The following is a 144,179-nucleotide window of genomic DNA, read 5'->3' on the forward strand; positions in this document are numbered from 1 at the left end:
AGTTGCTTAATGAATAGCGCGAGATTGCAGTGTAGCCAATCCGAATAACGTACAAAATGTATTATAATGAAGCATACATCTTATATGATTATTTACTTATCACTCTACACAGTGGGTTCACCGGTATAAGTACGGGAAATCTTGATTGTTCCTATGAAGTTAGGACATTTGTCCTTGATATAAGCCACATATTAACCCATGAAGGAGTTGATAGAAGGGTTGTATGAAGTTAGAGAATGTTGCTCTTAAGGTAAACAATGCATAAGTATAAAAAAGAAGATGTGGTATGATTGCCAATGAGACAACTGTCCACAAGAGACCAAAATGACACAGACATTAACAACTATAGGTCACCGTACGGCCTTTCAATAATGAGCAAAGCTCATACCGCATAATCAGCTATAAAAGGCCCCGATATGACAATGTAAAACAATTCAAACGAGAAAACTAACGGTCTTATTTATATAAAAAATATTATGTTCAAAATTTACATATCAAAAGATAGGCGAAAGATACCGATGAAAAATGCATACTCATAAGTAAACTGTCCAACGCCATGGTTAAAAAGGAAAAGGACGAACAGACATACAACAGTACAAATAAAGCATGATACGCCCGTCACTTTTTCAAAGAACAAGTTCCATAATTCCTCAATGTTCTATCAGAAATTTATGAAAAAAGTAAGGGAGGTTATTTTGATAGATACCTGTATAAATTAAACAAGTCACAGATGTTTCATGATAACTGCTAAAAGCACTTTTCCGAAACCTGGAAAATCCTCCTTTTAATGATAGAACCTTATAAAAATCGAAATAGATCTCACATCGATAGATATATGTACACAATTCACCAAGGTTTCGAGAAAACTACTCAAAGCATTTTTGAAATATTTCCCGAAAACTGAAGAATTCCCTACTTTTTAATTAATGACACCCAAAATCTCGTAAACGCAAAATCTAAAATTTATTAGAATCGAAAAGGGACATATATCAAAACATAAAAACAATTCATCAAAGTGTCATGCGTATAACTAAAACGTTTTTGAGTTATATTGTCCGACTTGTTGACGACTAACGGACATACGGCCGGCCGGATATGGTCCGAGACCACACTTGTCGTCCCTTGATTTTAGTCCCTAGTGTGGACAGTGTGTTACTTGCCATTTTTTTGTATACCCTTTTCGAATATATTTCTCCATGTTTTATGCCTCAAATAATAAGTCAAGGGGTGAAATGAAACTGTCAAAAAATTTGGTTAATGAATTTTAAAGTAAAGTAGTGATTTGGTCCAGTTGTAAAGGTTAAAAATCAGCACTTCGGAAGCTATCAAAAGATTTCAAGACCCCCTTAACATAACATAAAATTATCCATATTTTGAGTTAGAGCCGATTAAGTTTTCTATAATTTTGTTATAATTTGTCCCAAAAGTACAACACATTGTAAAAATTTTATTGAGAAAGCGCAGGTGGGATTTTTTTAATTTGCATTTATTGTCTAAAAGAAATGCACTACGAAATAATTGTGGTCTCGGACCATATCTTTATACCATAATATGTCCCGTCCCGTAAACGGGCTTAAAAAACAAAACATAGAATTCTTAATACTTAACAAAATACCCACCAATACTATGGATGTTCTCAGGTTCTCTGGAAGGGTAAGCAGATTCTGCTCCACATGAATCGTTAGTCGTGATTTTAGTTCAAACCTGGTAATAAGTCTTAATCCGTGGGTTACATTCGGGGAAAAGGGGATAGAACTATAGTTACGACAAATGAAACATTTCCTTCTTAAAATAGGCTTGTAATATATTATGTGTGATATATCAAATAATAAATATAATCTAAATACTTCGTTCTATTTTTCCTTGGGCGTAACTTGATTGAAAATTGGGTAATTTTGTCAACTTCACTAATTTGGATGAATGAATACCGACATTTCATTACCAAAGATCGTCAAGAAACGTCGAATTTCACTGTTATCCGCTTTTCGTCTTGAAATATTTAACATGATATCCAACATAATACCCTCTCAGCACTTTTCCCTGTAAAATTTTCAAATGCAAATGGAAGCTGTTTACTATAACTTTTCATGAGATCGTTTTTGAATTCCTCATTCATTACTAACTCTGAAAGTACTATTAGTGGTGGCGTAAACGTACAATTAGCACATACATGTAGTTAGAACTTTTATTAGATTTAAATGACTAAAATGAAAACAACAAAGTGAGAAAATTAGAAAATGGCTTATTAAACGAAATAAATGAATAAAATGTTACTCTAATTTAACACCAGAAATAAATGGTCAATCATCGCTGTTTATAATTATAAAAATACCTATAATCGAATATATAACGGTAAATACTAACTTTGTTCAAAGAGCGTAATACTATTTAACACGAAAACCAACCTTGTCGTGAAAAACATATTACATTTAATCATGTGTATGTGATAACATTAAAAAGTCAACGTTCAATGTGAGATTTGAATTAAGCTGTGTCTTGCTTGATTGATACATGTAGTTCATATGTAAAACAAAATATTTTCTTAAATCTTTTTTGTGTGTCAACTTATATTTGTTTCACCAAACAAAAGTTCTCCAGGAAACTTTTCAATGAAATATGTCATCATCCTCATGGAACAAATATTCATATATTTTAATCCGCAATGGTATATAGCTATAAAACCAGGTTCAATCTACCATTTTCTACAGATGAAAATATACCAAGTCAACTGAAGGATATGATAATTGTTATACATTCGTTTGATGTGTTTGAAATTTTGATTTTGCTATTTGATAAGGGGCTTTCGGTTTTGAATTTTCCTCGGAGTTCGGTTTTTTTTAATGATTTTATTACCTTTTTCCAATCACATTTCTTTTTGGAACTTATATTGTGAAGTAACTTCTTTTTCATAACAATATGTGTCTTTCCTCTTGTCTTTGTAATACCAAACAGCATGCATGTTTATCTAAATAATTTAACTGTCAATGTGAACGTTTTAAAATCATAATTCTTACAAAGTTCATTTCATCTGACTTTGTCGTGTATCAATAAAAGTAATATATATACATGTATATACAACACTGACAGTAAATCTAATTTGAAAGACAGAAAGAAGCAGTGCATTAATCAATTGAAGGGGTAAGAATAACGCAGACAAATAAAATCTAGGCGCGCAGTCGCCGATATTTCAGTGAAGGAGTTTGTTGAATAGAGAATAATTGGCAAAAGAGACAGAGTAAAGAGCCACAAATTAAGAATATGGATAAATTATAGACCAGAGCAAAAAAGAAGTAGAGATCAATGTTTTTTTTTTGTTTAAAAGGAAATGTTTGTCAAAAAAGATAAATAGAGAAAAATAGTATAACAAAATAAGGAATCAAGAAATTTAAGACCCCATTTCCAGACTATCATAAATTTCATTGAATACCAAGGTACGGCGACAAACCCGGAACCAATTGTTTGTCTACGTCAGATCTCTTGGGTTATACAATATACAATACAATACAAATATATGTTTATTATAGTGACATTGTGTATAACAAAATATGTACAATATTGAAATATTTCAATCAAATTACACCCGGCCCAATGGACCTATAAGTCACTTCAAATAGATACTATAGTATTAATTCAGATTGCCATCAGGAATTTTTATATACATGTTTTAAAATTATTCATTGTTTCTACGTCTGTTCACACATGTGACAATCTTACGCTATTGTTAGACGTGATAGTTTTAGAATTTCGCGATGTCGACATGAGATAAGAATCTGTCAAACTTTTGAATGGGACTATCCTTACTGTTGTTACATTTGAAATAAGTTGATATCTAGATACATAGTCGATGTTTCTTGGTCTTATTGGTTGTCTTAAATGGTACGATGGAAGTAATATCACTTCCATGGTACGACCAAGTACCAAAAACGTGTGACAGTTTTACTCTATAGTCGACACTAGTTTACTTTATATGACTTCCCTTTTCACTCTGAAAAAGAATATAGACGTTACGCACAGTGTTCGGTTTAGTAATCATTGGTAACGTTACTCGACGTAGTTTTCAATTATTTTAAACCGACTTCTTTACAAAACGTCAAAGCTTTGCACCATTTTTAATACAGCTTTAACTACTCATTTAAAAAAATAGACTGTTTACATGACTGATTGTATACTTTGACAATTAAATAAACTTTATTTTCTCATAATCTTAACTTAACGAAAGTATACATTTCAAATATTTGTCACTGCCCAAGCATTTCAATTGTTACAAAATGCTTATCCTCTATGATGCTCAGGATTCCGTCATCACAAGTATTCAAGTCTGGGCACATACATCGCGTTGAAACAGCCGATTCGGAAGCTGTTAAAGGGTTGGAGAGTATAAATGTTATAGTCCTGCCTTCAGCTGTAGTTTTTGAACAACAGTTAGAGAATAATTTAGGGTCTTTTTATCCGTACTATCAACATCCCAAATATGTGTCTTTCAAGAAGATTATAAAGAAACAAATAATCCTCGTTCGGGTCAATGACAGCAACATCTACTATATATCTTCTCTTTGCTTGATCTATAATTTCAATTTCATCTTCAGATTTTTGAATGAAAACGGCAGTTTGGAATATTTCATTTTATTTACAATTAAAAAGTGATCTACAGTCCTTGGATTCGTTTAAGTATTTTTCAAATGGGTCTACTTGTCGGATGCGTGGAAATGACTGTTAGTATATACAACAAACATTCATACTAGCAGACACATACATGTTACTACATGTAGGTTCCAAAGTCGAAAGGTTCGGTTCGGTATTATAGAAAATTTATTATTCATCAAAAGTAGGTTTTGACAAATTTTAGATTCTTCTACCATACGAGTTAAACCAGCACACTAACAGGGGAGTTTGATTGTATATACTTCTTTGCACGAGTTCCAAGACCATTTTTTTTGTCAATATAGATTTGATTTGATTTTTGGTGTTTTAACGCCACCTGTGCGGGCCCGTTTTTATTGGTGGAGGAAGACGGACTCCCAGGAGAAAACCACCGACCTTCGATAGGAAAACTGACAATCCTAGTCAATTAGGATTGGAGTCGAGTGCATCCACACTGACGGGTTTCGAACTCACAACCTCAGTGGCAGGCGCTGATCCAGGGGAGGGGGGTCTGGGGTTGGAACCCCCTTTTTTGGACGATCAATGCATTTGAATGGGGTCATCTAGTTGGAACCCCCCCCTTTTGTCATGGGTTAGGAACAGCCCTTTTTGAAATGGCTGGATCCGCCCCTGAGTGTTGACTGGCTAGTGATTACAGTAGTAACTATATAGATCACTCGGCCAGCGAAGCACCTTTGTTGTAACTACCTAGACCACTCGGTCACCTTTGTTAATATAGAAACAATATCCATATACTATATTCCTTTTTATCACATAGTGATTTTCATCCGTTTGTGTTGTTCATCATTCATGTTTTATAATTTCTTCGTTAAATCATTTAAATATTCGCGCCCATTTTGTAAACTAAAATTATTTAATAAGGTTTTAGTTATCGTTCCTGATGAACTTAATGGTATTTTTATAACGAGATAGTCTTTAAATTTAAATTTCTATTTCAGATCAATGATTTTAAATAAATATTTCGACATTACATTTGATATTATAGGATAAATCACCAATTGATTTTATTCTAAGTACAATTCATTTCGTTTTTCATGTACACCCCCCTTTTGATAATTTCAACAAGGAAGTTGCTATTTATAACTTATCTAAATTCCGCGAAAACGAAACAAGTTCACACGGAAATAGTATGACCTGAGACGCCTCTTGTAAGTAGACAATTAATTCACTATTTCCGAAGTAATTAATGATTTTATGCCTGATATGACAATTGTTTCCATATTTTAAAAAAAACAAAATGCAAAATTTTTCTGATTTCGTGGTAATTTCACAGCTTGTTTGTTCATCACTGTACTTTAAAAGATGAAGTTTAGTTTCGTTTTGCTTATTAAACGTGTTGAAATGGTTTCGTTTATAAATGTTGAACAAGAGGGCATATATACGAAATAATTATTAAATATGAAAGTTATTTTACAGAGATAGGTTAAAAATATTAAGTGTTTTGTTGAATGAGAGGTTAAATGTAATGGAAAACGAAAGTTGATATATAAATAGTCACATTTTAGTTTACTAAGTCAGTCAAGTACATTCTATCTTTTTTTATGATTTTTCGTATAGTAAGCGCGAGTTCAGCGGTAACCAGCTTCATTTTAAAGGTTTTTATCTTCATGTCATTCATAAATTATTTGTTTTCGTAATTGTTATCTCCCTTTGCACACAACATGCTGACAATTAAGAAATTGAATTCTGCATAAACCTGATATATGTAGTTAGAATTTATTTCCATAATCAGTTATCAAGTTCGAACTTTCTTTAACGTACAAATATATGCTGCAATTATATAATATAAGAATACATGTAGCCTCGAAAGGACTGTAAATGGTCTAGCTCTTCTAGGTGAACCCTCAAATACATTGTTTTTTTGTAATCTCCATATTATGTATCCCTTATTAAGTTTGTAGAAATGTTAGCCTCTGATATGTACACCTCAATTTCGCGCCTGTCCGAAGTCAAGAACCTCTAGCTTAAGTTAGTCTTCTTTTGGGGGGGGGGGGGGGGGGGGGCAATACCTTTTTGTGTTAACCTGTTATGGCCCTTTTCAAGGTGTTGTTTTAAAACTGTTATCTGAAAAAAACTGTTAAGCTGTTCACTGTTTTCAACCCTGTTTGTTAACTGTTATCAGCATTTTTGTATTTTTTGTTAACTGTTTTTGCCAAAATCGAGGTGTTGTTAACCTGTTTACGGACCCCTATTGCCCCCCTCTCTTCTGTGTGTGTGTGTGTGCGTGTGTTTTTTATTATGGTTCATTTGTATGCTTCGGAGTTGAGTATGACATTCACTTCGCTGAAGTAGTGCAACATTATGTGTATATGCCAGTTAAAGCCCGCATCAGGGCGCCTGATTTTCTCGCTGTGTTAAAGAAGCAATGGGGGCTTTGAAGTTTTTTTTTGGATTGTTTTCTCATCGACAAATTCACCATCACAGCCTAAGTACGACCTATGAAAACACAACACGATTAACCGTTACTAATGGATAAAGAGTTTACATGTTTACGTGTAAATAAATTCCTTTTCAAAAACTTCAATGAAATAGATGTAGTTTAAATGTACAATGTACATGTATCCATATGACATGATAAAGCTTAATACAAATAAGGTTTTCAATAAATCTAAAAAGTACATATAATAACAACCACACAAGCGAATCGAACATAATACGCAAAGAAAATAAGTGTTTCATTTGCATTAGGTGTTTGTAAAACCAGGACCTAGGACGAAATACAATGTGTGCTTCATTTCTGTATTATCGTGATTAGCAAACCATGATTATTAATATTAGAACAAAACTTCCTTCAAATGCCCATGTCAAAAGGTTCATATAATAAAATTCCGGACAACGCGATACCAAAGTAATCTTTCCTCAACATGAGGGTCTGGATGGTGGTTTACAGAATAGAGATTAAGCACAGACATGTGTATTGAATAGAGAAAACAAATAAAAAAAGTACAAAACAGAATATAATGTGTTGAAAAATATTACTAATGGAGAATATTTGGCAAAGAATATAAAAAATAGATCTGATTAAAAAGGCTTAAAAATTCAAGAATTTAGAAATGGAGATATCCTATCCAAACTGTTCTACAATTGGTTCTGTTTATGTTTACTCCGTTAGATCGTGTATTTGTTTATTTGCTTCTTATTTGAAACTGAAACCGGATGTATTCAGTGGCGGATCCAGAAATTTTCATAAAAAGGGGGGGGGGGGGAGGGCACCGATGACCGCCTAAGACGGACCCGATCCAGTCATGCCTCAGTGATTACCTAAATAATCAACCAAGTTGTTTTCTTGCAAAAGGTGAAGGACCTCTGGTAAACTGTTCTATCATATTTTCACTGTACGTGTCTAGTGGGTTTCTGGGGAGAAAGAGGGAAAGGTGGATGTTTTCAGTTTAATTTACGTCGCTGTTTAGGATATAATATTATATTAAATTTTAAAAAGAGCAGAAAGGGGTTCCAATTCCTACATGTACAAACTCCATATTGGAGCCACACATGCATCCGTAAAAAGAAACCATACCTGTGCTATGCTTCTATTCAGTAAATGTACAAATCAAAACACAAATATATCACAGAAAACAATGGAAATGATTGAAATTAAATAAAAAATAACAAATCTCATCGATGTTAGAAAAAAGGGGGAGGGCTTAAGAACTACCCTGTCCCTAAGTTACTGCCAAAAACCAGCGAAATTTGTTAAAACATTGACATGTCAGGGTCCATAACTTTGAAAGGGGTAATACAATTCTTAAAACAGGGTAGACAGATCTAACCCTCTGATAATTTATACACTTTTCAGTAGGAGTTTTGTCCTATCAGCTACAAACTACAGATTTACCTCTGTGTTCTACTCCATCTTGGCTCGCTTGACCTAAAGTATCATGTATGGTTTTGCCATTACTTTGCGTCCATGGTCAGTCCATCTACCGTCCTTCGTCCGTTATTTATTCTTTAATATTCTTCTACTCTGAAACTGCGGGTTTGTCTACATCGTTTAGATTAACTAAAGTTTGTGGTTTTCCATAAGGTTGGTTAATCAACATGGATGCCGTGTCTAAAATAAACAAAGAGGGCAAGCTAGAATTTGATTAAATCTAAAACTATCTCAATAAGAGAAAAACTGTCCAGCATAAAGTTCTAGTAAAGTTCTACCAACCCTGAATATATTAAAAAAAACTGTCTGCCTGATTTGTATTTATTGCTCCTGAAATGTTGAAGTTCACACGTAATTCGAATTCGATTCGCATTAATAAATTCGAATTAGTTTAGATTCGCATTCGGAAAGTTTTACGTCCTAACGTCAATTCTAATTCGAATTGCAATGCGCGTCAAATTCGCTTTACTGTCCAAATGACGTTAACTTTTAATTCGTATAAACAAAAACGTATTTCTAATTCGAATTGGGTAATTCGAATTAGCCAATTCGAATCAATTCGAATTAAAAAAAAGAAGAGTGTGTGAACGCGAGTAGCGAATTCAATCGATTCGAATTATATTTGAATTAAATGTCCGTGTACACAATTCCTTGCTATTTCTTCGAATTCAGAAAATATACGAGCAACACTGAAAGTGTAAATTTTTCAAAAATGATCTGCATGAGAGAACGTATATACATCCTAAATATTAAAAAGAAATCGTATTTGTTTTTAGATTTTGCTCTAAAACATATTTTTTCTCTCCAATTTTTAGCAGCTTTTAACTGTAAACCTGGACACTATAGAGGCTAGATATGCTAAAATGATAAGCATAGCAAAATATATATAATTTCTGAAGAGTTGAACCCTTTTTGGATTATTGCCCTGAAATGTTGATTTTTACGGTTTTATTGTTTGCAGTCTTTGTCTGAAAACAATAGGAGCTACATGTAAGTTTTTATGTGAATACAAAAATTGCAAACTGGCGACTTTTACCTCAGGTGGACACTACAGGCACACATGTGCCTCTTGTTACCTATCATGGTTGCTATGTTTTGAATCTATTCTGAACAAAATAAGGATCGTTTGTCGACAACATGATTATCATACATTAAAGTGTCTATAATTCGGCTATATGGTTCTCATGAAGAAATAGTTTGGAAAATGAAACGAAAAATGACGGACACCGGACGACGAACAGCCACGACGAACGTCGGACAACCGAGACGGAAGGCAGCTATGGGATGGCATAATCTGACATGGCTCCTTATAAACATGTTGAGCTTAAAACTGAACATTCATATTCAAAAACAAAACAGACTTTTGACAAATTGAAAGAGATCTTGTATCTCCCAAGTAAGAAATTTTGATTCGAAATTAAAACTTGCATCTTAATATATGTCTGAATTGCATTACGTAAAAATATATTGAAATTACCGACATTGTTTCTATTTCTATAGTTTTTGAAGCTATAGAAGCATCTCCTTGTTGGTAAATATTTAGTTGCTGCCAATACAATGCAATACAAAGAAAGTGACACAAGCGTTGTATATATATATATATTTTACGTCATTAGTTAGATCATAATTTGACTTCATCACATATTTAAAAGATCTAGAGTATTGTAGACGAAAATAATTGGTTATACCGAATAGATATTGGAAAGAGTTTACATGGTCCTTCCTTAATGTGTGCATTGACCCGGAACACAGACTGTCTTTGTAAAAGTTATATATCTCTGTTTTCGAACAATTAATATATAATGAATTTTACCCCCAAAATAAGATATTCAAAACACGAATAATGTTGATTCATTTTTATTTTCGAATACCATTTTTCGTGTATTTTGTGGGAACAGGCAAACCACGAAATTAAATGTTCAACAAGTAACAGATTTTCTACAGGTTTTCATGAGGACCTCGGGGAAAACAACGAAATCAAATATCCATTACATTTAAGTATTTCTCACTCCTCGAAATTTGACACCCATGAAAATAAATGAACCATCAGTATACTTTAATACTTAATTGGTTCATCCCTATGTAGATGCAACGATAATGATTATTATATGTATTATATTACAGAGCTTGCATTGTATATTTGATGAGAAATTAACATGTAGAAATAGGAAGATGGGGTTTAATTGCCAATGATTAAACTCTCAACCCGATACCAAATGACATAAACGTTACCAACTATAGGTTACCATACGGCCTTCAACGGTGAGCAAAACTAATACCGCATTGTCAGCTTTAAAATGTTGACAAAATAATGCAAACAAGAAAAAAACTAACGTCATGATTTATGGGAAAAAAATCAAAAACGAAATACAAATATGACATATACAGCAACAAAAGAAAGCACAGAATTACAGGCTCCTGACTTGGGACAGGCACATACATAATGTGACGGGGTTAAGCATGTTAGTGGGCGCTCAACACTCCCCTAACATGTGACAGTGGTATAACAGTACAAAATATGAACAATCTATAAAATTAAAAAGGGCTTATCTCATCAATTCGATACACAGTAGAAAAATACGTAACAAAACTAAACAAACAACGGTCGGACGTGACAGGGTAGTTATACATCTCTACAACTTAAAAGTCACAAAGTACAGAACTGAGAGCCTCTGTAATTCAGTCGTTGTCGTTTAATTTCTTGTTTGAATTGTTTTTTATTTGTGCTTCTGTGCCTTTTATAGCTAACTATGTGGTGGGGCTTTTCTCTTTGTTGAAGGCCGTACGGTGACACATAGCTGTTAATTTCTGTTTCATTGAATTTGTGAAGAGTTGTCTCATTAGCAATTATACCACATCTTCTTTTTTATATTTACTATGTAGAAAGATAACTTAGTAAGTAGAATGTAAACTGACTAGATAGAAAGTAAACCTACAAAGTAGAAAGTTAACTTTGTCAGTAGAAAGTTAACTTTGTCAGTAGAAAGTTAACTTTGTAAGAAGAAAGTTAACTTTGTAAGAAGAAAGTTAACTTTGTCAGTAGAAAGTTAACTTTGTCAGTAGAAAGTTAACTTTGTAAGAAGAAAGTTAACTTTGTAAGAAAAAAGTTAACTTTGTAAGAAGAAAGTTAACTTTGTCAGTAGAAAGTTAACTTTGTCAGTAGAAAGTTAACTTTGTAAGAAGAAAGTTAACTTTGTCAGTAGAAAGTTAACTTTGTCAGTAGAAAGTTAACTTTGTAAGAAGAAAGTTAACTTTGTCAGTAGAAAATTAACTTTGTCAGTAGAAAGTTAACTTTGTCAGTAGAAAGTTAACTTTGTCAGTAGAAAGTTAACTTTGTCAGTAGAAAGTTAACTTTGTCAGAAGAAAGTTAACTTTGTCAGTAGAAAATTAACTTTGTCAGTAGAAAGTTAACTTTGTCAGTAGAAAGTTAACTTTGTCAGTAGAAAATTAACTTTGTCAGTAGAAAATTAACTTTGTAAGAAGAAAGTTAACTTTGTCAGTAGAAAGTTAACTTTGTCAGTAGAAAATTAACTTTGTCAGTAGAAAGTTAACTTGATTACTAAGTAAAAGGTAAACTTAGGAAGTAGAAAGTGACCAGAAGGGATAATACATTCACTAGAAAGACAAATAAATTTAACTATAATGACTGTACACTAACAAATGTACTATTATAGTTAGAATTTTCCTTTACTAAGTAAGCTAGTACATCAACTACATGTAGCTGTATAGATATTTCTTTTGATGTAGGTTACAAATGTATTAGGAACAGCAGTGGAAACTACGAATTTCAAACAGTAAGAGTAAATAATGACTACATATGATATCATCTTTTTTGTACAAAAGAACTCACTAATAAGAGTTCTCTGGAAAATTGAATTTACGAAGTATACATTGTACATTAGAGAGTATTGACATAAAAGGACTAATTTTAAAGCAGTATCGAAAACAAAAGGAGGGATTCCGGGGTTTAAAATCCCCATTTAACGACCAGGCTTTTTTTTATTGATAACATATGGTTGGAATTATAATTTCCAACGGTTCGATAGTATAGTGGGAAATTATTGTAATAACGGTACTAGTGCATACTATTAATACGGGTACTTCTTATGTACACGTATATACATACATGTATCACGTGATACTGATATTTAGCGGGAATATTTTCCCTTGTTGGTCACCTCTAGCCAAGCATCAGACTGGACAACAGTGAAATAAATTTCATTTTCAATTGAATTGTTATTCTAATTTGTATTTAGTAGGGATTTATATAGTAACTTGATTTATTATTTACTTCTTATAGTATATTTATTCAGTTATACACAGTCCAAGTGTACCTCTCGAGACGGTCTTCCGAGCATTTGGGTTTGGACACAGGTTTCCAAAATTTTCCACTTTATTTAAAATGTAGTCTTTTGACTGCAGTTTAAATGGAGTTCGAACCGAGGTAACTCGTTTTGATTGGTTTTTCCTGACCGGCGGGATCGTTTATGACAGAGCCCATATTTTTGAACACAATGTACTCATTTTTCTAAAGAATTCCTTATGAAAGTTTATTTAGAGTGCATTGATACTTATGCTTCATGTATATTGTGTATATCTATTATATTTATATTAATAAAATATGGGGTCCACCAGTATTGCTGGGCTATCGGCTATATATAGTATTTTAGTATTTATTGATATGCCTAGAAATAGTATTTAGTAAAGTTGATACCCCCCCCCCCCTTTATCCTGAGTTGAAACAATGCCTTAAAGAATGGCTGAATCCACCCCTGTTAAGAGTTGTGTGTTGATGGCATATCTTTGATAGTTTGTCTTTAATATATAACTATTTATTCACATGTTTTAAAATCTTCTGACGATTTAAAGCTGGACATATTTTATCAACAATTCTGTATTGTTGAAATCAATACATTTTCCTTACAATGGTCGGTTGGTTGTCACATGATAGTCACATGATTGTACCCTTTAGGTTCTGTCTCGTGGACATTTAATCAACAATCTTCTTTCATGCACAGTAATAAAGCGATTGGGTTATCCCTCTTTTATCAAATATCGCGTTTAGGTCAGATCGACTATGTCATGATGTTTGTTTTATTATTCCCTAACAATAAATGGATGTGAAAGACTCAACTCTTTTTATTGTATAGAAAACACACACGTACATTGTTTTTTGTGTACTTCTTTTCATCGGGGATACTTTTGTGCCTGGGTATAAAAGAAAGGATAAATGTAGATCATATACTGTTCACAAGGTAGATTAGCGAAAGCTAATTGAGTCACCCTCTTTAAATAAAGTCATTACTTACTTACTTACTTACTAACATCATATACAACTTATGTTACCCTTATATTTGTTTTATTTATTGAACTTTGTAACGACAGCTTCGACCATAATGATTTTTTTTGAGATTTTGAATTAATGTCTTATCGCGATAAAGCTCATATTCATAATAATGTCTTTTGTTTATGCTAAGCACAGATAAAAAAAATATAGCTGGAGTACGAACAAAAGTTTATAAGCGATGTGTTTCGGTCTTGAAATATGTTACAATTTGCTATTTTTTTTTTACTAAACTTTGTTTTAACCCTTATTTTCTTGTATTCATTATTTGTTTATTCCGTCAACAAAAAAAAAGGGGAGGGGTTAAAGAGAAGCCTTTCAAAATTACATCGTATTGCAATTTAATCCCATAATAATTAAACACTTTAAAAACATAATGCAAGTATGTTCCGACAAGAAAGAATACACGACAATATTGAATAGTTAAAATCTGTAAAGTTTATATATGAATAGGCCTAAATAATTACAACGCTATCTATAATTAAATACAAGGTTATCAATAATCTGCTGACGTCAATCGGTCAAATCTTTAAACTGACCCCTTTTATCAAGATGCCCTACATTTTTATCTGTTACAGTAAAACGATTTTGTATTAAGTGTGGCTTAAAATGACACTATCTATTATGTTTGACAAATAAGATATTCTATACGCTGTTTAAAAGTATCTATGCATTTGAAAAGAATTTCAAAAATACAAAACATTTAATGCACAAAAGACTTTGATCTAGATTAGGGTTTCTTTAGAATTGACATATTTTCGACTGACTGTGCAATGCTTTGTTTACTGAATTCCCATTGTGAATATAATATAATTATAGCTTTTAAAATCCGATTGAATTTTAAATTTTACAAAATATTGACCTCCAAAGTTAAGTACGATTTCCACTTTACAAATAACGCCACTTATCAATATAAGTATTTCTTCCCATACTTGAGATTGATTTCAAGTGAATCAACAAATCTTCCTTATAAATCATGCATTAAAATAACATCGGTTTTTCTGTACGTAAAATGAAAACCGAAAAGCTAGATATCAGGGAAAAATACTTTTGTTTTCAACTTTAGAGTTTCTAAACGGTACAATTTAAAATGACAAATTACATGTACCTTCGTTAATATAAATGCTAACAAGTTTTTCTAAACAAATACAGAAAGTCTATGCATTCTGAAAACGACAACGGTAAAAATTTCAAACCTCCATTAATAAATAATAATATATGTTTAGGACTTTCATCACCAAAATCTTTGTCAACATCGTCATTGTTTTTGGGGTTTGGGTTTTGCTCTTTGTTGATGGCCATTGTACGGCATTTAACAAATATGAAAAGATGAATATAAACAGTTCAAAACAAACAAGAAAACCAAATATGATATACAGCGATTACTAGTTTGAAATGCCTCCGTGACTTGTACTTAATATGTTAAACAATTAGGAAACAATGACAGTGTGGACAAAGATTTGGTAATGAAAATATTTTGACCATGTTGGATGGTTGTCTTATTGGCGAAGATACCACATCACTTTCTGTTCATAAGCATGGATATAGGAAGATGTGGTATAAGTGCCAATGAGACAACTCCCCATCCAAGTAACAATTTATAAAAGAAAGTATATATTATAAGTCAAGGTACGGCCTTCAACACGGAGCCTTGGCTCACAACGAACAGCAAGCTATAAATGGCCCATAAAGTACTAGTGTAAAACCATTCAATCTGGAAAACCAACGGTCTAATCTTTAAAAAAAATACCGAGAAACGAGCAACACCTATGAACCACTTAAACAGACTGCAACCGCTGAACATAAGATTCCTGCCTTAGGACAGGTGCAAATAATTGCAGCGGGATTAAACGTTTTAATGGTACCAAACCAAACCTTCCCCCTTTTCTGAAACAAAAGTATAACATCACAACATAAAAAGACACACTATAAAATATCAATAGGAAGGCTTAACTCAATAAAAAATGTAGTAACACAAATTAACACACACTGAACGAATAAATCTGATCTGTGATGCAATGCTTATACATAGTTAATAAAAATAAGGGATGAATAATTAAGTTAAAACGTAAATCAATAGGTTTAAACTAAGGTAAAAGTATAAAACCGCCGTGAAAAATGAAAATAATTGTGTGGTTAAGTATACTTCTTTAATTTCTACATATATTGATAGTTAGACAGTGTCCGGATTATCTTACATATATTACGCCACCCTTTGTATCTAAATCTGCAGTTCTAATAACTGGATCAAATAATTATCAAAAACTCCTCAGGTTGACGAACAATTTAAACATGTCTATACAATTGTAAATTATAAAAATAGTACCGAAGTCCACAAAACGGGACAAAGTCAAACGCTATCAATCAACGGAACACATTTAAGTTCTAAGTAGACTATCCATACCTTTAAAAAGTCTTCCATTACGTTAAAAAACAGAATCCCTGGGATTAGTTGTAATAGATTTTAGCCTCTGATGCATGATTTTTTTTTAATATTTATTGTTTTGGCTTTTAATACTTTTCAGTAACTTAGGGTACTCTCAAATCGCATTTTAGTGTTAATTTGACCTGTTGAAACAATGTGTAATGCATTTCTATCACTCACTGTTTACTTAGTTTTCGTTACATCTCGTCTCCCTGTTTTTTTTTAGTATGACAGTATATTTTCACTTCTGTATTCGATCTTACTGTTAACATCAAAATAATTTATTTTGCAAGAAACGTTTCTGTAACCCTTACAACAAAACTATTATATTTAAATTTACTTGTGTACTTTACTTTATTTAACGCAATTTTGTTCGAGGTTATAGTTGTCTCTTTTACATTGTTTTACACCTGTTTTTATGCATATTGTGTCATCATATTCGTTCAGTGTATGTCTCTTCTGACATCGGACTCGGACTTCTCTTGAACTGAATTTTAATGGGCGTATTGTTATGCGTTTACTTTTCTACATTGGCTACAGGTATATGGGGAGGGTTGAGATCTCCTAATCATGTTAAACCACGCCGCAATTTTGCGCCTGTCCCAAGTCAGGAGCCTCTGGCCTTTGTTAGTCTTGTATGATTTTTAATTTTAGTTTCTTGTGTATAATTCGGAGTTTAGTATGACGTCCATTATCACTGTACTAGTATACATATTTTTTAAGGGGCCAGCTGAAGGACGCCTACGGGTGCGGGAGTTTCTCGCTACATTGAAGACTTATTGGGGGCCTTCGGCTGTTGTCTGCTCTTTGGTCGGGTTGTTGTCGCTTTGACACATCCCCATTTCCTTTCACAATTTTATTGTTTTTTGACCTCTTATAGCTTACTGTTCGATGTGAGACAATGTTCCGTGTTGAAGGCCTTACTTTGGCCTATAATTGTTTACTTTTAACACATTTTGACATGCATAGAGAGTTGTTTTATTGGCACTCATACCACTTCTTCGTATATATGTTGGCAACAAAGGTTTTGACAGATTAATATACATTTGATTTGACTTTAGTTTTGGATGATAAAAGAAAAAAGCGTTTGCCTATGTTTTATATATCAGAATAATTGTTTTTCATGAGAGATTTCTCAATGTTTTTTGGAAACTATTGACAAAACAATATCCTAATTGTCATTAGAATTTTTAAATCGTCCTGTTTCCTGTTACGGAGATTTTATGATAAATAATCTGTTCTTGTCGTTTAATTTGTCAGTTTCCGTATACAATCATGAGAATTTTGTTGAAAAAAGAGTTTCATTTAAAATAAATAAATTCCGGTTTCCTATATTCGGAGAATTTATAATAGACATCAAGATATTTATTTTGTCATGTTTTAACAGTTTCCTTGTACATTCCTGTTTTTTTGTGTTTAAAAAACATATTCTATTGCATCACAAAAACACTCAAAGGTAGTCTCTGCAAATTTGTTAGCTGAATTTTAAACAATTGTATCCTAGAACATATTATGACACTTCTAAGGTGCCCAATAACATATTTTGATAGTACTGCACTAGAACGACCTGCCATTTTCTGTTCTACCTTTGAACAAGTTTTGCCGTCTAGATGCAGTACTATCAAAATATGTTATTGGGCACCTTTAGAAGTGTCATAATATGTTCTAGGATACATATTTGTTTTTCTTTCATGTTTTAGTACATTAATTAGACTGTTAGTTTTCTAGTTTGAATTGTTTTACATTTGTTATTTTGTGGCGTTTTATAGCTTTATGGGCTTTGTCATTGTTGGATGCCGTACATTGACCTAATGTTGTTAGTTTCTGTGTTATGTGGTCTCTTGTCATGCTTGTGGAGAGTTGTCTCATTGACAATCATACCACACCTCTATTTTATATTGGACAGTTCTGCACAAGAAAAGATCATGATAATCCCAACTAAGAACAGTTTAAACTTCTACCTTATAGGCGATTTTCAACAATACTACGCTTGATAAAACATTGACAGTTTTACCTTAGAACAGTTTGAGACAGTATATGCACTTGAAATGATTCTGTTAGTTTTATCTTTTAACATTTCGACAGTAAAAATATTTCTTTCAGTTTTGATAATAATATAATAAAAATTAGCCTGAGGGTACGACGTACTAGAACAGCTTTATAAACTACAATTCTACATTAGAAAAGGGTGGGGCAGTTCGAGATTAGAAATGATCTTGCCTGTTCTACATTAGAACAGTTGTGGACAGTACTTCACTGAAAATGATCCAAACAGTTTTGATTTAGAACAGTTTTAATTATTTATACACTAGTTACGATAAGGACAGTTTAACATTAGAACATTTCATAACACTACTATCTTGACCTTGGACATGCTTTGGACAATTTCAAATTGAAAAGAATTCTGACAGTTCTAGATATGTACATTATAACAGTTTTGATTAGATCTACACTAGAAATGATATTACCAGTTCTTCCTTATTACAGTTTTGAACAGTTCTACACACACAATGATTTTCATAGTTCTACTTCAAAACGGTTAGGACAGTTCTGTACTAGAATTGTTTCTGAACAGTTCCACATCTTAAACGTTTTTGACAGATCAATTTCAGAACAGATTTGGACAGTTTGACAATTTTTAAAACAGTTCGGACAGGACTACATTAAAAATGGTTCTGACAGTTTTACCTTATAATCGTTTTAATAGGTTCTACGCTAGAAATATTTCTGACAGATTGTCCTTGAACAGTTGTGGACAGATTCTGACAGTTCTACTGCAATTCAGTTTTGGACGTTTCTTTACTAGGAATGATAATGAAAGTTCTTGCATATACCAGTGTTTGACAGTTCTTAAGAATAGTGTTAACAGTTCTACGCTAGAAATTATCCTGACAGTTCCACAATAGAAAAAAATACAAATTGTTCTACTTGAGCATTAGCCCAGATAGTTCTATCATAGAGCGTCTCAAACACTACTACATCAGAAGAGATCCTGGCAGTTTCATCTTAAAACAGTTTGAGACAATTCTACATACGAACTGACCATGACACTTCTACACAAAATTACATTGACAGTTCTACCATAGGACAGTTTGGGACAATTCTATACAATAAAAGATTCTCACACTTCTGCATTAGAACAATTTCGGTCATCTCTACGCGTGAAATGGTTTTGACCAGTTTACATTAGAAAAAGTTTTAGCAACTTTTCACTGGAAATGATTCTGACAGTTCTACCCTGTTTGGTTAAGTAATGGAAAAAGAAACATTATATACATGATACTACTAGTAATAAAAAATCCTCTTTCAAATCAGATCATTGTAAGAAACATCAAAAAGTTTGACACAATGTTCAGCGATTTTTCATTTGAACAGTTTTGGATAGAACTACACTAAAATTGATCCAAAACAGTTCTACCTTAAAGAGGCACTAGCTGTCAAATTCATGTTTACCGATTGACTCAAATTCTCATATTTGATTTAAAACCATGTAAAACATTCATATAAATTATAAAAAATCTAAAATAAACAATTAACAGGGCGTGGGATTGATAATTTGTAGCTTCGTTTCGTGTGTATTTTAGATTTGACACTAACTTATTAACTATCTATTTAAATAATTGACTTCAGAATACCTCCGATTGTCATATATGCGATATAAACAAAAATAAAGATATAAATAAAAAGCAAACACGTCAAATTGAATTTTTCGAAATCTGTTTAATTTCATATTATAAATTACAAATATATGCTAATCATCGTTTTTACCTTGATAAGAACCTTTTTTTTTGGTGGATCGAATCAATAGATCAAATCATTTACCTTAGTTTCACTATCAATGTTGATATTATTTTTCTTTAAATAACCACACACGCACAAGGCATGCGTTTTACAAATCTAGCTAAGGGGGGTAAATTGAAGTTCATATGAATACGGGTTAAATGAAGTCGGAATATTCACTTGTAGTGTCTCTTTAACACAGTCAACATTGGACAGGTCTACACTAACAATATGTCAGACAGTTCTGCTTTACAATAGTTTCGACAATACTTTAATAATTTACCTTCTTATTTGGTGAAAATAAGCCAATAAACGTCGCTGATGAATAATTTTCTCGCCAGTAAATAATCCAAGCTCACTGAGTTTTTACTCATGTGACCTTCAATTCAACATCTTAGCTAGATATCGGATAAACATGAATAAGCCGTGTTCTGTTATGAAAAGGGAAAAAATGTATACATTGACAGTAACACAAGGGTACACAATTTAATTGAATGATTCGATCCACCAAAAAATCATTCTTCTTCAAGTAATAAAAATGATTGACATATATTTGTAGTCTGTAATGTCAAATCAAGCAGACCTAGAAAAATCAAAATGCACAAGTTCTATGGTCGGTTGAAAACAAAACTTTACGACAAAAGAGATGATGTCAGCTTTCAAATTGTGATCTTTCCATTTCTAAGTAGCAACATTCCAGCAGCACCTACATACGGGGTATATATTTCCCAATTGATAAGATATTCCCGTGCTTGCATTTCCTATCATGATTTTCTTGATAGAGGGTTGCTGCTCACAAGGAAGCTATTAAACCAAGAGTTCCAAATGGTGAATTGAAATCATCCCTTCGTAAATTTTACGGACGCCATCACGAGTTGGTTGACCGTTATGGAATAACCGTTTCACAAATGATATCGGATATGTTCCTTACGCCGTAACTACAATCCCCTTCCCTTTCATGAATGTGACCTACCGAATTAGACTATTTACCGGATTTGTTATCACATAAGCAACACGACGGGTGCCACATGTGGAGCAGGATCTGCTCACCCTTCCGGAGCACCTGAGATCACCCCTAGTTTTTGGTGGGTTTGTGTTGTTTATTCTTTAGTTTTCTATGTTGTGGCATGTGTACTGTTGTTTTTTCTGTTTGTCTTTTTTATTTCTAGCCATGGCATTGTCAGTTTATTTTCTATTTATGAGTTTGACTGCCCCTTTGGTAGCTTTCGTCCCTATTTTCTATCTATATTTATGTTAATATCAGGTTATATGACCGTTGGCAGTCTTCGGCAGTCACCACGATGGTAGATAATTAGATGGCGTGTGGTTAAAATATGCACGAAATACGGATACATACTATCACGCTTATGCATTGTATATTATTTATTTTGAACTTCTTATAATCAATATAGTTGAAGTATTTGAGTCAAATCAGTGAGGATAAATTTGACAGCTATTGCCCCTTTAAATTTTGTTTTGCATTAGTAAGGATTCAAAGTAACAGGAAGTTATTAGATACGTTCGTCACTCGCTATTTTCTCCACATACTTCTTGTCAAGCATAAATTGTAAGAAAAGAAGTTGACGGATTTACACGGTCAATAAGATTAAAGGTGAAAATAAGAAAAAGATCACCTCAATTTTACAGATTTCTTATTTGAATGTTATAATTGTGAATATGGTTCCGGTCGATTCTTTTTCTTTTAGTAAACGTACACTAACGTTTCGTGTATTTTTTATTAACATGTTATTCAATTTTACTCAAATCGTGATATTTAATTTTGAAAAGGTGAATGAATGTATCTTCAACATGTTCAAACATCTTTATCTGTCGATCTATAATTTGAACTGACCGTTTAATTTTCACTATGATAAAACACTCCTTTCTATGCATGCACTGATAATGAAATTTACATTTATATTTAGTTTAGATTAAAACCCCGACATAGTTTGATAAATATGTAATAAACATTTAAACCAAATATTGAGCGGATAATAATTTACATTTATTGGTTATTTACAACACGAAAATAATTATCAGGTTGATGCTAGAGTTTCTTCAGCAAACTTTTAATTATTATGAGTGGAGGAATCGAAGTTCTTAAAAAGAGGGATAAAGAAACGATGTATAATAAAAATGTTATCGATAACAAAAACAAAGAATGGCACTTAAGTGTAGCATGTTTAACTGTTGAGCATCTCCCTCTCCAACAAAATCTAATATAGAAATCTAAAAAGCCCAATACTTTGTGACAAAGTTGTAACAGACCATCAGATACATATATGCTTTAATTCTAGCACATTGGCAACAATGAAATAAAAATGGCAGCCTTTGTTTGAGGTCAATAAAAGTATATATAGACATACATCAAGATCTATCGACCTCTAACGTCGTTCTCAGTCGATATCATGTACTTCTTAACGGTTGACATATCTTCGTATCGTCGTCAACAAAAGTCAATTGAAAGTTATATTTGTATAATATACACCGCATTTAAGTACCATCTAAAAAACCGGAAATCGAATAAGATGTTTCGACAGAGTGAGCTTTACCGAATTGTTATGGGAGAGAAGGGTTCAAAACGGGCAAATTAGTATCTGGAAATATGTTCACAATCATACCTGAGCAAATGAATGTAAACAAGATAATCAACCAACTAGTTATGATGATAAATCATTTTCAACTACTAGTATATCCGGCACACCTGGTTTCATTTCGAGTTGTGTTTGAATTCATGTTGAACACTACATGCACTTTCAAACCTATAGCTGATGTTTCTGTGTTTCCGGGATTTTGTTTCTGATTTTCACTATCCTTTGTGTCAATTTGATGAAAAGAGCCTTTTTCCAACTGATTTGTTAAGTTTGTTGTGCCGACACACCACGGTTCCAGGTGTGGATAGGATTTATAATTTACAAAGATATTTGAAGCCAAAATATTCTTTATGTGGTCCCGATCAATCAGCTTGGATGTTTTCTTTAGAACATAACTTCCATCGTTGGTTTTCTTCCTCGAATCCTTTCATATTTTACTAGTTAAATGAATTTTAGTCTTTAATGGGGATTTTTTTATTGTCACCATCTAATTTTTCTTCATTCTTTGTGGTAATTTTTGCAGGCTTCTCTACTGCAGCAAATTCAGTATAGTTCAAACAATTCGCTTGTTGTCAAGGCAGACCCGTAAAGCAGGTTTCAGACGATTTAGTATGATGTTAATATGTACAGGTACATAACAACAACTGGATCGTCTCAACACAGAATTAACAGATCTTAATTGAGTGCAAGAAAATTGTCTTAAGGTAGATCATAAGTATATATTTTTTGAGACAGAATTTTCTTATAATTTGCCAAAATGAAGATTTTACTATCCTTTTTTCAAAAAGTTAATAAAAAGTACGGGTCACCGTGCTATTTTTCAAGCTGTGAATCGTTGAAAATTGCAAAAAATTTGGTTACTTTGTTCATGAATAAATACATTTGTGTGCATAAAAAAAGTTCCATAAGATAGAATTTTGAAATAAATTGTGAGAAGATAGGTGTCATAATATGTTTAAAGAAAACAAAAAGAAAACAGGGTGTCACCGAACTTGTTTTCTTGCTACAAGTAAAAAAAAAAATCCCTATTAGCCAAGTATAATTTTTGTACTAAAAGAGTTATCTCCCTTTAAATGGCTCATTTGATAAAAATGATTTTAGAACCAAACAAAATGATATTTGTTAAAATATTATACAATTAATTAACAAGTTTTATTTATGTAGAAAAACAGTCTAACCATTGAATTGCAAATCTCTCTCCAAATTTTCAGATTTAGGCAAATAACTAGACCGATTTTGTAATGTGATTGTACAATCCAAGATGGCGTTTACAATGAATCTACCTTTAATAACAATACTGAAGTTACCCAAATGGCTAGGACTACATATTGACTGACAGACTTACACTGATCTGATAATTTATAGTTTTTAGAGCTTTTCAGATCAAATTGATAGTTTCAGATTAAGTCTGATTGTATCGGTTCTCTATTATGCTTCTTTATGGTGTTTACTTTACTCATTTTTTTTTTATCTCAGTCATTTTGTCGCTGATGAATAGTTGTTCCATAGGCAACGTTATTCCGTCTCCTTATTTATAATACCCTCCTAGCTGATCTTGTCATGTTCAAAGTCTCTACCACATTTGACATTAACAATTGTACATAACTACTAGTAAACCGTTTTATATGTTTATATAAGGAACCTTATATATGTCATTGTACTTGCCTGGTAGCCTGATATAACATATTTTCATTTATTATAAAATGTTATATGCTATATGTGAAATCTCATGTAGAGCAAATCAAATTCACAATAAATGGTGATCAATAAGTACCTATAGGAATTCTGACTCATTAACAAATACATCACTATATACATATCAGCACTAGTTGATATAAAAGACTTAATCAACGACATTCCATCTTACTTTGAGTTGTAAAAACAAGGCTATACACTTAATTGACATTATCTTAAGATAATCATAATGTTAATGCTTATGGAAAATGTTTTTTTCATATGAAATAAGAAAACTGTATCAGAGACAATTTATAAAAGTACATACAAATCCGATATCTCAAACAATAATCATTATCAAGTAATTATCAAATGTACCAAGATTATGATTTAATACGCTAGACACGTGTTTCGTCTACATAAGACTCATCAGTGACGCTCAGATCAAAATAGTTATAAAGCCAAACAAGTACAAAGCTGAAGAGCATTGAGGATCCAAAATTCCTAAACAGTATGCCAAATACGTCTAAAGTAATATGTTCCTGGGATAAGAATATCCTTAGTTTTTGGAAAATTCATAGTTTGTTAATAAAACATTTATAAAAAGACCATATAATTGATATTCATGCCAGCACGGAAGTGCTGACTACTTGCTGTTAATACCCTCGAGGACGAAACGTCCACCAGCAGTGGCATCGAACCAACGGTGTAAATAGTTATCAAAGGTACCAGCATTATAATTTAATACACCAGACGCGCGTTTCGTCTACATAAGATTCATCAGTGACGCTCAGATCAAAATAGTTATAAAGCCAAAGTACAAAGTTGAAGAGAATTGAGGATCCAAAATTCCAAAAAATTAGGCAAAATACGGCTAATGTGATCTATTCCTGGGAGAAAAAAAAATCATTAGCTTTGGGAAAAATTCAAAGTTTGGTTAACAGGAAATTTATAAAAATTACCATATAATTGATATTCATGCCAAAACCGAAGTGCTGACTACTGGACTGTTGATACTTTCGAGGACGAAACTCATAATTTTCTGCACATGCTGCATTGTATATCATTATAATTTTTTTGCAACAGATATGAAATTGGCAGAAACATGTAAATCAAATACATGAACTTCTAAGTGCCAACAGCGCAAAACTGTTATAACTATATTTAAGTTCACATCATTTAGAAATTAATAGAAAAGAGAGGGGGAGATACCAAAGGAGCATTCAAACTCATAGATCGAAAATAAACTGGCAACGCTATGGCTAACACAGAAAAAGACAAACAGACAAATAATAGTCCACAAGACACAATATAAAGGATAAAAGACTTAGCATCACGAATCCCACCACAGATTAGGTAAAATCCCAGGTGCTCGAAGGGTGAGCAGATCCTGCTCCACATGTGGTACCTTGCGTGTTGTGAAAAGGAAGCATATTGTAGTTACGACATAAGAAACATATCCGATATCAACTGCGAAACGTGATGGCGTCTGTAAGATGTACGACGGGAGGATTTCAACTTCACCAATTGGAACTGAACTCTTGGTTCAATAGCTTTCTTGTGAGCAGCAAACCTCTATCAAGTAATTCATGTTAGGAAATACAAGCCCTGAAATATCGTATCAATCGGGAGATATAAACTCTACGCTGTTGAAATGTTGCTACTAAGAAATGGAAGTTCACAATTTGGATGCTTAAATCTTTTCATTTTTTTAGAAATCAAGATAAGGATGTTCGCTGTAACTTATAATGAAAAATTCATTGAGGAACACATTGACACAATCTGAGTTGTCAAAAACCAATGTAAGACCAAAAATTGATCAAACCAGATAATTTTTCTTTTAGACTTTTATATTTATTTTGAATGTTTATCACAACAATAACCTTGCAGCTTCCATTGTCTGTTTAACAAATACATCTTCATGAATTTTTTTCACAACTGAATCCCCAAATCACCATTCGACTGTTTGAACTTAAGATTGAGTCTTGCTACATGAGATATATGATCCTCAACCGCATATTATCTCTCATTACTGATAAAATATTTCCTCACACTAATATCGCTCTGTAATTGAATACTATTAAGCGATTAATGTCACTAGTCAACCAATTTTGATCCGAAACGGTAATTTTGATCTATCCAGCTTTAAAGACTAACTTTTGTACAGTCTATGAATAGACTGTGTAACATACGTAGTTCAATGTAGTTGTTGTTAAACTGAATATATAAACATCATACCAAATTGTTTGAAAACCTACTGAACAGTTTAGAATTGACTGAAAGCCAAATCATTGAGCAGTAGTGAATTTACCTCAGTGGAAAAGAATGACAATTTACTAATAGTGTTTCAGGAGATTTGATATTATATTTGAGATCTGTTTCAGATGTCTAAAAGACTCCGATGAAGTAATTTTTTGCATGGTCCTTTTCGTTGTTATCTCACCGTATTAATTCGACCTTCACACTTAGGTTTTACGACAGGATAAGGACGATATTGTGTATATGAAGTCCTTACAAGATCATTTACACCTAACATATTTCAGTCCTTCAGATCGTATTATTTTTGTTCCTTTACTGTTATGAATCATGACTAAGCTCCCTAAAGTCCTGAGCTAAAACATCGAATTTTAGTTTCTCACAAAATTAAAATCCAAATCTGTTTGGTTATAAGAGTTTGAAAGTTTTGATTAGTCGTGACTCAAACAGTTAGTATCACAGTCCTTTAAGACCTTGATATAAGAGTTCATTTTGATATTTTTCAGTTCTTAGGGTTTAAAAAAGGTTTCTATAAAGTTTATAATTTGTACACCTTTTAAATGATTTCCATTGGTTTGTACATAAACCAGGTTCTTTTTATTATGTTTGATTTGTTCTACGTTTGTTATTTCGGGAACTTCGATAATTTTCTGTATGGTATGGGGTTTGGTCATTGCTGAAAGTCGTACAGGTGCTCATAGTTGCTCACTTCCAAATTATTCGTTTTTGTTTGCTAGTTTTCTCATTTGCAATTATGCCTCATCTTATAATAATAATTAAACAAGATTTATATTGTACATTTGTTGTAGTAAAACAATCGACTTCACACTAGTAATAGATCGATAATTATAAAAAGAAAATGTGTTATGATTTCCAGTGAAACAACTGTCCACAAGATACCACAAAACACAGAAATTAACAATTATAGGTCACCACACGACCGTCAACAAAAAGAGCAGAGTCCATACCGCATAGTAAGCTGTAAAAGACTCCTAAATAACAATGTAAAACAATTCAAACGAGAAAACTAACGGCCTACTTTATATACAAAAAATGAAATTTTAACAAACATGTTTGTTCTATTTGTGTTATTATAATTTCCTTGTTTTAAGTTCTCATTTAATGAGTAATTTCATTGTTTTATCATTTTGTACATGTTGAATTGATACTGTGTTATAACACCATTGTTTCTGAATTGGAGAAGGTTAAGCGCAAATAAACATGTCTTTAACAATTAGCAAAACCTATTCCACATAGTAAGCTAATAAATGGCCTCATAAAATGTCTGATTAACTTGGTTTTTGCTTGCTATTACATTACGGCATTGTTTTGTTTATGTTGAAGCCCAATTAGTGTTAACACAATTGCCTTGGCTTTTGTATTGAGCTTTTTATTGATAATTGTCTCTTTTGCATTCGTAACACATCTCGTTATATTTATAATTCCTTTTAATTAATTGGAATGTAGATAATTTTATTTAAAAAACATTTTAATTGCTAATCAAATATTTAAATGTTTTCTAATATCTTTATGAAGAATACCTTTTTGTTGTAATTTAAAAAGTAAAATTATAAATAATTACTTAATACAATATTATATATGAATATATATGAACATCATGAATAAATCCCAACAATAACTTAATGCCATAACAGGTTAAACTTTTGTTAAAGACTGTGTCACGGTTCATTCTACAGAACTTTCTATACATTGTTATTCAAACGTTAAAAAATAAAAATATAAACGTTTATGATTTAAAAAAAACTCATGCTCAACCATTTCTGACACATGTTTTTATATACTTAGATTACTAACATATAAAATTAAGAGAAACGTGAATAAATAATTTTCTACCTATAGAGGTTAAATAGTTATTCTTCTTCTTCTTATTATTATTCTAATTCCGTTCATAGTCACTATAAATAGAACGCAAAGGAATATACATATTAATTATAATAATTTTTCTATTTCATTTATAGTTCCTCCTTACGAGAGCGTGAAGGGAAAAATAAATAATATTGATGCACAATTTTTCCGGTTTATTAACATTATGATGGTACGTAGAATAAAATGACTCAGTCTTGTCTATTCAAAAGGTTAATACATTTCTGTTGCAAGTTCATAATTGTAGCTGAATATACAGTTGTCTCACTATTGGTGCACAATGCTGCCGTCAGTCGAGCTTTTTGTAAAGTTTTTATTTTTTTTACATAAGAAGGTAATGAATGCATTTTCTTCCTTCGGTAAACATACACAATTTAACACTATCCTTTGTCTCTGATACATTGCTATATGTAAATTGATCCTCATATATTTCTTCCGGTTATGTGTTTATATGAATCGCAGTTTCATATCCGAAGGAGAAAATTGTATATAAATATGAAACAGACTTTAACTAGTTAAGTCACTTGACAATGAATCATAACATTGTACTTGTAAAATACGATAATAGAACGGAAATTTGATCTGGGCGGTTGCCAACCTCTTTCAAATGTCGTTTCGCGTCGCTATCAACATAAAATTACAGATAAATAGACAAACATTCTTTGTGAAATTTAAATCTAGTTTAAAAAAAGCCACCCTTGATCTTAAATTATAAAACGAACGTTATATGAGTATCCGTTTATGTATCATAAATCAGGTTGTTAAACTTAACAAACAATATTTGCATACAAGTGCGTGTGGAGTATAAATTGAAATTGAAATTGAGAGGTAACGAATTGTTGAAATATTCTCCCTTAAATATAATTTACACATGACGCTAAATATCTAGAAATGTAAGAAACAGGTTTTATTTTATTTCTTCTAATTTTTAGAGATGAATAAATAGAAATAAGTCATTATCAAGTAACTTTAATTTGTTATTACATTTCTTTTGGAGTAGAACTGTAAAAATGACTTGTATGACTAGTAATAATCAAGTCTATTTGAGATTTGAGTCCTGAAAAAAGACACGAAACTCACTAGTAGAAAAAAACCCGAGGTCAAAAGGATAAAAATAACAGATTTATAAAAAGCTTCTTACAAAACAAAAAATTGGAGAAAACGAACCCTATTTAAAACCGGCGATGAGCTCAAGTGCTCCGTAAGATTGTATATGAGTAATCTAAGCAGATGAGTGGACGAGCCACGCATATACCCTTCATAACAATTAAGAAAAATGATTTGTGCAACCTTAGAACGAAAACATTAATGGTACATTTTTTCCGCACCATATGTGCATTTCGAATATAAATATGACTTCAGTGATGCTCGACACCAACATATTTAAAAATGTTGATTTAATATAAACAAATGAATAGCCTACAAACAAAAAATACCAAACAATTACAGACAATGCCGGACATGGAATCATAGCATTGCACGATGGAGACATATTCGGAGTTTTAAATAATATTTGCAAATTTCAATTACACTATATCCATATTTCGTGCTAGTACCAAAGTATTCCATTTGTAGCTACTGGGCTGATGATACCCTCGGGGACTTTAGGACAGTCCACTAGGAGAGTAATTAAGAAATGAATATAACGATGCCATTTTTTGTGCACAACATTGCACATTTCGATAGTGAATGTTACTTCAGTGATAGTCGATGCCACCTTATTTGAAAATCAAAAGCTTATTTAAAACAAGAGCTTATCAACAAAAAAGAACCTAAATTGTATCAAAGCTGAGCAAGGATTATGAGCATTGCATGACAGAAATATATTTCTAATGAATAATTTCCATAAGTTATTAACATCAAACTTTTATAACGCAATTTCCGTATTTTACAATACCACAATATTGACTACTGGGCTCTAGATACCACTCGGGGTCTAACAGCCAATTAGTGGAGGTAACGAACCAGTGGTGGTAACATTATCTATTCTAACGGAACTTCTATCAAGTTGAATGACTCATTGTCAGTTTGTAGATTTCTTATATTTTTCTACAAAATAAAGGTTACGAATATGGACTAGTATTTGTCCCCTCGTGTACATGTACACAGAGAATCAGGTAAAAGACAGACAATATTGTTGTATTTGGTTGTCAGTGCAACACGTATATAGTAATATAAAATGAGCATGCTTCATATCATATAACTCGTTTTAAGTTCTAGTACCTTGAATATTGTAAACGGTTTTTTGTTATCTAGTGTAACTGTTCCTCAGGTATCTTTCGTCCCACTTTTACGACATAACTAAATGTAAAACGTATATTCAAATGAGAAAACCGACGGTCTGTTCTGTGTACAAAATTAGATATATATATATTTTTTAATCTGATACACAGTGATAAACGACTACCTCTGTACTTCATGCTCATCACTTGGGTCTGAATATTGAAGCCTCATTTTTTATGTTTTTAATTTCAAGAAGGTGTTATAATACACAGTCCGTTAGAGTCAATAAAACCTGAATATTGAAGATTGTCAAAAATGTAAAAAAGGATGAGTTGTACATTTTTTCGAGCAACAGTTTGTAAACAAAATAAACACTTATCAAATTTAGCCTTTTAATCCCTTTTCTGGTTTTACATTCATCATACTTTGACAACACTGCTTGTGTTATGATATAATTTTGAATTCCATATAAATAAAATAATAAATACTTATAATAATTTGATTTGATTTTGTATAAAATGTCAAACAATGTTTTTTTTTAATATCTGGCGTGGTCAGCTCATAATACAAATCCGCGTATGATAATATTAAAACTAAAAATAATTAAAAACCAATTGTTCAGAGAACAATTGAAGGTCTTTCCATCAAAACAATGTATTTTGATATGAAAAGTTGTGAAACTAAGTTTAAAATGTCATTTCAATCGTCAAATGATAGCTCCTAGTAAGCTGATTCCAAAAATATATTGTTTCCATACATTTTTTTTAAATAAGGGAGATAATTTGTTACTTCCGGTTTGAAAAATGTTACTTCCGATTATATTTGAATATTTACTTGACACTGATTCCAAAAATATCTGGTTCTATATACTTTTATATTAATAAAGTACAAAAAAATAGCTATTTCCGGTTTACAAAAGGTCACTTCCGGTTGTTTTTTACAAGGTTAAATGGTTTGATACCTTTTTCTAAAAGTTGTATATCTTTATCATGTATACATATAGAATAAAAGCAAAGGTCAAAATCTAGAACGTCAAATTAAGCTATGACCTTGAGATCAATTTCAAGGTCATAAACCAAGGACCTCAAATCAAAAGACCATAGGTCTTTATTATATTTAGTTAATGAGTTATATCACCAAACGCGTATTTTTAAATACAAGAGGGGAGAAAACTCCCTTTTACATTCAACGTACGCTTGCAATCAAAATTTACATCTTACGACATGTCGCAACTAACAATTTAGTAAAAATAATTTGTTGATATCTTATACAGTCTTTGGATATAAGTGAAAATAAGCCAAATTCAAATATTAGAATATGACCTTGACCTTTGACCTTGACCTAATTTTCATTTTTTGGGACCAAGGACCTCAAATCAAAAGATCCTAGGTCTCTATCACTTATGATTTATAAGATAGAAATTCATATCACTTATATCAGATGCATAAGGGGAAATAACTCTCATATGGAGCGGTCATATCGCTTCGGTCAAAATAGGACAAATCATGCGAAGGATATAACGAGCAATTTTGTAAAATAAATTTGTCATAATCTTTTACGGTTGCGAAGGAGATGCGCTAACAAGGAAAACAGTGTTTGGGGAGATAACTCCTACAAAGAAAAGTATTCGTTTACGCAGGGTAAATTTCAAAAGCGCATAAACTGTTCGATATCATATACCAAATATCTAAGCGACATATTGCGAAACAAATGTTTATCGCAAGAACAAAATTAGGCGGAAGAAAAAAAAAAATAATCAGAAGAAAAACAATAGGTCTTTCCACAGAAAAGTGGAAAGACCTAATAAACTGATGAATTAAGGTGACCGTGTTACCCGTGTCTAAACAGTCCATAGGTAATGTGATATTTGATTATAGAAAGTCTGAAGTCTTTGCATTGTTCTTGAATGTTTCTAACCAGGTAAGAGAAAGACACAATTTTAATGAATGCATAAAAAAACTGAAGTGAAGAGTATAGTTAAGCTAATTTTGTTTCAATCGATTAGTACTGACAGTGGAACACAAACATACAGTAGTCGATTTCAAAACAATTTCAACAATGAATCGCTATAGATTATTTTTCAATTATATGCTTAGTTGGAACCTTTTTTTGAGATCTTTACTTAATGAACTGAAACAGTGTTTACGTTTACATCTTGATCATCGTACTTTCACTTCCTTCAGTTCGTTGTTATCTCCAGCAATTCTTAACGGGTATAATGTTAGTTTACAAGTGAGAGTTAAAGCTAGCTATAAAACAAAGTTAATCCACAATATTCTCAATTAGAACATGCATGTGCCAAGTCAGGAATATAACATTTTACCTTGCCATTTTATTAGGGACTTTTCGTTCTGAATTTTACTTAAAGTTCAGTATTTTGGTTAGTTTGCTGTTACATGTTATGATATACTAGTACGTCTAGTTGTATCCGAAACTTCATACTTTAATTAAAGTAAATACATTTCAAGGGAAATAGCACTATTGTTTTCAAGTTCAACAACAACAATTTATTATCAATATAAGGCCGTGTTCACATTGACTCGGTGTTGTGTAAGTGTAACTCACACGTAAACTAAACAAAATTACGTTCCCATTGATAAAACTCAATGTTTACATGTAGTGTAAAACATGTTTTGTCTACATGCAGTCGATACTCGATGTAGACCGTCTGTAGATTAAGTGTACACAAAACTAGGCATTTAAAACATTAGTTTTACCGTGTATATTTAAGGAAGAAACAATTTTTGAATAAAATAGATATTCATAACAATTATTAATAAAGTTCTTTACAGAAATATTTGTCTAAGCTTGATATATTTATTTGTTTTTTTTTAAACTTAACGTAGCTTTGTTAAGCCCTTATCAAGACTCAAAGCAGCATCATTGCCGAACACATACTTCATTTGTAAATTAAGGTCTTTCCGAATCGACTTGACTTGCACAGAAATGTTTGCCACTGGTCTTTACTCAAACAACGATTCACTCATAAATGCATTACTTAAAAAGTGTGAGGTAAATGTATTGTTTGTCTAGTACATGTATCTCGGATTCGTTAAATTACCCTTAAAACTAAAATAAAAAACATTACCACCTCCCTTTGCCAAATACTCCTTGGAGAAGAAATACCATTTGAAACAAACAGAAAAGATAGGAATATAGTTATCCCTAATATATCATTCCTTCTTCTCCTTCAATCTCTGTACCGATGTAATGCATTGACTTTATGAGAATAAAAATATATATTCTTCGCCTGTAAGCACGCTGCTGCAGCCTAAGTTTTCTAATGCTTAATCGAGACATCTTTATTATTTTTAAACTACTGCAAATCATCAAAATGGCTTTCATAAAGAAGCAACCACTTAACTTAAAAAAAATGGATGGGGGGGGGGGGGGGGGGGATATTTTGTTAATTTATCTGAGCCAGAAATTTTTCCGCGCAAACGTTTTATTCCGTAGTTTTTTTTCGATGCTGGTAATCAATTTTTTATTCAACATTTAACACTATTATATTGTATGGGGAAACTCTTGATTTAGAATATTTTTGTATCATCTGTATGACCTTTTTTTTTTAAATCCAATTGGGGTTCGGAATATTTCCATCGATCCCCTCCCCCGCCGATTTCTGCTAGAAAACTTTGCATTCGGTTCTACGTAATGAACATTTAAATGACAAAGAGTTTACAAGTGTGAACTAATCTTATGTACAGGTAATTAAACAAGGTGTATAGATGTGAACAAATTTAATGTGAAACCAATGTCCAGTACATTAAACTAATTGTAAACAAGTTTACTGTACATGGCGTTTGATGTGAACACGGCCTAATATTGATGACTAATGTTTTTCTTTCTTTACACTTGGCGAACACTTTCTAAAATTGATTAATCCCCCAAAAAATACATTTGTTAATGTGCACAAATTATGTAGTAGCTTCATACTTGGTCATTCTTCTATGTAAATGATACGGATATCTGTACGATACAGTAACAGTTCCCTTTTTATAAAATGTCTGGGAAATTACTGATATAGAAACTATTAACTAATAAATAAATTTGGTGTATTTACTGTCTTCTGATCGGTTAAAAGTATTACTGTTATTTTCAATGTTGTTAATTTTAATGGCGATATGCCCACTCTGACGTTGTGTATTCATACACCAGCATGTGTGTACGATGTTATTGATATTATAAATAATATAAAAAGTTCTTTGAGCCTAAATTTTGATAGAAATTGATTTATAACAAATGGCAATAATTTATTTTGAATTTATTAACCATAAAATTAATTTGATGGTTCAATAAATTCAAAATAAATAATAGCCATTCATTAACTAATTGTTTGATCATGTAAACAATGTTTGGAAGCATGTATATAAAATTCATAATTTGTACAGAGCATTTTAACATCAATTCTTTTACTCTCTAAGATAAATCTCAGCAAACAATAAAATCAAATGAAACCGTTCGCTTAGTACTTATACTTGACAAGGTGTTCGACAAAGTTGTCCTATGTGATTTCGTTTGAATTTAAACAGTCATTAAGGGATAGTGTGCATGTTAAATCAAGAAATAGAAACGCTTGAAGTTAAAAAAAAGTGTTGTATGTATGATTTGGATTACGACAAAGATATTAAACATATTATATAGAGCTATGATAATTAATAAAAAGTACACCAAAATTTCGTTAACAAGAAGAGGAAAACAAATGGTTCAATGTAGTTTGCTTATATTTTCATCTGACAGCCGATATACTATTATAGTATATAGATCTACCGATATATTACCATATTTATACATCGATTCTTGTCGGTCAATGAAAATTACGACGTCATGAATAATTAATGAATTATTGAAAAACAAACCCTATAATGACATGTTTGCGATATCAACCGTCTTTAATTAGATAAAGATAAAACGTTTAGTCGTCAATAAATCGTTTCTAAACTCATTTTTCTTTAACCTTTAGTAAATATTGGCAGATATTTCCGAATAATAAAAAAAGCAAACTGTTCGTTACCACCCCGTTTTCAGATGTAGTTTTATAAGAAAACTTTGAAATGTAAATAAACAATGTTTCCTTTTCTACTAGAATAGAATTTGCACTCCCTTAAATGTTTTTTGCTAAAGAATCAATTATATGCTGTACCTGTAAAGATGTTGTTAAAGGTCGATTTACAGTTTGTATTTGTCTGATTAAAGTATGTCTGTTATTTGGCTTGTTGCGCGTTATTCAAATTCATACTTGTATGCACGTAGCTTTTGTTCTGATTTAAATGTATGGGTTTCCTACTTCGTTGATATATTTGAATGTCATAAAATTGCGATCTCAACATCTTTAACTTTACGAGTTTTATTGGGCGAATGTTCTCTTGTCTAATTCTTAAGATAGTCTTTTAATTATGCTTACCAATTTGGCCATAAATATATATAGTTTTTGCTATAGTGAACATATATTGTCGATGATTTAGAGACAGTTTAACTTACGCCAAACGTTAATGCTACCTTTAACGCCGTTTTCATTCAAGTCATCATATCTTTTGTTAACGTTGTTCTATTGTTATGTAATATGTTACCTCTAATCATCGAGTTGTAAATACACAATCAAACGAAACAGACATTGTTTACTACTTATCCAGACATTGAGTTTACTTATCCGTCACATATCCTTTTTTATCGCTATTTTTTGCATTTTTCCTTTGATCATTTTTTGTGATAATTTTCATATCATGCCACTCGCTTGAGATGGAAAATTATCGCTAGAAACTAAGCATGCACGTGGCGTTGATAACGAAATTGACATGAAATTGAAAACCTCGTCATAGGTAAAATAGCGATAAAAAGATTATCATTGTTCATCTCAACTCGATTGCCTTTCTCGCTTTCGCCATCCCGGTTCAAGCGAGAAACTCAATCTCGTTGAGATGGTCACCGATAATCTATAAGTATATTGTAAAATGGACGAAGATGTTTCTCTTGGCTTTTAGTGGAATGATAAAAAAACGATTTCTCACCATATTTCTTAATTAAGATATTCGGATAAGGAAGTAGTTACATCACTTTCATGGTTAATGTGATCATCTAATAAAAGCAATTTATGATATCGTCCAAAAAAATCTGATCTGTGATCGTTGAGGAAAAATTGTCAGTCTTTATCATATTATATTGTGCTGTATTGATATTTTGGAAGGTACATAAAAACAATTTGTTAGAGGAAATCACCAGTGTAACATTCGTTGAAGCTTTTTGTTTGCCAATGGTTGTTCCTTCAATCGTTATCCAAATTGACAATCAGATACAAAAATGTGACATTTCAACTAAATAGTTGTAGATCCTCGTTGATTCATTCTCATAGACTCTACGACATGGATATTGGTAAAGCAGTATAACCGACTCCAGTACTGGACGATAATTGTGTATTGACCAGTCAACTGAAGACGAACGAATCATTTTAGGAGACTCACTGTGTCCGTTGTGAAATTTCATTTAAAATCTAAATCATTTTTTTAAATCTTTGACCCTTTTGACTTTCGATATACATTTGTTATATCAAGTGCATTGCAAAATATTTGTGCATTTGAAGAATACTCTACTATCATATTAGAGTCCCCGAATTACATGTATGACTTTTTATAAAAATTTCAAAAACTAAATTAGTCGAAAATGAACAGAACATAAGTCGAAATTCGATTATTGCTGCACGAAAACGTAAAAACGTTTCAGTTAGTTACTATTTTCCCGCTCTACTTTTGCCATGTTATATCAAGGACACTTTGATTATTTACATGTATTTGTTACAGGGTTAAATGTTACAGGTGTTTTGATTCAAATAAATATAATGTAATATAAAACCATCTTTCTGACCTTGGGAATTTAGGTACGCATTAGTGTATGCACACTGGGTAAAGATCAGCTGGCAGTAACTTATAGCATGTCGTACTGTAAAGAAACTTGAAAATTGTTGAAGATCATTTACTGACCTCAAAAACCGGTTTGTTTATTGTTGTTGACTTATTTTTTTTAGCTCTGCCCACGACTTCTTTTCATTCGTTTTCAAGGTTAGGTAATTTGCATTAAAAATACATTGATCAGAAAATTTATTGCCGTTAAGTTTATTGGTTTAAAATAACAAAAAAACAAATAATTATAAAAAGCTATGTTTATGGTTGGGTTCAAACTGTATATATGCTTTTTGGTTAAATGATACTTAAAGATCAATTTTTTATTTATTGCTTGTGTAAGTTAGAACTAATGGATTTTTATATCCTTTATAGGATAAAAATAGATCAATTGAAAATGGTGAAAACCTGTCTCATGTGAATTAGACTGTTAAACTACGTGTTGCATTTGAAATATTGCAAATAAAATTTTAATAAGATATACGTTGCAACTTTAAGTCAATGTATATAAGTTTCGAATAGTTGAACAATTCATTTTTTACATTCCTTTTATTTATACCAGCCATAACAACTTCTTTTAAATGCATCATAGGGTATTATATATTTAGCCCGTCTGTCTGTAAGTAAGTTGTCCGTCTGTCAGACAGTGCGTCTGTTCTGTTCTTGTCATCACACCTCATCTGAAACCACACAACATAATTTCACAAGACTGCGTAGATAATAAGGACATATTATGTAGCTATGCAAATCCAACGTTTGCCTGGTCCAGGATGTGAATGGAGGAGTGAAGTACCCGAGGCCAAAAAAACGTAATATATAAAGAAATATACGTGTACGGATATATGTAAACAAATATACGTGTACGGATATATGTAAACAAATATACTTGTACGTATATCAAACAAAAAGAATCTCAATATTGCGCGAACGAGGACACACATAGCACAAATGACTATTAATGTGTCTAGTGAAAGAAGAAATGCAGCTAGATGTATGAAAGTTGACTTGTAATGCCAACTAAGAGTTCTCATCAAAGGGGTATGAATGTGTCTAGTGAATGAATAAATGCAGCAAGATGTATGAAATGTGACTGTTAAGGCCAACTAAGCGTTTTCATCATAGGGACAAAAAATCTGCGGAACATGTATGAGACGAGTAAAACAGCACAAGTATAGAATTGTCAGTGAATGAAGGTAAACAAATAACGATCGATTACTTCTGACATAGATGCGACTAATTGAACTCAGGACGAACATGGCAAGTAGCACCTCGTTGAAGTTAACAGCAACAAAAAATAAAAGAAACATTCAAATTGTTTGTCAGTATAACCCCAGCAAATAATGTATGCTTGTTATTGATGATCGTAATGCATCGATTGGCGCGGACAATTCAGATAAGAAAGACAAAATGGTAAAAAAAGGGGACCAACTGTTGAAATGATCTTCATCTTCTATTTTAAAATGAAAAATTAATCTTCAACTGAGAAAGTTTTTCAACATCAACACGACAGGAAGACATATAACATCCATCATCTTGGATTAGACAAACAATTGATATCCACTCACGATAGATACCAAACATTTCAAACTAGTCATACAAGCAACGACACCAGTTTTTAATGAACATTGGAATAAAGTGATAACAATAACGAAACAGCATTTGAAGTACTGGGAATAAGAGACAAAATGAGAACGAAACGGATATCAGATACAACCAGGCCTGTATTATCAAAGAGGGTTTCCACAATATGCAAGTGAGAAAAGCCAAACCAGTTAAATTGAATGAAAATTTACAGAAAGAATATACAAAGCTAAATAAAGATATGAAAAAATGCGAGAAGGAAAAAACTGCAGTATATTAAGAACTTGCCATGGAAACAGAATATGTATGCCAACTACGTATACAAGTCTTTATACTATTTATAAGGTCGTCAAACAACTACATGTATCCGTGAAGAGTATTAACAGTGACACACAACTTTTAAGTACGAATGGATAAATAAACACTTTTGGTAAGTATCATTCAACTGAGAACAACCAGACAAATCAACACAATTTGACACACTGTAGAGAGTAATGAATAGACATAAAATAAGGCAAAATAGAAATTACATAAATAAAGAATTGAGCACTAGAAATCAAATAGAGTAGTTTTTGACCTTTTCCAAACGATGACTTATACAACATCTTCTTATATCTATATAGAGAACATCATTGCTGAAGAACTCCTGAAGTCTGTTGTTAAATTAACAACATAAATACTACACTCAGTATTCCGCAGAGTTGGGGAGGAATATGTTATTCAGTGAGACTCACAAGAAGAACTACGTGGTTAGGAAAAGGGCGATCTAAAGAACTGCAACATTTGGAGAGTCATATCTCTTATATCTTAACATGTGTTAAAGCAAGGAGAATAAAATATACTTTAGATGATGTCTTGAGGAAGGAACAATCAGGGTTTTGAACAATTAAAGGGTATATTGATCACATCTTTACACTCATACACATCATTTAACCGTGTATTGAGTAGGAACATAGCAATGTCTTTAATTTTCTAGACATCGAAAAAGCTTTTGAGAGCTTGGAAAAGGACAGCATGCATTTGGGAAATAATAAAATTATACGACATTCCTGAAATTTCAACATCGGATTATTAAATAACTATAAATGTTGTGTCCTCTATAATGGGACCCAATCGAAATGGTTCAAAGTACAATCTGGAGTAAGACAACGATATGTTACTTTTCCTTTTCTTTTTTTTTTCTCATTCGTTGACTGGTAAACCAGGGAAATATTTGAAAACATAAAATTTAAATGGTCTGTGAACAGAATCTTAGAAGATTTTGATTTTGATGTCGACATATGCTAACTATCATTAAGCTGACAAAACTGAAAACATGTTTTCTCTGTAGGACAAAAATTTAACTCAAGAAAAAACAAAGATAAATGGTCTTAAAGAACACGAGGCTCATAATCAAGCACTCTTAACGTGCTTCTCGTTTGCACACGACTTTTTAAGACTCTTTAATGTCGCTCGATTCTGAACAGTTGCAAAACTAAATAAAGTAAAATAGAGTTCAAGAACATTGATAAACGAAATTTCAAAAAGATCTCTTCAAAAACCGATAAAGCAGTCTGCTTGAAGGAACAAAACGGAATCGTTTGAAAAAATAACGTTCTTATATTCAGAGGCAAAGTATTTGGCTTTTAATGCGCCATCTTTGTGAAGTATTTGAACTGTTTTGTTCTTCTGATTTGTGTGCTAACAGTAAGTCTTGTCAAGAGAAGGACCTGTTGCTATCATATCTACATTTGAAAATGCCTGTATCAAGTCAGGAATATAACAGTTGTTGTCCATTCGTTTAATGTGTTTTATCAATTGATTTGCCATTAGATTAGGCATTTTCCGTTTTGAATTTTTCTCGGACATGTCGGAGTTCAGTAATTTTGATAATTTTTTTTTTACCTTTTACTAGATACTTTATTTTTTTTTAACTTGCAGAGACTTTGATCATTCGAATGAACACAATACTCTAATTTTCAAAAATGTTCATGATTTTAATAAAGGTTAGACATATTTTTCTTGTATTTACATTAAGAGTTATTGAAACTGGGATATATTATTACTATGTTCATAAAAAGTGTAATAATTACTCAAATTTTGCTTCTGATTTTTTCTCGTTTTGAATGCATGGTCATAATATTTATATTGAATTATGGAGAATGTCTCATAAGTATAATTTACTTGTGCCTCACCCATTTTAGCCTATATTTAGTAAAAACGTAAGATCTAAGACGAACGGTCGATCTTCTGACATAAAAGCTTGATATATTCGTACCTTTTGTATTATGAATGATGACATCACATGATTTGTTCTTAAAAACTCACAATCACTTAAAGTTCCCTTTTATTGATAGCTTTACTTAGAATGCTTGCTTCCTTTTTTAACCACTTAAATCTTATGTGTGTTGTATGTATTTCCGTGCTATCCCTATGTAGGTTTTTCTACGTATACTTATCAATTTCAATTGAACACAAACGATAAACACCAGACTATACCTTTTAAATACTGTACCTTTCTTCATACAAATTGTACGTTTCATGGATCTTTTACAGCTGCATTGTCCTCAATGATTATGTTAATGTCTTTGTTTTCGTCGACTATACCTATGATTATCTTTTGTAATTGTAATTTAAATATTAGAATAATACAATATCACGACCAAAACAACATTTTCATTTCCCAAATTATTTTTTTTATTAAAACACAATGCAGAATTATTAGAAAAAGAAACACTGACTTTTTTTTTCTCTCACCCCAATTGAAATAGAAATTAGTTATCTTTTAATCCAAGGGTGGTTTTGCGACAGGATGATAGTTATCAAATGTACCGGGCTTATAATTTGATATGCCTGACGCGCGTTTTGTCTACATAAGAATCATCAGTGACGCTCAGATCAAAACAGTTAGAAAGCCAGACAATTAATCTGTTGTGCAAAATACGGCTGAGGTAATCTATGCCTGGGATAATTTAAAACTCAAATATCGAAAATGTAAGTGTGTTTGATAACAGGGCAGACGTTATATTTCTTGAAAGATAACTTTTTAATTGATGTGAATATTTTAATTCTACACTGTTTGTTTAATCTACGTCAACGTCATATTTCTTGAAAGACAATATTTTGATTGATATTGATATTTTAATTCAAGACTGTTTCTTTGATCTTCGTTAATGTGTGTATCGTGTAATACACTCTTAGAAAACACTTGAACATTTTTATTTTATCAATAACTACACGAAATTGAGATACAAAAGTCGGTATATATTTGCTGTATTTGCTATTTTACACATGGTGATTCGATACATAATATATATATATACTGTACACTTATGCAAGTCGAAAGTCATAAACAAATCGTCCTAACTTAAATCTTGCTTTAATGCTGTATTTCCGATTTCATTGTATTAATATGTAGATTGCATTTCCAGTTTATATTCATATGTTAAGTTGTTACATATCTCAGTATGCTTTTATAAACCTTTACATTGTACCTCAGACACGAAAGTCTTTTCGATATCTAGACATTTGGCTTATTCTAATATATGAACACCATGATATATTTTAACACCATATTTTTTATTAGTGATAATTTCTCTACCTCGGTCTCATATGCTCACATATCTCGCTAAAGATACGTTAATGCTAGTGGTTTTATTTAGTACAGCAATTATTCTGAACCGATTGTAGTTTCGGACCAGCTTTCATTTTTGTGACTATTTAAAACGCTTCTATTCAATCGAAATTGCAAATGTTAATATCACTGATACAGTTTATGTAGGTAATTTTCACAATTTTACTTATATATAGAAATTTGAGGGTCAATTGAGATCAAACCCTTACGACAATAGAAATGATACCATAGCTTTTCAACTTCCATCACGATGTAACATCATTCCGGCTACTGTAGGAGCAATATAGTTCCCTATGTTAAGGTGGTACCTAACACTACAGGGAGATAACTCTGTAAAATCAGCAAAACGTTTTAATTACGTTGTGTTGTTAAGGGAATATTAAGCTTTTCAATGATCAAAATAGGTGTTTGTCAAACTGCTATATAACCAGTGTAATTTTTCTGATTAAACGATTGGTTCAAATTTTTTGAAATTTTTATATTTTTGTCAAAGGGTCGAAGTAAATACTTTGTCAAAATTTTAAGAAAATTAAACGAGCCAAATTAATTTTAGTTAAGGTGTTGGGTACCACCTTAATACGATATTCAAGACCTTGTGATTCCTATCATGACTGTCTTGATAAAATGTTACAGCTTACAAGGAAGCCATTAAACCATCGATTTCAAGCGTAAAATTAAATTAATGCTTCGAAAACTGATCAGAAGCTATCCCGATTTGTTTGCCCGCTATCAAATATCTGTTTCCAAATGACGACGGATATTTTTCAATTGTCGTTTCCTCAATCCAATACTCTTTTACTTAAATGTGACATAACGGAGGATAAACTTACATTAGTGACACAATTGGTGTCACATGTTGAACACGATCTTACAACTCCGGAGGTGTTTTATTTTACCCTGGCGTTTACAGATAGTTATATTGTTATCAGTTTGAAAATTATTTTGGAATCGTCTGACCTTCAACGCTTTCATATAATATAGCACCATGTTGCATTTTAGGTAACTTATTATATTTATCATAAAAACGAGTGAAGTTTGTTATATTAAAAGTAGGAGATGCTAATCCTGCCTATCCACCTTGCTCTAAAGGTTTTGCTACCGAGCGGCACCTTCTATATTTTACTTCGACGTATGCTGATTTTGTAACTTGATGTTTGAATTTCTAATATTTTCTATTGATGGTTTTTTTCTATCGAGTTATTTCTACCCGACATATTTTGGTCGGTTTCTTATTTTATAATATGACAGCATTTGGGATTGTTTCATACTTAATTGAAGCAATAATATATATTCAAAAATCATAGATTTTTGCTAATTCCACGCTGTTGATTTTCAAATTTATATTGGAAAACCTGAAATGCTCAATACCGGTGGCTTATGTTTTTGTTTGTTGTTTTTTGTTGAAGGAAAGGATGAGTTGTCGTTTTTTTTTTTTCTATTCGTAAATAACAGAACACAGCATATACAATTGGTTTATTTGCGTATCATTTACAAAATCTACATAAAATATTAAGCATTTCGTTAGACGAAATAAATATGTTGACCTCAAAAATTCAAATAAAAATAATGCCCTTTTCTGAGAAAACACAAGTTTACTACATGTCATGATAAACTGAATTTTGATATTTGGCACAATAATGAACAGGAATGTTTTCATGGAATGAAACAAGATGTCAATGATTATTTATTATGTAAATGGGACTTGAAAACACATTGGTACCATTTTCTGGTATTTACTATGCTTTAAATAAATAAAATATTAATAAAAAACACAAACAACTTTTTAACGATTACAGAGATATTTATAAAATTGAGGGATACAAACTGTTTGATTTCAAAATAAATGGAATTCAAAATTATGTAATGAAACCACGTGTTTCAACAAATAAATAATGGAAACGATTGGATTAAAATATTTTCACAGCACTTGTTTCGTTAAAAAAACACAGTTAAAATAAAGATACTTTATGCATATATTTTATTTTTGCATACGTTAATCGACCATTTAACCCAATGTTCCTCTACCCGGGTTTATAAAACTCTTTCATATATATTGTATAGAAATAACAAGTTAACAGATTAATTTACATTTTAAAATCGTACGAACAGTCATCGTATGACCCATTTGCAAAAACACACTAAATAAAAAATTAATTAAACAATGTAGATATTGAAAATCATCATAATTAAAACGTAACCATTTATCAGCTTTATTTGATTACAAAAATGCTAGTATCAGTAATTTTACCAGACTATCAATCTTGAACTGCAATGTAAACAAAAGTCTACAAAAAATTTGAATTTAGTGAGAAAAAAAAGTAAAACAAACACCCCACACTTTTCAACGTTTAGTGATATACATGAATGCACCAACATGTCTTCTGTGTCATACGTTTTGTCATGGTAAATGTCGGTTACAGTTAAACCATCTCACATAAATTTTAACTTTCTTAAACTCGAATGGCATGCTACAGGATCTAGGTAGCTTAAAAAGAAACAAATATCCTTGAAGCGATCACGGAAAGAGTAAATCTCGCGTTTAGTTGGTCATATTTTTGTATCCTCTAAACCATAATGAAGTGTCAATTTCATGCTTTTGGAACCATGCGACATGAACTGTTGTAAGCACTGATGTTGTTAGATCGTATGAAATATCAAAATATATATGTACATTTTCACACTATACACAAATTACTAAGATGGGGACAAAACAAGAAGCTGACATAAACAATAATCATCATAATTATCTTCCAACTATAGAGCAATACGAAATTGACAAGACATTTGACATATACCATAGACATACACTCGATAAAACATGGAACCCTGCTTATTTCAATTGGTGACAGTATTAATGTTGAAAAACTATATATGAATTATTGACAAATAATGACTTTCAGGTTTCTTAGGTTTCCAGTAAATATTGCAGACATTGTTTAATATACTGCCTGCTGATTAGATTGTATCTTCTTTTAGTACTTCAATCTAAATATTTGTAGACCGTTCAGTAAGAACTACTTATTAATGGACTGCGATTGATATAGAAATGTTATCTTTCGAATAATATTTTAATAAATGGTAACAATCTTTTAACACTAGGTGTGCTTTTCGACATTTAGTATTTTTTTTAAAATGTCCAAGGTTCAAAAATTTCAAAATCAAAACCAAAATACCAACTGGAGTTTTAGGCCTTAAGAAAAACTAATCAACACCGTCTCTAATTTTTAACAATAAATATCTTTTATTTGAAAACTTCCCAAATATTAATTCAGCTTTGTTTTTATTAATTAGAAAAAAAAACAGCCTGCCATCTGCAAATCATTTAGTCGGTTATAATTATTCCCCTAAATCAGAGTTTTGAAATCTAAGTTAAAAAAACATAGCGATACTGATTTCCAAATTGTCAATAATGTAAGACATGAATAGAAGACCATTTTCCTTTCAAAATTACACTCTAATATTACACGCATAAACACAATTTGAACAAACTCTTCGTTTGAACTATAATACAATATAAAACATACTTTACCAGCTTTCAAAATAAACGAGCTCAAACACATAAAGGCGTTGAGAATAAAACATTTTGAAACTAATGTGAAGATCAAAGCGAGAAGAAGCTTAATGAATAAAACATTTTTAGACATAAAACTAAAACGATCTTTACAGAACTTGAAATCCCTCAATACTAATGTTTCATAAAGGGAGTTACGATTTTAAGTTAGCTCGACTGATATATTAAGTAATGTCAAATGCATCTCTCTCTTCTATGAAATTGTTTAGTATTAACTCTTCTGAACGGTTTGTTTTTATCATTAAGTATATGTAAGTAATAAAAGATTTTTATTTAAAAAAAAATCATGTATGAATTCAACGCATAACATTCCTTTCTGTTACTTGTTTGAATTATATTCGTTTTTCTGGTATATTTTATATTCCAATTAGCACAGCGTAAGTTGCTTCTATAAAGCAAATCAGGTATACAAATATATACATGGCAGTGATTCGTAAAGATTAAGTATAGTATCTTACAATTGTTATCCAGAGGTTTGTTAAAGTTCTTTTAATTGATGTTAAATGATAAACATGATCACAAAATGAAGGAATAAGATTATATACAAATTATTTTTAACAACCATTTCTGCATTAGGGATGTAGTTAGGTGATCTTAAGTAAAATTAAGTAAATCAAGAATTTAAAATTGATATTTTTAGTTGGAAGGGTATTTTTAAGAATCAAAATAAGGTAAAAATATTGATAAGGCATGGAGCTCCTTTTCGAGAAATTCGATTTATTAAATAATGCAGGAAAACTCGGACTTTTACCTTATATTTACATTGGTATAATTTTGGTTTAAAATCAAAAGTAAAAAATCAGGAGTCTACTTAGGTTTTGTCGTCTAACCTTTAATGGGCTATTAGGCTTATATAAATAGATAAATAGGTGTTTTGGGGCAAGATATTTTACCTTGTATCGTAAGGAAAACACCAAGGAGTTTGATAATCTGACACAAATTCCAACTTCTCACCTAAGAACATCCCTAACATTAGCATTGTATAGGAATGTAATCATACGTTCTTGGAAAATATATGCATAATAATAATTGCATGTATTAAACGTATTTTGTAGAAAAAATATATGTACAATTAAAACATGTAAAAAAGATATATGAATTGAACACACATTATAAAAAATGGCACACATTTCGATGAAGGATATTTACATGAATACTTATAACGTTAAATGTTATTTCGTTGTTGTGTATTTACATTCATGTTGGTGTGTAGTCCAGTGTTTTAGCTGCAAGAAATTGAATTCATTTATTACGTATACACAAAGAAAGAAAACAAAAACATGTGTAGCTCGTTGCAGTGCACGAGAAGTTCGGATTGGAACAATTGATATCAGTAATTACAGCGTGAATTTCAAATTTTTTCATGAAAAACGGAAACTAATACAACGTTGAACTACTTAAAAATACAGTTACTAGTATTATCATCAAGGGTAAAAATAAAAGCAAATTTATGTAATTACTGTTTTTTCCAAAGCGCAATGTTATATTTTCTTTATATAGTCATGGCTAGATATTTATATAATATCAGGTAACATTCTTTTTTCATTGCAGATTGATGGCAAACCAAGAAGATACATTTGTTACAGGACAGTTGCATGTACAAACTGATGAACGAAATTACAGTTTGGTATACCTGTCATCCATTTCGGAACAGAAAAAAAAAATGCCAGAATTATGCAGAAAAAATATCTCTATTCTTATTAATTATACTTTTACATCTTATTCCAAAAAGGAATGCCTTTATTTTGGTTGATGTGTAATACAATTGCACTGTGAACTAAACCAACGTTTACATTTCCTTTTTTTATAATAGCAGATGTCAAATATTGATTGATTGTTAGTTGCTTAACGCCCATATGGTCCTAGCAGTAAACCCGTATGATATAGACCTTATCATTACGAAAAAGGTTATGCAGTAAGAATAATTTAAGGATTTATAAGATATTCATATCTATATGATATTAAAACGTATTTATTTTTCAAAAACCGTAAATATGTGATACTTTCATGTTATGATTATTGTTCTATGTTTTGTTAAATTGTTGCTGCATTGATGTGTAAAATTCAGTGACATTCTCATTTAGCCATGCATACATCAATTTTACCAAACCTTGTATTATAAACAAGGACTAACATGACCGGATAGAACTTATATATAACGGTATTGTCAGATATTGTAATGGTGTTGCCGGCATATCTAAGGTTAATCTAGTCATATTAGTCAAAATGTTCAATATACAAGGTTTCGAGATGGAGCAGTTTATTAAAAAAAGTATCCATGAATAGAATCTTTCATGACATATTGAATTTATACAAACCTGGCATTGTTGGGAGCAATACCAAATGCTCTGACATGTTGAACAGAGGTACAAACTAAACTTTCCACACATTATGCAGTTACCAAAAATATGTTGGGCCTTGGAACCTGCTTCTTGTTGTGGCATACCGCTGCCGTGGACTACTTGTTGTGAATTGGATATCATCCCTTGGGCCTTGGTATTCAACATGTCTGGACCGCAATTTTCCTGCTGTTGCTGTTGCTGCTGTTGCTGTTGTTGCTGTTGTATCTGCTGTTGCTGCTGCTGAATTATATGTTGTACTTTTGCCTGTTGAAAGATAAATCAAATAAATGATGTAACACAGTAATGTGTGTAACACAATATGGGAGTTCTATATAGTTCTAACTGCATGTAGCATTGATGAAAGGGATAGAAGTTAACAAGAAGATATAGTTGTATGGAATATTCACATGGTTAGACTTTTACTACTGTTTTGTCAAAAGATTATAAGACTAAATGTATTTATTTGATTGAAAAGCATGTTGTATATTTTAATGTTATGGTATATTGTTGAACGTAAAATTCTTTCATCTATCTGGTTGGTAACTGGAAAACAGGTAAAATATCGACAGTATTTATATGAAATTTTAGTGCATACAAACAATGAGCAAATTTGTTTCGACCATTTCTGTAGATCAATTATTCAGACTACATACAATAGGATAACACATAATGACGTACAAACACATGCGCATTATGAGGCTAGTCATAAAAGAATGTACAAAAAGAAACGTACTGCATTTATGGTTATCCTACTATACACCTCAATACACATACACCCTTTAAACATTTTATTATATACAAAAATGACCGCTTCCTTACCAAAGACGATGATTATATCCGACAGTATGTAAAACATGGTACCGAATAAAAAGATATAAAATCAAGGCATCACATGCGTAGAACTCAAAACACCCGTTTAAAAACCAAAAGAAGAAAAATATAGCGCATTTAAAAAATAAAAGAGTGACAACTGTTATGAATTTGAAATATTTAAGCGGAAGCTATCAATAAATCGTAAAGGTGCTTTGGTACCTTTGTAGATGGATTCGGTTTCGGTAGGATATGCGCAAGTCGTCTTTTTGGGTATCCATTTTCTTGCATTGCGCCCTGAAATTTTAAATTAATTTTGTTCTTATTTCACTCAGTATCATTTACATCCATGTGTTTTGTTTTCGCAAGACATAAACACTATCAATTACTACTACGTTTATTCGACCGAAATACGTTATCAATTCTATTTTTTTTTTAAACTAAATGTCATATTGAGAAATACATGGTAGATATGGTGAAATATCATGGGTACAGTTATTGTGATATGGAATGAAGTCCATCATAAATGAAATGTGATAGAATTATTACAAGTCAGATTATTCGAACGAAAATGGAACATAATTAGGATAGATGGATTTGATATACATTTGATTTTTTTTAATATCCTGGCCCTACCAATTATCTGACGAATTTACGAGTTTTTTTAATTTTTACGAGACAGTTTTCCTATAAATAATCTAAAAACCCCAGATATTTTAATAATTTTGATAACAACACAGTGGTCATTTTCGGCATTCAGTTTAAACGAAAACATATTTGAAAACAGTCTAGTCATCATTTAGAGCATATCTAGGTATCTAAATTCAAATTAGTAGTTAAGTATGGGAAAACAAGCTTGAAGATAGCAAGGCCAACTCAATGCTTAAACACAAATTTTTTTACAAAGGATATGGTATTAAACGACAACATTGCTCCCTCCAATTTTAATTGCAAAAGACCGATACATCTATCACAAACATATCTCCAGATCTTTAAGTTATTTGCTTTCCCGCGTAGTACAATAAAATAGAAAAAGTTATTGCAAAAATGTAAAACTCATTTTTAAGAATACACCATTAAAGAAATGTAAATTAAAAACGTGCATGTACAGTTCCGTTACGATGTTCTCTTTCAAAGTGACAAGCTTTTTACAGAACTGGTATAAGTTGATAGTTGATAGTTATTTTTTAGATATAAAAATTGAATTTTCGAAAGGAGATTATTATCATTTATATATTTGATATTGCTTTTTAAGATAAATATTATTATATTATTAACAGAAACGTATAAGGTAAGTAGAAAAACATTTAATGGCAATAAATTGATACAACAAGAAGATTCCGAATATCTAACAAAAAGCCGAAAATAAGACCGGCAAACTTCCTTAATGACGTCGCTCTGACATCATATAGGACATACCTTACTGCATTGACTATTACTATATGTTTATAGACGAATGCACACAATATCATTTTGCAAATATTGAGGATTAAGAATTTTAAGTAAAAAGCAGTGCGTCTTCTATACCTTCGCCTTAACCAATCAAACGACACTAATTAAATTTCTTCTTACAAACTTAAGTTAATAAGGTTTTGATTACGAGCCCATGCCATTTCAGATCAAAGAGAGAAAATGCAATCGTACACCAATATTTTATCAAATGCTTTACATTATTGAACAATAGGAATTGTGTAATTCTTATGTATATTTTAAAGGAAGTTGTTAGTTTATTTTAAAGGAAGTTGCTAGCTTATTAAATATGTTAAAACAATTACTAGATCTTCGACGGAAAAAGAAATACATATTTTTTTCCCGATATTTTGCTTTTCAAATTATGGACAACTATACGAATCTAATACATTAGATAAATTTGAAAATAATTAGTTTATACATTATACCAAATAGTAAGATGTTTCCATTATTGTTTTAATTTAAGTTCATTAGTAGTATGAAACTATGGCAAGATATGACAAATAATAAGTATACAAAACAAGAACGTAAGATTTAATTGTATGCACACTTTTCATATTATAATCTATCTTATCCTGTACATTGCAGTTTGAGTTTCCCATTGTTTATCTTGGCCCACATCAAGTAATCAACATTGTTATGAACTTATTATTAAACAATGCGTCAATTTTCTGTATCAAAATGGTACCGGACCAGCACATAGAGCATACATATCTCACACTTGTTGATTCAAAGATTGTAGACCTAATTTTCCCATTTGAATTTTCAAAATATTAAGGTGATACTGAACGAATGATATTGTCGTAGACTCTGCGATTCCTTGTTTGACTCGAGATAAAATATATATCTAACAGTTGACCATCGATTACTCATTCCCCTTTTCTCTTAAATGATCATGACATTGCTGATTACTGCTGATCACCGTAAGTTTTTCCAGTAATGCAAATTAGTAAAACATCTTATCATTTGGTTAGCCCGAAGCGCCTATCTTAAATGACGTTCCTCATAAAATCTCAAAACTCAAATTTTTTAGCCAAGAATGTGTATTTATAAATAGACATTCATAGTTATTAATTTTTTCAACATTATTATTATCAAAAATTGCAATAAGACAATATCCAAAATCATTTCACGTCACCATTGCCTTAGATATTTTAATCCTTTGTTCATTTACGAAATAATTAAATCTATTAGCATGATGCACCGTGTGATATAGTGAGTAAAAATATTTTCAGATCTCGCTCTGTCACAGTTAATTTCGTTTATTTCGTGTTGATTTTTGTGTTGTTATATCAGTGACCTTGATTTGCCCCGTGGTATTTAAATATTATAAGTACATAAATAACTGTAAAATTTTAATAAGTCACTGATCATCATTGAAAATCTCTTAATAAGTACAACAATGTACTTGCATGTGATATAAAACTTCAAACGACGAACCAAAACTGTACTACACAATAATTGCATTAATACAAAAAAAATGTCAAAAGTAACCACGAATATAACTACAGAAACATTTTGTAAATCAAAATAGATTATTTCGTCTTTTTGTAATTCAATGTGTTGTTCTTTAATGAAAACATTGCAGCCATAAATAAAAACTCTGAATATTAAATAAAAAAAAATGGCATATGATACACATATTACTTTTTTTTGGAAAATAAATAAAATCGATCTATTCGCTAAATATGCAATCGTAACAATATAATAAAATAAACAATATATGTGATAGAATATTTCAAAGCAATGTAAGCCATGAGTGCAAGTAAAAATATAGAATAAATAACTAAATGATTGTTATAAGTGAAAACAAACGCAGCATAGTTAAAATATCCAGAAGATATAAAAAAATGTCAAGCGGACATGTCAATGTGGTTCTAATGTATACAAGCGCCGGATATAAAAGAACAGTGCAATTAAACAACATTACTGTAAATTTTCGAATTTATCGGAATCCAAAGACTAACAGGTACCTTAAAAAAATCTGGGAAAACAAGGAAAAAACAAAACTTGTGTTTGATAAATGAAAGATGATTAGCAATTTCTCGGTTAAACACACTTTAAATGAAATAAGTCTTCCCTAAAATTTAAGCCAGTGATCTGCAGTTTTCGTATGACTTTCTTCTCTCAGGGTCTTCACATATAAAAAGACGTCTTTATTGTTCCATGTTTTATTGGTTTATGACCAAGTAATGTAAGGGCCAAAACGTCTGTCTATAAATTCCCAACCTTGAATAAACCCAAGTTTCTTTTCAAGGTATGCGTTTATTGATTAACATTTCATTTGTATCTACCATTTACCATTTCGCACCTCAATGCCTTCAAATTGTATTCACCAGTAAATCATTTTTGACTTATTCACTACGTGAGCTTCAATTATGTTTTAATACTACGCATGATATCAGGTGTTTCTTTTTTAAAAACGTTTAAGTGATTTTAATATTAGCACAACACAATGAATACTTAATAGCTTAAAACGAAAACTTAACAGTCCTGAATTAGCCGCAAGCGAGAGTTATTTTACCGTAATAAACGACCCGTAATTAAAACATTTGTAATATCTTGCAGTCGATCAATCGAAATCAAACTGAAAACCTCAAATACTACGTCATGTTTATAGGTCACTGTCCTTTGTTTATATCTTTATGTGGCTGTTTTCTGTTTATATATTTATGTCATTGCCTTTTCGTATATCTTATTTCGTTTTAAAAAATATTGAAAATTAATTGAACATTTTCTCATGATTGGGATCAATTAGGACATTGACACAGAAAATTTTACAAAAACGTCTTGCATTCGATGTCTTATAAACAAACCAATAATTTTGTTCATGCAGGTTAGATTTTAGTTCATGTGAACAATTTCAGAGCCATATGTCTGGTATTTTGTTTTTAATGAAAATGCAGTTTAAACTTTAAAATAAAGGAGAGAACCTCATCGACCTCGGTTAATCATGCTTTATAGAAGCGACAATTGGCCTTTCTCACGTGAAATAGCTATATGGTTTTATATGAAATAGCACTGTTTGAAATACAGGCCACACCAACGAAAACACCAAAAATGAATAAAATCAAAAATCAAAATATAGAAACCATAACAAAAAAGAACGGAAAAATATACGTAACAGTCCTTATAACACCTACAAACCAAAGATTATTTTAGAAGGAAATGTCAATAGCAAATATAATTCATTACGAGGAGAAAGCAGAAGACATGTATAGTCGCTGACACAGAATGAACTGGTTCTGTATGTAATTTAGTTTTAACAGGATAGTCATGTTATTGCAGCACTATTATGACATAGTATGTTCCTATTATCGTATGTAAGTCAAACTTTTCCGATTAAACTTAGCGACTTGATATATGGTTAGTTGTATTTCAGCACAAATAAACACAATATGACTGAATTTCAATATAAGACATTATTCAAGCGATCAGATTCATATGAAGATAGGTAGCTTTGTATTGACAAAGGCAATGACGGCTTACCTTTATCAATTATGCATTTAGAAAAAAACTAATGTATATTAACACCCTAGAATCTTTATCACGATAAACGCTTTTATCTTAGTTTTGCATTCATGGGAAAATATCGTGTCCATATTTTCGAAGTTTTACTCTGAATCTGTTAAGATGAACATTTGCAACCTTGATAACTCAAATTAAGAGTTCAATGTTTCCTGCTTTTTGTATATAAAAATACTGTTTTGTACTTAATTTTAATAAACATTTTAATTCCTTTACAAGTTGTCCATAACTTTTATAATCAAAACACATACTTGTCAAAAGTCACAATGTATACATGGAAAAATATAAAAAAATCATTATACCAAGATATCAAGCTATTATTATAAGATAACTGCTTATTGATTATTTTGTTTCACTTCTAACAGAACAAAATAGTATTATAGACTTAATTAAACTGTTTAACTAGTATGTTTACACAGCAAAATTTCATATGATGATACCGGATGTTTTTAAATAATAGGGATTGGAAAACAAACTGAAGAAGAAAAGTTGGAAAAGATACAACAACAAAAACACCACATACATTAAAAAAATGAAGAATACAGTCTCATGCAAAAATGAAAATACATACACGTTTGTTGAAATGATCCACACCAAAAAGGCTACGTTTAAAACAATTTGGAAATTTAAACTAAAATATCGAAGCTAATACAAACTAAAGACAAAAGGAATATGGTATATGTACAAAGGCATTTTGTAAAGGAATGGATGGAAAATCACAAAAAGCATTAAAATTGAAATAAAATTAATTTGCAGGGATTTCAAATGTTTGAAAAGAAATATTTATGGGAAAACAAATTTCATCGGAGATTTTAATTATTATCTATACTCTAAAGTTGACATGCTTAGTTATATGTTGAACTATGCTTGCATGTACGAGTGCGTTTAAGTTGTTATTAGATTCTTCTGAATTATCTGTGCCAACTACCTGTTGAAATCTTGCAGCAGACCCTGGCGGTTGATGTATCATTTGTTGATGTGCAGAAACAGGAACTAGTATTTGATGGTTTTGTATAGTTTGTGCTGCCTGGAACTGTGCTGGCGGCGAATGAAATGATTTTGGACCTAAACAAACAATAATATAAATGTCATATCGTTATTAATTATTTGATTTAAACAGTCAGCCACATTTTATACATTTTTTTTTATATTTTTATATTTATGGTTAAATTGAATGGCGAAATAGCCATTACGTTAACTACTAGTATATATGTGTACATGCTTTGTTATATATCACATAACTGCACTAGTAAACTAATTACAAATTTGAAACGGAAAATTTTATCTGAACACTTCTTACCTCAGATTCTTACAAGACTGAATAATAGTTAATTTTTATTCTACCAGTCAACTTTCAGACTTATCCAATGAATATTCAATAATGTTCAGACAGCTCGCTTGCAGTCAATTGTAATTCGTTAAGTCTATATTCAGACTTTTCGGTGGTTTATATTTACCTGTACATGTTTGCATTAGATTGAATCGCATAAAACGCTTCTGAACAGTACTGAATTGACTGTAAACGAATTGTTTTAACAGTTCTGGATTGTACCACAGTGGATAAGTCAGAAAATTGCATGAAAGTCTGAACATGAAAGAATAATTTATTGCTTAGATCACAACTTAAACCCTTAATAGTGCTATGTGTGATCGTTTTTCAGTCTACAAATATGTTATCAAGACAAACACAATTATTTGTCATCATTTGTCATATTTCTTTATTGGATGTGTCTTCAAAAAATGGTTGTTACTACCGTAAACAAAACATATCGTTGGTAGTTTGGACTGTTCTCTGTACTATGCAGGTTTTTTTTTAATGAGCAATTGCATGATGAAGATTATTCTAGGTAAAAACCGAATTAAAATTTGTATTATGATTCAGTGTATTAACAAACCTTCGTGATACACTCTTTGGGACATCGCATTAGGAGGAATCATACCAGGCTGCATATGGATATTCTGAGCTCTTGGTGCATTATTTGATACTGCGACCGGAGAATGCTGATAATGCATCTGTGGTGTTTGATATGCATTTGGAATAGTTCTTCTTGGATCATTGCCTCTGATTACTTGATTTGATGGCACTGTAGCTGCACCGATCAGTCGAACACTATGTGGTAGGTGAGCAGGATTTATAGAAGGTCTCGTGGATGATACAGGATTATTAGGTGGTGCATTGACTTCCCCAGGATGTGGAGATCTCTGTAATACAGTTAACAATTGTCCGCTTGGATATTGCGGAGGATTTCCTGATTTTGAAAGAGTGTGCATGCTTGGCCGAGCTGCAGGAACTATTCCTGGGCCATTTTCTAACATGAGTTTGTGTGTGTGCATTTCAAAGTTAGTAGTATCTGCAAAAGAAGGTTTCGGTATGCTATTTGGTTTTTGCGTATTATTCGGCATTGTTGGTTTTGCTATTTTAAACTGCTGATAATCCTGTTCTAATCGTTCCTGTTTTTGACGACGTCTTATAGCTTCACCCAATTCTTGTTGTATGGCATTTTCAGTATTTTTACTACATTTGGCCATCGGTTTGGTCTGCTTAGTAGCTGGTATGCTGCTATTTATATGTTGTGGTCTAGTTTTAGGAGTGGCAACTATGTGCTGCTGCACTTGTGTAGGAGATATAGCTGATTGAAAACTTGTCTGTATGGGGGTATTCGTAGTTAAATTACAAGGTTTGCCAAATTGCTGTTGCAAATTTATCGGCGAACCCAGATGACTATCTCTAGCAGGAGCTGATAAAGCTCTTGAAGTACTGATATCAGATATGCTAATGACTTCACTACCTTGACTTTTTGACCTCTCATTCTTTACAGTTATCAATTTACCAGGTACCTCAAAGGGTTTTTGAGCATGAGCAGCTGTTAACGGACCAGGCATAGAAGCTCCTTTAAATCGAGTTGGAGGTGACAATGGACGTTGTCGGGAAGAAAAAGGGCCGGTTGCTCTAATGTTATTAGGAACTGATATCGAATTAATCTCAAGCGTCCTTAGTATTTCTTTCGTGTCTTCTCTTTTACATGAATGCGCAGGAGGGGGAACTTTATTCTTTTGACCAGATGAAGTAAATACTTTTGACGCAGCAGCTTTGCAATTGTTTTGTATTACTTGTAATTGTCCTTCATTACTAGACACATTACAACGGTTCGTTAGATTCATTCCAGTAGCAGGTGCTGGGCGTTTATTTGGCCCTAGAGGAGATGATAAGAGCAAATTACGCAACATTTCTTCTTTTTCCTTCAGTAACAACATCATTTGTCCTGCTTCGCGATTTCTCATTTCAAGTTCATGTTTCAACTGTTTGATATCATTATATGTTGCTTCTACTTCCGGTCCTAATAAGCGTGATTTACTAAACAAAGGTCTATTCGTTTTAGAAACAGAGGACACTGGGACAAGTGGAGGAATATTCTTATGATAATCTTTTGTTTTTGGAGATGTTATTTCATTTGTTCGCTGCTTTTTGGTAACAGGTTCTTGTGAAGCAATATTGTCTGGAATGCGTTCTTGTATTTGATTGCTCTCCGTGGAGGGTGGATACTTTGACGCGACAGTATCCATTGACTGACATGTTGATATACAAGAAGACTCTGTATTTGGGTCTGTCGGTATTTGAGCAGATAATAGTAAATGACTCGAAGATTCATTTGATAAATTCTTGGCATTTTCTGTCAATCCTTCATTGCAACCTTTAGCTATTGAAGTTGTGTTATTTGTGTTTTTAGTAACGCCTAATACATCTGTTGATATTACGGCAGTAGTGGTTGGAATGGTTGCTTCTAGTTGTTGCATAGATTCTCTAATATTTGAATTATTTGCATTAATGGACTCTTTTGAAATATCTGTTCCAACGATTTCATTAGTCGAAATACTCGATTGGTCTACTTCTTTTAAACTATCACGATTATCGTTTGTATTCAAAACTATTTCGTTCTGTTGATTCATAAGGTTGGATAGAGTTTCTTCTGATTGCATAATTAAATTGATAGAACCAGATACAGCATCGTCATTCATGTTGATTGGTTTTTCATAATTTTTGTCAGCATCATTACTCAGTTCTGTAGTAATGATATGGGTGTTCTGATCCATGACATTGTCTAAGCATATTTCAGATTCAATGTAGCAATTTGGGACTGATGATGTTGTGATGCTATCTACTTCAACTGATTCTACATCTGCTCCAAAATTTTCTGTAAAAAATCATAGCATTTTTAAGATAGTATTGTTTGAATGGTATAAAGTACCTTGTAAAACATGAAAAGTAAAATGGTGTATTGTGTATGTGGTAAAAATGGTTGTATGCTTTAGAAAAATGCGTAAGGTGTATGTTGAATGTTGAAAGGTTAAAACAACAAACAATGAATGTTTAACGTCTAGAAATACAACGCATACACTGAACGAAAACAGACTTACTCTCAAGTATTCGAACTAGACGAAATTAAAATTTATCAATGGAATAACATTGATTTTGATTCATTGACAAAGATTTGCAAGTTTGGATTTTAAGAAAATACATAAAGATAAATATCTCATCCTAAAGTTCTAGAGTAAATTGTCTGTCTTTTGGTTTCAATTTTTGTTATAGATTTTTGGACGGATTTATGTCTTTCTTTCTCTAATTATTTTTTCTGTACTTTTAATTTTAATCTTTATAAATGAGAGGTTATTCTATATATACCAAAATCTTCATTCATAACCACTGGTGTAACTTCAGAATCGTCAACTGTATTCTCAATAACCGACATCTGAACATCGGCATTCGACTCAATATTTGGAATACTCTCTGTTGTTGAGTTGGTATCTGATTTCTCATTGTTGTTTACAAGTGATATCCTTAAATAAAAATACAGCTTATTTAAAATTAAGAATAGATACCTTCTATTGACCAACTAACAACTAAATGACAAAATTCCAAGTGCACTCATTTCACCGTCTAGAATATACTAAATCCAACATTTACATCTCCCGTTAATGGGACATAAACATAATTTCAACACATCTTAAATTTCGATTTTGATGTGTCAATTTGATTAAGTCATACATGCTTAAATTTTAAACATGGTTGCTAATTTTTACATGTTTTAAGTTTGTAGTTCATTGAATCATGTATGGTCATTAGTCTATCGCCTTCTTCTAATGCAATGGTATTGTCTGTTCTTTGTTGAGATTTCAATCTCGATTTACCTTTTCAAGTACCGATTTATAAATATAAATATTAAGTTCTAATTTATTAACTTATACATCTTCATGACCATTAGAACGGGTTATTAAATTTATCAATCTATCTACACCAATTTTGAGTACGTACTTTATTAATTTATCAATTTGCATCAAGTTTGTGTATGGGTTTTATTGTTACATGGATTTTATTAACTTACAATTCTACACAAAAACATTTACAAAAAGAAATTAAAATTTATTTGAATGTCGTACCGTTACATAAATCTTACTACATTATGAAAATATTAATGCCGTTTGTTTGAGAAAAAAACAGAAAAAATTCCCGGATATTTTGTGATAAATTGCCCAAGATGTTATCATACACATATGACATAAAATTTATACCAAAATTAATGCTGATATCACAACCAAGTGAATATAATTTGACTAAATTATTGCTATCACATGATTCTTAAAGTTAAATATAGTTGACTCTAGACTAATTATTACTAAAAAAAAATATCCCTTGATGGTAAACACATTACAACGTGTCTGCGGTTATGAAACTTTAAAAAATAGGTCAAGGACAAGACATATTGAAGAGAGACATAATGCGCGTGTTTACAAGATATCAATTATTAAGCGCTCCTACCTTCTTAAAAATATCAGTTTAACTAATAGAAAACGCTTTCATCGTTGCAGATGCCGAATTGTAATGATTGTTTCTAGCATTTTGCAATATTAAAAGGTCAATCAAATATATAAATAACAAATGTAGCAAAGTTTCGAAATGAACACAATAATATGAATAAAAAGATTAAGAGTCATCCTACCTAGAACTATCAATGTGGTCATTGTTTTCTATATTTGAAAGCACAGGCACTTCGTTTCCTTCAACTACTGTATTAAGAAGATACTGCTGGGTAGTTTCAGGAGGAATGGGATTTTCAGTCTGCCGGATAGTTTCTTGAGGATTTCTATAAACATCCTGATGAGTATTATCAGAAGGATTTACATCATTAGTGTTACATACTTCCAATGTCTTTTCAATATTACTAATGTCTATTGCATTGCTATCTTTTTTGTCGTCATTAGTAGTATTTTGGTCCTTGTATTTCTTTTCCAACCAATTAAATTGAGGGAACTCTTGTTTTATTCTGTCCATATCACTTTTAGAATCCACCATTAGGTTTCCCTTTTCTTGCCGTCGTCGCTTTGGAGGCAAAATTTTTGGTAGGTCATCTTCGTCTGAAATAAATGGGGAATTCGAAAATGTTTTACCCTTTTGAACAACATATTATTATAGAAAATTGGCAATCAAAACACCTTTGGTACATTAACAAATTAGGGATTAATAACACATTATTAAAATATCCACTTATAAATGAATTATAGTCTTAAATGGTAATTTTGGTCTTTACATAAAAATTTCACAATCAGTTATTCAGTTTCATTCAGTGATTCAGTCAATTTTTAAACTGCCATATCCGTTAATTAAGAACTGATCAGACAGTTTCCATTCAGTCAATTCTACTTAATAACTCTTCAGACAATTTAGTCACTGCTGAAACATGTATATGCTGGTAAATACAGAACAGTTAGAACATAGACTGAACAGGTAGTAATTGACTGCATGCAAATATTGCCACAGTGCTTAAAACTTAAAATTGACCGAAGACCTATGATGACCTAATGATTTCATCGTCAGTCTGTTAAGGTCAAAATTTGTATAGTAATCGCTGTCAATAAATTTTGGAACTTAAATATTATCAAATTCGGACCAGGATTGAAAATCGTTAATGTAGGACTAAAATTTGATAAATAATTTACCCTCGAAGTTTTATAAACGTGGTTTTGAAAAACTAATCGATATTTGCAATTTAAGATTTAATAGAACGAATATGATATTGAAACAGCAAAAACTCATATAATGATAAATAGCTGAAAATAAAGCAAAATGAAAAAAAATAACTCGTTTGACTAGAGTTAACTGACATTAGATGTATATGCATTGATACAGTTTGCTAAATTCATTTTTCAATATTTATTCCTAGTGAAAATGGGTGTTCACAGAATAGTACTAAATAATCATTAAATTCAGCACACAAATCTATCTTCTTTAAAACAAGAATCAACTTAGCCTTACTAGTATTGACTTCAAAAATATCTTTACTATGGTGAATATTTATGTTTAGGTTGATCAATTATCAAATCCAGGTTGACAATAAAAGTTCACAATCATAAGAAGATCCACAATTATACATGTATAACTACTTGAAGATCCTACACATACATCTCACGCAAAAATATAGATAGCTGTTTAACGTATTTCGGCAAATTACTCAACAAGCAGAACAAGAAGATATTTGTGCAACACAAATATTTATCCTGTTCTGCAGAGAACAACATCCTTGTCCTAAATTTTAATGGGTTGGATCTTATCGTAACAATTAACAAAAAAACCTGTCAACCTTCCCAAACACATTATACTGACGGCGGCCCGACTAGTTCTGGCTGTTAATTTTTGATGTTACGGGCTTAGCAGAGAAGCAGCAAACACTTTTTTCAAAGATAATGGTGTGAAAGGGTTGGTGTTCAAAACCAAATTATCAGCACTTGATAAGAACACGCTACCACGAGACCACTGAAACGTTATTTAGAGGTTAAACAGGACAGAAATAACTTTGATTGCAACACAAACAAAATGTTGTTGCAATGAGTGTTTTCATTAAGATTGAAAATACTTCTAATGCTATAAAAGGATCTATAAGTTAGTGTTTTACCCAAACATAAAAATCCATTTAAAACTCTATACAAGTAAAACATCAGTCCCCCTCCACTTTCTGAAAGTAGTACCTGTATGCGTTATGAATTATTATTATCATATATTTTTTGTACATCTAGACAATGCAATTTCACATTGTAACTCCTTCTACGGCTCAAACGTTGCCACTGGCAGTTCAAGTATGAAGCTGGACATATTGCGATCACAATACATTCATGTCATTTTAAATTAAAATATGTATAAACAATTATTTGGAATACTGTGAATATTTGGGTTTTATTAGCAGGAAGCTCATGATAAACCAAATTTGCCATTAGAATTGTACAAATTTATTTTCACATGATGATTATGCAAAGTGTTCCCACGATTACTATAAAATAAACTTCAACATCAATGAAAAAGGGATTGCCTTTGTATAAACATAATTGTTTACTGAGCGTAAAACATGTCATATACATGGCAATACACGAATGACCTACGATAGATTTAAATGACACTATTTGAACTTATCTTATTCTAATAATAACAAACGCATTACGTATAGAATTGTGATTGGTTTAAATAATAAACGTCACAATACATGAATTTAAATGATAATAACGTTGATTAAATCGCCTACCTCCTGATATCACGTGATTTATATCGTATACATAAATCCCTCGATCATGTCAACTTATGAAAATGCGCATGCTTTGTTGTTTTAATGTATGCTTATGTCACACTGCCTAGGAGATCGGGAGTGTATTATTATTATTATATTTACCTGCAGAAAGATAAACATGTGTCTGTTATCGTGTGTTATCTCGCAAAGATAGACCTTGTCCTACACACATAAGTTCAAGTCTCATTTTATCAGTAATTGAACTCGAAAATGATCACATTTAATATTCGCTTTACATGTAAATATCGTCATGTAAATTTCATCATGTTAATTCGTCAATTAGTTATCCGGAAGGCTATTTACAAGTTCTGTTTTCCAACATACACATATGTGTATTTAGCTTGTAGATCAATATTTTATGAATGTGTCATTCTTTTAACAAGTTTGTAAAAGCTGCTACTGAATGTTTATCAACTAACAATAAAACAATGTAGAAAATAAAGCATTGTTTTATTCTATTGGCGACATATTTAAAACTTAATACACAAATATTTCCTTGTCATTGATTTTAAAGCAGAATAAAAATATCTTTTAACAATGAAACACTTATTAGTGTACAGTTGAAGGAACGAATCAGTTAAATAATAGGATTTGAACAAAAATTGATAAAACATCTATTATAGGAACTTTGCTTAAACGTGTTGGAATATCAATTAAACAGGCTGATTTCTATTTCGTATTTCCTTCCAATTTAACGTATAAATGTGTTTGATTGAAGTAAATAGTATCCATTGTAAAACCGAATAGCTGGACACACAGCTCTTAATGATCGTTAAAAACTCAAATACACCAAACGAATCAATAACAATTGGCATATGCTTGACTTAGTAAAGGTATTTATTTGTAGAAAATGGTGGAGTAAACCTGGTTTTATAGCTATATTCCGTATTTTCTTCCATTTTAACGTATAAATGTGTTTGAATGAAGTAAATAGTAGCCATTGTAAACACACCAAACGAATCAATAACAATTGACATATTCCTGACTTTGAAAAGGTATTCATTTATATAAAATGGTTGATTAAACCTGGTTTTATTGCTAGCTAAACCTCTCACTTGTGCATTTATTCCCATTGTGTTAACACGAGCGTGTTTGATTGAGACACTGAACATCTTACGTTATTTGCCATGACGTTGCCAATTTGCCCCACTCGCACTATCATTTTCTATGTTCAGTGGACCGTGAAATTGGGGTCAGAACTCTAATTTGACATTAGAATTAGAAAGATCATATAATAAGGAACATATATACTAAGTTTCAAGTTGATTGGACTTCAACTTCATCAAAAACTACCTCGACCAAAAACTTTAACCTGAAGCGGGACGAACGAACGAACGGACGGACGGACGAACGAACGAACGGAGCCACAGACCAGAAAACATAATGCCCCTCTACTATTGTAGGTGGGGCATAAAAATACTACATACAGTGGAATTAAACTTTTATAAACTTTAGAACCACATTTTTATAATAAAAAAGGAAACATTTTTTTTTTACCTTGACTTATAGGTTGACTAGTTCAACAAACGGATTGATACATGTTTTTGCAACACAGCATATTAAATAGGAACGTACATTTTTATAGTGAACTCTACTAAAATTAGACAAGTCTTATCAAGGTATCCCATTGTATTAAAAGGTTCAATCCTTATCTTGTTGTAAGGTTGAATTATTTTACCGATTCTGAACGTCCCAACGTAATTTGAAAACATTGACCACAGAATGATTTGGTTAATGGTTTTACGTTATACGTTTTTTTTAATATAGCACACAGGTTTCTTTGTACTATGGATACCTTGCATTTTAATGGTTTTACAAAAGTCTGCATGCAGGCCTATAGTAAACTAGTAATTCGTTTTACAAAAGAAGTAGTGGTTCACGGGTAACTTAATAATACATCTACAGTATATGTGTTAATATCTATTTGACTCTCTGGGGTGTGTAAACAGTATATCTGGTAAATGCAACAGTAGTATGCCAGTGGTCAAAAGTCGTTAATCGATTGAGAGAAAAAAAAATCCGGGTTGCAAAGTTAAACAAATTAAAATGCATCAAATATAAGAGGAATAGAAAGAATTGTCTCCAAGAGAATCATCTGTGGCTCTCGAGGCAAACTCTATAGAATGTTAATTAAAGTACGAAGTTGGAAAGTATCTACAATAGAGAAATCCAACAAGTAGAGATTATCTAGCTAAGACTATACTTTTTAGCCAGTGGAGTACCATTACCGAGTGCGAGATTTTCTATCTGCGTTGAAGACTGCATTGGTGGCTTCGGCTGTTATTAGATTTTTGGTCGGGTTGTCTCTTTGACATATTCCCCATATACCAATATAAAATAAAACTAGTTATAGTTCCTCTACTATGCTAGTAACGGAAACGGTTGCAATGTAGAGGAAATTATTGGAACAATATGCGGCAACTCTTTGACGTCACTAGAGTTAATATTAACAAGTGAAAAATAGATTTTTTTGTACAAGTCTAGACGATGTAAATGTGCAAATCAATTTACCCGGATATAGAAATCTAACTCATAACAAATTATTTATGTTATAGTTGGGCATTAGATAATGTAAAATACGTCATCATGACAAATTAAAAAAAGTATGCGTAAATAGTCCTTCCAATTGGCGAACTTTAAAATACATGAATCCCTACACGAATTTCATACATATTTGTCTTCTGTTGTCTGAATGTAAATTCTATCCTCACTTTTAACAATACTTAAATCAAAATGTAAAATTTGATAACTTATGTTCGACACAATTAACATTGTGTATGTAAGTCTGAAAGTTTTATGGTTGAAAAAAGTTCAAATTTCAAACTTCACACGTCATCTTAGTTCTAAATGATAGATTTGTTATTGAATGAAGTATAATAATTGAGCAACATATGTTGTTTCAGTGCTAACAAATGTTAAAACGTGTATTTCTTAAAATAGGAGAGTGAAAGTATGTCAATAGGTATGATTCTGTTATATGGAAAAATTTGACACAAGGCATATAAAGTCACTGGAATGTCGGTGAAGTCGTTTAATTTTCTAAAAATACATCGAAACAACACGACAAATGAATAGATGAAAGTTATCAAAGGTAACAAGATTATAACTTGGTACGCCAAACGCGCGTTTCGGCTACATATCACTCATCAGCGACACTCAGATTAAAATAATTATAAAGCCAAACAAGTACAAAGTTGAAGAGCATTAAGGACCCAAAATTCAAAAAAAGTTGTGCCAAATACGGCTTAGGTTATCTATTCCTGGGATAAGAAAATCCTTGGTTTTTCGAAAATTTTAAAGTTTTGTTAACATGGAATTTAAGAAAATGACCATGAGCCGCCTTGTGATCAATATTTTTTGAAACATAAAATTCTTATTTGAGTTATAATTGTTGAATTAATTACTTCCTGTTAGGCATTGATTTTATCATTAATTTTCTGTATGTTGTCCCACTATGCATCTTGTAAATACTTTAAGATCAATAAACCATGAATATTGTGCACATTTCATAATGAAGAATAAGCAGTAAAGATTTACGATCAATGTACATGTTGAAATAAAAAACCGATCAAAAATATACAGAATAGTTTTCTAAAACAAAAAGTTGGTAGTGGGTTCAAATAGTACGTTTATTTATTTTAAGTGGTTTGAAAGAACAGTTGGTTGCTAACATCCGGCTGTTAAGAGCAAAGTACAAACCACCATAAAAACACATTCCATAACAAAATGTTTATAAAGATAAGAAGATTTTGGTATCATTGCCAATGAGACAACGGTTCACTAAAAACCAAACGACATAGAAATGAATAACTATATGTCGCCGTACGGTCTTAAACAATGAGCAAAAACCATATTGCATAGGAAGCTATAATAGGTCCCGAAATGATAAATGGGAAAGAAAATTCAAGATCATACCGCTACGTCGAGAGTGAAACAGTATTTATCCTCTTAAGACGGTCGAAATTTCAAATTCATAAAGAGAGACTTGAGATGTGATGAGTTAAGATGGGATTGTTAGTTGTAGATGGAAAGATAACATTAAAAGAACAGTTTGTTTTGGTTAGCTTCATACTGTCTGAACAGTAGCACATTTCACCTAAATAAATATTTCAAAAGTAGTTGTTTGAGTTTCAGATTTTCTCGATACTGGTAAGATCACTGCTGATGTTGAAGACAAAATGGTGGGTTGAACCTGGTTTTAAGACCAATATCAGTTTAAAGTTATTAAATTGGAATTCAAAGTTATAAAGATAAAACTGACGTTTGTTCCACTTGTTATTGAAACAAATCTGGAATCACAAAAAACATTTTAATTTGATATATTTTTTGTTTATTAATTCTACATACCTTTTGTTTTGTTTATTAATTCTACATACCTTTTGTCCTTTTCCGTCTCGGTTTTGGGAAGATTTTATTTATGTTTTTCAAAACCATGTCATCCTGAGTATCGTGTTTTCTCTTTCTCTCAGTCTTTTTCGTTTTTGGTGACGTTGATTTATTTTTCTTATTTGTCTTCTCAGAATGTTTTTTTGCTATGCCACGTGATATGGTCAAATCTGTTAAAATTACAGCATCACAGCTGGTCATTACTTCTTCCCATTTGTTTGCTGCAGGTTTAATACCACCATTGTTTTTCTCTTTATTTTGAATGTGGTATTTTGAATGTTCATGTTTTTTCTCTTTTTGCTTCAAGGCAATACGAATTTTATTTATTGGCTTAAAATGTTTGTCCTTTTTCTTCTCTGAGTTGTGTATTTTAGAAACTCGATTAACATCATCAACCGTCTCACACGGTTCAGCAATAAAGAGATGATTTTCATCTATGTCTGATGATGTCTTATTAGATAAATCATCTGAATTATCGAGGTTTTCTCCACGAAATGGTGGGTATAGGCTCTCAATACATTCCATTGTCTCTGGTGTTTTTACTATTTCATTACGGTTTTCAGCTGACTGTTCTATTTTACTTTTCAGTCTTAAAAGTTGTTGGGTCTGTTTGATTTTTAGGGAATTACACTCCGAACCTTTTCTACATACAATCCTAGCACATTTATCTTCTTCCTCATCGTAAATCATTGTTGCATCGCTATCGTAACCATCGTGCTGATACAGCGGCTTCCTCATTATAATTATTTCCTCATGTTCTTTCTTTATTATTGGTTGTTTCTTTTCGTTCTTTGATAGTTTAGGTGAGGACCTTTGCGGTAGTTCATCCAACTGAAAATCTGATGGTGTTGATATCTCTTGATTTTGATTTGAAGTACTACCAGGCTGATTTTCTACACCAACCTGTACCCTGCATTCAGTTCTTACACTAGACACATCATTAGTTCTAACGCTGCTTACTTCAGAATCTTTTTCTAACGGCGTTATTGCCTCGGTTATAGTATCTTGACCTCGGGATACGTTTTCTTCAACTACGTAAATATTGAGTGTTGTACATTGCAGATCTTTATCGACCTCTTTCTTGTTTAATTCGATTTCCGATATTTGCTCATTATTTTGAAGTTTTGATTCAATAGGTTTTGGAAGTTCCTCATCCGCTTTAGAGTTAGTACACATATAAGGAACGTCTTCAATGTTTGATTGAGTTTCAACCGATTCTACTGCTAATAACACTGGTGGGGAACTGGAATGTACAGTTTGAGACGCCGTGTTTGTTATTATCTCGGAAAGTATAGGTTGTTCGCAGTTTTCATTTATTTCACTTTGTTTGTCCTCCTGTAAATTTGCTAACTTATCCGACTGATTAATGATATTGTCTTTCGAATAATTCCCACATGTTTCACTTAAGGACGTGTCGTCTGATGATACACGTGTCGCATTGTTGTTGTTTTGTTTTTCACTTAAACATGAATCATTTTCTTTACCTGCATTTTTATTTTGATTATCATCGTAAATCATGTCTACATCTTTAGTTTTATCAGTGACAGATACTTCATCCGAGCTCAATACAGGTTGCATGAATTCACCTGACTGCTCACATGATGATATTTCATCACCCGCTGATACAGACGATGATTTATGATTGATTAAATTCTTAAATGTCAATTTTAAGTTTGTGACATCTAGTTCTGTGACAATATTATTTGAAAGAACAATCTGATTTTCTCTGATTTGTGCATTTTCAGATGCATTTCCTTCCTGTATTTTGAGAGTCGTATCGTTGGATTTCACGGTTTCCGTTGAAACGTCTCCATTGACGGTTCCTTTGATATTTTCAGGAGTTGAATATTTGTTATTATCCAGTCCTTGCAGTTTCGCATCAAAAATATCAAAAGCGTTTCTACTCTGATTGTTCGCATGATTTGTGTTTATTCGGCTTAATGTTACGCGGGGACATTTGGCAAAGTAGTTTGGACAGCGTTTGCGCAGCACTGAATCTGATGAAACAAAGTTGAGAGTCTTGAATTCAGATATGTCCAAATTAAAACGATTTAGTTCTTTTGTTTTCTTTAACTTAGTCCTAGGTCGGCCGGGAAGATTTTTTATTTTGCCTGGCCCTTTCTTTTCTGACTTCACTTTATTCATTCTCAAGTTTTCAAATAATAACAATATGTGTAAGGTTAGATAAGTGTGTTGATCACATCTTTATATATCATCATCTGAAAAACAAAAAGAAATTAGATTACTTCTTTGAATAATACTGTTACCATGGTAATTGTTCGTGAGTAACGGGTTAAAAAATAGATGCTATACTTCTATTCATAATTAAACGCATCATGCCTTGACGCTTTTATTTACGTTTTTAATTAAAAAATCGACAATACAATTGTATTGTTGCTTTGTTATTATAAACCTGATGAATATTCCACAGGTAAACGATGATAATTGCACATTACTGTATATTTGTTCCTTTATTTGAATAGAAAATAAGTATTGATTACTTATATAAAACATCAATTTCAGTCAGTAATTTTCATTATAACAATCGATCGACTACAGCTACGGTCTGTTTCATAAAATTATTGAAATAAAATACAAGAGTAACAGATGTTGGCATCTGTCAATAATTTATACTGCATAGACGTCAAACATTAGCGTCAATTACCTGTCTAAATCGAAAAAAAATTGTAGTTACAGGTTTGAGAGTCTCGATGGGAGTCCTGACTTTTTTTTATATTTGTGCATTTTTTTATTTTTTTTTAACATCCAGCGTTAACGGATTTTACAATTAATATTGATGTTATTATAAAAAAATCTGTGAATTGTTTATGTTTAAATGAGTTTATTTATTAAGTATTGTATTACATATATTTTTGTCAACATGTATTCTTTTTACTTATAAACCCCAATATTCTCTAGTCTTTTTTATGGCTTTTTTGTATTCATTATTTGTCTTGTTCATTATTCTCCATTATGTAAACCCCATCCAGACCCAGAAGTATTACTTGACTTGGGTTACAGGAAACCTTCACATTGAATCACAAATATTCTAGAGCCAGTTTAGGACAGAAACATGCAAAAACATTTTCCTTAAACCAATTTCAAATGTTCTACCTCAAATGTCGTCAAAGTATTCTTCACACCATTGTTAAGATATGTTCGAGTGCTTCTACTCTAATAACATTAATGCCACATTTAGTCCCTTATTTTCAATTAAAACTCGACCTGACACGGATCGAGCAACAAACACAGATTTACCTCAATACCAATTTTCCAAAAAACATCCCATGCACATATGGCGGGATTATGCTTTATTTATTATATCTTAAACTATTTGAAATCAATATTTGTTAATTTAAATTTGACAATACGTTTCCTTACGGTATACCTTATCACCCAACTGTCTAATCTTGTTAACAACAGCATTTGCAAATAAGGACATGCATGGCATGCTCACATTGAATGTATACAGCATGCCACAAATACAAGTCGAAGATTCATGTCCGAAGTAGACCACTTACAAAGTTTTCTTAACTTGCTTGCATATCAATCACTTTAATATTATTGATATTTTGTATTTTTGATGTAATTTGACGCTAATGATAAAATTAAACATTCTTTACAGCTGCTGTATTTTTTTTACTTTGTTCTCTGTTAAAGTAAAATTACTAAACGTTTTTTCAATGTTCAGATTCAAACATTATTGTTAATTCAGAATTTTTTGCGATGTTGTTTTTGCGAAAATTTCGACAGGGTCATAATCGCAATAATTGGAACTCGTATTTTAGGAACTAAGCAAGATTTTCCAGATATCGCAAAAATTTAATTCGCATTTAAGTTTTAAATGAGAAAATAGCTTTAATAAATGCATGCCATAATTTCTGAATTTACAGTATCATACAATAAAAAAAAAGTGTAACAGTCTATTCTGCCACTATGCGTATGACAACATACATTCCGAATATAACTAATCACGTGACCAGGATGCCCTGTAGACAATACCGTCTTTTTCACAACATAACATTTATTTGAATTTCAAATTGTTCAATTTACTTTCAATAATTTAGTAAAAACAAGTTTGTTGCTTTAAGTATAGACCAAAAGTGTTTATAATAATTATATTAAAACTCCTTTTAGTTTTAGGAATAAATGCTTTTGAAAAAAAAACTTTTAAGAAATTATCAATCGACTAGCACTCATAGTGATTTAAGAATGTAAGAACACTGTTTACGGAAATGTTATTGACACCAATAACAAACAGCAATAATTTAATTTTGAATGCATTGCCTTCTTCTGATTGGCTGACAAATTTTATTTATCAGCTCATCGACATAATTTTGTCATGTAAGCGTGACGTTATCAACGTTTTTCACGCTTAAAACGGAATTTAGAATTAAATTATAATAGGAAAGACTGTAATATTTTTTTTCTGTCTATTCAAAATAACATGTGGTACATACTTTATAATAACCCGCCACACTATTACAGTCATTCCTTAAATAAATTCAACAACAATCAGAGAGCGAAACTTTTAATAATACAATGTTTTAGGTTTAAACGAGATTGAAACTTATAGTGTTGTAGTGTTATCACATATCATTGTTCCTTTTTTATTAAGATATTTTTTTATGTGCATTAGAAGAAGTCTACTCTTGTAGTTTAGCAACCATTTCCGATAACAAGGCTTGGACGAAACACTATATTGTTAGTAGAAATGCATCATTAGATTTAGTTACCTAAACAAACAAACCAATCGATTCATACGTTAGAATATGACTATTTTCCAATAACTGCTATGTTTTTCAATAAATAAGAACTTAATAAACGTATAAGGCAGGGTTTCCCCTGGGGCAATTATTTTTTTCGCCACCTCTTACGCCAAAACAATATATTTTTCGCCACTTCATTATTTTTTTCGCCAAGTAACATAAATATATTTTTCGTTTAAAATTTACCTTTTTTTCTACCCCCCTCCCTTAAATAAGATGATTTTGCCCTTTTGTGTCAATGATTATTCTCTCAATCTTATTTTAGAGTACATTTTTTTGAATAAACACTAAACATTAACTTGAAAACAACAGAATTTTTTTTAACTTAAAAGGGAAAAATATTCATTGTATTTTAAACAACTTTTCTGAATGAGGGGGCCACTATACTTTTAATAATAAAGAAGGTATAAGTCCTGGAATATAACAAACTTGATTGACATGCTTTCATCGTATAATACCAGTATAGTTCGTAGGGAAAGTTTCTTTAAAAGAATAATACTGATCAATGTGCCCTTTTGTACTAAGAAGTGGTTTTATCACATGAAACTGATCCCTCGTTTCCTGTTGAGTCATTACATTGAAGAGTTTCTCTCATTCGAGGGGTTGTTCCCAACCTTTTGGATGGATTTCTTCATAACGACAATTTTCTTTTCTTGACCATCGTAAATGAAAAAGTTGAGACGTAAAACTATGCTTGAAACAGGTGTGTCACTCAAACGACTTTAAAGTAGTCTCCCTAATCAATTACCTAAAGTCAGAGGACAATTAAAGTTTTAAATTGGAGATTTTTCTTGCTTTTAAACATTTTTCTTCAAAACAACAGCTTTCTTTTCTAAACTATCTTTAAAAGGAGAGGAGACGTCAAAAATTTGCTTCAAACACGTGCCGTATGTGTGTGTGTATGTGACATTTAGCGGAAGCCATTTAACCATATCATTTTGTCAAACAATTCAATCAACACCTTTATTAATTAGTCCTTTGTTGTCGATAGCTATAAAATGCAATCAGCTGATTATTGATTTTCTGTCCAAATCTTAATGAGGTCAGGGTGAATTCTGAGTATTGTCTGATCGGCTTAAGTCGGAGAAACTCGAAAAAAAGTAGATAACAAGATGGAGTAAAAAAAATCGCTATATATATTTCTTTCGCCAAATTCTTTCGCAAATGACGAATTTTCATCGCCACAATTATTATTTTTTCGCAAATTTGCGAAAATGGCGACCGCCAGCGGAAACCCTGGTATAAGGGATACCATTACAACAGGATTATACAAAAACGTTGTGTAAATGTTTTAATTCATACATGAAAGAAAATCATAACATCCCACATTGAAAGCAATGTGAAATGCCAAATCGGACAAAACAAGATTGCTGATGAACATGATGAACAGATACTAGTATACGAAAGAGCAACACATATTGCATTGGACAATTACTTTGCATTGACTACAGTTATTTAATCCCAAATGTGCAATAAATATTTTGTTCAGATCTTTTCTTAAATCACCGTTGATAAATATTGAGATTCTTAGAAACCAAGGTTACAACCTCAACAGGAAATGTTGACTGTTGTTTATTGTGTCTTTTTGTTAGCTTTTGTGGTTTAAAGCTTCTTCCGTTTCTACATATAAGTATACTTTACATCTTTTAAATGTTTAGAATTGAGGGTCTTTAAATTAAAACGGACGCTCAGTATTTAAAAAGAAAACGCTATTTCCTTTAAGTTAACTAATATAAATACAAGCAGTTATAAACATATACTAGATATAATATTTCACACCATATGCGTGCACGCTTACGTCGTCTACATTATTCTAAATAGTGATGCTCATTATAAAAGTTTGGAAGCGTATTAAAATTCAGAACTCCAGCAAATGTAGTAACTTTCAGCAAAATGAGGCTGGGTTAAACCTTTACTCAAAGGAAATATGAAAAGGACAGAATATAAATTACTTTGCAAAAGTGATAGGATGAACACCAATGTTAGGCAGCACAAAATGCAGGTAGCAGATGTGCTTGTTCAATATAGAAAATACATTTTCGGGCGACTTTGTCGCTGATAAATGTTCAACATACGAAGCAACTGATGAAAACATGACAAATCTGCAAAAATATACTCTCCTGCCCTTAATTTCTTTCATATTTTTAAAAATTATCATTAATAACGTTTAAATATATATCAATTAAAATACTTTCATTTTATGTCATTAATTAAAGAGTAAGATGTGAAACAATCTTTGAAGATGTCAATAGAGATATATAAATAATTCACATTTGACAAATGCAATTCAGAGTTGTTCGAACTACATCATTAGTTAAACTTAAATACATTTATCATCTACATGTACCGTAGCTTCGAATCTTTAATGATTATTTGGTTAAACGAGTGCTTTGAGGATATAAACATAACAAGACTATCTACAATACATTTATGTAAAACTATGTCAATCGTTGGTTTTACTGTCGCAAAATTCTATTTTTCTAATATCATAAATATATGACACTGTTGAACCTATCACTAACTTTAGAGAAACATATTTCAATACTATAATTCGTGTGTTACGATATTTTTCCACTCTCAACAGTTAGATACTTAAAAATTCAAAAGATCTTTTAGAGTACATACAATCTAACTCTCTTTCATCTTGTAACAGTATTAAAACATTTGACTTTTCTACCCTGTACACAAGTATTCCACATTCCAAACTAAAAGACAAATTGAAAGAGTTGATATTACTTTGCTTCATAAAAAAGAATGGCCAACGTAGATACAAGTATCTTGTCTTAGGGAGGGATAAATCCTACTTTGTAAAGAATCACTCTGATTCAAACAAAAAATTCTCTGAAACTGATATTATCAAGATGCTTGATTTCTTGATTGACAACATATTTGTTACGTTCGGAGGACGTGTTTTTCAACAGACTGTCGGCATTCCAATGGGAACAAACTGTGCCCCTCTACTCGCCGACTTGTTTCTTTATTATTATGAGGCTGACTTCATGCAGGAACTTCTTAGGAAGAAAGATAAGAAGTTAGCAATATCCTTTAACTCTACTTTCCGCTATATAGATGATGTTCTTTCACTAAACAATTCAAAATTTGGTGACTATGTGGAATGCATCTATCCAATCGAACTAGAGATAAAGGATACTACAGATACAGTTAAGTCGGCTTCATATCTTGACTTACATCTAGAAATTGACAATGAGGGTCGGTTGAAAACAAAACTTTACGACAAAAGAGATGATTTCAGCTTTCCAATTGTGAACTTTCCATTTCTAAGTAGCAACATTCCAGCAGCACCTGCATACGGGGTATATATCTCCCAATTGATACGATATTCCCGTGCTTGCATTTCCTATCATGATTTTCTTGATAGAGGTTTGCTGCTCACAAGGAATCTATTAAACCAAGAGTTCCAAATGGTGAAGTTGAAATCATCCCTTCGTAAATTTTACGGACGCCATCACGAGTTGGTTGACCGTTATGGAATAACCGTTTCACAAATGATATCGGATATGTTCCTTACGTCGTAACTACAATCCCCTTCCCTTTCATGAATATGACCTACCGAATTAGACTATTTACCGGATTTGTAATCACTTAAGCAACACGACGGGTGCCACATGTGGAGCAGGATCTGCTTACCCTTCCGGAGCACCTGAGATCACCCCTAGTTTTTGGTGGGGTTCGTGTTGTTTATTCTTTAGTTTTCTATGTTGTGTCGTGTGTACTATTGTTTTTCTGTTTGTCTTTTTTATTTTTAGCCATGGCGTTGTCAGTTTGTTTTAGATTTATGAGTTTGACTGTCCCTTTGGTATCTTTCGTCCCTCTTTTACATTTTGATTATTGAAATAGCTCGCAAGCCTCGCGCTTAAAATATTAAAATGTTAACTGTCTTGAGAATATCGTAACATATTGTTTTGCATTAATGTCATATACATAAATATACATACTTTGAAAATGACACAATTTAAGAAATAAAACATTATCATTCAATTGATATGTAAACACGTGCAATCGTTGGGAGCTGTATATGGGGCAAACAAAAAAACACCAAAAAGAAACAAGCAATCTGTAAGTATGGCAATACATAGTCCCCTACCGGTTAAAAATTTATTGTAATGGTACGAAATTCTAACTTGATCTAGTCATGGTTCAATTTACAGACAATAACGAACAAACCTATCAGTAATTTCTTCAAAAAATTTACTAAAGAAAAGGAAAAATATCCTAAATGTCATTTATCTTAATACAATATGTTTCACAAATATTTAAAAAAAGATTTATATCCCTTTGAACAGAAATCAAGTAATTAATAAGTATTTCATCAAAAATTTAATTCTAGAGAAGGTTAAAAAATAAGTTATTTCCCTTTGAACAGAAATCAAGTAATTAATAAGTATTTTACCCAAAAAAAACATATTCTAGGGAAAAGGGCTTAAATGAAAAAGAAGAAAAAAAGCTAAAATCATGAAAATCGAACTTTACCTGTAACTAGCCATAATAAAACAATACACCAACTATCAAATTAATATCGTCAAGCATAAAGAAAAAGTGAGTCAGGAAAACTGATTTGCCGGCTGACGGATGGACTGACGGACAGACTGGCGGACAGACTGACGGACAACCTAAAATTCAATTCTACTTTGTCGGTAGGGGACTTATTATCTAATTAAATAATATGAGGTAAGCTTTGTCAGATAGAGTAGAAGATTAGTTTCTAAGTAATATAGTAATTCACCAACGGATAATATCAAAATATGATATAAGTCAGTATTAGCAATAACCAAGTCGATCTACCTTGACCTTTAGTTGTTCATTGTTGTTTCCATTGTTATGCATCCGTAAGTTCGACTTTTATGGATTTTGTTTTATGTGGTTCTGTCTGTGAACAAGATTATTAATAACATGCATATGGCTAATAAAAAACACAACATATGTTTATGATTTTTATTTTCAATACAATACTTTTATTCTGGAATAATAAAAAAGTAAAAAGAAAACAATACCGAACTAGAGGAATAATAACAAAAAAGAAAGTTCCTAATCAAATGACTTAATAAAAAGATCAAACACATTAAACGACTTCGTGCAGACATTACCTTGTGTAGAAATGGGGGATTAAACCAGGATGTTTTGCTAGCCAAACATCTCACCTGTATGACAGTTGCAAAAATGTTTGGAATATACGTCTTAGTCTTCTTGCTTTAATCTTCATATGTCATCCCTTTTTTGATGACTTTAAATAGGTTATTTACCTTGGCTCTGTTAGTTGCGCTTAACATTATTTTTCCCTATTTGTATAATTGATTGTTAGATTTGATTTTTCCTGTTTTATCCACTTTTTTTGTTTTTGAATTCGTTTTGTCTTTAATGTATTAATATATTTAGAACAACATTCACTTGCGATAAAATTCATAACAAAATTGACCATTTGGATTTAAAAACAGTATATTTGTTTTTATAAGGAAACAAATTTCGAGTAAATATACTTAAACAGGAATTAAGTCATTTCCAGTAAATATACGTGAGAAGGAAACAGTCATTTCTAGTAGATATACTTAAACAGGAAACAGATAAGTCTCGTAAATTAAGGTAACACAGTAAACAGTTAATCTTAGTTATCAAGACTTAAACTGAAATAATGATTTTTAGAAAAAAAGGAAATGAATTCTAAGAATGATAGAACAAATTCTCATCTGACACTGTTATCATTGTTCAGTTACTGCAGATCTGGTAACGTTCATATGTACAATCCTCTTCATTTATGTTTAATCATTGGCTATGTTTCTTATCATGCACATACATGTAGCTATATATTACTTGTCTACGTAAACAAATAAAGATTCCTATTTTTATTTTAAAGCATGATCATAAATATATACTAGAGGAAAACCTTTATAAAAATTGTGAAGGGGAGTGTAAAACGATTGATTGAAAAAATTGTATATCCAATTTGAAAATTATTTCAGATTCATAGTGACTTTTGGGTTGAACTTATCCGATTTTAAGATTAAGAGCAGAGATTTTATAGTTGTTGTAAATAGCTTTCAGGGACTTCGAAAACTCTCTGATCTGTAACTTGTGCATTTAGTGTTTTTTTTTTTAGTTGTTTATGTGCTTTTTTGGTTGATCTGACGAGTTTTGTCTTTTCAACTAATATTTATAGTTTGCTTTCATTTTGTGCTGTACATGTAGCATCACTGTTACAGGTTATGAGACGGTAAGGCACCAGCAAAGATATTTAACCAAACCCCATTCTGTACATGGATGGCCAATGTCTTTCATTGATCGTCGTTTGTTGATGTTGTCATACTCGATTTTTCTATATAGTTTGCTTAACCTGTAATTGAAAATACTATACCTGTTGTGAACTACAGCATTATTTACACTAGTTTCCTTCTGCGCAATATGTTTGATGTATGCTCTTTCTTTCTAAAAGGAACAAAAATATACCAGTGTAAAGTTTATTTTGATTAACGAAAGATATGATACACTTGTAATGTATATTTAAAAAATGCGTGTAAAATATCTTTTGTGCCTCCAAACTATATTCAAACTTTTATGTGTAAAACACAACTACCATCATCTCAGAATGTTTGTAATTTTACAGATTGTTTATCACTGACAATTCACAGTAAAGCTATGATTATCATACATTTGTTTAAAATGATTTTAATCACGATCCTTTTAACAATATGGTTCATCGCCGATTGGTCCCGCTATGCAGGTGTTTCAGAAATATAATACTTTTGGATTTGTCATGGTGCGTGAGTATGTTCTTTAAAATTAAAATATAGCCTCTGTAAAAGTAGCATGTCAAAAATCTTTATCCAAACATATCAAGAATATATAAAAAAAGATTTACATGCAGAGAACACCGATAAAAGTCAAATGATTTTGTTTAATGTTGTAAAACAATCGACATAATTAATAAAGATAGCCAACCGATTGAGCAAAAGGGAACCAAACAAACCACAGAAAAAAGATATAGATACTACGCAAAGCATTGACTTTATCATCTCACAAACACTATCTATGTTGATATTGTGTCGTCTTGGAAACGAACACAAGTTTTAGCTACATTAGGATAATGTTTATTCAATATGATCTTGTAACATCTTATAATGAAACTATCCATTGATCATTTAACTGTGCTGTATTTTTCCTGATAGTCAAACGCACGAAAGATCTGAAGTCTTTTGATATGATATCCTTGTATAATAATTTGAAAATTGAGGTCAAGGTCAACTTATATCAACAAAAACTGCTGCATCAGTATTGATTTGCATATATGCATATTTATTCAAAAGTGATCCTTTAACCTTATGATTAGGACACAACTTGAGAGTCTGTCATAGGGAATAGAAAACCTTATATTGTTTATGAGTTTCTATCTGAGTTAAAGCTCACGAAAGGTTTAAATTATAAATAAATGATAAACCAAAAAGTCAACTGCAAAATGATTGGAAGGAGATGTTCGTGTTAACAACCTCATGAAGTGACTTTCAACAGTTCAGAGTATGTGTTTTTTAATTTAAAAAAGGTCAAACTTTCACGCAATTTCGAAAATAGCGTACAGGAGCTATGCAATGATATTCAATGTGACCCTTCTGGTAAACTGGAAGAGGTTAATTATATCAAAAATGTGCAAAGAAACCAAGTTGATATATATTGAATGCATAATGTATGTGTTTAGTTACAGGAAAAAGCTTTGTTGCGGTATTCTTGTCCATCCTACATATGTTTTTAACATTTTTTTATTGGGAATCGTCCCTCAAAAGGGAAAAGGATAAACAGATATGCATCTTTTTATTTGTTCATCATCGGATAAGAAATCATATTTCCCTTATAAGTCAAGTTAAAATAGTTCAAATGAATAACACTATTTGTCGGTTAATCCTTACGACATATGGCAAACTTATTGCAAAAAAATCTTTGCAATTTTCTCGGTCTAATTTTTCATAACCAAATGTTGGAATTTCAACAATTTTGTCAAGCATTTTCTATGTGTACAACTTTACACAAACTTCTTGAGCACGTTCAAGGACATCTTTTTGCCATTTTTGTCTGTTCTTATTTTATTGATAACTTTACATCGTCCCGATGATATCTTATTACTATTTTACAGTATATATAAATGAATTGTGTGTACAAACACAATGACTCAAATTTATATTTTCCCAAAACACTTATCTATTGTCAGAAGTCAGAATGTATACAGCTGATTGAGATAATAAGTTGATACTTTAACAGAAATTGCACTTCTGTCATCTTTTTGTTTAATTATACTTACTTTTGGAATCATGTTCTATAATACAAACTCATGTTCTATAATACAAACTCCTTTTCTATAACACAAACTCATAACAAACAAGCTTATATACCCAGTACCAAAAAAATAAAACCGATCAATGGTGTATATAAAAAAAAGTAGAAAACAATATTGAAATACAAATTTTCAGAGCATTGCAATCTATCTATTTCATAACAGCGTTCCAAACCTGTCTATTGCATAATATACACGAGAGTCGACATACTGTACGGTTTCAGTGATTTAAATGTCGTGTAAATGAACACTGTTTTGAATAATAGATGGATGCCTTCGAACACAAAACTTCCACATGTAGGTGGTGACGTCAACTTCGTTGACATAAGACTCAAGAAAGATACCAGGCATATAATTTTCATTGCGTTGTTAGCACGCATGTGTAGCTAATATTATACTCATTTCAACTGTTGAACACGTTTTTCTAGATTATGCCTTGTAGAGTTAAATTGTTGAGTACATTGATTGTGAAATGAATCAGTTGTATGATTCGCACACCAGTCTATTAACAGATCAGTATGGGTTTCATTATACATATTTTCGTGTTTTTTTTTCTGTTAATCTTGTTATAATTTGAAATACTTTAAAAGTAATACACACGTACTAATTCAAGTTCGAGTGAAATATAAAACTCAAATTGAGATTGCGAAAGACTTTCGACTTATAATATTCAAATATCTAAAATATTTCAGAGACTTGATTTGTGTTTGCCTAAACCCACACTTATGGTCAAACCTGTTCGAGGAGCGTTGACTTATTCTGCCTAAACACACATTTATGGTCAAACATGGCCGAGGAGCCCCACATTTATGGTCAAACCTGTCCGAGGAGCGTTGACTTATTCTGCCTAAACCCACATTTATGGTCAAACCGGTTCGAGGAGCGTTGACTTATTCACCAGTTTTTATGTGCAAAGCAAGTAAACATAGGGAAAGAAATCCACTAAAGGCATATTAACATTCCAGTAACAAGAAGTCTGATCGCAATGTTTTCTTTTTTTTTATAACAATTTTGACACATTGTTTAATTTAGAAACAAACATTCGATTAAACTTGTATGTCTAAGCGTTGATTTGTGATCACACAATGTTTGAATCTCATTTGTTTTCATTTCGTTAAAAAAAAGACAATTTTAAGTTATTTTACTTATCATTTTTCTCAGACTCGTCGTTGTGTTTTTAAAAGCGCTCATACTAATCACTTTTAGCAACAAAAATAAATGGTAATAAATTACTTACATGCAATGCGATGTAGATTTGATACTTTGGTATCTTAAAACTTTTCGTATAACGGTATTTGTCAGATAATAAATGGCCTTTGGTTAACACTCGTGATATTTACTGATCTAGATTACTTTATCTCAATGCACAGTTAGGTTTAAACATGGTGTGCAATCAAAAGATAAAATGGGGTGATAAATTGAAAGACCGAGGAAAAGATAACATTCTGACTTAAAGACTGTAGACTGACCTAAATGAATAAGAAAATGTCGAAAATTATTTAACTTATAAATAGTGAACAAACAGACATAAAAATGAAGTACCGACAACGGTGTTTGCGTGATTCAGAAATTATTTATTTTTGCCTTAATAAATTTCTTTAAAAGAAAGTACTAGTTTTAAGAAAGAAAAAAGAAACCAACAACACAATAGTGAAATGTCCGCGTATGTTACGACATCCCAAGATGTCTAAGATATAAACAAAGGCTACAGTAGTATACAGCAGTTTAAAAGTCATAAATCGATTAAGAGGGGACAAAGTACGGTTAAAACCTAAACCTAAAAACGTCAACTATTTGCGGAAAACTATAGAACACCATAAACACTGACTTGCAACAAAAAACAAAAGTCATTTTCGTACTTTATTTGGCCTTTTTAACTTTTTTTTTAGTAGATTCGAGCGTCACTGATGAGTCTTTTGTAGACGAAACGCGCGTAAATACAAAATTTATTCCTGGTATCTATGATGAGTCTATCTATATACATAGAAAAGGACAACTTGATAATGACTGCAATATTCCTGACTTCGTACAGGACATTTTTAAAAAAAGTGGGTTGAACCTTGTTTAATAGCTATCCACAAAAACCACATCACTACGATACAATAAAAAACAGTACCTCCAATAGAGATAGTCGGAACTCGTTTTTGTCAACAACTTATATATTGATCGTCTGAAAATTTAAGAAAAGTTTAAAATATTCAATTCAATACCGAAGCACTGAGTTTATGATACGCTTGGTTTCTCACGGTCAATGAGTAGTGGTATCGACCTAGTGTTAATAAATGCACGAACCGCATTCATTTGATTTGTTATATTTCTGAACCAATTTTTCTAAACTTTGGTTTAAATAAATCTTTTACCACAATCACGTTAAAGCCAACCTTTTTTTTGTTGACGGTCTAACGTTTCATCGACTTTGCATGTGCTTTTTTGTTGTTGTTTTCAATACGTACCTTTCTGTTCAGTCTGTGGATTCCATATTAATTCTGAAGATATAAAGTAAATATCATAAACAATTGTGTTTTTATTCAAACTGGTTGCAGACTAAGCTTACTATTTTTTATAATAGTGACTTTTTCTTTGTTTTGATAGAATTCAAGTCTCACAAATATTAAGGCTGTAAAACTACAAACATTAAAAGACGGGAAGTAATCTCAAATGCTATGAAATTATGACCACGCTGTTTCGTATAAAAAAAGAATGACACCAAGAAGGATAATATATGTGTTATGCTCGACTGAATCTAAAAACATTTATCAACATTTGAAACAGTTGACCTATTCACTAAAACTAGTATGTCATTTAAAAAAATGTTTACCTAATTTTGAAAACCTTTTGATACATATAGAAATACGATAGAGTTGTGGGCGCGGTCATAATTTGTACAAAGGTAAATTTGAGCAGCCATTTTGACAATTATCAACGTTAACGTAATATATTTGCAGATGACAAGCATGTTTTCTTTATCTATGTAATCAGTGTATTAACCTATGTAATATAATGATTCACACACGAAAATGTACTTAACCTACAACTGTTTAAAACAATATCACAATACACACGAGTGTACAGTCCATCATCTGTCGATGCAATTTGTTAATCGTGAAATTTAAAATGTATTTACAGAAAACATGCAGACATGACCAAGATGCGCACAATATACCATTTCATTTTTGTTCAAAAGTATAGTAACAATAATTCAACGTTTTCAAGATTATCAAAGACTTTGATAAATGTTTCAATGAAAATCAATAGCAACTGATTAAACAACAAGACAAGTAGCAAATAATAAGACGAGAAATCAAACCAGAAAACGATACCATTCCCTGAAACATGTTTTATACTAAAAACAAATCCTTTTCTCAACAGTCACATCGAAATTGTATATATAAATAATTAAAAGTAATGGGGAATTCAATTCGCATGTTCAATAAATTTATTTTTACTATCTATTAGTTATTGATAATCAGTTATTAAAACCATCTGTCGACCTAAATATTCTATGGAAACATCAACATGGTCGGGTTGTTGTCTCTTTGACACTTTCCCAATTTCCATTCTCAATTTTATGTTGAAAAAATGTTATTTTCAAACTAAGTGAAACAAAGAACTATCAGTTTTTTATATCAACTTTGGTTGGAATTTGGTTATGTTATTTCGTAAAATTGTTTTAGCCGTTAAAAAATTCGAAACAATTGATCAGAGGAGTCTTAACAAAGAAATGAGACCACCGCAAAGTTAACGAAGAGTTGCAGGAATGTTTCAAAATGGAAAATAAAACCATTTACAATGTAGATAAACTCATCATAGATACCAGGACTAAATTTTGTATATACGCCAGACGCGCGTTTCGTCTACAAAAGACTCATCAGTGACGCTCGAATCCAAAAAAGTTAAAAATGCCAAATAAAGTACGAAGTTGAAGAGCATTAAGGACCAAAATTCAACATTTTTAGTTGTTTTTTTGATTCAGTTAGTCGTTTGCAGCCTTCCAGATTAGGAAAACGCCATAACATTTGTGAAAAATTGTCTAGCTAGGACAATAACATCTATTATGATTAAGGAGTTAACACATGGTTACAGTCATTTAAATTTTTGTCGATATTGTCTTACTTATAATGTTATCTCTCAATCTTTCGAGGCGTTCTCAATAACAGAAAAACCCTACAAAAATCGTCAAAATTGGCCGTGTTAAGACTATACAATCTGCAAGTAGTGAATAGATATTTGCTATGAAATTCGAGAAGATCGATATTCAATGGCAATTATTCCCATATTTGTTTCTTGAATTCTTTTTCTTCGGATAGAGTAATTGTTTCATTTTCTTTTGTTGTTTTCATTATATTCGACTATATTTTGCGATGAATATTAATGTTTCCTTTTATCCTTGGCAATCATGTTGGGTGAAAGGTTTTCTCATACCTAAATACTTTTGATACTAGATAACTGTAGGAACTTTACAAGCCTCGCTACATTGTTTTCATTCTGACAGATTTTGATTGTTACTTTATTGGTTGCATGTTTCACAGTTTCTCATTCCAAGTGTTAACTGATTTTGTAACACCGGAAAGGTTGTTTTTGAATTTGAGTGATGTTGGCGACATATTTTCATATGGGAGCGGAGTAGGATAAATGCACTAGTTTGAAAGATAGAATTAGTTACAATTGGAGAACCCGTTTTAATTTTGCATGATGGCTTCGGAATTACATTTAACATAAGAAATGATTATACTTTCTTTACCAAAATAATGACATCTGAAGGCATTACCAAATCTAAACTATATATATATATGAAACAAAGAATTACAGAAAGTTTTGTGAAACATATTTCCATGTGTAAGTTTATAATTTTTTGAGACGACATTTGAATTTACCCTAATTACAAATTCTAATAAAAATAATCCTTCTGGATTTGTTTAGTCTAAAGCAGTAAAACTAAAAGAACAATTTGTGTTTGGGTAACAAAAGCCCCTGCTTCTTAATGTATTATTCAACAATTTTCGATTAAAAAAGGGATATAACGTAAGAACGATAATAGCAACGCCACTTACATTCAAGAGTGATCAGTGTTTGAAAAAAAATAAGCATTAGGTATACATTTTTGTTTGTGGCACAATAACGTGCTCACAAAACAGAAACTTTGTTGACATAAAGACAGACGCACAAGGATAAAACTGAATGCCTCATCCGCCAGCCATGACAGCGCCATACAAAAGTTGCATAAGATGAATATTTAAAATTTCGTTACTTTGTTATTATAGTTTTTACATAGACAGCACTTATGTATTATAAAAGATAACAACTCTCTCTCAGTGTGGGAAAGAACAATTTCAAACGGTTTTAATTGTTCTATTCAGACGCTTCCGGCGTTCCTTTTTTTGGACATTATAAATGTTTTGCTTTTTAAACTATTCCGTGACAAATATGCATCCTGAATCTAATTCGAGAAACATGTTATACGATAGGATTATCATCTCGCTTCTTTTGAATTAACTCTGTTTTATAAATTTGTTTGCAAAGTATATAGAAAATCCAACAAAAAATTTAAACATACCTTGTACAGAAAATATCCTTACTGCGTGTTATTTAAAGTAATACGAATATTTAATACATGTTTGGTCAACCTTAAAAACGGGCGACTGATTTCAATAAACAAGAGATTGAATAAATTGTTAAAGATTTAAATGCCATATTTTTGGTTGACAAAATATATTATCAAATAACTTTGCTACGTGTTCTGGCTTGTTAAAAGTGACATTATTTAAGTGTAAATCGCCATTCACGTCGTTTTAACATGACTAGCTCGCGTCTATCGAAATGTATATTGAATATAAATACATGTATTTTATGAAGTTGTATCAATGCTATTCAATTTGAGAACAAATACTAGGCTTTAAATAAAGTACATCTGACGCGCGTTTCGTCTACATCAGTGGGGCTTAAATCAACTCGCTCACAAGTAAGAACGAAAGCCAAATATTTATTTATGCATATAAAGTCCTTCACACGATTATGTTTTCAATAAGTTAGTATGAATAAATTGAAGATAAGGTGATACACATAGAGCTAATTGAATAGTCAGAGGGACTATTTTAATTGACTTGTTAAAACAATCTAGGCAAAATACTACTCGTGGATAGGTTTGCGAAATCAAAATTTCATATAGATATGATCCACAATCCAAATCATACAACTGTGTTTGATCAAACTGAAATATGGTTGGTTCAATGTTCACAATTATACATACAAAAATTCAAAGATAATACGATGACCGACTGGTACGTCAGATGCGTATATAAAGATACGATAATTTGCAAAAGATACGCCATCTTTAGTTGATAAATGATAAATACAAAGCAACGAATTTAATACACGCGTGTGAAGAAAAGGCGTATTCCTCGGTCACACATCAAATCAAGAAAGTTGTTTTAACATTCTTCTGTCGACTAAATTAAAATAATGATAAAAATTAAAATAATAATAAAAATGATTATAATATTAATACTTGAAAAAGGTAAATATAATAACAAAACACTTATCTTGCCTTAGTTCGTTACAATTTAGAGAAAGCCGCGCACTTCAAGGTGAACGCATCCAACAGAAACTTAGACAGTCAGATTTAAAGGTTATTTCGTCAGATGTGTTTTTATATATCTCTCTTCAAATTGTCAGCTAGAATGTGTTTTATTTTTTATATTATTATACATGATAATTGCTTAAAATCAAACTTATCATGTAAATGAACTCCGTTCTAATATTTCATAATATTTAAACTCTGATAGTATCTTATTTGAAATTTGTAAAATAGGTTATCTTTCTTTGACCGTTATTCAAAAGAATGTATATATTTCTAATTTCAACGACATGTGTCTATTGATTTTTATACTTGCATTTTAACCAGTAATAGTATATTGTTTCATCAAATAATAAAACCAAAGCGATGATGAAATATTCATTCAGTAATTATGAATTGAAATTAAAACCGTTGAATTGTAACAAAAAGAAATACTTCAGTTTGTCATATAAACTTTTTTTAAATAACATGCAAAGCTAGTACTAACGACGCGTAACGGATCTGCTCAATTGTATTCATTTGAGAAAATAATTCATGGTCTTTGTATAATGAGATTGTTTGTAAGATAATATACATTACATCTTTGCTGAACTTTAAATGTGTTATCATATTTAAATCCCGCTATTGATTTATCACGTATAATGTTTGCTCATAGACGCATTATGACATTATCTCAAAAGTACACGTGTACATTGTGAGTAGTCAAAGCGATACAGCAATTTGGGTGTATGCACTATGTTCGACAGACGGTTTCATCTGATTTAAATATTTCTCTTGAAAATAAATAAGTTCAGTGCACGAATAATAAAGTCAGACGGTAAGAGACAAAGAACCATATGTAAATAAAAGAATGCAAAATATCAACAGGCTTATAATATATTACACTACACACACTTTTAAAATAAATCAAAAAGAATACAGTTTTTGGCGAAATAATTATATGTCGAGAAAAAAGGTTGAAAGATCTGTTTTCCTAAACCGTGTAACATGCTTAAAAAGAAGGACACATGCATTCATATTATATTACCTTTTCGATTATGCACTGTATTGCGACTATACATAAGTTTCTCCGGGAACACGTTTTATCATTTTTTGACTATTTTACCTATTATGTCTGTTTTGTTCACGAATCGTTGTAAATATAATGGAACGTGATGCGACCTCGGGGGAGGAGGGGGGGATTGCTATATAATTCGTGGTAGACATGAGCCGCAGGAATAGGTCACTTTTTCATACTCTATGATATATGAAAAGGGTGAAAAATTCAGATTAAATATATCAATAGGTTGATATTATCACTTGCTTGATTATATGATAAGTATCCGAAACTAATCAGATGTCTGTATTTATTTTTGATGCGGTTAAACCACAGTCGTAAATGCATCAGTTATTTGTCAAACCAATTAAACTCTAGTTATTCTGATGTGGTATTTCCACTGATGCCAGTCATAGATGCAATAAATCCGACCATTCTAACATTTCCACCTAATTAGCATTCAAGGGTTTCTATTAAAATTTGCTGTTACAAAATTTTAGAAATTATTATGAATTAAGGAATGTATCTCCCTCATGCAAAGCTCTGATTCCGTTCACGGATTTGGCTATACTTTTTGGACCTGTTAGATTATAGCTCTTCATCTTTGATATAAGCTTTGGATTTTAAATATTTTGGCCACGAGCATCACTGAAGAGACATATATTGTCGAAATGCGCATCTGGTGCCGGAAAATTGGTACCGTTAATGTTATTACTACCACTGGGTCGATGCCTCTGCTGGTGGACTGTTAGTCCCCGAAGGTTTCACCAACCCAGTAGCCAGTACTTTGGTACTGGCATGAAAATACGGATTTGTTGTGTTATTAAAATTTGCTGTTACAAAATGTTAGAAATTATTATGAATTAAGGAATGTATCTCCCTCGTGTAAAGCTCTGATTCCTTTCACGGATTTGGCTATACTTTTTAGACCTGTTAGATTATAGCTCTTCATCTTTGATATAAGCTTTGGATTTCAAATATTTTGGCCACGAGCATCACTGAAGAGACATATATTGTCGAAATGCGCATCTGGTGCAGGAAAATTGGTACCGTTAATGTTATTACTACCACTGGGTCGATGCCTCTGCTGGTGGACTGTTAGTCCCCGAGGGTATCACCAGCCCAGTAGCCAGTACTTCGGTACTGGCATGAAAATACGGATTTTTTGTGTTATTAAAATTTGCTGTTACAAAATGTTAGAAATTATCATAAATTAAGGAATGTATCTCCCTCATGCAAAGCTCTGATTCCTTTCACGGATTTGGCTATACTTTTTAGACCTTTTGGATTATAGCTCTTCATCTTTAATATAAGCTTTGGATTTTAAATATTTTGGCCACGAGCATCACTGAAGAGACATATATTGTCGAAATGCGCATCTGGTGCAGGAAAATTGGTACCGTTAATGTTATTTGTATACATAAAATATGATAACAATTATTTAAAGAAATTCCATTGTGACAGCGTCCTTTAAGAGGGAACGGCAATGAAACTTGTTATTAGTTTTTAATTAATATTTAAACATGTTAAATTCAGTGAAGGTTCCAATCTCTGGTGTGATATTTTATTTATCTGTGACCATAGATGTAATACCATCTATGATCTGACCAAACGTCTTTTATATGTTTCGTATTTTGGAATTGAAATATCTTCATAATGAAAGATATAAAATGGTCAATAAGAAGAAAGATGTGACAAATTTATTGGAAAAGAAGGTAATATTATTGCGACTATTTTGCATCTTATCAAGAACGTGATAATGAAAAAAAAATCTATACTAATCTATTATAATGTACCAGAAAATGAAAAATATTCAAATATATCTATAGGTCTGTTTTTTTTTTTGTTAATTGATATATGACAAGGTATATATTTTTGATAAACAAAATATATGAAAAGTGAAGGGTACTTGATGTCTCAGCTGCTCACCCCTACCTAAAAAAGTTTGTGGATTTGATGATTGCAAAGGCGTAACGGAGAAAGTAAATGGAATACTTGCATACCGTACTACCATTTGCATTTTAATTCAATACTTGTGAAATATAAGAACGAATACCAAGTGACAACTATAGGAAAGCCTGCATCCGATACATGACTCATCGCGGTATGATATTCAAATAGAGTGTTCTAAAATATGTAATTGTACACACACTTCAAACGTCGAGTTAGTTATCGTAGTTGTCAAGTAGCATCAATGTGAAAGATATGGTAAGGCCAGTATTTGGCTCTCAAAATTGGATAAACTGGTATCAAAAGATTAAAGATCGCGCTAAAACATATCGATAGTAAAATAGGACACTGACACATTGTATCGGACAACCAAATGTTTAGTTTTGATGTCTTGTAAACAATATTTAGATATGATTCAATTACATACTTCAGTGTTTACATAATTGTTGTCAAATGCTTACCAACTTTTTGACTTATGCGACTACACTAGTCAAATAGTGGATCTTATTAAACTTCCTCTTGTATGGTTGAGTCTGAACGTCGAAATCAATCATTCAATGTGAATATATAGTTCATGAATTCAACCCGAATATTCGTGAACATAGTGTATATTAACTACTATCTATGAATATAGCAATAAGCTGGAATCGGAAATAAAAGGAACGGTTGATTTTCTTGGCTGCATGAGATATGCTTATTATATAAAATAAAATTGAATTTGTTGCAGATTAAGCTATTCCCGGACTGAACTGATATCGTTTGGATTACATTACGCCTGTTGCAAACCTTGTGACAACTTTGACGAATCGACTCAAGGTCTTTTTAAAAATCATACGATTCTCACGTAGTCAACTGACAGCTTTGTTCATACTTGTTATGTGTCAATGAATTTTGCAAACTGTCTTCATTTGTGAGACGTAAGTTATACTAACCATATAACTTTAAAAAATGTGAACACAGACAACCCAGTAAATGTTTTCAAACGATATATATATAAATATGTTTCAATTTAGTGGTTACCCTTTCTATTAGTTTATTTGACATGTTTTTATCCACAATCTCTAACATGTCTAAGATGCATGAATCACTAATAAATGAAAATTTTAATTGTTTAGAAAAATGAAATATATCGAAGCGACTTCAAAAAATTTCTAAAGACAAAATCTGAAGATGAATTTGTAGTAACCCTGATCCATTGGAAGATACTTTCATCCAACTGTAAATTATGTTAATTTACGGTAATAAGGCATCATAAAATGTGTGAATGATTCTGTTAAATGATACAAAATTTGGAAATTTGCAAAAGTAAAATAAAGAAAATACCGAACTCCAAGGAAAATTCAAATCGGACAAGCCTTTTTCAACAGCAAATCAAAATGTAGAACATTTCAAACGAATCAACTGTCATATTCCTGACTTAATTCTGGCGGGCTGCATAAGTACAAGCAACACCAAAAAAATATTACGAAAAGGACTTAGCAGTAATGTAAATAATTTACAGCGCACATTAAAGAACACTATAACACGTATGTAATATGAGAATCAACTTCAGCACCTATAGTCTATGCTTCAAGACCACCATGTATCATTTGTGAAGTTGGTACTGAATATATGTCCACAAGGTTTTGATATTTTCCGATGAACTTCTTTAGAAAAAGGACAAGACGTTCTTTGATATAACCCCGATCCAGCACACGTGAAGTCTGTACCCTAATACCGGACGATTTTTTAAAACTTTGAGGCAAATATGATTCAAAATATTTGATGAGAGTTGTGTTGCTAATACTTAGATATTACATTTTACACTGTGCGTTCCTATTCTGAGTTTTAAAAAATTTGAACCAACGGATGGTTTGTCATTATCATCGGAGTTTTGATCGGAGTAAATTTATTGAAAATTCAGCTAATATGTTATTTCTCCTTCTTTCTGTCTTTTCGATAAAAACAGCAATTCTATAACATGTAAACAAAGTTGCATATAGAAATATTTGAAGTAATACTTTATGGAACGTATGTAAAGAATTGTATACTCACAGAAATTCAGGAGATTTTGTTTGAGTAAATAATTTTTATTTAAACCCAGAAAATGATTAACAATAATTGAAACGAAAATCAGTAGCTTTATTCATTCGTGCAAAACACTTGTCATTGTTTTTGTTAGTTTTTTTTGTACCGTATTTTAACGAAAAGTATTGAATTTCGTGAAACATTTGCATCATAAGTTAAAGATCATATTAAATGTTGAAATGTAAGTGGAAATTTTCAACTGAAGTATGGAAATCCCCTGATTTAAATATAGATATAATTATTGAAAATTTCAATCAGAAAATAAAGTTCCCCATATCTAAATATAGATATTGTTACAGATAGGAGACAAGTAAGGCAACCGAGGGATATTCTATAATTATCATACAACAGAGAAAAAAAACTCATTTTTTTACATAAATGAGGCCGTTAGTTTTCTCGTTTGAATTGTTTTACATTGTCTTATCGGGGTTTATTATAGCTGACTATGCGGTATTGGCTTTGTTCATTGTTGAAGGCCGTACGGTGACCTATAGTTGTTAATGTCTGTATCATTTTGGTCTTTTGTGGATAGTTGTCTCATTGGGAATCATACCATATCTTCTTTTTTATATTGGTTGGCGAATGCGAACTATTTTTTATCATAAAGGGATAAGAACTTGTCTCAAAAATAATTTGAAAAGAGCGGAGAAGGTATTTATAATGAGAATAAATTACATTCTTAATGAAAACATGAACAAATTGAGTTTACTCGTAGGATGTTTTGTATTGAGCTTTTAAGCCATATGTCTTCCCCAAACCCCAATAACAAAAACAATATATTGACCAGTAGATGTTTTGTTATTTAGTTTATCATTGCAGTACATTTAGTTCTTCTTGTTTCAAAATACGAATATGATTATATGATACATTTGTAGAGAGCTGCATTGAGTATATTACTCTCTAAAAAATATAATACTCGGAAACACTACAAGAAAGATATACTGCAGGTCTATGAATAACGGTGTTTTGAACAAATGAATATCAGTGTGCGCTCAAACTGAAATGATTGTTTACTCTTTAACATCAGCGGTAGTATTTGTTGTAGATGCTTGTTTGGGGGTGGGGGTTCGCAGCTTAAAATCATGTGTTTAAAATTTAACAATCATCTTTAATACCCGAATTAAATCCATTATTTGTTTCATGTTGCTCAGTTTTTAGTTTTCAACTATTTTTAGACTATTGTTCCTTTTATTGTTATCATTTTGGGTAAGACGTGAATTATCGTTACTTCGTCGACTTTTTAGATAATTTCAATTACTGCGCGGTATCACAAAATAAACACTAAAATCAAGGTCAGGTCAACAACGGATGTTGTATAACATTATCTTTTCGTTGAAAACAATTTCGATACCTCAAACACTTAAATTAAACCAAATTAATTAGTTGAAAAAGTGTTGCGAGCAACTCCCAAATTTTTAATTTGTTGTGCTAATAAGTACTTTCAATATATATAGTCTGAGTCATCGTATGCATTTCATAAATCTTAAAACTAAATTAAACAAAACATTGTTAAACTTATCAACCAAACCACTGCATTGTATATGTTCATAAAATGACAATTGCACATGAATGATTTAGTTGGTCTGACGCGCTCTTCTTGAAGAACCTTAATCAAGAACAAGCAAGCAAAACGTGTCAGTAAGGACGCGTAAGTACTTGAGTATGTGATGAAATTGTGTCTAAAGGGACATTTAATATAGCCAATTCCATCAGAGTTCAATTTGGAATGATGAAGGTGGGAACTTATTTCTATTATGTTTTGATAATAACTGACAGGTGAATTTAATATTATGATTTTATCAAATCGTTCTAGTACAGGGAAAATCTTACTTTAAGCCGTGTCGACCTGGGGCTGAGCAGTTTTTGTGCAGTTGTATCGAATAAGTGTTTCAAAAAAGAAATTAACATTTTATTTTTTATATTTAATGATAAGAATTTAAATCTACTTACAAAATATCCCAGGAATTATAAAACTTATAACTACTCAACTTTCCACATTATGAATCAAAAGCAGGAAAATATAATTGCGAGCTTATATTATCACAGGAAATGTAATATACATATCGCGTTCAAATCCATTATGATGAATTTCCGGCTTAATCATATCCTGTGTTCCCATGTCAAAAATATACAAGGAAACAACAAGTAAATTGAAAAATAATTTTCAAAAAGGCAAAATCAATTGCAATACTTCATACGTTAAAAAATGTTAAGTTATAAAAAAAGTAAAGAAAAACATCTCCATTCCAAATCATCATCTTCATCCTTTACCACAAAAGGTCAAAGTCGAATAATGAAAAGTCTTGGATTATTTTTCGAAAGATTTGTTTTAAATCAAGTCAATTTTCCGATTCCAGATACTACCGAGTAGATAGGTTGCATCATATTTTATTTATTTATTTAAATTTGAACAAGTGTAATCTCTCATATGCCAATAGTAAATTACCTTCTGCAGTTCTGCTGAATCGTATTTCATTCACATGTCCCAGTGAAAACGACTAAGATCGACACTACATGAGGTTAACATGTACGGCCACCATCACGAACTTGTTGACCAATACGATGATTTGGTGTCTCTTTTCATTAGCGACATATTTTTACAGTCTTATATCATAAGATAGCAGTTCAGGTGGCTGATTCTCTATTTTATTACCAACGCCCCATTCCGAATCATGACATACTTGATGAAATTCATTTTACTCATTGATCATTTAATAAACTTACTGTAAAATATTTCAAATTGAGGTATTCCGATTTTTATTATGGCTCTAAATACCTATGAACATTCATAGTCCTACATTCTGTCTACTTTTACATGTTTGGATAGTAAACATTCTTTTTTGGAATAATGAAATAAAAGTAACAGACTGATCTTGTTTATTGTCAAAATATAAATACAGTAAAACGAGGTACACTATCAATGGTACTTCAAGTTTCCCTAATGATAGATCTCCTCAAATATTGATACAACCTCAATGTACTTGTACAGCATAAAAACATAGAAAATAATCTTTTTGGGCTATTAAATATAAATCCACAAATTGTGTAGATGTCAACACAAAAATCGTTATATAGCTGAGTTCTCTGACGGTACCACAAGCTAACTTTCCGCGGTGTCCATAAATTTCCTTTTAAGTAAAATGAGATTTGCAGAGGTATCGTGAAAAACAAGTTACCAATGATGTTGTTGTGGTTCCAGACTATTTTTGAAAATATCTTCAATTCCAGTCATAGAAATGGGGTAGCAACAAAGTAAGATTTCCGTTTATAGACATTCTAAACTTTTTCTCTCCGTTATATTTTGGATGATCGTTTACATCTACGATACGAACATTGCTTTACGTGACAAATAATGAATAAATACACCAATGGCTGCCTAATGTAAAGATTACCATACACAATAGAGGAACGATAACGATTCATATAGTAAACACTTTAAAAAAAGGAAATGGTCAGAATTGGATATGGCATATTTTTGAATTGCCATTATCCATTAACGTACACGGATGTTATATTAATACATCACCTTCCCAGATACGTGGAGACTTAAGCGAACACAAATGTTTAACCCTAACACATTATTTACATTCTAAGCCTAAAACCATAAACTTGGTAGTTGGTAACTTTTGTTTACTAAATCTAGGCTTTCACACTTTATAGTTTACCTTACTGCAAGTGCTTTCTTTATGAAGTTTTTTAAATCCTGTTGCTATCTTTGATGGAAAGTTTCCACATTGGCAATCATGTCATATCTCCCTATTATCCTTTTAAATCTATCATGAACTACAAAATGATTTGACTATTTTTAGGTTTTGCATTAAAGATTAATTCGAAATTATTTGAATGTTAAGAAAGCAATTATAGTTCCAAACGACGATGGTATCATTCTCAAGGTAGAACACAAAAACAAGAGTTCACACATTCACTTTCGATTCAAATTAATCTCTCTGTTTTAACATTAAGAACGGAATCATAAATTTTACACAGATAGGTAGCCATACAGATTTGGCTTAGATATAATCGGACATGCTCAGAAATGTTTATATGGTATTATTTCCAAATGTTTTCGCTAGACCTTCGAAATTGGATGAAAAGTTTTACATGTAACTGTAATGACTTTGAGATGAAACTGACCGTAAAGAGCGATATAAGTGGTCACATCGAGGCAAATGGTCAAACCCAATGCAAGTTTTAAACAACATCTCCACCGTATACAGAGCCAACAAAATTGATAACAAACTGTCAAACAAATAAAAAAAGAAAACAAAAACGGCCGGACATTTACAACAAAAATGAACGATTTAAACGATTTCTAGTACGTTGGACAGTGGTTTTACAACATATCGTATAAACCAATATTTTTAGCAGCTAAAGAGGACTAGACTCGTGACATCATCACTAAAACTTAAACTGAAAATTTAATTTCAACAAATAGTTTAATTTTTGATGTTACGCGTCTTCTGATTTGCCGACATCTGTTTTTGTTTATCACCTAATGGACATACTTTTTTGCAATGTGACCGTGACATCATGAACGTTTTGCAATGATTTACTCATTAGATATTGATTTTATATTTTAAAAATTATGAATGATTGTATTAGTTTTCTATCTTTTCGATATAACCTCCCTGAATAACCCACTTATCATTCAAATCAGGTTAAGTGGATTTAGTTTAGGCGTAGTAATTAATTTACGAAACACGTGACATTGTGCTATGACATAATACAAGTCTAGACAAAAAGTAACGACATAATTGTTAATAACTTTATAGCACAACATGTTGAGTTATGCATTACAATATAAACATGATAAAATATGGAAAAACATGCTAGTATCAATAAAAATAATATGCAAAGATCGTAGCATTTTAATGAAAGTACATGAAAAATCCAAGGTGAAATTAAAAAAAAAAGGGACGACCTTGAAGACAGACGAAATTAAAAGTTATCAATCAACCGAAGGAGTGATAAATAACTGTCATTTACGACTTGTAACATTTATTTTCCGAGATAAAATATATTAGTTAAGCTTGGTTTCATTGCTAGCTAAAGCTCAAACTTTGTGTATGACATTTGTGTATAGTTACGTTATATTGAACAAAATGGCATGAAAAAAAGTCCATGGCCACCACTTGCTTTAACAATAACCTGTAAGAATAATTTTGTTTCCAAAGTATTAATAAATTTGGCTACAAAAAAGTTAATGATTTTAATAAAAATCGTGTTTTGTTTATGTACTGTTTTTCTGTATCTCTGTTTAATTTAAAACCTTATAAGTCTCATGTAAATGACACTCGCTTCTGACGTACGAAATTATAATCCTGATTCTTTGAATTTTCCAGCGACATGTACATGGTGTCGCTATGTTGTCACTGCCTGAAGAGAGAAGCGTTAATTTGGTCAAGATGTTAGCGACAATGCTCTTGAACTTTATTTGGCCGTTTGCACTTGCTTTATAAGAGTGATAAAGTGGACTCGTCTGAAATGTAAGGTTCATAACATAACTTGATGGTTCTCAGAACTAAATTGGATAAGTGGTGAAGACTAAATGGTACATTAATATTCACACTTGGTTATGAACTTCAAACCCCTGCAACAGAAAATATTTTTGACCGTATGTGTACACTTACATACTCATTATTTCTTACTCTTTTCAAAAAATATAAGTTGGACGACACGTTATGTCTGATAGTGTAAAAGACATTAGTTCAACATGTTAGGTTACATTTTCAAATAGAAACAAAACTTCTGTTGTCATAACACAAAACAGATATATCAAAGGATTCCAAAATGTCCGCAATGTGTTTGTTTTTTAAGTGAAAAAAAATGAGATTGAGATCATTTTTCCCTATAACCAAATTAAAAAAACTGTCTTGGTTTTCAATCGACAGGGAGTCTCTCCGCTCCAACGTCTTCGAGGCGACAACATTGAGATAACATTGGAGCCGATTAAGGAAGCTGGCTTGTCATGTTTAAGATTTTTGTCAGATTTTCGGAATCTTCTGGTATCATCCATTTGAATACCTTGAAAAAATTTGCCCGGTGACCCCTATTTTTCTTTTATTAAATCTTTTAAATGTATAATGATAAGCAATCTGTAAAAGTCTTATAAAATTTTAATTACTTTTTAACAGTTTTTGAGAACTTCAACTTGTCAATGATAAAGCTATGAAAAGTCAAGAGAGAATATTTTCCCGCCAAAATTTCAATGGCTAATATCTCGAAAACAAGCACGGTGACCTATATATTTTTTATGCTCTTTTGATTCCTTCATTAATCCCCTTTTTATATAAACTAGTGTTTTGAAAAGTTAATTACTTTGAAACTGAGAAGCAAACTCCCGTAACATCATCAAGTTTGAAATATCACTGATAATCTGTATATAACTGCAACATCAATGACAAAGTCTCGTAACGTCATTCCTTCTCTTTCTACTTGACTGAGTAAATCCCATCACTCGAATAGCATAATATGCAAAAGTATCACCAAACAGATCAAATCTATTCATTTTTAAAAGTTATAACAGATTTTACTTTACTATTTCCCTGATGAAAACATATCCTCAAAATAGTTTTCTTTGTAATTTTATATACATTGAGATAAAATATTCATGTTACAAACAATTGTGAAATGAATTTTCGGACCAAATTTGACCAATGACGTCTTGAACTCTGGTGTGGTATCTTTTTCTAACAACAACTTATGTTTTCATAACAGAAAAGTAATTCCACCAATAGACTGATTTTTGTACGTTTTAACCCCACTTTCATCACGAGTGGAGTTTTCGTGGCGACCAATTATTATTGGTGGAGGAAGCCGCAGTGCAGATAGAGAACCATACGTCTTAGGTAGGAATCCACTAATTACTATTAAATCTAGAAGCCATATTTGACAACCATGTGGTTTTTATATAGTCTTATTTTGAACAGAGTATATGACGTTTTGTTCAGTCATTTTTATGCGACCCAAATAAATGGCATACAAACTATACTTTTGTTTAAATCTTTGAGGATTTTTATGAAGTCAAAAAAAAATGTACTCACTCCTTTTAAATAGTTTTGCAAATTTGTATGAACATTTTTTGAAGAGACAAAACTAATGAAAATGCTCCTATTGACACTTAAGCCAAATAATCTGCACCTATCATGCCTATGAAATACTGCAAATTCCTAAATTTCCAATTATCAACTAGCAACGACGATTGTAAATTTACAAGTTTGACAAAATAGGAAAAGGCAATGCTAAAAATAGAAACAACCGATAAAACAAATTCCTTTAGTGCCTAATTGGGCAAATTATCTGTCAACGGTTTACTGTGTTTAAGTATCGCCCGTATAGCCCGTAAACAAATCGTCGGTATGCTAAGATTTGGGAACGAAAGCAACGTGTTATTCTTGGATTATTCTAATGATTGGTGGATAGTTTAGTTTTGTCTATGAAAAAATAAAATGTACGCCATACTCACAGGAAGACTTTTTTCCGATGATAGGTTATTTAAATGTTACATGATAAATAAACTGTATGATTTAACCATATTCAAGTAGCTTTCCTGGTACTCACTTCTTACGTCGTTTCACCATTTTTGTCTAATACAATTGAATTGATAAAGGTTCATCAAATTTATTGTTCCGAAAATGATTGTGTTTGCATTTCAAAATTCATTCTAAGTGTAGAAAAATAACTTTTGCTAACATGATTTAAGATTTGGCATGACGTAGATAAAAAACCATTTAAACAGAAAATCTGAACCGATATTTGTTTGTTTAGTCCCAGTAAAAGACGACACTTAACATAAGAAACCACCTGCATTTATTCGATTCTGTTTACTTAGTTACACCGTTTAAATCGCTGATTGTTATACTGATATCTATTTACACTCTATTGTCTGCATTCGTTTACACAATACACTACGTTTATTTATCTCGAAAATTCGACACAACTTAATGTATTTCGACATATTATCGTCATGAACATTTTTTCGTAATGAAATACCGTAATGAAATACCAAATTCATCCAATTTTAGTATGTTTTAGTCAGGCCATACTTTAAAGTTCTAGTAGTTGCATTTAAATTATTTTGAGTTGTTAACACGACCTGGTTGACAATAGAAGTGGTGATGAACCTCAAAAGTATGCAAAGCATCTGATGCAATGCGAATGGGAACATTTTAACAATGTTAAATAATTTGAAATTATACATGTACAGTGTATGACAAATATTTGTAAATAGATTCCACAAACAAACACATTCCCTTTATCCTTGGATACTAATATTTTAGTATTTACATTTAGATGCGTAATGACAAATACAGTTATATATCTGACATGAAATGTATGTAACAAAATGTTAACTTACTGTTATCTGTAATCTAATCCAATATTTATCTACACATAAGAATGTATCAGACACGTCATTCTATATTGTACAAACTAAAATTTACTTCCGTGGTGTGTTTTTACCACACAGGGAATATATATACATACGTGTTATTGCATTAATTATGTGTATACACAACCTCTTCTAACGACATATCAATGTTGACATGCCTGTTCCAACGTGATATAAATCAATCGCTGATTCCATTTAAATTGTTAAGTAGACGACAAGTTGTATATACCTTACCTGTGTTCACATTGATCGTTATATGCAGATATAGTTTCACCTTGAATTCAATTTAAATAACTATTATAAAATATCATTACCTGGATGGACGATAGCCAAACCCAAACCTCTTTGTCCTGTAGTTTATTTTTATTAAAAGATAAGTACGGGTTGCTATGTCACTAATACATGAATTCATGTATAGTCCGATTCAATAAAGTCTCCTTTCATTTTCAATTTGATTATAGCAGACGACATGTTGATTTGTTATTTTGTAAATCCTCGATGATTATATATTGGCCAGGCAGGAAAACAATCATTATTAATGCTTGAGATTCATTAAGGACGGATATTGATGATTTTATCATTAGTCATCATTAATATTAACATATGTTAACGCTTTGTTGCGTTTTGCATTTTAAATATCGCCTTTTCCCAGCGGTGATTGGATACGCCCGTTGCGTAGTCACGACTAAGTATAAACTAACATTATGTTAATTGACTTGTATCGTGTTATAAAAAATATATATGTAGCATATGTTCCCCGATACTAAAAAAATGCTTTAAATCTAGACAAACAGAAATGTATTGGAAACACCATGGTGATTCTTTAAAAGTGAAGACTGTATTTTAAATACTGTGTAATAAGTGAATCAAACTGTAACATTGTGATTTTTAAATTCCTAGTCACGACCTGGATATGAACGTTAAATAAAAATTAGAAAACAATGCAGTTCATTTCCTTTGTTTCTTTGTTGTATTTGTCGTACAGGAAACAGATGGCGCAAGATAACGCACAGGAAAATGTATATCAAGTGGAGTTTTAGCAATGATTCATCGAACAAAACTCAGAACTCGATTATATAATATTTGTTATTGCCGTTTTGTTCAAAAACACAAAACTATTTTGAAATTTAATTGAACATTTTTGAATTAAACACAAACATCGGTATTCTGTCTTTTATTTCAACATATGAATGGCAGAGAACCAATTATTAAATCCTTAGTGTAATTCAACCAGGGATCTGACGTTATACTTTAACAGCAAGCTATGAAAAGGATACAGAAGAAGATAAAAAAAACTGCAACTATACACTAATCGCGGACAATATAGTACTTTCAAAGGTGTTTACAATTTGTGTACTTTCTAGACATTTTTAAAATTGATGATGTTGTTAAAAACCCTGTTTTTGTACATCCGATATATATAGATAAATAACATTTTTGTTTTTGATACTGACTTTATCAGCAAGAATACCAATCAAGTCCTCTAATTGAAGCTGATATTTGAGCTGATGAAGTCAGTATCATAAAATAAAATGCCATTGTTCTTTTTATCGCCAGTCTGTCTTATCTTTTTATAATAATATGGAGTAAAATGAAATAATTAGTAAAACGCGTACAAACAGTTGGGTTCGTTGTTCGGTTGTATGAATGAAGTCGCGTGCATTTCATTGTTAAATTGAAGCGGATGGACAATGTGACGTTACTGCACCGATACATGACGTCATTGCCTAATATTTTCGAATATCAAGTTCTGTCCATAATAAAGAAAATATTAAGCAGTGAGATCAAAGGGAAAATGTTTTTATAGTCCGATTAAGTATAAAACCCAACAAAAGTCAGGAATGTAGTAATATGGATAATACAGATTTTTAATTTTAATCAGCCATTATCAAACATTTGTTTAATTGAAAAGTATAATGTTCAATAATGGGAACATTAAATACGCAATGTTCGCTTGGAGTATTTCGCATTCCAATTTTATTTTTACAAAATGACTTGATAATGTTCGCTTTACCGGTTAAAATTCGTTAAAATTTAACCAATGTTAAATATGTTGCTCAAATTAATAATCTCAAATTCATATTTTATGTAAAAGTGTAAAGTTATTTCTGAAAACTGTTATATTTTATACGACCAGTAAGCACAATACAGATCAAAGTAACAAATATCCTGTTTTAACTTAATGGAACAGAAAGTTGTATTATATTTATTGCTTCTTCTAATTTGAAAATTATTGAAATAATCATTACAAACCGAAAAATAAATGCAAAGCAGTTATTATATTTAAAGGACAAATCCCTTTTCAAGAAATTTTTACAATTTGTTTTTTTACTTACTTTATTTTTCCAACCCTTAGCTCATCAAACTTATGTGCAAATGAGAGCAGTTCATTTTTGAAAGAATGAGTGTCTACTTAGAGCAATAATAATATGCATTTATAGAGGTGTCTAAATACATTATAACCAATATTTACAAAAAGGCTGACTGAAAAAAACAGCTGATTAGACATAGTTTGTACATTCAATCAAATATGGTTGTTAGTACCTCTGGAGGCGAAGGTAAGAACCGACCCACACCCACATATGGAGATATAGGAAAACTTAACTCTAGCTTTTCCACACTGCTCTTGTCTTAAAGTAAGAAATGTTTCGTTTGTTTAGTATGATTGCCAATGAGACAACTCTCCAAAAGAGACCAAATGACACAGACATTAACAACTATAGCACAACGCAAGGCCTTCAACAAAGAGCAAAACACATACCGTAAAGTAATCTTTTAAAGGCCACGAAATGAAAAATATAAAACAATTCAAATGAGAAAACTAACGACATAATTTAAGTAAAAAATTAACAAAAAAAAAAATATGTTACACATAAAAAAAACAACAACCACTGTATTACAGGCTCCTGGCACAGACAGGCACATATATGTAGAATGTGGCAGTTTAAGGTGTAATACCACCATTGATTTTCCCCTATTTGTCTTTGTTAAATTTGCATTTTTCAAAAAATTGAGCAGAATTTGTCTTTGTTTCAAATAAAAGAATACTTGGCATGAGTAAAGTTTTATCCTGTCCAGTTCTATAGAAAAATTTTCACATAACATTTCATTGCATATAAGAAAATAACCATTATTGGAAGTTAACCAATCAAATTTCTCCCCTTATTCTATCTGTTTACAAGGTTTAGTCACCATGTAACCTCAAGATTACAAAATTTTCTATAGAAATCACAAATAAAAATAGGGTGTTTTGAAATACCCAAGACATATGTTTATGACACAGAAATAGTTTTAGTGCAATAAAATGTAGGATTAATTACCTACAACGGTCAAATTCAAGGGAATATGTTTTTCGACCTACTGTCGTATACAACCGGATGTGACGTACCATGATTTGGTGGTATTACACCTTAAACGTGTAAATGGGATCATCCCTTTACCAGGGACAGTGGAGTATTACTACAACATAAGAACGAACCATAAAAATCAGTCCTCAAGCATTGTGCCAATGATGAAAGGTATCTCTATTCATGTGGGTACCAGTAACTGGGTATTCTTAAACGTTAATGATTATATGCAATAAGTTTCATTCAGATCAAACAATAATATAGATGGCGTTAATAATAAGATTTGAAATCATTGTGTAGTAGTACTACCTTGCAGCAATTATTCATGACATTTTCAAAGCATTTTTACTCCAACTCTGTTCTTTTTCGCACTTATCAGCCACAACTCATTCTCAATATATCCTGAAACTGATCACCGTTGAGTTCACGTTAAGTCTCATAGTGCATTATCAGCACCGAAATGGTTGGAAAACAATTTATTTGTAAGTATTCCAAAATTGGTGAACTTTATTATCGGTCGAAACTCGTTGCTGAAAGTACAATAAAATCCTTCGCACTGTGATAATCACAAATTAATTTTGAAATAACATAACTTCAAATGCTGATGTAAATACCCTATATGCATGCATCGTGTGTAAAGTTAGAAATGCGTTGTTGATTATGTCAGTAGTGGATATGTGTAGGGAACGAAACGGAAAACCCCAATTGAACTCTTCTTGACATCAATTATTTCGAAAATAAACATGAAAATAGAAAAGCATTTGCTACCAAGTGCTTCATATAATAGCATGCTCTTTTTTTTTTTTGGATGGCGGTCATACCGAAGAGTGGTTATAGAAAACTGAAATGCGATATGAAAAAAACATACTTATCCTCAGTGAATTACCGAGCTATGCATCTGAGACTGGTTTAATATTTATAAAATAACTATACAAGTTATTGACCTTTGTTAAAATTAATCCAAATACAAATAGCTTGTTGTTAACATCTGTGTCTTCAAATACGTCGTGTTTTACAATTTATATTCACATTTAACTGATATGGTAAATACTACTTTTGCAGTCATAATTACAATATTTTGTGTTCGAACATGATTCGTAGAATTTTCATTTAAACAACTACCATGATGTTTCTGAAGAAAAGCGTCAATTCATGAGGGTCTAGCAAACGCATTTGAACAAAAAAGAAGTTCCAATTTAGGAATGAACACACACATGCATGGCAATAATATCTTCCTTAGTACAATTCAGCATTTCAAGTATTAATAAGCTCTAACGTCTTTAGGTCAGAATAGAGTAACAGCCCTTTATTCACAAAACAATAAGATGTTTTCCATTGAAGAAATCTAATTACAGTTAGATTGCACGTTCAATCAATGCATCCTTGTTTATAAAGTAGTCATTTAAATTAGCATTGGTTTGTTCAACGCCGGTTGTTTATATTAAGCATCATCGCAAGCTTAATTTACAATACATTATTAACAATTGACTGTTGATTACATAATATCTAATGGCGATTATATCATACATATTTAGAAAAAAAACTAATTGCAATTAACTATAATTTTGTGCAGTTTGTATCATTATTTTTAAACGTGAATTATATTCTAATATACTCCGCTGATGCTTACATATCTTTATAATGTATGGAGGTATTACATGAATAAATAAAAGCAACAGTAGTATCGCTGTTCAAAAGTCATAAATTGATTAAGAGAAAACAAAATCGAGGAATACACACCAACTATAACAGGAAATCAACGAAACAACAAAAACACTGATGTGCAACGAAAGGCAAACGACAATGCAACATACTTAAAAAAAGAACTATAAGATAACAACTGCCATCATCCTAACTTGGTACACCACATTTTAAGGACATACTGGTGAGTTGAATCTGGTTTTATGACTAGCCAAACTTCGCGCTCTAGGGTAATGTCAAATATAACGTTGAAATTACAACATTACATGACAGGAATTCAGTACAAATACTATAAAACAAATTATTTTCGTGAATACTTTATTTCGCGTTATACCAATTCTATCCCGTTTCGTTAATGAATGTATTTATTAAAGATTAACTTATTAGTGACGATTTATATTCGCATTATGTCTTCTACTCGCAAAAGACGCGAAAATAAATCGCTCGCGAAGAACACCTAGGACAGAGAAAAACATGAATAAATCATGTAAAAGCACATTTCGACATTTTAAACACCGAAAAACAACGCAGCCATAACTAAATTTAATTCAGGACAGTACAAAAAAAACCAGCTTCACAGAAATAGAACTGTGTGTCACACGAATGTATTCACGCCACAAAAAGTGACGTAACATGTCAATTTTTTTATATATATATATATATATATATATATATATATATATATATATATATATATATATATAAATCGAGATTAAGTTTGTTATAATATTACTTGATGTATTTTATATGAATTACAAGCATATAAATATAGAATTGTGTCAATAAATGTGCAGCTAACTACACTATTTCACTACATGTCGACTGTCGTCCTGTAGAATTGGTTTCTGATCTTTTGGCTTATATGAGGGATTAAAGACGACTGGCCGTTTATTTACAGAACTCGTTTTGGTGCCCTCTGGCAAATAGATATAGCAAGATTTGGTGTGAGTGCCAATGAGACAACTCTCCATCCAAATGACAACTTTTAAAAGTAAACCATTACAGGTCAATGTACGGCCTTCAACAAGGGGCCTTAGATCACACCGGACAACTAGCTATACAGGGCCCCAAATTGACTAGTATAAACCATTCAAACGTAAAAACCAACGGTCTTATCTATATAAAAAACGAAAAACGAGAAACACGTACAGACATAGTTTTTCAGTGTATTGAAGTCATATGGACACGTTGTGGGTAATAGTCACTTTTAAGAGCGTTGCACATTGCAAATGGATTTTCGACATGTAAACACAATCCAATTAGACTTTTATTCTATGCAAGGACCGTGCACAATGAACAAAACAAAGCTATCAATAACTGCAATCTACAAATCTCGTCTTACAGTAATGGTAAATATTTAAATGCGACACGCCTCCATACATTTGTGTTGTAGAATAATACCAAACATACGGGGACGAAAGACTACATGAAAGTTAAAAAATAATGAAGGTTTTGTATTGCAATATCAAACACAAAATTATCTCTTGGTATTCTGGAAAAAAATTTGTGTTTCAAATCTAAGTAGGGTATTTTAGAAGTACCTTGGTCATGGTTCATGGTAAAATTAAGATAGTTTTTTTCCACTTATAATAGGTATATCGAAATCAATAACGGTCGTCTTTGTGTGGTTAATGTATATCAAGACGTCACTTCAACACGTACATAGTTAATTAAGTTGTTACTTGGAAATGAATACAGGGAAATAGAAAGAAGGAACACATCTCTATTCATCTGACACTTCCTTGTTCTCGGTATACATTTATACTTAGCATACAGTTACAAATCATCGGTCAATCAAATTGCTTGAATTTTTTCGAACTTTCATAGTACATACCTTTTTCGTGTTCAAATAACTATGCATGAATGACCACGTGGTCATTGTTTTGGAATTTCTAGGAATAAAGCTTGTCAATGTTTAATAGGAAACCACAGTTTGTGTTCCAAGTTTAAAAAGTTTATTATCATTTTTTTAAGGATATTTATATATCGTACTATTAAAATCCTTGGTTTAAAAAAAGACAAATATAAACTGGTATCATTTCAATAAATAACAAAGCAGATTGTTATTTAAAGTATAACAAGAGTAAACAGTCTTATAGTTCTGATTTGTCACCGCTGAAACAGTTGTCAATAAACAAAACAATATAATCTACACAACCTTTGAAAGGAACTTCACAAGACGGATTTACGTTTTAATTTATACATGAATAAACCTGATTTCGTCCTGTAATGATGATGCCGATCAAGTTTTTAAACATTTTAGAACAAGTTAAAACCTTTCATCACGAACTGAAAACAACTTTCATAATAACTGAAATATATCAATATTATTCATATTTTGATATAGCTTAGTTTTAAAAATAAATTCCAAATACGTAATCAGATAATTCATAAATGATGCTTATATGTTAAAACAAATCGTTTGGATACATATATTTTTGATGTGTAATACAACATCATAGTATGGGCTTGAATATGAAATTGAGAAATGTTATAAAACATATAAAATGCCCACTGCCACTTAACTATAGATGATTATTTTTTGTACACATTTTTTATTGTTGTCATCTTTAAAGTAAAGATTTAGAAATCTATTTATCTCAGTATGCAGACTTACAAGTGCAGCTATACCATTTGTTTATTCTGAAGTCCACGAAACTTAAAACACTATTTGTTAAACCACCATAATCCCAATTCGTGATTGTAGAATGTGTAAACTCAAGATCTATTAAAACACCGCTACAAATGATCGATTATGAATGTATGATATTAGTGAGTAATTTTACATACAATAAAAGTTAGTTAATGAACTCCGTTTCAGAAACACTTGTGAAACAATTAGTCAGCCAAACTATCATTAATGAATAAACGTTGGAATAATCGAGTTGCAATTGGATAATCGATGGATAGGGATGAACTATGAATTAAGATGAACTTTCAAAACAATTAAATTTAGTATGGAAATAGGGAAATATGATTAAAATCATACATCATAATGTGCATGTATAATTTAGTATATCACGGTACTTTTATCTAGTATGTCAAATGCATTTGTAATTAAACTTGTAGAAATTTTAATATATTCGTATGGTGTATCCTTTCACAAATAAATTAAGTACCGAATTTAGTTGAATTTCTTCCATATTGTATTGTTATACATCATCGAGTTAAAGGATCTTCAAAATTAATGAAAAGAAAACTGTTGATTCTGCGGTTTGTTTGACAGACAATTCATTTCGTTATATCTTTTATATATTTTTCAGTTGTTACATTTTTTACCGTTGTTACCAGATCAAAATATACAGGATAGCATGTCTGATATGAAATCCATACTTTTTACAAACGAAAACAGGCGTCTCTTCTGGCATTGAATTTAAATAAACAGTAATAATGGTGATAAAACTCCAGGATGCCAAAAGTTGAGCAGAATCTGCTCATCCTCCAAGAGCACTTCAGGTCAAACCTCAACCGCCAAACCCCAACTCCCCTCCCCGTATTTGTTGTGGAATTTGTGTTGCTCAGTCTTTAGGTTTTCTAATCTGTGTTTTATTTTCTTATGTTTGACTTATTTGTTTGTCATTTCGTTGTCAGTTTAGTTTCGAATAAAAATTGCTATGCTAGTTTAGTACCTCTAGTCTCTCTTCTAAATCAGTCATGTTTTTCTTTGTCTTGCTCGTGTGTCTGTTACAATTAGTCACAATGACATTGAATTCATTTAACAAAAACATTACCAGCAGTGCTCCAAAAGGCAGCATTTGTAGAAATAACTTGTATAGTTTGGAGACTTGCCCAAAGAAAACAATTCATATGTATTGCTGTTTGTAAAAGTCTGTAACAGTTGAACAACACGCATTTTATCAATTATTCAGATTAAGCATTAATACAACAGTAATGACACCGATAAAATACAATAAAAAAAGAACAATCGTTCCCTTCTCAACACATTTTGGAAAGAATTCCACCGTGACTTTTCTTTTATTAAGATTGAACAGAAACGGTCATTATTCTTAATTAGAAATTACTTTCAAAGCATGAGTCCATATATAACATTGCGTTATGCCAACAGATTTTCTACCCTTTTATTAACCTTAGGAAAGTTTTTATCTATAAATGTATCAGCAAATATGTATTCTTTACAATAACAGTACAACTGTTGATCTTAGGTGATCTTGTCACCTTTCTTGATATTAAGTATGTGTTGAGTATATAATTGATATTCAATAATTTCTTTGCCTTAATTTGCACATGTAGTAGTTCAAATTAGATCGAGTCTCGAAAAAAATAACGTACTCGATTAGTTACTCTGCCAATATTGAAATCTATGCTTTATATCCGTAGTGGTGTCTTTTTTTCTCCTTCTTCTTTTTTGTTTAATTTGAATTTTTAATTCCCCCTGATTGCTATTATTCCGTTTTTCCTCATTAACTTATATGTGTTTATCAACGAACGTTTCATTCTTATATTATCTTCAAAATAATGTTTACATTGCGAAATACTTTCAGCACTAGTATATATATATATATATATCATTAAGATGTAGGATTGATCATTTGAAATCACAAGCTGACGCTTCTACAACTTGGAATTATGTAAACGAACACACTCCGGTTTAAATATATATGATCATATTTTGTTTTACTCAATACGGTATTGCACTCAGAGGCAGTAAATAAGTCAGGACGATCATTTAAACTCACAAACGGATGCTACTCAAACATACAATTTCTTTAGTTAAACCAATATTGTATATAAAATTGTATACAATCACATTCATAAGCTAGTTATCTGATTCTGTTTAGCTATTAGCAATATATATTTATTAATGTTAGATGGTATTCCAAATAACCAAACCAATAAATTAAAGCATATTGTTTGTATCGAATCAATATCTCATATTGCATATAAAATGGTACATTCAGTAAGTTATCTGATTCTGTTTAGCTATTAGAAATATATTTATTTTTATTTAAGATGATATTTCAAATAACCAAACCAATATATCACAGCATATTGTTTGATATCGATTCAATATATCATTCTTATATTAATATTACAACAAATAAGAAAATAATAAGTAAAAATATAATCCAGCTGCTAGTAACACATGTGCAAAGATCGAATATTTAGGCAGAAATATTATTGTTAAGAATAATATTTAGATAACAGTTGATGATTTTCAACACTCGGTAACATACATGACACATGATATTTACATATAAATGCAGCAGTGTACACACTCATCTTATAGGTTTATCCAATAACAAAATATCTATCCTTTATCAAAACAATGTTCAAATTTGTGAAGAAAAATTCTTAACTTCTGTCATTACCTTAATGTGTATTCGTGTAGGCAACTAACAGGTAGTATTCAAGGAAATAATTCAATTTTTTAGATCGCCTGTAGCCACAGATATTTACTATACAGTCTATGTCAACATTATAAATCGCGATCAAAAAGCGGACATTGAGTTAATAAGCTCTAGCAGATGACATCTAGGGGGAAATTAAACAGAGGAAGGAAATAATTTTAAGATGTTTTAAATGTTCTTTCGTAGAAATTTAATTCTTCCTATTGGGAACTCGTATTTTATATTGATATATTTTCCCCCATTTCAATGTCTTCCTTTTTAATATCTATGGACTTTTCTGCCTCAGGGATAGATTGCTTTGGTTGTGTTTGGCTGGGCTTTTCGGAATGTTGGTCTCGGTGCTCTTCAGCTACGTACTTTATTTGGATTTTTTGACTATTTCAGATTCGAGCGTCGCTGGTGAATCTTTTGTGGGCGGGGCGCGCCTCTGGCGTAAATATAAAAGTTGATCCTGGTATCTATGATGAATTTATTTATTATTGTTTTTGTTACGGATGTACTCAGGTGAGGTGTAAGAATTGATCGTCAAATTTTGTACTCCTTTGTTGTTGTTTTTCTACTACGATACAGGGTAAAATATATTGCCCTTTATCACCCATATTTCTTTTCATATGAGACTTCAATAGTTCATAATAGGTTATTTACCAAAATTTAAGCAGAACATAGATTCAATTTCTTTCGATATGAGACCCAAATATGACCAATGCACATATAAGGTAAAAGTTCGAGTAATCCTTTTGTGGCCATTAATAAAAAAAAAAATATCCCGAAACGGAGCTCAATTATCTAATATATGTATCTTGTGTTATTTCCTTCACTGATGCTATTCTGCGTTATGGTTTAAATTTTAACTTCTCCTTAGCACATGCGTAAAATTGATAATGATTATTTCATAAAACATGTTCAATCATGAAATCAAAACTAAAATTTCGGAAGATATTTGTCAATGGTATTCAAAATTTCTTAAAGCTTTTCGTCACTAAAGTATTTTCATACTTCCTTGCTTTAGCATCTTAGGTTTAAATGTCACTGAGGAAAGTAAAAAAAATCTAAGAACACACCCAACGTATACTGTATTATTTACATTTTTTAATTTTTACAAACAGATTAGATTAATTTGATTACCGTGAATAAACAGAGTCTATTCTAAAATATTAATGTTGAGCTAATTGATCATTTAAAAGTAGACCTGTCCATCAGGAAATGCATGGTTTGACATAGGAAAATCTAACTTAATTTACTGTTTCAAGGACAATATGTGAACAGTCAAAATGTGAGCTCAAAGTGTGAACGTGTTAGAACGTGGCTTTCATTTGAATCCACGAAAAAGCTTGAACAAAAATGAGGGTATGATCAGAGCCGTTGTTGTCCATGTATCTATGAACAAACGTACAATATCTTTATCGCTGGAAATCAACACATTTCATTTTTTAATGATAGGGATAATCTACTTAGATCCATTAGTTAAGGAAAAGACACTTGTGATGTTCAAAGTCACATCAGCAATATAAAACAAATACACAAAGAACCGTAAATTGCATTTTACTCGTTAAATGTTTGAGCCTAACTGTCTTTCATTCAAAGAAATGGTATCCAAATCAACAATTTGTATGCGTTATCCGGTTAAGAAAAAGGTTTATTTTGGTAAGACATTCTTCAAACTACTACTGTACTAAATTGACAATGGCTGGTATGACAAATATATATAAAATGATATTAACAAAAGTATAAGAGGAAATTCTTTGGCACTGTGATTCGTTTCAGATAGGCTTAACATTCTTAAAGATGACAATCTGGTGTTAAGTGTGTCATTTTTCAGGAATCTCTGTTAATGAGGAGAATAACTTTAACAAATTATGGGTATGATAGTGATAAAAGTATTTCAATGTATATCTGAAAGTGAACACATATATTTTTCAGCACCGACTGTACAGTCCATGATGATTGTTATTGCAGAATATATTGTCCACTTCAACACCATACGGTATTCTTTATACTTACGTGTTAGTATCTAATAATTAAGTATTATGTCCGACAGATATTAAAAGATAATAATAAAGATTTAATCATTTATTACAACCTGGTAATTATTCAAATGAAATATATTTAAAATGTAAAAAAAGTTATTTCTTTGTTTTTATTTCATTCCAATGGGCAAGACTATGTTAAATATATCAATTGTTTGATCAGATCTGTCTGTCTTACTATTGATAATCAAAAGGTTATATTTTTCTTTATATATTTTAGACTAGACGTAGACGTAGGCATGCAATTATCATATTTAATAAAATATGCATTACGTCATACGAAACGATAACAACAAACAATATAAAGTAATTAAAACATTTGCAATTATGTACCGATTTGATATGGTTAGTTAACAACAAAGTCGTAAGAACAATAGATATTGCATATTTAGATACAAGATGAGATTAATTCTTTTGAATTTAAGGAAACTTCAACCATTTGAGAACTACAATAAATTAACAATTATGGAAGAGAAATATAGATTTGAGATGGCTTAACATTTACTGTGCCAAATTTACAGAGGAATACGTAAAATATGATATCCGGGAATGGAAAGTTGATGAGCAGTATTATCTTATTCAAAGGTCAAAGCATAGTACTGTTACGTCATCAATGTTCGTTTTTCCTGATTTTCTCCGGTATAAAATGGATTTAAGATTCAATTATAAGAAATGACTGTAATATTTTTTTTCTGCCTATTCAAAACACTTTAAATAAACCGCTTCGTGGGTTATTGAGTGTGCACCACATTTGTATGTTATTTCTTCATAGACAGAAAAAAATACTCCTTAAAAACTAAATTTTCTACTATCCCTACCTTCACTTCGTGCTAACTTCAAAATTCAATTTTCATCGCCATCGTATGCTTTTTTATTGGTGGCATTCCCAAGTTATATCTATATGATATGAAATCAAATAAAGGTCCTAGTACAGAAAAAGATAAAAATATCTATAAATATTACAAATCTCCCCAAAATAGGCTAGGTTTGTGAGACATCTGTATTTAAATAGTGCATCCTATAGAGTTTATTGCAGATAAAGTGCTTTTCTGAAGTAATGAAATTATCGGTTTAGTATCTTTCATACCTTTCTACTACTACTGATCATCGCGATGGTATCATGCGTATCATCCTCCACGTAGTCTGCACTCCTAAGATGACTTTCAATGTATTACGGTGGTCATGTTTAAAGTAATGCATTAACTGTTTATGTTCACTAATTGTATTTATTTTTTTTTTCATTCATAAAATATAAAGGTGTGTATCCAAACTTTAAAATTACAAAACAAACAATTATTAATGCACGGTAATTATAATGTATCAGCATTTCGTGCATATTGTTAGGTCACATTTATAAATTATGGACTGTTGACGATATCACTACTTCGTTTATGAACCCGTTCGGATTATACTGATCTTGAAAAAAGTCCGATGTTCAATATAATCAAACAAGTCCATATATAATATAAATTGTTAAGAGACGCAGCTCCTGTAATTAAGATTCCTATTACTTTTTAAAAAAATATTTCTATATCAGAAGCAATCATGCCTGATGATTTAAAGCTTGCTGAAGTAAAACCTCTCTTCAAGAAAGGGGATCAATTAAAGCTTGAAATTATCCTTCTGTCAGTTTATTATGTATTGTTTCATAGATATTAGAAAAGGCCGTGAATTTACAACTAGCGTCATTTTCTACCGACCACTGTTTCATACATTTAACAGATCATATAAAGTAAAAAAAAAAAAAACAGTTAAAAGTCTTTTTACAGGCATGGTTTTACTCTTTACATGCATGATTTCACTCTTTACATACATGATTTTACTCTTTATAGGCATGATTTTACTCTTTACAGGCATGATTTTGCTGTTTACAGGCATGATTTTACTCGATCTACAGAAGGCATTTGATACGGTTGATCACAAAGTATTATGTGATCAGCTCGTTGTGATTGGAGTTGGTTTTATTCATATTTGACAAACAGAAAACAGATTGTTAATATTAACAAAACAAACTCTGCAGTGTTTGATGCAACTTGCGGTGTACCCAAAGGTAGTATATTTGGACCGCTTTTATTTTCAATATATGTGAATGATTTACAATTTAGCATTGTTACATATTGAAAGGTTTTATTATATGCTGATGATATGGCTATTCTTTTTTTAACATTCAGATACTAAATTGTTTTTTAGACAGCTATCACTTATGTTGAAATCATGTAAAGATTGGCTTGTTGCTAAATAAATTGTCTCTACATATAGGAAAGACTAAAAGCATTTTATTTGGACAAAAGAAAAAACGTCAGAATTTCAATGTAAATGATTTGTCTAAGGAATGTGACGATATTAAAATTGGGAGTAAATCAAAAGTGTAATATTTAGGTATCATTTTGGACAAATTTTTATCTGGTGAACAAATTGTTGATAATATTTTAAAAAAGGCTATAATCAGTGACTTAAATTTTTATATAGTAATATAAAATAGGTTTGTCTAAACAATCAAGAAAAACCTTGTGTACTGTATTAATACAATGCAATCTTGATACTGCGTGTGCTTGTTGGTATGAAGGCTTATCCAAGAAACTTAGACAAGCGTCATGTTATTCAAAATAAAATTGTACGATTTATACTATATCTTCCCCAGAGACAACAAACCACTGTAAATGGATTCGAGGAATTGAGATTATTGAATGTTTGTAACAGAGCGAAACAACTTCGTCTGAATCATGTATTTAATGTTTTTCACAACAAATGTCCGAAATATTTAAAAGATAGTTTTACAAGAACTTCCTCGAATAGGAATACTAGAACAACTGCTTACAATTTTTATGTTCCGAATGTAAAAGGTGTTAAATCTTCTTCTTTCTGTTTCAGTGGTGTCAAAAACTTGAATGCTTTGCAAGAATTAGTAAAAAGTATTCATGTGAATTCAAAAATAAAATTTAGATATAAAGTTAAAAAAAAACACCTAATGAGTAAACTCAGATCAATGTCAGATTCAGATTTTATATTTTATTAGATTATTTTTATACGAATAAGTTATGATGTGAATCATGGATACTATTTTAATGATAATAAGTTGCAAGCCAATAATACACCTGTGATGTGTTCGATTTTGTTACGATAAGGAAATATATTATCCATATACCAAAAATGTATGAAAAGTTCATATTCTAATAGATTGTCCAAATTGTTGCTAATGACCCTTTATATAACTTAAAACACCAAAGCGGGTTTTTTCCAAGAAAATCTGGTCTCGATAAGATTACTACAACTTCGGCTGTGTGATTTATTTTGTCTACCGACTGTTTGAATTCTAGTAACATATGTGTTAATTACCATAGAATAAACATGTAACTAGTCCGTATTTTGACGCGGCGATTTTGGTTTAAAATACTACTCATAATATGTTACCAATCATACTAATAACCATGTTTTATTCTATAATGCTTCAACGCATTTTCCTCAAGTCATCAATTATTGTCATACATAGCTTACAGCAAATTTCTTAAAGAAGTGATAGACACGGATGATTTTCATCTAAACACAAAGTTTTCTATATTGTAACTGATTTGGGGAATCTGGTGGGCTTTACAAATTAACTGTCTTTGATTTGAAGATGTATCTTTTATTCAATAGAACATACAGAATCAATTATCATGTAATGCGTTTGTTAAAAGAATTTGAGATGTATATCAATGAGACAAAATCTGAATGAAAGCTATTAAAACTAGGAACAAATAGTCTACAATAACACATAGGTGTCTAAATAATTCAAAGCGTAATTTTTTAAATCTTCCCTAATCTATACAAAATGTGAACAAATAAAAAGAAACAATGAATGAAACGCCATAACAACCAAATTATACAAATAACGAACAACATGTATAATAGACATATGAAATCTTTTAATGTAGAGATGTTCCTTACAGATCAGAAAATAAACATACTTACGTGCCTTGTTTAAATGTCATTGCTATATTATAACAGCTTGTGGTTTTGCAAAATTAAGGGTATACTTATACAGACATTTATATAAGGTTGCATCTATACTGAATGATGGTACTCCACTGTCATGCTCTTTTTTGACAAATAAAAAAATAAGTTTTTGACAATGTACTTCGAATTATGTCGTGGAAGTTCTAAATAAGGATTTGTATTTGATCTAAAACATCAATTTGATTTGGGCGATTATCATTACTAAAATGTCCATGTCGTCCATGTACTCCAATTTGACCAGGTAAACTTGTCCCGAAAGTTTTCAGACAAACGTAGATTATTGGGTGGTTGTGTAATCAAATACCTGAAAGCAAGATATAAACACGGGTATTTGAAACATCATCACTCATTCATTTCTGAAAGATTTTACTTCAAATTTTCGAGAAACCGAATCAGAAAGATATACTGTGTCCAGCTGTCAATTATATTTAATTTCATTTGAAATATTCGTCATGGTCCACTGAATTGTGTGACACATCATACTGATTACATAATTGATCAAACAATATCAATTAGAAATAAATGAAATGTTATGCCGTAATTACCACGTTATGTTGCAAAATAACTGAAAATGTTGAATAAAAATCGAAATGCAATTTCAAACTCAGGTACTAAAAACTGTTATATGTTACAATCAAATAAATAGGACAATTACAATCTAATTTGAATTACTTTTTTGACTCGTTGTAATGAAAAATGGCAGAGAATGGCATTGAATATGCAATTTTAATTTGATTCGCAATTGATATTCCATGAAAAATTAATAGAAAGTGTTGCCAAAAACAAAAATTGTCATAGCCTTTCTGAAAACTTTTTGTTTACAACAAGCCTGCAGTAGTATAGCAGAAAAGCAGGAACCCTTACAGATCTGTAAGAATAAGTTTGACATTACATTTTGATTTTAAAATATGTGTCATGCTGGCCTATATAAACAACTGATTGTGCATTTTAGTTGATCAAGCATAGTTTCTTATGAATAATTTTTAAATATGGTCACTTTTTTTGGGTTAGCTTTTTTAAGAAAAGAAGCAAAAGATACAAACAATCATAATTAGAACTCATAACTGTTAATGCCATGACAAAAAAAAAGAAACAACGAAAGGACAAAATATTCACAATCATAAGGAAAAAAATAAACACTTAGCAACAATACTCAACCAAAAACTGGAGTTGATCTGATTTGGTCTGAGAGGTTCAGATCATGGCCCACATTGTGTGCACATGTAAGTACAAATCCGATAATAATTCTTATTCAAATAGTGTAGTGTCGGAAAAAGATGACGTTAATAAGACCATATCCGTGAAACTGTTACATTTACTCCATTTCAGTCAACAAACTCTTGATTGTGTACTTATAATTTGTAAAAGGAATAATATCAACTTCACAAATAGTATCGTGGCCAGGAAAGATTTTCCAGAACCAATACATTTTTTTCTCCTGTTTCCAGATAAGGAATAGCTAGGCGCGCATTGATGGACATACTCAAAATATGGTTTATATACGTCTAGGTTCTCGTCCAAACTACGAAGGTCCTCTATGTTTATTGTTAGATTATATAGTGTGCATACGTGTAAACAGATAATTATAATTCAATTATATGGTAACTATAGTTATGATGTGATTGCAAAAAGCGAAAAAAATACTTTTTTCAGATTTTCAAAAGAGGGACAAAAGATACCAAAGGGACAGTCAAACTCATAAATCTAAAACAACTGACAACGCCATGGCTAAAAATGAAAAAGACAAACAAACAACAGCACACACGACACAATATAGAAAACTAAAGAATAAACAACACGAACCCCACAAAAAAACTAGGGTTGATCTCAGGTGCTCCGGAAGGGTAAGCAGATCCTGCTCCACATGTGGCACCCGTCGTGTTGCTTATGTGATAACAAATCCGGTAAATAGTCTAATTCGGTAGGTCACATTCATGAAAGGGAAGGGGATTGTAGTTACGACGTAAGGAACATATCCGATATCATTTGTGAAACGGTTATTCCATAACGGTCAACCAACTCGTGATGGCGTCCGTAAAATTTACGAAGGGATCATTTCAACTTCACCATTTGGAACTCTTGGTTTAATAGCTTCCTTGTAAGCAGCAACCCTCTATCAAGAAAATCATGATAGGAAATGCAAGCACGGGAATATCGTATCAATTGGGAGATATATAACCCGTATGCAGGTGCTGCTGGAATGTTGCTACTCAGAAATGGAAAGTTCACAATTGGAAAGCTGAAATCATCTCTTTTGTCCTACAGTTTTGTTTTCAACCGACCCTAAATGTCAATTTCTAGATGTAAGTCAAGATATGAGGCCGACTTAACTGTATCTGTAGTATCCTTTATCTCTAGCTCGATTGGAGAGATGCGTTCCACATAGTCACCAAATTTTGAATTATTTAGTGAAAGAACATCATCTATATAGCGAAAAGTGGAGTTAAATGATATTGCTATCTTCTTATCTTTCTTCCTAAGAAGTTCCTGTATAAAGTCAACCTCATAATAATAAAGAAACAAGTCGGCAAGTAGAGGGGCACAGTTTGTTCCCATTGGAATGCCGACAGTCTGTTGAAAAACACGTCCTCCGAACGTAACAAATATGTTGTCAATCAAGAAATCAAGCATCTTGATAATATCAGTTTCAGAATTTTTTTTGTTGGAATCAGAGTGATCCTTTACAAAGTAGGATTTATCCCTCCCTAAAACAAGATACTTGTTTCTACGTTGGCCATTCTTTTTTACGAAGTAAAGCAATACCAACTCTTTCAATTTGTCTTTTATCAAATTATGGAATGTATTGATTATTTAATTATTCAATACTAAATAACAAAAAACCTCATTGTCGTTGATGCATAAAAGAAGTCTGCACTAGTTACCGATACATTGTTTCATGTTAAGTTTTTCATAAACCAGTAAATGTATTATAGTCTGGAATTGTAGATATTAAACAGTATTGATAGTGCCAAATATTTAGAATTCAAAAATGTATTTCGAATTATGGCATGAAACTTGCAAATATGCAAGTTAAATTTAACTGAAACGCCAACAAAATTTGGGACGACTGTCATAGTAGATAACTCGCAGTCATCGATGTTCTCTAATTTGACGAGGAAGATTTGAGAGGAAAGTCCTTTCTAGGATTTTTACATAAACAAAGTTTTGGTAGCAATATATTTCACCAGGAAGATTTGAGCAGAACTTGTTATCTTGGTTTCACATTATAAAATACCTAAAACAAAATATCGTCATGGATTATATGAATCGATTTGTAAATTTTCTAAAATAATCACATATCTATATTGCAAATGGCTACTTCGGGTTTCCATGAAACAATGTCAGAAAATATTTTCCCGTTTCCTGCTATCAGTTTTGCTAATAAAAGAAACAGGAGTTATTCTAATTACATATTTTGATGCAATTTTGAGTTGTTGCTTCGGAAATAATTGTCATATCCAATTTGATTGATGGAAACGTCATACCAATTGCGTAACTGAAAAGACAATATCATTTGCAGATAAATTTACAGTGAAGCCCAAATTTACGCTCTATGTATACTATTCCTGAAGTTTTTAAACAAATCTGTTTTTGCACATAACTATGAAGCATTTAAGTACTGTTACTTTACCGAAAAGTACAAATAAATGTAAAGAAAATCCATTATCAAAAACCTGCCATTTACATTATATGTGTACTATTCCTGAAGGTATTTACCAAAATCATTTTTTTACATAACTATGATGCATTTATGGACTGTTTCCCAACTAAAAAATGTACAAATAAATGTAAAGAAAATCTATTATCAAACACCTGTCGTTCACACTCCATGTATACTATTCCTGAAGTTATTTCAACAAATCTGTATTTTTACATAACTATGATGTATTCATGGACTGTTGCCATACCGAAAAGTACAAATAAATGTTATGAAAATCAATTATTAAATACCTCTCATGTTTCAGTCATAAATTACAAGTAAATAAAATCGGAATAGTACAATCTAATAGTACATTATTAATTAACTTATATTGAAAAATGTTCAATTATATTCATACCTTTGCAATTTGCTTTTTGTGATTAAAGCTATATTTATATATAATACATATATATAAATTACATAAAATATGGTTTTGTTTTATTTGTATTCGGTCGGTAATGTGCAAAAACGTAAACACATATAAGAGTGTAAAGATATGCCCAACAACACTAATATGAGATGGTAATATACGACAATAGTGATACAAAATTACGTCGACAAAAATCAATTCTTTGCTCGTCTCGAGTCAAAAGTAAAAATAAGCAAAAAAGGCATTGAAAGTTATTAAATAACGAAAATAATTTGCAATGGGAAAAGGCACACATATAAGTAAAAGTACTGACTTTATCAACTGAAGTAACTGCCACAATAACTTGTTTGTTTGCAGCAAGGCTGTTCAAAGGACTGCTGCAAATAAACAGCAAATATTTCAGTTCAATAATGGTAGTGTAAATGTTGATGAAGTTTGGGATTATAATAAGAACAACGTTTCATTCTCACTTTACAAATGATTGTGCAATTGCAGCTAATCACACAATTCTTGTAATATATAAATTAAACACTTTTATTTTGGTCACTATATCAATTTAAAGTATGCAAATGATAGTATTGTGTTAAGGATAGATGATTTGAAAACTGTAATGAAACATTAATCATAACGTATGTCTTCTCTTATCGTTAAGAATAATTAAGCATGTTATCTAATCAGCAGGTCATCCGGGTTACGACACGACGGATTACTTCTTTTTTTTTTTGTCTGTGTAGTGCTGTTGCAAGAACAGTTTTTCATAGATTGATATGATAACATAACAATGAAAATCTATAACAAAACTGAAATAGATTAAGACCTTTATAAAATGTTTAAAATGTCATTAAACTTTAAGTAAACAAGTTATGTAACTGACTCGTTTTACGTCAAACACGTGCATGATGTTCAGACAAGTTCAATGTCGAACATCCATTACATCAGAAGCCATCAACCATCTTTTAGTAGGAAGTGTTGCACACGATCTCTATATGTTGACGTCTTTTGCGTATAGATTTCTCGCCATGTTTACGAGAACAGAGGCATTTTTGGTTCGAATATGATTTGAATATGTTCAGGTTTTTTCATCTTTCAGGAAGTGCTTCGGGTGAATAATTTTGATTGGACACTAGTACTTTGTTGTAGGTAAGCATAGTAATATCAGAAAATATTTACGAAATTTATTTTTCAGAATCCGTTTAAAAAATAATTATGTTGACATTGGGTCCAAAACTTTCTTCTAAACGTTCAATTCATCTGGTTATTTTTGTATGAAAAGATTATTTTATATATAATACGTATCCAATGTTTAAGATGGCTTATTGTTCAATAACAATGAAATACAATTCAAAAACCATATTAAAGAAGATCAGTTATATTTTGGATTCCAAAATAGTCATCAACTGATTGTTGAGGTATGCGTAGGTGATCATGGGTACGCTCGTATTCAGAGTAACAGTTAAAACATGTAACCTTCGAGTCCAAACAACGCAAGTTCCTTGGGTTAATCTTTACATTTTTGGTGACCATGCTGGTGTAGATATAATTTTTTTAGTATCAATGATACACATTAGGTGCGCACAAGTACAAAACATACACAACACTTGACAAACATACACCACACGCGTTTTCAATACATTGTAGAACATAATAACAATATCAAATACAGTTATCAAAGGTACCATCCTTGTAATTGGATACGCCAGACCTGCGTTTCGCCTACATAAGACTCATCAGTGACGCTCTGGCCAAAATAGATGAAAAGCCACAACAAGCTGATGAGCATTGATAACCCAAAATTCCAAAAGCTGTGTCAAATACGGCTGAGGCAATTTATGCCTTGGATAAACAAATCCTTCTTATTGCAAATAATTCAAACTTTTGCAAACAGTAAATTTATAAAAAATAACCAAGTGGTGTAATTTGTTATCAAAGGTACCAGCTGGCTTAAAATTTTATACGACAAACGTACATTTTGTCTACATAGACTCGTCAGTGACGCTCAGATCATAAATCCGTTTTACAGGGGTTGTCTAGACATTAGAATGTATTTATATTGCAAACAATCAACCATTCGAAAATAAATTTGGGATAATTGGGCGAATTTTATAAACATGAATTTCAATTGAAACTAAACCTTATACTACGTATTCATTTTTTTTTCGTGGGTTTTGGTCGATTAAGGGAAACCTTCGTGTCCGCGATTTTTTTTTATCGAGGTTTTGTCGAAGTTTGTGTACCAGACTATAAAGAATATGTCATTCGTTGAACACTTAATTTTGTGGTTAATTTGTTCTAACGAAGTCCACGAAAATTGGTATTTAACGAAAATTAATGAATCCAAATTACGTAATTTGAAAAATTATAATAAGGATTATGTCTCGGTCATCCGTATACCTCAGTTTGACAGGAAGATTTGACCATGAAAATCTGACAAGGATGTTTTGAAAAGTACATGGTTACGTGGGTTTTAATATAACTAATTACATGATAGTTTATAGCAACATGGGTTATTTAGAGCGTTATATTATAAAACAAAACCATGTATTTCTATCCTAAATGGCTATCAAAAATATTCAAGAAACAATATCAGACAATATTTACCCGTTTCCAGCTGTCATCTGTACCATACCACGAAACAGAATCTCTTTAAATACAGATTTTGATGTTTGATGTCTGGCGTACAAAATTATAATCCTGGTAGTTTGATAACTATTCACACCACTGGGTCGATGCCACTGCTGGTGGACGTTTCGTCCCCGAGGGTCTCACCAGCCCAGTAGTCAACACTTCGGTGTTGACATGAATATCAATATTGTGGTCATTTATGTAAATTTCCCGTTCACAAAACTTTGAATTTTTGAAAAACTAAGGATTTTCTTATCCCAGGAGTAGATTACCTTAGCCGTATTTGGCACAACTTTTTGGAATTTTGGATCCTCAATGCTCTTCAACTTTGTACTTGTTTGGCTTTATAAATATTTTGATATGAGCGTCACTAATGAAACGCGCGTCTGGCGTACAAAATTATAATCCTGGTACTTTGATAACTATTTACACCACTGGGTCGATGCCACTGCTGGTGGACGTTTCGTCCCCGAGGGGATCACAAGGCCAGTAGTCAACACTTCGGTGTTGACATGAATATCAATAGTGTGGTCATTTTTATAAATTTCCCGTTTACAAGACTTTGAATTTTTCGAAAAGCTAAGGATTTTCTTATCCCAGGAATAGATTACCTTAGCCGTATTTGGCACAACTTTTGGGAATTTTTGATCCTTAATGCTCTTCAACTTTGTACTTGATTGGCTTTATAAATATTTTGATATGAGCGTCACTGATAAGTCTTATGTAGACGAAACGCGCGTCTGGCGTACAAAATTATAATCCTGGTACTTTGATAACTATTTACACCACTGGGTCGATGCCACTGCTGGTGGACGTTTCGTCCCCGAGGGTCTCACCAGCCCAGTAGTCAACACTTCGGTGTTGACATGAATATCAATATTGTGGTCATTTTTATAAATTTCCCGTTTACAAAACTATGAATTTTTCGAAAACTAAGGATTTTTTTATCCCTGGGATAGATTACCTTCGCCGTATTTGGCACAACTTTTTGGAACTTTGGATCCTCAATGCTCGCCAACTTTGTACTTGATTGGCTTTATAAATATTTTGATACTAGCGTCACTGATGAGTCTTATGTAGACGAAACGTGCGTCTGGCGTACTAAATTATAATCCTGGTACCTTTAATAACTATTTACTCCACTGCTGGGTCGATGCCACTGCTGGTGGACGTTTCATCGCCGAGGGTATCACCAGCCCAGTAGTCAACACTTCGATGTTGACATGAATATCAATAGTGTGGTCATTTTTATAAATTTCCCGTTTACAAAACTTTGAATTTTTCGTAAAACTAAGGATTTTCTTATCCCAGCAATAGATTATCTTAGCCGTATTTGGCACAACTGTTTTGGAATTTTGGATCCTCAATGCTCTTCAACTTTGTACTTGATTGGCTTTATAAATATTTTGATATGAGCGTCACTGATGAGTCTTATGTAGACGAAACACGCGTCTGGCGTACAAAATTATAATCCTGGTACTTTGATTACTATTTACACCACTGGGTCGATGCCACCGCTGGTGGACGTTTCGTCCCTGAGGGTATCACCAGCCCAGTAGGCAACACTTCGGTGTTGACATGAATATCAATATTGTGGTCATTTTTATAAATTTCCCGTTTACAAACTTTGAATTTTTGAAAAACTAAGGATTTTCTTATCCCAGGAATAGATCACCTTAGCCGTATTTGGCACAACTTTTTGGAATTTTGGATCCTCAATGCTCTTCAACTTTGTACTTGTTTGGCTTTATAAATATTTTGATATGAGCGTCACTGATGAGTCTTATGTAGACGAAACGCGCGTCTGGCGTACAAAATTATAATCCTGGTACTTTGATAACTATTTAAACCACTGGGTCGATGCCACTGCTGGTGGACGTTTTGTCCCTGAGGGTATCACCAGCCCAGTAGTCAACATTTCGTTGTTGACATGAATATCAATATTGTGGTCATTTTTATAAATTTCCCGTTTACAAAACTTTGAATTTTTCGAAAAACTAAGGATTTTCTTATCCCAGGAATAGATTACCTTAGCCGTTTTTGGCACAACTTATTGGAATTTTGAATCCTCAATGCTCTTCAACTTTGTTCTTCTTTGACTTTATAAATATTTTGATATGACCGTCACTGATGAGTCTTATGTAGAAGAAACACGCGTCTGGCGTACAAAATTATAATCCTGGTACTTTGATAACTATTTAAACCACTGGGTCGATGCCACTGCTGGTGGACGTTTTGTCCCTGAGGGTATCACCAGCCCAGTAGTCAACATTTCGTTGTTGACATGAATATCAATATTGTGGTCATTTTTATAAATTTCCCGTTTACAAAACTTTGAATTTTTCGAAAAACTAAGGATTTTCTTATCCCAGGAATAGATTACCTTAGCCGTATTTGGCACAACTTTTTGGAATTTTGGATCCTCAATGCTCTTCAACTTTGTACTTGTTTGGCTTTATAAATATTTTGATATGAGCGTCACTGATGAGTCTTATGTAGACGAAACGCGCGTCTGGCGTACAAAATTATAATCCTGGTACTTTGATAACTATTTAAACCACTGGGTCGATGCCACTGCTGGTGGACGTTTTGTCCCTGAGGGTATCACCAGCCCAGTAGTCAACATTTCGTTGTTGACATGAATATCAATATTGTGGTCATTTTTATAAATTTCCCGTTTACAAAACTTTGAATTTTTCGAAAAACTAAGGATTTTCTTATCCCAGGAATAGATTACCTTAGCCGTTTTTGGCACAACTTATTGGAATTTTGAATCCTCAATGCTCTTCAACTTTGTTCTTCTTTGACTTTATAAATATTTTGATATGACCGTCACTGATGAGTCTTATGTAGAAGAAACACGCGTCTGGCGTACAAAATTATAATCCTGGTACTTTGATAACTATTATAAATTTTCGTTCAGAAAAAAAATTGTATTAATATTTGACAGCTGAACACAAAATATCGATAAAGAAACTTATCAAATAACTGCACTTTAAACATAATAAGTTTCATTACATAACTATGAAGGTTATTTTATGGCTGATTCCATAACAGCTACCAACAAATATATAAATTGAAAACGAAAATCCAATATCAAACTCATGTTGCAGTAATAACTAACATTCAAAAGTATGGGAATATTACAGTCTAGTTTAAATCATTTTCTTTGCTTGTTTTACATCTCAAATCTAATATACAATTTCAAAATTGAAAATGACATCTTATATTAAAACAAAGTCAAGATAATAAACACACGCTTTTAATCTTTGTCAACGTCAATAGTTGCAATAAACACTTGTTATCCTGGGAATCTGGCAAATATTTTGTTTGAAGCACGCTTATTACAGGTCTGCTGATAGGCAGCAAACATTTCAGTTCTGTACAGGTACTGATTATTGTGATGAAGTTTGAAATTTAGTTTATAAGTAGTTGTCATTCACTTAAAAACTGATAGTGCGGTTGCAATTGATAAACAAATTGAGAATGGAAATGGGAAATATGTCTATGAGACAACAGCCCGTTTTTAGAGCCGAAAACAGCCGAAGGCCACCAGTGGGTCTTCAACACCAGGAGAGCCGTGGTGTAGTGGTTAGCTCATAAGACTACTAACAAAAAGTTTCCTTGTTAGATCCCTGCTGCGAAGTAAGTAAATTTCAGGGATTGAATTTTCGACACCATTTGCAACACCATTTGCAATAGAAATGGGGAAATGTGTCAAAGAGACAACAACAAGACCAAAAGACAACAACCGAAGGTCACCAATGTGTCTTCAATGCAGCGAGAAATTCCGGCACCCGGAGGTGTGCTTCAGGTGGCCCCTAAACAAAAATGTTTACTAGTTTAGTGATAATGGACGTCATACTTAACTCCGAAATATACACAAGAAACTAAAATTAAAAATCAAACAAGACTCACAAAGGCCAGAGGCTCCTGACTTGGGACAGGCGCAAACATTTACTGTCTTGAGAAACGATGATAGTCCGTCGGAAGGTGAACGCTAAATGGCTGACCCGTATTAAGAGAAAGCCACATCTCGTGCACGTAAAACTCACCCTTGCAGATTTAAAAAAGGAGAAGGCTAATGCCGTTATAAAACAGCACTCGCACCCGAAAAGTGGAAAGGGATTAATATAAGTTGTTTGCGAATCCACTATTAATAAATATGTTTAAACTAACATCCAAAGGCGGGCTCCACCAGGCCTGAAACAAAACTGTGCACTAGTGCAGTGAAAACTAACGTTATACTTTACTCAAAAACATATAAATGAATCAAAAAATGTTAAGTTAGATCTCATCCCTCCCTTATTAATCTCGCAAGTGAAGAAAACCAAATTTATCCCAGCCGCAGTTCTGTGCCTGTCCCAAATCTAGAGTCTCTGGTCTTTGTTAATCTTGTATGTTTTTTTAATTTTAATTCATTTGTATGTTTTGGAGTTAAGTTTGACGTCCATGCTCACTGAACAAGTACATAATTGTATTTATGAGTCAGTAGAGGACCACCTCCGAGCTGCGTTGAAGACCCATTGGTGGCCTTCGGAATGTTGTCTGCTCTTTGGTTGGTCGGGTTGTTGTTTCTTTGACATTTTCCCCATTCATTCGTAATTGTATACAACAATACGCACAGTAAAAGTAAGTTTTAAATGTAGTCCGAGTGCGATGTCAGAACAGGTAACAAAAGAAATTAAGCAACATGACAATAATATATAAATTAACATTGGACTACTTGCAGTTACGTCCATGCTATTTCCAGACCATAATCAAACTGATTGTAAGATTATGTCTTCGTCATATGAATATTTAGCACAATCCCTTTAGTTACATTTTCATTCAGATTTTCAGAATGTTTGTATCATTAATGAAAACAAAATATTCAGCATTGTTATTAACAATAATTAGTTTCTTCTCTTACTTTTTCTTTATTCTGTTATTTTTTATCAATAGGTATTCCAAGTTACGACATTAGGGTTTCTTGGTTTTTATAAGTGTGACTATTTTTTTTCAAAAACGTTTTTATAAACTGTAGATAGATGTCATAACAACAAAATTGAATGTCAAGCTGATTAAATATATACAAAATATGTGTTATTATATAAAATATCAAAATGTTAATATTCTTTCAGTAGTTAAAATCATGCACCCGACTCGTTTCACGTCAAATAAGTACATATTGGTAAGACAAGTTCAATGTTAAACATCAATTAGATGACTAACCATCAACAGTTTATAACTGGGAAGTGTTGCACACGATCTTTATATGCTGATGTGTATTTCGTATGTAATAAACTATATGTACTCATAAACCGAATCAAAAATGCTCTAACCACTAATCTGTCCTTTTCACATGCTTCGGATGAATACTTGTGCATGGACGCTAATACTTTGTGGTAGGTATTCCAAAACTATTTGCAAAGGGCATTTTAAATAATAAGCTTAAATTTAACGTTGTATCAAAAACTTTTCAAAATAGGTTTTATGTACCTGCCTTTCGGCTTTACAAAGAGTATTTTACACTAAATATATAGCTAATGTTTAGGATGGCGAATATTTCACTAGTCTGTATGAAAACAATAACAATGTAGCATACAGTTATATTTTAAACATATAAATAGACATCATGTCATTGCTACGGTACTGCTAGGCGCTCACGGGTACGATTTTATTCAAGATTTGATCATCACCTATAATGTCCGCGTCGAATCTACGTTGGTCCTCCTGGTTTATTGTTATTTTTGTGGTAACCATACTTGTGTACATAGAAACGTGTATCATCAATAATACACACAAGTTACATGCACCAAAAGAACGATACTGACACAGAAATGAACTAACGAACATTACACCAGTCTTCGATACATTGGTTTTAACATTTGAACAATATCATTCAATGCGTTTCACGTCATATTTTTATACATACTATCTATCGAACAAACAATAAGGGATTCTAAAATGCACATCGATTGATTGAACTTTTGTGTGAAAATTATTACAATGATTTTTATTTGATAAAAAAACATAAATATGATTTGAAACTATTATTTGTAATTAATATGTCTCAGTCAGTTAAGAAAAGCGCTCTGGACGCATTAAGTTATTTAACGTGTGGTGTCTGTCTAGATCTTCATGTTTTAATATAATTCAATTTCACCCGGAAGACTTGACCAGGAAGATTTGAGTAAAAATTGGTTTCTGTGGTTAACATATCCAAATACCTGATAGCTAAATAGCGACATGGATTATTTACATCATTTTTTTGGAATGTTGTAAAACACAGTCATGCATTGGTATTCAAAATTGCTATTGAAGATGTTTTAGATAAACCTCCGAAACAATTCAACCATTTCCTGATGCCAACTATACATAAAATGAAACAGGAGATGTGTTGGTTATAATAGCTGATGTTGTAAGAAATTGTTGTGTATGAGATAATTCTTATGTTTTATTTGATAGATGCATTACGAAATTTATAAATCAATATTAGTTTTAGTCATGTTCCAGTTAATAGACGAACGTGTTAATAACTTTTATCACATAACTATGATACATTTAAGTTCATTCAGGGTAAGAATCAATTTTATCGAATTTTCACAACTCGTTTCGAAATATTAGTCATCTTCCCTTGAAAGCAGATGGTGCAGTTTCAATTGTCCAACCAATCTTTCCAATAAATACGTTTTAATGTTGTTCCTTTCTTCATTCAGACTTTTCGAAAAAATAATATCGTGTTAAGATGATTTGCCAAATTTCCAGCACTGTTATGTAACTATTATTTTCTTATCACATAGTAATGAATTAAAAGGGCTCTTCACGGTAAGTTCGGCCATATTGGATAGGGAGCAGATTTTTCAGAAAGAGGTGTAAATAGTTTGAAAGTATGGGAAACCCTATGTGTGTTTCCAAGCAACTGCTCTGTTTTAATGATGTTTTCCCGTATTTTTCACACTAGTTTTACCTCCATTATGAAAATCTGGCCCCTATCCAATATGGCCGAACTAACCGTGAAGAGCCCTATTGATAATATCAACTTTCATCAGCAGCTTATCCAGATTATGACAAGAACATTTTTGATTTTGATAAGTGTGTTTTTTCTCCAAATTGTTTTAAGTTCTGCACTTAAATGAAATAATAATGAAAATTAAATACCAAATTTATATAACATATTATTGCATAGCAATATAATATTTCCCACAGAAAGTAGCCAAAAGTAAGCGTGCAATAAATTCCAATAGTGCAATAAAGCTTCAAAATTCATGACGTCATCAACGACAAAATCTTAGTTTAAACCAATTTTTACTTTCAAGTATTATATTGCTATACAATAAAAGGGTTATTGCATTGATATTGGGGAATATTGTCCCTCGTGGAACATATATTGCACTCGGAAGCTCGTGCAATATAAAATTCTACTCGGGACAATATTCCCCAATATTCATGCAATAACCCTATATTACTACATCATATACTATAACGTTTTGAAATGCCAATATGTTTTAATAAAATTATGCCCTAGACCCGTTTCATGTCAAATATATACATTTAGTTCAGAAATGTCAATGTTAAACATTAGCTAGATTGCAAGCCATCAACCATCTATGAGTAGAAAGTGTTGCACACAAACTATATATATTGGTTTTAACAGTATTTATGAATGAAAAATTACAAGAATAAAATATTACAATACAATGTTGCAAAAAGTTCAAATATGGGATTCGGAAACAACATGGGTTAAGTACACAGTTTTGGAATATTGTAAAATAAAGTCATGCCTTTATATTCCGAATAGCTACTTAAGATTTTCCGGATAAAATATCAGAAAATATTAATCCATTTCCTACTGTCAACTATACATAAAATGAAACAGGTGTTGAGTTGATTAGAAAAACTGATGTAGTTAGAAATTGTTGTATATGAAACATTTATTTTTTATGTTATGTATTTGATAGATGGATGCATTGAGTAACTGGAAAAGCAATATAACTTTTAGTCATGTTCCCTTAAGTAGATGGACACATCATTCTGATCAAATGATATAGATTGAATTAAATTTTAATTTATGCAATAGTCTACATGCAATGTACCTGTGATTAAATTATAAGATAACTTCTATTGCATAATTATGATGCATTTAAGCTCACTATGGATAATTTTGAAGAAGTGAAAAAGTGCGCTCGTCATTTTTACAGATTATTCAATTGAAATTTGTTAACCAATATTTCCAAAAAACTACATTTTCGATATTGTCCCTAACTCCGTTCAGACTTAACGGGAAAGAGTATCGTATTAAGATGATTATCAAAATTTTCAGCGCTGTTATATGTAACTAATATTTTCTTTTCACATCGTTATTAATTAATCTAATTTGTTTTCTTTTACCAACAGGTTGTCCAGGTTCCGACACGACGGCTTCTTGTTTTTTATAAAGTTTTCCTTTTTCAAGAATAGTTTGATAAACTGCATAAGCATGAAATGAAAATAAAAATTGAATATCAAACTAATCTGATAAATTTCAATATAACATAATATCAAATATCAAATGCCAATATACTTTCAATACATTTCGCCCTTGAATAGTACGACGCCAAATATGAACATGAAGTACAAGTTCAATGCTGAACATCAATTACATTGCAAGTCATCAGTCGTCTGTTAGTAGGAAGTGTTGCACACGATCTCAATATAACAAAATTATTGATGTCTACTTTCCCCGGTATGTAAATCAAAAACCGACGCATTTTCGTTTTGCATATGCTTGTGCTTTATTTTCGTATATGGGAAGGAGACATAATATTTCAATCACTTTAATTGAAGACGGAATATCAGTAATTGCTAGAAGTCCTTTGTCAATGTATGCATCATTTTGTTTAATTTCTTCAGTTACATATTCTGACATTCGACTCGGACTTTTCAAATCTGAACTTTACAAATGCTTTACTGTGCATATTGCTGTGTGTTTGATTATTCTTCATTAGGTAGAGATATAGGAAAAGGTTGAGGTATCACAACTTACGTTTAACCCTGCCATATTTTTGCGCATGTCTTCAAAAGGTGCAACCGGCTTTTGTTAGTCTTATAAATAAATCTGATGTGATGGGATTGCATAATTCTTCACACGAGAACAAATGACACAGAAATTTAAAATAACTATATGTCACCGTACGGAATTCAACAATGAGCAAAGACCATTCCACATAGTCATCCATAAAAGTCCTCAAACTAAGTTTTTTTTTTTTTTTTATCTTAGTTCATCTCTATGTCTCGAAGTCTATTTTCACCGAACAAGTGAACTTCGTATCGAGGCTAAATTGCATCTTTCAGAAAGTGTGACAAATTGTAAATAGACGTTAGTACCATGTGGTAGGTAAGAAATCAGAAAATCTGCAAAATGCATTTTTCTAAATCAAATTCAGATTCAATGTTGTTTCAAAAATTTTTCAAAATAATTTTCATGTATTTGGCTTTCCGGAAACTTATTTTACATGAAGTATTGATCACATGTCTAGCATGAAAACACATATAACATAGCAAGCAAAGGACGACTAGTTATGTTTTGTATATAGACATCATTCTACTGTTAAGATCGTCATGAAAATGCATGAAAAATTTGCCATTGAACGTTTATCAGCAAACAATATATCAATTAATGTAACGAAACAGGGAGTTACATATGGAAACAATCTTATTCAGGATACGGTAAATACCTCGTAAGTCCGCGTCAATATATGAAGGTCATCTAGGTTTGTGGCTATATTTAATGGTTGACTTGCAGGTGTACATATAAATGTAAATTATCCATGGTACACACATAAAGATCCGAAACATACAACACACGAGTCACTGATCATACTGATGCATTGTATTAAACTTTTATAGTTATAAAAGTATTTAATGTGTTTGAGGCTTGATTTTAAGACATAAGGTTCTAATATAAGAGACAATAATAAGGCATTCGAAAATCCTATACAAAATACTGCGTAAATGTTTTTAAATAACTAAGAATCCAATACGACATGGAATATTGTTTCTGAGGATTTTACATAATCACATAACCGATAGCAAAATGTTTAGCCAGAAACATTGCTAGCATTTTAGTGGATACTAAAGATGTTCCTGATTAAACAGGAGCTTAATAATGCAAAATGTATTTGCAGTCTTAAGTTGTGGTTTAGCAAATATTTCTAATGTTCCATTTGATCGATACACACATATCACACCAAGTACGAAACGGATTGTGCTTAAACTAAAATCGAAGTTCGTGACAAAATTTACACTCAATGTACCTTGCGTTATGTAATAAAATCATTTTATTACATAACTATGATGGCAATTAATAAATTTACCTTGTTGTTTGGATCGTTGCACATCAAAAATGAAGTGCATAGAAAATGGAAATTACATTTTAATACTTAATATGATATTTTATGAAAAAATTTGGATACCAAGTCAGGAATATGGCAGTTGATGTCTATTCGTTTGATGTGTTTTAGCTTTTACTTTAATTTGTCATTTGATTTAAGAGATAACTGTATTGTATTTGAAGCTTTAAGGACGTCCATCGGTAGTTTTGCTGTCGCAAATTTAGTTTACCTGGCGACGCGGAGCGGAGACAGGTAAACGGGTATTTGCGACAGTTCAACTACCGATGGACGTCCTTAAAGCTTCAAATACAATACAGTTATCTCTATTCTAATGCAAAACAAGTTCATAATTAAATTTCAATCATTATTTCAGTGTAAAATCTTCATTAAAGAAAATTCCGCAAAAAGATGTTATCTTCTTTGATCACTACACTAGGTGACGTCGTAGGTATGCTTCCGGCGTCAAACATAAACACCGGGCGTTTTCTGGCTTCTGTGTCGCTTCAGAATGTCATAAAGTTTGATAAAAAGAAAATGTTTAGGTGCAACATTTGAGTTTTTTTTTTGCTTATTATTGTAGAAATTACATCTCAATACATTCAGCAATTCAAAATTTCGGCTTCCTTAGTTATAGACAAGGAGATAGAGAATTTTACGCTAACTGTCATCCAATCAAAATCATTTGTACAAAATAATTGCATTAGAATATTCACTTTCCGATTTGGGTTTTCCATGTGATTCACTATTTTTTGTGATTTTACGTATACTACTGTTAGAGAGATAATAGATACAGATACTGTCAAGTCTACCTCATATATTGATCTTGATCTAGAATTTGTACTGAACTTAGGGATAAGTCGAAGCCCGCTTTGGACTGTTGGTCACTGTGGTGAAGACCTAATGATGGCGTTGGGCTAGGTTCTGATCTTTGGTTGAGGTGTTGTCTTTGTGACAAATTCCCTAACTCCATTCTCAGTTTCATTAAACACTTTTTCGTTTCTGCATTTCATATGACGTGGCTCTTTACTAGTGCATCACGCTATTGTGTTATTGTGCAATGGTTAATATTTGTTTATATATTTGTTTGTTTCTTGAGTGATTAAGGTTATAACACAGTGTTGACTGATGTACCCCTATTATTGACATTTTTACCTTTTGTTTCTGTTTGTTTTGTTCATAAATCGTTGTCAATACAATGGAATGTTATGCGACTGTCATACACGTGAGAGGTTTAGCTAGCCTAACATCAGGTTTAATCCACCTTTTACTACATATGAAAATGTCTATACAAAGTGAGGCATATGACAGTTGTTATCCATTCGTTTGGTGTATTTGAGCTTAGGGTTTTGCCATTTGATAACGGAATTTCGTTTTGAATTTTCCTCAGAGTTGAGAATTTGTGTGGTTTTCCTTTTATCTATCTAATTTAAACCTTCAACATGATATTTGAAACGAATACCTCATAGTAAAATATTTGACCAGTAAGGTTTGATCAGGATATCGTTCATAATTTTTTTTTTCTACATTATTCAATACCCAACAGCAAACATAAACATGGATAAAACATCGTTTTCGTTTATTTTGTAGGTTTGTTATGCATTTCTATTCTAAGTGGATACTTTAGATTTTCCTGATTAAACAGGAGTTTCATAATACAAAATGTACTTACAGTTTTAAGTTGTGGTTTAGAAAATATTAGTCATGTTCCATTTGGTTGATACACACATATCGTACCGATTACGGAACTGATCGAACACTATCCCTTTCGATAATTGATGTGCATGACAGAAGTTATACTCAATATACATTAAATAAATAAATTTTATTACATAACTAAGATGGCAATATTAAAATCTCATTTAGATTGTAATTTTGATTGTCGCATGTCAAAAATGAAGTGCATAGAAAACGAAATTACATTCTAATATTGAATATGATATTTTATAAAGAATTTATATAATTGGAATAGAAAATAAATTTGTATCAACTTCATTATTGGTAAAAAAAAAATGGTTGTCTATCGGAGCATCTGAGTTTCTTAACAATTTATTCATTCATTAACAAATATTTTTAGAAAAATATCTTATTACATAATGTCAGTATCGAAGCATTGACAACTGAACTGATGATAACCTCGGAGACTGGTGAAAATAACACTTGATACATTTCGGGCGTATGAATCGTTTTTCCTCGTTTTCCTAATTGTGTACGCTTTTAGAGAAAAATGTAAAAACCGAGGATGAAGAAATTCTTGAAAACGTTAGATGAATTACAAAAATACCCCGCCAAAAAAGAGCAAAAATCATCAGAGTTTTGATATAAAGAATATAGAATCTATAGAAGTTGTTAATTTCTTTGAAACAATAATGTATACATACGTATGAATGTTGGCCATCATATTTCCAAAAATGTTTAAGGCTACTAACTACATACTGAAATTTGTTATTGTTTACGATAACCTCATCATTTGAACAAAGATCGGAATGTTGTACATAAAGGCAACAGTAGTATACTGCTGTTCAAAACTCATCAGTCCATGGACAAAAAACAAAATCGGGGTAACAAATTAAAACTGAGGGAAACGCATTAAATATAAGAGAACAACGACACAACATTAAAATGTAACACACACACACACACACACACAGAGAGAGAAACGAACTAAGCATTAGACAAAATCCTTTGAGAATAACAAATATAACATCAAAACCAAATACATGAATTTGGGATAAATAAGTACCGTGACACGTCTTATAATTATGTGAATTCACACTCAAAAATAAGAGAAAACAGACGACACAACGGAAACACAACGTTAAAATGTAACACACACATAAACAACTACAATATAACAATGGCCATATTCCTGACTTGGTACAGGACATTTTGAAAGGAAAAAATGGTGGGTTGAAACTGGTTTTGTGGCATGCCAAACCTTCCTCTTTTATGGCCATGTGAAATATAACATTAACATGACAACACAACATTACAGGACTACAATATGAATAAATAGGAGAACACAATTGACAAAGAAACACACGAATAATAGCTAACAAAAGGCAACCAGTGTAAAAAAATTTAAATACGCCAGAAGTGCATTTTGTCCACACAAGACTCACCAGTGACGCCCAGATACAAAGGTTTGAAAGCTGAAACAAGTACAAAGTTGAACAGCATCGAGGACCAAAAGTTAAAAAAAAACGTGCCAAAAACGGCCAGGGTTTTCTGTTAAATACCAGAACATCCCTTTTATTTAGAACAATATATACTTTTGCAAACAGTAAATTTTATAAAATGCCTATACAAAAGATGTAAATGCTAAAACTGAACTATTAGCTAATTACAGGAAACAACCGAAATACATTTCATAACCCGACAAAATGCAACATATCCGAATAGTTTAAACAAAATGTACGCCAGACGCAGATTATGTCTCCAAAAAGGCTCATTTGTGACGCTTGTTAACAGAGAAACAAGTGCAAAACAAATACGTACATGTAGTTGAAAAGCATTAAAGATCAAATTTTCCGGATTGTTTAACCCCTACAACAAAGTTAATCTATTCTTGTTATAAAAAAAATCATATTTAGTAAAAATCGCTGTTTAGTAAAAGACAGGTGAAAGATATCGAAAAAATATTTATTTAGATTTTACCATTTACTAAGGGACTTTCCGTTTAGAATTTTCCTCGAAGATATTGTTGTTAATTTGGTTATTTCAAACTCAAGGAAATTTTCTGTGGAACATTTTACTACAACCATTATATCGGACAACTACCTGAAATACTTAGAGATTCAATGTATAAATGAAAACCATATCGATATCAACAGTTTGCAATATCGTTTTAATTGTCTGGTTTGTTCATTGCGTTTATGTGAGACCAGATCTTTCATGGTCCAAAATTCGACACAAGTTATTTTTCAACAATCGCAAACTCTGTTTTGCAATTTAACATGGCGTACAGATTTTAATTACACTCGTCTGTAACTAGTACACTTTGAATTGATTAGATATTTGTTAGAGAGATAAGAATTCATTTATTCAGAGTATCCTCTATCAAATATGGACGAAAGATACCAGAGGGAGAGTCAAACTCATAGATAGAAAATAAACTGACAACGCCATGGCTAAAAATAACTAGAGGCACTTAAAAGAGCCTGTGTCGATCACCTTGCTCTATATGCATACCAAACAAAGAAAACAGATCGTCAGATAGATTCATGACACAATTGTGTTTTAGTGATGGTGATGTGTTTGGAGATATTGCTTTACTGAACATTCTTGCTACTTACAATTTTGTCTATCTATAATGAACTTGGCCCTTTAGTTCCAGAGGAAATTATTTTGTAAAAATCTAATGAAAATTGTTAAAAATTTACTATAAAGGCCAATATCTCCTTAAGAGGTCAACTGACCATTTTGTTTATGTTGACTTATTTGTAGATCTTACTTTAAATTTGCTGAACATTATTGCAACAACATTCCACCAGCACCTGCATACGGGGTATACATCTCCCAATTGATACGATATTCCCGTGCTTGCATTTCCTATCATTATTTTCTTGATAGAGGGTTGCTGCTCACAAGGAAGCTATTAAACCAAGAGTTCCAAATGGTGAAGTTGAAATCATCCCTTCGTAAATTTTATGGACGGCATCACGAGTTGGTTGACCGTTAACCGCTTCACAAATGATATCGGATATGTTCCTTACGTCGTAACAACAATCCCCTTCCCGTTCATGAATGTGACCTACCGAATTAGACTATTTACCGGATTTGTTATCACATAAGCAACACGACGGGTGCCACATGTGGAGCAGGACCTGCTTACCCTTCCGGACCCCTTGAGATCATCCCTAGTTTTAATTTTTGGTGGGGTTCGTGTTGTTTATTCTTTAGTTTTCTATGTTGTGTCATGTGAGCTGTTGTTTGTTTGTCTTTTTCATTTTTAGCTATGGTGTTGTCAGTTTGTTTTAGATTTATGAGTTTGACTGTCCCTTTGGTATCTTTCGTCCATCTTTTATTGCAGTTTACAGTTTATCTCTTTCTGTAATAGTATTCAAGATTATAACCAAAAACGGCATAATTTCCTTAAAAATTACCAATTGGGGACAACAACACAACAACCAGTTGTCAAATTCATCAGAAAATTTCAGGGCAGATAGATATTGACTTGATAAACAATTTAACACCTTGTCAGATTTTTTAAATTAGATACCTTAATAATGATTGTGGCTAAGTTTGGTTAAGTTGTTTCAGAGGAGAAGATTTTTGTAAAAGATTACAAATATTTAAGAAAAATTGGTTAAAAATGACTATAAAGGGCAATAACTCCTTTAGGGGTCAACTGACCAGTTTGGTCATGTTGACTTATTTGTAGATCTTACTTTGTTGAACATTATTGCTGTGTACAGTTTATCTCTATCTATAATAATATTCAAGGAAATAACCAAAAACAACAAAATTTCCTTAAAATTACCAATCTAGGGGCAGCAACCCAACAACAGGTTGTCCGATTCATTTGAAAATTTCAGGGCAGATAGATTTTCACTTGATGAACACTTCTATCCCATTTCAAATTTGTTCTAAATGCGTTGGTTTCAGAGTTATAAGCCAAAATCTACATTTTACCCCTATGATCTATGTCAGGATTGTGCCTGATGTTCATATGATGAAATCATAATCTTTCAGTCAGTTTAATTGAAGTCTGGAGCTGGCATGTCACTTAACTGCTAGTAGTCTGTTGTTATTTATGTATTATTGTCATTTTGTTATTTTCTTTGGTTACATCTTCTGACATCAGACTCGGACTTCTCTTGGACTGAATTTAAATGTGCGTATTGTTATGCGTTTACTTTTCTACATTGGCTACAGGTATAGGGGAGGGTTGAGATCTCACAAACATGTTTAACCCCGCCGCATTTTTGCGCCTGTCCCAAGTCAGGAGCCTCTGGCCGTTGTTAGTCTTGTATTATTTTAATTTTAGTTTCTTGTGTACAATTTGGAAATTAGTATGGCGTTCATTATCACTGAACTAGTATATATTTGTTAAGGGGTCAGCTGAAGGACGCCCCTGGGTGCGGGAATTTCTCGCTACATTGAAGACCTGTTGGTGACCTTCTGCTGTTGTTTTTTTCAATGGTCGGGTTGTTGTCTCTTTGGCACATTCCCCATTTCCATTCTCATTTTTATTTAATGATGATTGTGGCCAAGTTTGGTTTAATTTGGCTCAGTAGTTTCAGAGGAGACGATTTTTGTAAAAGTTAACGACGACGGACGAAAAGTGATGAGAAAAGCTCACTTGGCCCTTCGGGCCAGGTGAGCTAAAAAAAAACAAACAGACAAATAACAGTACAGATGACACAACATAGAAAACTAAAGACTAAGCAACACGAACCCCACCAAAAACTTGGGGTGATCTCAGGTGCTCCAGAAAGGGTAAGCAGATCCTGCTCCACATGTGGCACCCGTCGTGTTGCTCATGTTATTACAAATCCGGTAAATTGTCTAATTCGGTAGGTCACATTCGTGAAAAGGGAAAAAGTATTGTAGTTACGACATAAGGAACAAATCCGATATCATCTGTGAAACGGTTATTCCATGACGGTCAACCATCTTGTGATGGCGTAAATATTACGAAGGGATGATTTCAACTTCACCATTTGGAACTCTTAGCATCCTTGTGAGTAGCAATCCTCTATAAAGTTGGACATAAACAAATGTTTCACAGACGACGACGTATACATAAAAGATAAGAACACGTGGTATAATTGCCAAGGTTACAATTCTCCATATGACACAGAGATTAACACCTATAGGCATTTTACGGTAGCAACATTGCACAAAACCAATACCGCATAATCAGCTACAAAAGACCACGAAAGACAAATGTAAAATACCAACCGAGAAAACCAATAGCCTGATTTACTTACAACACAATAAAAGAAAAACTAAATATGACAAACAGCAACAAACGAAATCAACTGAATCACGGTCTCTGTCTCTGATTTGAGACGGGCATATACAGAATGTTGCTGGATTTGACTAGATTGAAGGTGCCAAAAATGTTCCAATTATTGTTACCACAGTCCCACCTCCTTTTCAACAAATGTGAACTATGTTTAGATTTATCACCGGGTTTGTAACTACATGATCAGTTTTGAAAGGGGTTCTTGTTGGTCAGCTTTCAATTTTCTATGTTGTGCCTAGTGGACTGTTGTCTGTCTGTGTTTTGATTTCCTTTTTTGGGCTTGGCGTCGTCAGTTTATTTTCGACTTTTGAGTTTGATTGTCCAGTTGGTATCTTATGCCTCTCTTTCAAGCAAAACGCTAATGGTTTATATATTTTGTACGTTATATTGCTTATTAAGGAATCAAAACCACTATGTAATATAACTATTAACAGCATAGCACGAGTCACATGTAAAATGGTTTTAACGTACTAGTTAATACAATTAATTTGGACTCTTACAATAAAGATATAGCGTTTCTACACTTCATAATTTTCAAAAATTTGTAATCTAAGTTCACACAGTTCAACTTTTAATCAAATAGTCAAATCTCTAATCTGGGTATGAATAAAATGCCATTGAAACTGTTTTTTGTTTCGATTTCAAAGTTTGCAATAACGACAAAGTCTCAGATAGGCAGCTTGACAAACCGCCTTGTCCTTATGGCAAACACTGTCATTTAGTGTTTCTTGTATTTGGAAATGTGTGTGTACATAGGTTTCAACGTGAACATAGTCTTTGAAAATCGATATGTGCGAAGAATTCTGTTCCAGCAAAGTACTCTCACTTTTGTCCACATTTTGTTGACCTGGAATGTCCAGTTATTCCGTTTTTGGAATGAATATTTCCATATCCAATTAAACATGTTAAAGGGACGATTCGCGTCAAGTCTATAGAGTTATAAAAAAAAGTAAGCTGATATAGGGTATGCTTTATTACGTTTTAGTCAAATTCCAGTCCGTGTCAACAAGTTACGATACTTTTGATTTATGTACGTTTACTATATTAATGAAAATACTTAAACGGTTTTGTTGTCTGCAGGTCAAAATCTAAGTTAAGTCCCTGATTCCACTTCCATAGAAGAGCATATGCTCCACCATCAGTTTGACAAAACACTGTGGGTTAAACTGATTGCTGATATTACTTTTCTGTACACTGATTCTATGGCTCATTTCGCTGGTCTTATTACTATTGTTACAGTTATATTGCCAATTTTCAAACCAATTCGGTAAAAGTATCCATCTTTTATTATAAACTTATTCCTTAAAGAAATACCAACACTAAGTCGTCAAAGTATAATTAAATACTAAGATGAAAATTTGTTATCGTATTTGTGTCTGATTTGACGGTAAACTTGTTTAAGGAGATTGAAAACATCGTGGGAGACAATATACAACCCTGTCTCACGCCATTACATTTCTTTTTGTTTGTACATAAAACTACGTGGAATTCTCACTGCCATCACATAAAATACATATAGGTCCTCTAAGGTATGATAGGCCCATATGACAGCACTTTGGAACTGATTAAAAATTTTAACATTGTTCTATGTGAAGTTTAGAAATAATTCTGATTAAAAACAGTATCTCTCTTATGCATAGCTCTACTTTCCTGCCTGGGTTGAATTGAAGTTTGATTCATTTTGTTCTCTCTTTTTCTATTAAGATAGGTTTTCAGCGTTTGAATAGGTTTTGTGCTTTCCAATAGGTTTTACTTAATTGTCGTAACACGCAGCAATAAAATATGTACCGTTAATGTTATTACTCACGTATAATTATCAGTATTCCAAAGTCCAATAAGTGTGCGTCTCCTATTTTATCGTTCATTTCACATGTTTAATAAGAAAGGATTGTTTAATGCACAGATGTTTGTTAGTGATATTACTCAAAAACGTGACACATTGTCACGACATCTGACAATGATTGTATTTTAAAACACACATTTCAAAATAAGACATTTAATATTTTAACAACTTTTAGACGTTATATTTTATAAGTTCTGGTTATATGGCAATAGAGAATACTGATATTGACATAAACATGATAAATACGGATAGAAAGTGTCGACCCAACCAAACGAAACAATTAAATAATACTAGAACACACCCGTGATATCACGGGTCCGTGACTGAATTAAAGTATATAACTATGTGCAAGCCTTATTTTAGTATTAGTATTGTCATGTGATAAAGTCATGCCGATTATAAGATACACAGTTTTTCTCTGCTTTCAAGTCTTTCTGTTTGAACCCGTCGAACTGAAACAATAATATTAATTATTTGGAAAACAAAAGGTCCTGGAATGAAGTATTTTTTAATCAACAGCATTGTCCTATATAAGTTATAAATAAAGTTGAATTCTTTGCTTCGCTGTTTTACGTCATGTCCACTAACAAATTGAAAACTGTACCTATACGCCTTATTTTTAGTCCAGATTTATAGTATTCGTATTGTTATCTTAGAAAGTCTTACTGATTAAAATACTACAATAGGTAACAATTTGACAATTTAGGGAGCTACCATTTGATTTTTATGGGGGGGCTAGGATGAAAAATTTTGTCCTGCTTTTTTTTTTAATTGTAATCTCTGTCCTGCCTTTTTATTTTTTACTCTATTCGGTCCTGCCTTTTTTTTTTTTTACTAGTTTATCCTGACTTTTTTTACACAAATTGTCATCCTGCCTTTTTTTTTTACCAAGTTGCTCATCCTGCCTTTTTTTTTTTTACTCAAAACTCCTGTCCTGCCTATTTTTTTCAAATTTCATCCTAGCCCCCCCCCCCCCCCCCCCCATAAAAATCAAATGGTAGCTCCCTTAGTAGTGTCAACCCTGTGGTTATGACCCGTGTATATAGCATATTAATCCTGAATACAACGTTTGGTGGTGCGCCTGTCAGATGCGGAACGTACAGATAAGGTAATAGGTAACAGGCGAATATACTATTGGTATCGGTAGCGGACTCGACCCGGAACTTCTTAATTATTGGCAATATTAATTACGTGGAAAACAAAAGGGCCTGGAGTGGTGTAATTTTTAATCTACACCTTTGTACTA

General features: G+C 31.7%; 1 protein-coding gene and 1 long non-coding RNA gene across 16 annotated transcripts; one reads left to right on the forward strand and one right to left on the reverse strand.

The window, feature by feature from the left end:
* Positions 1-5,513: 5,513 nt before the first annotated feature.
* On the forward strand, positions 5,514-54,739 carry LOC143075602 (uncharacterized). 2 transcript variants are annotated; one of them, XR_012978364.1, is made up of 5 exons: positions 5,514-5,810; positions 10,658-10,795; positions 12,281-12,327; positions 23,200-23,380; positions 47,923-54,739. It is a non-coding gene; the product is annotated as an uncharacterized LOC143075602 (long non-coding RNA). The 2 variants fall into 2 exon arrangements; XR_012978363.1 differs by lacking the exons at positions 10,658-10,795; positions 12,281-12,327 and having other exon boundaries at positions 5,553-5,810.
* Positions 44,259-101,033, reverse strand: LOC143075600 (uncharacterized). 14 transcript variants are annotated; one of them, XR_012978361.1, is made up of 12 exons: positions 100,601-100,724; positions 83,071-83,103; positions 78,653-78,723; positions 67,507-69,735; positions 60,518-60,932; positions 59,203-59,357; positions 56,417-58,714; positions 55,450-55,586; positions 55,093-55,123; positions 49,746-49,820; positions 48,690-48,977; positions 44,259-47,597 (listed from the first exon to the last, which is right to left on the reverse strand). XR_012978361.1 is itself a non-coding variant. In XM_076251081.1 (11 exons), the coding sequence occupies exons 4-11, from the start codon at positions 69,659-69,661 to the stop codon at positions 47,544-47,546; spliced, it is 5,577 nt and encodes a 1,858-aa protein (XP_076107196.1). In that variant the 5' UTR covers positions 69,662-69,735; positions 78,653-78,723; positions 83,071-83,103; positions 100,601-100,724; the 3' UTR covers positions 44,259-47,543. The 14 variants fall into 14 exon arrangements, 12 of the variants coding, with proteins under 12 accessions (XP_076107196.1, XP_076107197.1, XP_076107189.1 ...); XR_012978362.1 differs by lacking the exon at positions 49,746-49,820; XM_076251081.1 differs by lacking the exon at positions 55,093-55,123.
* Between the last annotated feature and the right edge of the window lie 43,146 nt (positions 101,034-144,179).

Source organism: Mytilus galloprovincialis, chromosome 5 (genome assembly GCF_965363235.1).
Source record: "Mytilus galloprovincialis chromosome 5, xbMytGall1.hap1.1, whole genome shotgun sequence".
In the NCBI taxonomy this organism is placed as follows: domain Eukaryota; kingdom Metazoa; phylum Mollusca; class Bivalvia; order Mytilida; family Mytilidae; genus Mytilus; species Mytilus galloprovincialis.

Excerpts from the sequence above, each read along its gene's own strand:
- LOC143075600 (XM_076251074.1), bottom strand. The coding sequence starts at position 69,661 with ATGAATAAAGTGAAGTCAGAAAAGAAAGGGCCAGGCAAAATAAAAAAT. Across the intron at positions 60,933-67,506 it reads GAGACGGAAAAGGACAAAAG|ACGAAGATGACCTACCAAAA; the intron begins GTATGTAGAATT and ends CATTTATTTCAG. Across the intron at positions 55,587-56,416 it reads CCAAAGAGTGTATCACGAAG|GTCCAAAATCATTTCATTCG; the intron begins GTTTGTTAATAC and ends TTGTTTGTTTAG.